The sequence below is a fragment of the Condylostylus longicornis genome, unplaced genomic scaffold (assembly GCF_029603195.1).
Source record: "Condylostylus longicornis isolate FDR11 unplaced genomic scaffold, ASM2960319v2 ptg000010l, whole genome shotgun sequence".
In the NCBI taxonomy this organism is placed as follows: domain Eukaryota; kingdom Metazoa; phylum Arthropoda; class Insecta; order Diptera; family Dolichopodidae; genus Condylostylus; species Condylostylus longicornis.
Window position 1 is genome coordinate 21,316,769 of NW_026577979.1, and position 144,179 is coordinate 21,460,947.

Here is a 144,179-nt window from a genome sequence, read left to right on the forward strand (position 1 = left end):
TTGGGGCCTCCCCTTCTAACGTAGTGGGATTCAAGCTGCTAAAGGAAAGGATAATATCGACCATTGGAACTATTGTCTGGGTCTTTCTCATTCATATGTAGCAATTTGGCAAGCCCTTTGCTATAATACTGCAATTTATCAAAGGCTTTGCATGCCAAGGGGCCTATGAATGCGTACAGATTTACATGTCTAGGTGCTATATGTATATTAACAAATAGTGGTAGTTTTTGTTATCAAATTAAATTCATTTAAATCTTTAGCTGGGACTTTATTTCTGATTAAATTCAAAACTAAAAACTTTGATCATATCAAAAATCAATTATGAGGACTCACAAATTTAGGCAAGTTATCGAATGTGTTCAATCTATCATAATATCATGAAAAAATGAAATGTTTAAATGAAAAAATTTTTTAAATAATTTTTAAATATAATTTAATAATATATTTAATTTCAATAAAATAATGACTCACAATTTAAATAATTGGGTTAATAAAATGTGTTTATCGAAACTGGTCGCTTTGCTAATATTAATTATTAACTTTTATAATGTATTACGAGTAATATAAGAGTAAATCGCAATGACATTTACATTTCTAATATTTCCTAGTTTTTTTTTTAAAATCAAATTAATCGAATGAGCATTATAATTAACCGATTAACACCGACAAATCATACACGGTTGCTATAGTTACTCTATTTATTTATTTAAAATTTATTTTTTTTCATACATATATCCACAAATTTTATAATTCAAAATTCGATTTTACTAATTTTTATATTTAATTGTATGTATGTATGTACACGATGCATATATATAAATATTTATATCACATAAGTAATCGGGTAATGTGAACATGCTCATTTAGTTTGAATATTCACACAATTAATAAACGTGTTGTTCATTTATAGGAAAATTTTGATTGAACAAAAATTTTCATTCGAAATTTAATTACAAAATGAAAATTGTTGAAAAGATTACACAGTTGAATTTCAGTAAAGTGTAAGCTCAGAATTTTGTCAACCAAAATTCATACCGTCATCGAATACTAATAATAACAATTTGGAAAATGAATGGACAAATGAGTTAATGAACATTTTGAGTTTAACTTGTTTAACTGAAATTTGGTTTTAAAAAGTCGATTGAGCTCCTGGGTATGTCTCGGGAAAATACTTTGACGGTTATCTGGCCACAGAATACAAACACTCAGAGGGGCATACAACTAGTATCTCCTTTTGATTCATCAACAGTTGTTCACAAATAGCGCAAAATTTTAATATTGAACTTTACTTACCATAATTTCTAGTGTTATGTGGAACGCGATTTTGTTGTTTTGCACATATATGTTTTCTAAGTAATATCAAGTATTTATAGTATTCCTTTTAAAGTTTAAAATTTTGTGGTAAAAAGTCATAGAAAAATATCGAAATTTTTCGAGCTTAGAGCTAAAAATAGGTTTTTTGTAATATGTGGTAATTTAAATGATAAAAACCAATTTTAGTAGTGTAATATCCTATCAATTATAGGCGGAAAAGTATTTAATAAAATTTTAAAACATTGCGTTCAGAATATCTCAATAAATTTCATTTATGTAACACGTAGTAAAGATTCCAGTCTTGAACTAGGACCGATTGAGTTTGTTATATTAGGTCTAGACTGTAACCATATGAATGATAATTTACGTGTGTTTGATTTAAAATAAAAAATATGATTTTATTTCAAATTATAACCACTTTTGAATTTTATAAGCACATACATATATGCGAATACCAACAGTTACACATGCGTTTCAATTAAAATGAAATCTATTTAAAATTCAAATCCGAATAATTTCCTTTCTTTTTTGAATGTGCCAGAAAAGAAAAAAAATCAGAAAATCAAAAAAGTAATTAAAAAATCGAAAATTTTATAAGAATTCTCAATTTTTTTTTAAACACTATAAAAAAATCTGTTATGACTAGGTTTTTTTAGAATAAATTGAAGTACCTACGTTCGTATTTGCATATTATTTACGTATATCTGGCACTGATAATTTGGAAAACACCATTTTCTCAGCAAAATCACATTTTATTATTAAATGCCTTCTTTATTATAAAAGAGCGGATAACATATTATGTATGCATGTTATATACATACATACATACATATTTCTGACATTATTTCTATTCTATAATGTCGCGTTATAAACATAATGTACATGCTATATGTTAAAACATGTGTATAATTTTATCATATATTGCTAATTATTACTAGGTTATTAATACATTTGTGAGGTACACTAATATATTCACCATATATAGATATATTATAAATTTAAGGTATATTTGGTTGTATTGAAATCGTTAATTAATTTTGATTTAGTTCGAAAAAGGTAAAAATTCAATGAAGAAAAGTGTAACAACATTTCCTACCTGCATACACGTATGAATTTTTATTTTTTTTACATATGGTTTATAACTCCTGCAAATTTTTTTGTTAAATGAATGTATGTATGTACATATGCCGCTGATATAATTATGTAGAAGTACTAAAGTATATACCTACAAACCGTACAATAAAAGTAAATGCTGTTTTGTATAAAGGTTCCTTGTTATATATAGATATATATATATATATATATTGAAGTGTGCGATGAATTCACTGAATTTTTGTTGTAAATTAATTTCCATAATTTTTGAATTTTTTTTTTGTTTTTTATTTTTTTTTATTTATTTGCTATTTGGATTGCACTTTGGTATCTATATACTTAGCAAAAATCGTAAGTCACATCTTGCTTGCCATTATTAATATCTTATCAGTCGATGAAAAATTGTCACTAAGTAAAAGTGGAACGGCGACGTCTACATCAAATTAAGCGGTGGTGTCGTTATTTTAGCTGCACTGTGCTTATTTAGAAAAAGAACAGTAAAATGATTAACAATTAGTGTAAATAAATTAGTTTCATGTTTTGTATTATTCGTGTTTATTTGCATTATTTTGGGAAATTAATTATAAAATAATTTTATTCAAAATATTTTGAATATTTTTTTTTTTGGTGAGATTAAAATTTGCAAATTATATTTTTAATTTTAGTTTTAATGCAATTAAATATGATAAATAAAAATTATTTGTTTTCTTTAGTTCTTTTTAAATTAAATAAATTTTGTGAAAAAATTAATATTTTTTTTTAAAGGTAATTGAATTTTGTAAAGAAGAGGTTGGAAAGATTATGATTAATTTTTTAAATTTTGCTTAATGATCGTAATTTACTTTAGGCTTACACTTTACGAATGCAATAAAATTAATTTATAAATGATTTTATTTAATTAATCAAAGTACAAAATTTTAAGCTTAAGTTTACATACAAAATTTTAAGCTTAATGTAATTAATGTACAAATATTAAAAATATAAATAGTATGCAATTTGTAATTTTTGTTATATATATATACACATACATATATGTGCATATGAGCTTAAAACAGTAATAATGGTCATGAAATGTCAGTCACCGCAATGACTTTTTCATATTGTTATTTTTAACATCGTTTCCTTGACTAAATCAATAAAAAAAATAATAACAATATTATTCTGAACAGAAGAAGCTCAAGGAAAAAACTCTGCTCAATAAAAAAAAGAATAGGTACTTAATACAGAAGTTTAAATAATTTTTTTTATATATTTTATTAATTATTTGGAAAAGTATACATTTATGAATAATAACTTAAAAATTTCATTAATTTGTAGGCTAAATAATGTGTTTTATATTGTTCGGGTTGATGTTTTTTTTTTTTGGTTAATATTTTTGTGTTTTATTTAATTTTAATAATATTTTAAGAATTTTCTAACACAACCTCTAGGTATTGAACAAGGTTCAATAGTAAACGGTATATATTTTTTCAGACTATTCTCAGCAAAATACTATTTTACCGCATTTGAACGTAAAAAAATGCTAGAAAAATTTGTTGTTCAAGTTTTTTTTCTTCTTCTTTGGAGTCCTAGGTTGTTTCAATAATTTTCTTTTAATAAGTTTTTGCCGGCTAATCAACACATTTCTAAACTATATTTTAATATTCTAAGATTTTTTCTCGGTTTCACTTATCGATCAGAATATCTCAAATTTCTTAGGAATTTCACACACAAGAAAATTTATTTTAAACACAAAAAGAATATGTAATTACCGTCTTTTAATTACAATATTTTTGATAGTAGAGAAACGGCTCTTATATTGAGATTTTTGATCAGCGCCCCGTTAATCATATTTGTACGAATGAATATCCGAAGGATTATTTTATTAGCTATGACTGGTTATCCATCTGTCTCAGTTCAAAAGAAATTTAGGTAAATATGGTGAAAAACTTTAAATAATGCCAACAAAATTTTTACAAATTACTTTCAGTTCTTACCAAAACTCTATTTGATTAAATTCGTTGGAACACCGATTCAAATATTTGTTATACAACTCTTAATTAAATTTCAATTAAATATAGTTTTGGTTCTATAAGTTCCTTTAGCAGTTTCCACATTTCTTGATTAATTTCACATTTTGCATATAAACCAGTTTTTTAGAAGGATCATTATTTTGGAAAATTTTTCGTTTTAATTGTAAGAGTTCTTGCAGCTCTAAATTACTAAATTATTTTTGAAGTTATCTAAAATAATTTAGTATAATTTTACAGAAAAAAAATCCATAAAAAGACTAGGTTTTTTACTAACAGTAATTTAAGAAGGAAAGATATCTGATTATAAAATTAGACATATAAAGAAATTAAAGATTAATTTTTGGATTTTTTAAATTAATAAATTTTAAAGAAAGTATGGTAAAAATGTAACAAATTGTGATTGTCTATTAAGACGTTTAACCGAAACAATATAAAGATCATGGTTCTTAAAAAATTTAATGGGATCCCTAGACCGATTCGGGTGGTTGTTATATAACTCCAAAAGCTAATTTTTAATATTTGAAAAAGTAATAAAGCCAGATAAATGCAACTTGGAAATCGTGTGTCCAACTATGGGTCAGAAATATCTGTGAAGTTTCTATAGAATGGTTTAACAGGTTCGAATAATTCCTATACAACAATGAAAGGTGCAGGGTATTAATTCAATCGATTTATACCGACTGAAACGTTTTTACTTGTTTCTTATACACATTTGCATTTTAAATTTGCCATTACATAAGGGTTTTCGGACAAGTAATATTTTAATATAAGTAATATATTTTCGGTTCTTCTAAATTTTCTAGGGAGCTGATTAAGCTTCTACACCATAGACTTTCTACAATTTACTGCTCAGGTTGTTAAAATATTTTTCAAAGCTTTTCCAAAACTTTTCATATATTAATACAATTTCAATGTATGGCAAATTATAATGTGTTTTTATTCTGGTGTATGTAGTTTCGTAAGAACAAATTCTATGAAAAAAAATTAAAAACTGCGCCTTAATATTAGTTAAAGTAACCAGCGTATAACAATATTATTTAATATTAAAATTATATAAAAAAAATTCACAAATTTTTGTTAAACGTATTTTTAAAAAATACGGATTCTACTTTGCTTGTCAATATTTTCGCATCGCATACAATTGAAAAGGCAAAAAATGAGCTTTTTAAAAAAGATAAAATTATCTTTTAAATTTATTCATTTAAATTGAAAACAATGTGCTCGTAATTCAAGTTTGTCCATTTTAGTTTGTATGCTAACAAAATTTTTACAACTTTTATCGTATCTTAGATTATATTTTCCCTTTTGTACCAAATTCTAAAAATAGTTTTCTATTTTAGAATAAAAGCACTTTACAGTTTGCAGATACTAATCATGATAAACATTTAATATTAAGATTAATTGTTTCGCCTCGCTTTTTCAAAGTTCTATGAAAGTAATGAGAATCAATGCCAAATACATACTTACATACATATGTGAATATATTTCATTAAAAAATCTAATTTTGTATTATAAATGAGTAAATGACCTTATTCAGTTATTATGTTTCTTGCTAATGTACTCTTAATTTCATCCTAAACGTATGCAGTGAAACATACTACAATGTTCAAAAAATGTTGTGAATAAAGCACCATGTTTTCAAAATTAAAGAGAAATGTGTTCTCTTAAACCATTAGTTTGATATAAGTTTTATAAAACTTTGACAGCTAAAAAATTTTGATACAACTTCGTATTGTAAAACAAATAAGAAGGAAACTGAGCTTTCCTGTGCGTGAGCTTTGCCCAAATTAGTTTTCATGAAATTTTCTTGCAATTTTATCACGAAATTTTTTGCCAACTATTAACAAAACTGAAAAAACTGCCTGAGTAATGTACAATATGTGTAAAAAACCACTTGCTAAAACAATCTACTCACAAAATATAGCCTTAAAAATGTTTTCATAGAAGATAACTAACTAACTGGTCACCTAAAATATCTTCAAATTAACACGCGTGAATTCTTATTAATAAAATATAAGAAAAAAATTTAAGCAAAACGTTTTAGATGCTTAAAAAAGCAAAATAATAATAAAGAGAACATTTGCTTATATTATAATTATAATATTTATTACACATTTTAAAATATCATTCTAGAAAAGTTCATTTACACCTCTAAAATAATAATAATTATAATTTTTTGAATCAAGAGAAACGCGACATTGAACTTGCAGCGTGAGTTCAAATACAAAGTTGTGTACATACATGTATGCTTATACATACATAATATAAGTCTCTGAAATCTGGTTGTTTTGTATATTTATATGCAGAGATATGTATGCGAAAATTTGTATATACATATCTATATATATACACGTACATTAATATGTTTATATTAAATTTTTTTATCATTTTTGTTTTTTAGTCATGTGGGTACGAATTGTGTTCAGAGAATTATTATTGTATTTCTTTTGTGTTTTTTGTTTATTTCATTGGTGTGAATGTTGCAATAAAAAAGTTGAATTTTTAGAATTTTTGCAAATAGATAAAAGTTCAAAAAGAGTTAAAATTTTCTATATTTTTTTCTGTTATTTGTTTTTTATTTAAATGTTAAACGATTTGCTTGTATGATCATTTTACTTTAAAGTGACAGCTGATAAGTGACGCGAGCTATTATATGCAAATGTGTATGTGTGAATAATGTATGTAAAAGGAAAAATGATAAATATTTTCCACTGTTTTCAATATATGTATATATAAATAAATTGAGCATTTATTAAGAGTTGCGAACTGCTTTAAGTCAATGGTTCTTATACAGTAGAGAAAGTGTCACTTCTTGGTTTTATTTTAAAACATAGCAGCATTCTTTTAACATTTACATATGTATGTAAGTATAAATTTGCTTGCGGCAATCTGGCTCAGAATAACGGCTTCGGGATTTCAAATTGTCAAATTTACTGTGCTAGTGAAAGATACAAAATTTCAATATAATCGGTCAGAACTACAAAAACACAGGAAAAACTTGTAGGAATTGCCCTTCTTCAGTTGCGACTTTCTCCAAAAGTTCGGGATAATCACTTTCAAGTTTTTTACTGCACATACATATGTTTAGAGTATTTATTGCAATTTATGTTTATTTCGTATCAGTTTACTTATATTGTCATCATGTACTTGCTATTATGTCATCTTGTTACTCAATAGTATTAAAATTTAAAATCGAAGTTACTCAATGCAATACGTAGCGTAAACATAATGTACACATTTGTTATTGTTATTTTTGTTTGTTATTATATTACATATAAATGCAAAAGTTTTCAATAGCTTTGGTAAACAAGTGGTGTCTGTTCATAAAGTGTTTCGACTTAAAATAATTATGAAAATAATTGTCATGCATTAAATGCATATGTCATTTCCTTTGTCATTGCGTTATTTTTTCTTTTACTCATTATCTTGAAGTGGCATCACTACTATTTTACCACCTACTTTGACGTACGAAAACTCCTTTTTTATTATAAATGGATTTTTTTCCTCTTTTCTTAATTCATTCGAGACGTATTTTTTATTTTGTTATTTCAATTAACATGTTAAAATATACATAAAGATGCAATACATTTAAATGTAAAAACGACTTTCCATATATTGCCAATAGTTGACCTTGAGGAGTAAATCAATAAATCAAATGATGCATTTATTATTTTCGATTCAAGAGCGGATATGCAAAATTTTAAGTTATTGAATTTTTGTAAAAAAAAAAAAGCTTAAAGCGAGATCATAAATTAAAGAAACGTAGAAGCAGCATTTATCCAAATTGTTAAAGATACTTGAGGATAGGGTTAAAAGACTGTCTGTTTTTTTTCTTGCTCAAGTAGCGCATAAGTGGAGAAACATATGTAAGCACCCATTTGAACAGAAGCTGACGAATGCTAAAAGTTTCATAGTAAAATTTCAGCATTCATTTTGAAAAATTCAAAATTTTTGTCGCTAGAACGACTGTAACTATACAACAACGACTAACGCTAACATTGTCCTTTAGCAAGTTTACAATATACTAATAGTTTTAAATTTATTGAACATGAAAGATTGTGAAACCTCGCCAAATTTGCATGTTAGTAGGAGTTACTGGTTTTAATTTGTTAAGGATTAAATTTTTTTTTCAAAATAATTTTTTACTCATGTAACATTCATCATTCTTATTTCAAGTTCAATTTATTATTTGAAACAAGCAAAAGTTTTTCACTTTCCGCGTACGTATTAATTTTTAAACAACTATTTAGGGCTGAATTTTCGATTTATTACTCATAATTCAATATGGTCCAACATCTAACATGGATCAGTTGAGATAAAATCTCAACAATTTTGAATAATATCCTATCGAAGCCTTAACTGCTTCGTGTTAGAATACTGGTGATAATTTATAGAAGAAATTTTGACACATGAAATTTTGAGCATTTTTCATTGTCTTAACTTAAGTGTTTTGAAAAAAATTCTGATACGTTCAACATTTCCTTTATTCTTGACTTGTTCCTAAATGCTATTTGAGAATAATAACTGTTATTAATATTTCTGTAAATGCAAAAATTTCAGAATTTCAAATTTTGAATTTAAACTTAAAAACGGTTTTTCTGGTTTTGTTTTTCTGTCAAAAAAAAATTTTTTTCTTCTCTTTGTGTGCTTTTAAACAAAAGGAAATGTAAACAAACAAAATAATGAACTCGCTAATTTTCGTCGATGGCCTTCCCATCGTATAACTTGATCTACATTGAACTTTAAAACTAGAAAAATATAAATTGACGCGGGTATGCAAAATAATCATGTAAAGGAAAAAAGAAAAGAATTTTTTTTACCCAACTTTCTCTTATGTGTAAAAAATTTTTTTTTATTTCTTAATCATTTCTGCTCATATCAGAATTCATTTTTTTTTTGTTTGCCTTTACAAGATTACACATTCATATTATAGACATATTTTAAAAAAAATTACATACCTATTTATAAAATAAAGTATTTTATAATATAACATAACATAAGTTACATACATGTTATACATACAATCATATATGTATGTAAGTATATGTACATAAAAAACGTATAAAATATTTTTAAATATCAACTCATAGGGTGCACACTACAATAGAATAAATGAAACATAAATATAAAATAATAAAAATAAGAAAATTTAATCACAAAAATAAACGGGCACACTATATGAATGGTATATATTGGTGAATTGTTGGTTAAAAAGTCTGAACAAAGAAAAAAAAAATTTATTGTCAGATATTTTAGATCGCTTTAAGGCGTCGCGTCGAATTATTTCTAAAATAAACGAGTTTCCTTTTCTCGCTTTGCTTTCTTTCTAAATTTTTTTGTGTTTATTAAATAATAAAACCATAAAAACAAAAAACATAAATTTAAATATAAAAACAAAATATACCGTAACAAGTAGAAACAACGGTGTAATTTTTAAGTTTTTTACATTTTTGTTTTCTTAGTTGTTTTAATAATGACATTTGGAAATACACACGTATACATACGTAAGAATAAAAAAAACAAAAATATTTTGAAGTGAAATTTTGGATATATATATATATTTCAATATATATATACATATGTGTAAATATTTACTTACAATTTTTTTAATAAACTTGTAAATATTATTTTTATAATTATTAATTGCATTAAAATTGACAGTTTCTTTGGAAGAGTAAATTAATACTCGTATTTGACATAATATAAATAGATATTGTTTTTTTTCTAATTGACATTATGTGTGTACAAATTTACAATTATTATGTATTTGCATGCGACGTAAATTTATTTGACATATTTTGATATGTCATTATTTTGGCTTGTGTAGTTGTGTGGAAACGATTTATTTTGTATTTTTAAAGAAAGTTTTTTAAAATTTCATAAATATATTTTACTTTTATCTTTATATAGTGAAATATACGGTTAGATAACAGTATATAAAATTATATATATTATAACAAAACTTTAAAAAACATTTTTTTAAATACATATTTGACTGTTGTTTTTTATTTTATTGACATTTATGTATATTCTAAAAACTAAGGTTAAATGTACTATTGAATTTTGTATATTTATGTAAATTAGGGAAGGCATATTAACCTTTATAACTTTTTTTGTTTAGATATTTTTTTCCTCTTTGTTGATTATTAAATGTAAGAATTTCATATGAATTCTTTTTAAATTTCAAAGACATTCTAATCTATAGAATGATCCGTGTCAATCCAACTACTTTTGATGTGGCCATACTGTTTTAAATTAAAACGGGATCAGGATTTTAAATTAAAATTGCGAATTTAACAGAAATTAAATTAAGTATATTATTCGAAAAATTTCGAAAAATATAGAAAATTTATTAAAAAAAACCCAATAAATGATCATTTAATTTTGATCGTTTCCATTTTAGTTTGGTAAGTTTTTGTTTTGGTTATATACATATTATATTCTTTTTTGTTTTGAAAATAATTTGTCACCTTGACATATTATATGATTGTCACATAGTTTAGTGGCGTTTCCTTACAATTCTTCTTTCTTTAAAAACACATATTAATTGTTTGGGTTATATAAGACATAATGGACTTCTAGAAATTTTGGACTACCCTGAATATTTAGTTGTATTTATTTTTTTTTAGAAGATTCTACTTTCAATAATCTAAAGACTATAGGAATAAATTTCTTTTGGTTTTAAAACTTCAATCAAATTATTGATATTTTGAAAATAAACTTACATATTTAGTTTAAATATGTAAGTTTATTTTCATGACCTTTATAACTTAAATGTTTGTAACCTTTATCACAAGTTACAAGGAGACATTGATCGATATTTACACATATCATGTACGTGTATGTATATATATAGTTATATATACATATATAATTTGATTTTAAATTCATGAACTTTTATACGAGTATGCACATACTTGCTTCCGATAGAATAAATATTCCGACCTATAATGGTACCTATGTACATATATACATATTATGAATGTTATTCTTCAAACTCCAAATGAATAATTTACTTTGTGTTAATTTAATTTGCTAAAAATTATCAATAAATTTTTATACTAACAAATTTTTTTTTTTATTTTTCTTTGTAGATATCAATACTTCAGGGTGATTCATGATTTAAAATAAAATAATCGATAATTTTAAAGAAAATTGTGACCGTTCTAAGAACACTAAAGCTTACTTTGCATTTTTTTTACACTAAATTAAAAACCGAGAAAATAATTTTCGTTTTTATATTAAAAACTTTCTATTTTGTGTAAAAAAAAAGTGAGCAAAAATTGTAAACCTTTTTAATTGCAACGTAATTTATAGTGTACGAATAAAGGGAATATAAAACACTTAAAAAAAATAAAATGAAATAAAATTTAAATTCCACCGGGCAATACCCATACCATCAAGAAAATAATGTGAATTTCGTCAGAGAACAGCTTTTTTACAATAATATGATAAACAAATAAATAAACAAAAACTAAACAGAAAAAAAAGCTTTTGAAGATCACAATCGAGCATCTGAACTTATAAACTTATTTTAGCAGTAAGGAAGTCTGCAGTTTTATTTTAGTTCTTCAGATCTTGTGCTTTGGAATAAAATAATAATTGTAGTATTTCTAAAAAATTTTTTAATACAAAAAATTGCATTTTAATTCAACATTCTCAACATTATTTTTGCTTGAATATAATTAAATGTGTTTAATAATATTTTTGAACAAAGAAAATTATTCATTTATTAATTTTTAAGAACGAAAAAAAAAGTATTGAACAAATAACTGTGACTAATTGTGAAATTTTGATTTTAAAATATTTTAGTGAATGTAGCTGTATAAAAAAGTAATTAAAAATACATGAAATACTTGGAGAAAATATTATAAAATTCACATGTGCTTTATTTAAAAACTTCTAAAAAATTTTTACGTATATTTGAGAATTTTGTTTGATTTTCATATACGCATACATACATATTTGTTTTTGTTTTTGATAACAAAAGTTCTATAGTTTTTGAATAGAGAATATGAGCAAAATAATAAATAATAATACTTTATTATTTTTTTATTATTTTAATTTATCAAATGAAATTTTTCAAAAGCTTCTAAAAATTACAAATAAACATCAATATTCTAATGTTTATTTACGATACAAAGTGAATTTAAATAATATTAATTATGAAAAACTTGATTTTACTTAAATGAATTTTACATTTGAAAATTCTCAGAATTAAATTAAAAAAAATTATACGCAGTTTCCTGCTTTCTTAAGTTTTTCTGAAATTTCGAAGTATAAAAAACAAAAACAGAAAATAACGAAATTCAATAAAAATAAAAGATTACAATTTTTCATGATACAAAAAATCATATGATTACGACTATAAAATTTTCAGAAATAAAAATTTTTATTTTAAAAGAAATATTAATTATACAAAACATTCTATGTAAAAGAATTAAAGAACTGAAGAAATTAATTAAATTTTAGTAAATTGTGTTTTGTTTTAATTCGGTCTAACACAAAAAAAAAAAATTAAAATTTTTTAAAATTTAATTATAAAGTAATGGATGCAATAAATTCAAAATTTATTCCAACAATGATTATCTCAAGAAGTTCAAATTCAAAAGATTCAAAAAACGACAATACAAAAACGCTAAAAATGTCTTCTCATTCTTCGAATAGTAATGGAACTAATGATCAAATGGCAATTAGAAAAATGAAAAATGATGCAAGATGTGTTAATACAGAGAAAATTTGTGTTTCTACAGATCCGGTAGGAATAACTTCATCATCATCAGAAAAAATAACAGCATCAACAAAAGTAACATCATCTCTTACAATTAATAATAAAAAAACAACAAACTTAACTAATATACAAAATTTACATTTATTAAAAAACAATAACAATGGTAAAAATGATAAAAATAATAAAATTTCGCCACAATTATATAATACAAATTCAATTCTATTAAATAGAAGCAATTTAACAATCGAACGGCAATTATTACAAACGTATAATTATTTTATGTATAATGGTCAACTAGTTAATAACTCCGTATTTACAAATATTACACATGATAATAATATGACATATTATCAAGCAGTTAATATTTTGGCAATGATGACACCATTGTCAATAATGCAATCATCAGCATTTCCAACACAATTGACATACGAATTTATTCCTATATGCCAAAAACAAAAGGGTAAGTGATAAGTTTTAACCAATTTGCAATAATTATGATAGTTGTTTTATATTTTATTTATTTCCGTTCAAAAACGAGTTTCTTATGTCATATTTTCATTTACTTGAGATTTTATTTGTGTTACAGCGATTTTTGTTCAAGATGTTACTTTAAAACTTTTTTTACTTCCTTTGAAGGTGTAGTATATTTAATGTTATAAGATCGATGGTGCAAAAATCCTTCATCTATTAACCCCTTCTTTTATACATTCATTTTAGTTACATAAGTGGTTTAAAATCAAAACCTGTTCATGTAGCTAAAGTATTTTTGATTGACATTTGAAAAAGTAACTTTGAAGAAGAACATTTCACATACGCAATTCTGTATTCGTAGCGTGAAAATTTCAAATATAAAAAATTAATTTTGAATGTTATAATGCGTTACATGTGTTATCGGTTTCAAAATTTTTAAAAAATAATTTTTTAAACTTCTCTTAGGTAATTCCACATATACACATACGCATATTACGAGTAAGTCATAATATTGGCCTCTATATTTAACAATAATTTCATATACTTTTGTATTTTCTTTGTTCAATTTATAATTAAAATTATTTTATCATTACCTATATTACGCTACAATACCACATATGCACATGTACATGCTTATACATACATACATGTATGACGTGTCCTTCCTAATCAATAGTCAATATTGCTTTTTCAAGTGTTTCATCTTATTCGTAGTCACGCTCGAATATTTAATTTTTTCCCAGCTTAAAAATATTTTTTCAATTAAAATATTCATGAGTCATAGAGAATTCCCTTTAAATAAAACATAATATTCGTATACTAAGTAAAATTTGAAAAACATTTAGTACATTTTGTAGTGCTTTTATTTCTCTTCTGTTTCCAAATTCAAGGTAATTTCAGTACAATATTCCGCGCTGTGACGTTGAAAACTTGAATTAATTTTGTTTTTTGTTCTGCTTTGTTGTACCTGCCTTACTTTGTACATTATTTTTAAAATGAACTTTACAATGAATCACAAACATTTAAAATTTATAAAAAAAAACTTAAATTTTTTAAAATAGTACATATAAGTATGCATGTACATACACATGTGTGACTATATAAAGTTATAAATATATTTGCTTGCAATTTATTTAACAAAAAATTTTTTTATTTTATTTTTTTGTGTTTTGGCTTGTTAATAAAGTTTTTTTATATTGTCAAACTTGTGCGCCACGTGCTATGGAATGTGATTTCTTTTTTTAGAAAAAAATTATGCAAAATCACAATAGTTAATTCAATAATATAAATAAACAAAATAAGTTAATTTAAAGTTTACAAAAATAAAAAATTACTTTATTAGATTACAAAAAGGCTACTTAAAACTTATTTATGAATCTGTGTTGTTTCTGTTTGATTAGCATTAATAGAATTACGGTCGCGTGTTTTTTCTAAATAACATCAAAAGCAATACAGCAGAAAAAAAATTTAGTATAATATGAGAAGAAAATTTAAAATTATGTTTGATGTTCCTTCTGTGTGAAGTTAGTTACATTTTCTGTTTATTCAAGTTCATAAGAAATCTTTTCTCTCTCTCAAGAGCTTTAATTCACAACTTCAAATTTAATTAAAAAAACTTATGCAATTATACGCCTGGAAGTCTTTCAAAAATACACCGAACAAAAGCCGGTTTAATTCAGGTTATTTTTCGTCTTAGGTCATAAATTATTTTAATTATTTCAAGAAATATTTAGTTTAGTTGCTTATTTTCGTTCTAGCTCAGTTTAGTTCCGATGGAGTCAGTTTCATCTTACTGATCTAGCCAAAATCTTACTGATTTAGTCAACTTTATGTTACGTTTATAAAATAAATCAGTTAGATAATCAGTGAGTCCAACTTATTTATACAACAGAGTTCGTAACTATGCGAAATATGTAAAATTTAATTTTGTAAAGTTGAAAATAGTTATGAAAGAGAATTAGATTTTATTAACATAAAACTTACTATTCAATAATTAAGAAAAATATGAAGACACAAAATGTTTCAATTTGACATTTAAATGTACCTACATATGTATGTATGTAAATGTCACCGGTTATCACATTCTCTGATAAAAATAGAAACTCAATATTAATTTGTTTTGATTTAATTCAAAGTTTCTATTCTCTTGTTTATCGTTGAATATAATGAAATAACCTTTATACCTTAAAGAGCTAAAAAAAGCCAATTTAATCAAGTTTGCATAATTTTTTGAAAAAATAATATAATATTCTAAAATAAATTAATATTTTACGAACTTGTATTGTACACACTTATTAGGTACAGCAATATAATTTAGTGTCTTTTTGAAATCTGCTCTTAAAATAGCCCACGCCTAGAATAAAGAGGCGCATAATTTTCAATATATTAATTGACATATAAAAGCTTTTGTATCTTCAACTTTTTCTATTTTCATATAAGTACATATTGTAGAACATTATATGTATGCGTATACTAGATTAATATTGTCTTAGGAAGATACAAATTTTTATTAGTTTATTTTAAGTGAATAAATAAGAGTAGCTTTGTTATCTCTTAACAATCTTACATTCAATAAAGCTCTGTATTTTTAATGGGGGATTTCAATGAATTGGACCTTTTTATTTCGATTTTAATTAGACTGATTGAAGATAATAGATATTTTATAATAATACAGATTTAGTTGAGTAACAACTACATGTACTAATTTAGTACAGTAAATTTAATCGTGTTAAATATTTGTGTATAAACGTGTGTACACATGCATATAATTAATGTAAAATTGTTGAAATGAAGATATTCTAGAAAGTAAAATAAAATGCTAAAACAATTTTGTGTCACAAATAAATTTTACGGTGATGTATTTCAAGTTATAAAAATAATTTTTACTGAAGTAATTCTATTTGTTTTATAGAATTAACTCATAGGTAGAATCAAGATTTGACAGATATTTTGAATAATTTTTTTTTAACTTACTTCTAAGAATTTTTGGGAGAAAATGAGTTTAAACAGAAAAACTATCTGTAAAATCAGTATAGACTTAATTTATTTTATGGATGTTTTGATTTGCAATTTATTTTCTTTCCATTTTGTTATTGCACTGCAATATGCGTTATTGATTTTGTATGGTATAAAACCATAATACCCTACTTGTTTGTCCAGATTAAATTTTAAGTTATTGTTTTATTATTTTTGGCTATACTATACTGTTACTAAATATAAAATTTCCAGTACTTGCTTGTGATCATAAATCTTAATGCTTAATTATGTCTAAATTCTTCTTTTTCATGTACATACATAAACTGAATTTTTTCTCTAGTTTCTTTATGATGTTACGAGTATTCTAAATTCTTAAATATTATAATCTGAGAAGTAAGTAGGGATAGCAACGCAATCACCTGATTAATCTCTTGTTTGATAAGTATTTCAATTTTGTTGAACAGATTTTTTATTACAACACGTTCATTAAAATTAGAATACGCCGTGAACAGCATATGCTCACCTACTGAATTTGAATTTAATTAAATTTTTCAATTAAAATTCTAAGATTTAAAATTAAATTAGGAAACTATATTAAAAAAGCTTTTTTAATAATTGCGGAAAAATTAAGAAATATGCGGTAAAAATATTTCAATTACACTTTAAATTATATTTTCTATATGAAATTTGCAATTGAGAAAAAAAAAACACAAATTTCGAAATTTTTTTTTATTTTTAAAAGTAATTTTATGTTTTACGTTTTTTTATTTCGAATACTTGAATTTCACAAATTAATTTCAAATTGACATCGACCAATATTATCCTGCGACAACATTATGTAACAGTTATGTGTAAACATGCTGCCGGCATAAACTTTTAACCCACTTAATTATTAAAAAAGAAAAAAAGACCTACCATGTTAAACTCGTTTTTACCGTTATTATGCAAAAATATCAGCTGTAATTGGTAGTGGTTTTATTCGCGCGATAATGTTCTACTTTTCATTTTCATTAACTATGAATAATGAACTAAATTTTATTTTTGGTATTGAGATTTTTTTGTATAATTTTAATAAATTTATATAAGTTGTAAATTGTTTTTAATTAAATGAGATAAATGGAAGATGAATAAAATATCTGTATAAGTTTTTTTCTCTATATTCTTATATATGTATGTATGTTACAAATACCTATACATAATAATGTGAAAATATGCAAGTATACTTATCCACAAATCAAACATTTGATGCAAATGATAAAAAATAGGAATGAAAAGTGGTTTTTATGATGCAATCGTCAGAATTAGAAGTGCAGTAAATTGAAATTTGGCATATAAATTTTTTGAAATACATTATGTACTTGGTTCGTTTGTAGTTACTTAAAAACATGTTAGAAGAACATTTTATACTTAAACTAAAGTTTTGAATTCAATTTGCAAATTATAGTATAGCATTCCGCCAAATACAAGAAGAAAAACAAGAAAAATATTAATCTTTCAAAAAAATTAAATTAAATGAGTTGAATAGAAAGGCGAGAATGTTGATTAAAAAATTTTTTTTGTAATATTGCATTTGGAAATTTGGGTCAAATTGTAATGTTGAGACTGAGAGATAAAACTTAAATCTAATAAACATAAAAAATACTATAAAATGTCAATTTTAAACTTTATAGATTTATTAATTTATAAGAGCATTTTTTGTTTTAAGAAAGTAGAAGTTAAAGTTTTCCAGATGTTTTACAAATCCAGAAGAAAAATTATTGAGGAAATTTTATAAATATCGGTTTTTTATAATCAAAAAATATTGTTCATCAAACTATAGCTCTCGTTATAATATAACTTTGCCTAAATTTAGGAGGAATATTAAAGTAATAATTTCAAAAATAATTTTGAAAAAATGCTTATAAGATTAAAAAACGTCTGTCCCTCAAGATAGAAAGCGGAAATTTTGTTCCAAAAATCATTTATGTATGTACATAAATGAATCTTTACTAGAAACTTATTTCCGTGAAAGAAAAATTTTTTTACATTTCTTCCCTTTTCTAAGAGTAACAGTTCCTCAAAACCCCAAAAATGCTATTTTTAACAATTTTTTAGTTCTGTAAACACAGAAAAGTGGCATAGCATAGTTGAACTTTAAAAAAACAAAATGGTCATTAAAATTTACTGTTATCTAAAATCCATTTTTTTCAAATTTTTCATAACGTTTTTCTTCTAGACGATAAGCTGTAAGAGTCTGAAATTTTAACAGCTTTTAAATACTAAAAAATTGTTTATTTTATTAGAAGACAATATTTTTCTCCACCTCCATTCTCTCTCAAGTTAGCCTTTCTCAAAACTAGCAAAATTTTAATATTCGACAAATTAAATTACCGAATCTGCAAGCTTTTCCAAATATCTATAAAAGTAAAAACATAACGATAAATGTCATGTCACCGAAAAATATATTTATTTATCTTAAATCACGCAATTAATTTTTTAACTCATCATCTTGTTAATTAAATTTTAATTAAAATTAATTAACGTAATGATAAAATTTAATTTAAATTATTGCTAATAATAATTTAAAAAATATAGCGCATTGTTTTTAAAGCTGTAATTTCACTTGTTTAAGGGAAGGTGCAGTTTACAAATCATTGATGATGAAGGAGAGCAAAATGTTAAATTATGTTATTGATTTTGTTTAATTTAAATTTTCCCATACTTTTTACGAAAAAGTTTCTTAATGTCCCTTACAAGTGGAGTCTAATAATCAAGTCTAATAATTTTCAAAAATCAAATTACATTTGACTATCTGCACAACTATCTGACTATCATGATTCTTACACACTTTTTCGCATTTTTAAGATTATATCTAAATTATAACATGTATAATTTATTGTTTTTGAATTTTTAATAATAATTATTAATATATAAATGTAAGTATATAATGGCAAATTTGAATTTCGCAACCGTCTCAGTCGGCATTGAAAATGCGCTATAAGTTTAGTTTATTTTTCATTTATTTTTGATAAATTATGTAAACAATATAATTTTATATTTACTTTAAGTGTAGAAAAGTAACATTTTTGTTATTATGTAATTTTAAAGCACATAAATAGAAAAATCGGATGATATTCAAAATTTTTCAATGCTATCATAATAAATTCTTTAAAAATATCAATATCGAAAATTTTAATAACAAAGGAAGACAGCAGCAAAAAAAAACAGAAAGTTTAATATAATATAAAAATTTATACTTTTCCTATATGCTTTTATTTTCAAGTGCGATTCGCGGTAACACCACTACCCCACCGTCATTAAATGAAAATAATTAAGAAATAAAAATTTACATACATATATACGACGTACGTACATAATAATATACATATAATTTTTAAATTTCAAAATAGTTTGAATAAATAAATTTACTTTGTGTATGCAAGAGAACACTGCATGTCATGCACTAATTTAAATATGTTGTGCTTATTTTTATTTTTGTTAGTACGTATGTACATAAATGCATAAGTTTTGTGTCAAGTAATTTGTGTGCATATTATTTATTTTACTTCCTTACTTAATTCAATATTACTGGTTGTAGTCGTTATTTATTTTATTAACTAAATTAATTGCTAATAATATTAAATGCATTCTTTCATTCAAAAATAAACAATATGTGATTTTTTTATATTTTAAAAGGGATTAAATTGATTTGCATTTTGAAAAAAAAAATAAGCGCCAGAAACTCAATCTTTGCTATTCAGCCTCAATCTTACAACCTCAATCAAGGCGAGAGTATAATATAAGAAGCCATCATTAAAATTAAAATAGCCTTTTCTTGAGAACAATAATTTACGCGTTAAGTCAAATTTATTGAGATAAGCACTCTCTTTATAGGAAATTTAGAAAAAGATATTAAGGATCTGATATTGTAGAATGAGTTTATTTACTTATCGAGTTAAAACTAATTCATAAAAGTTCACTTTTTGCTAAAATTCAAATTCAAATTTTTCTCGTAATTTCAAAAATAAATTTCCAAAGTCTAGTGCGCAATCACATTACTCGGGTTTCAAGAAATTGTAACCATAAAATTTTAATTAAAACATCTTGTATACTTGAGTTGAACTTTAAAATCTTTAAAATTAATAAAAAAAATGGTATCTTTCGTTCGCTCAGGTTTGCCATTTCCCTGATCAGTTCAATTTATTTGCAATATTTGAGTATATACACGACACGTTTAGATTTTTTTATACTACCTATTGTTAAAAAATTATTCCAAATACACATATTCGTTTAATATAGTTTAGTACAACTTAATAAGATAAAATGTATAAAGACAAATACTTATAGAAAAGAAATCCTTCAAAAAGAACAGTAACCCCCTGCTTATGATAGGCCTTACAATTCTTAAATGTGAAAGGTTGAATGACAGATTAGGTTTACTATTTATTTTATTGTATTACTGAATAAATTTTGGTTTAGTATTTTAAAAATTCAAAGATACTTTGTTCATGAGTATAGATAAGTGTTTTAAGATTCATCCACTGATAACCTATTCGAGTAGTTGACATTTAAGAATAGGCAAAAAGTTCAATTTTCTGCGTGACTTTTTTTTGTATACATTTCATGTAATGACAGCGTTTTTAGATTTTTTTAACCTTTTTTAATAATTTGAAATGCAAACCAACTATTTTGTTTAAAATTCAATTCTTAATTTTTGATATTTAAATGATAATGTAGGTGATAGGTTGAAATATTTTCAAGATTTTCCTGATGTGTGAAAGTTTACAGTATGTATGGCGAACATTACTAAATTGCTTTCAATTTAAAAAATTCTAATTTGACTTTAAATACAAATATTTTTTGAGGTTAAATTTTGCTTTTCAAATGTAAAAAGAAAAATAATTCTAACAATTAATCTAAGTACCTAAATATGAGTTTTTTTAAATTATTTTTAGGTTTTTTAGTACGATAAAATCGATTTTTGTTTATACGAGTAATGATTGTAGCACTTTTCCCTTCAACAAGTGAAAATACTGCTTTTAATATAAACAGTCTATGAATATCCACCGCACTATTTAAATTATTTTCCTTCATAAACGAAACTATTTCTAGGATTGCATATATTTAGGATGAACGATTTATGCAGTCTTTGAAATAAAGCAAAAATTAATATAAAGGGGGTTAACATAATGTTCGATTTTTAGGGTTAATTGTTAGGGTTAATTTACCGTTAGCTTTCTGCGTTTATAGAAATTTGAAAAAGCTTGCGGTTTCGGAAATATAAGGTGTCAAAAATTCAAATTTTACAAATTTCAAGAGGTGATAACTTGAGAGGGGGTGGAAATGGAAAAAAATTTTCTTCTAAAAAAATAAACTATTCGTTAATGTCTAAAATTAATTTAATGGGGTATAACTTCTAAAGGGGGAGAGATAGGTAAAAATTTTGTTCTACGGAAATAAGTTTCTAGTAAAGATCTATGTACGTATTAAATTTCAGCTTTCTATCTTCAAGGGTGTAGAAGTTTTGTAAACAAAAAAGTGTCCACGGACGGACGGACGGACAGAATGAAACTAATAAGCATTTTTTTCAAATTTTTTTTTGGAAAAGTGCTAAAAAGCGTTTTCTGTTTAAGTATACTACATAAAACTATTCCTATATCCCTACAAATATTTAAAATTATATTTTAAATGTTTTAAATTAATATACTATAATTAAGTAATTTTAATATTATTTAGTACACGAGTACCTCAATAAACTTTATTATCTTCTTCTACCCAGTTTTCATTATTTAATTGAAATGATAATGAAAAATTTTGATAATTAGTGAGTGTTGAGGGTTTTCACTTTTGAACTTTTAAACTAAATAATATTTCTAAAATATTGTAAACAATTTGTTATAAGTACAAGTCTGTTATTACTAACTAAATTAAGTAACTGTACCATAATTTTGTTTAAAAGAAAAAGTTGCAACAGTGTTCCTCAGAGATAAGAAATCCAAAATTTGTTTTCAGCATTGAGCTTCTCCAGAAAATTTGTTTAAAAAACAGTAAGAGTCAAATATATTTTATAATCCTTTATTTTAATTTTAAAACTGTTGTTAAATTACTTTGAAAAATGTGATCATAAATCAAATTTTCTAATTTTTTCGCGTGAACTCTTAAAGTTCATTTACTCGAAATAAAAAATCAATTTCAATTCAAAACCAAAATGCTGATATCAAATAAATAAAAGAATTAAAATTCAATATTCAAACGGTTTATTGAAACTGCGATAACCTACATTCTGCAAGAACTTTATTTTTTTTATAGAGCAGCTTTTGATAGACCTTCATCAACTTTTTAATAGTGTTGGGCTCTAAAAATTCTTCAAAAAAGTGTGATAAGCTATATAAGATTTCGCATATTTTAAATTGATTCATTAAACTTTTTGAGATTACCATCGCCAAGGAAAGTAGTTTTTTTATATAGCATACTTAATGGTTATATTTATTTGAACTCTATCACGAATTTTCAAAAAAAAAATTTGGTTTTTTATTTTTGTGATATTTTGTGATAAGAAATTCCTTAATATTGGATTAGTCAATCTATATATCATTAGATTTTCACATAATCACGTTCGAAAAATATTGTTTGCAATAGCCGTGGATTGTTGTAAGATATTTGACAGTTATTGAAAAGCAAAAAATGTTTTGAAAAGGAAATTTTTTACTTTTTATTGCTTTTAGAACGAATATACATACACATACACATGAAAAGCTATTATTAATAGCATATATGTATGTTTAATATTTCCAACAAATTTTTGAAAAAAGTGCTTATTAGTTTCATTCCGTCCGTCTTTCCGTGTGTCTGTTTACAAAACTTCTACACCCTTGAAGATAAAAAGCTGAAATATATGTACATAGATCGTAACTAGAAACTAATTTTTGTAGAACATAATTTTTACCTATCTCCCCTCCTCTAAAATTGATACCCCTCAAAACCTTAAAAATGCCAACCGTGGTTTCTTCTACCTCGGCATAGTATACCTGAACTTTGAAAAAACAAAATGGTCCTTAAAATTTACCGTTATCTAAAATTTTACCAAATTTTTGATGCCGTTTTTATTCCGGACCACAAGTTGAGCTTGAAATTTCAACAGTTTTTAAACATTAAAAAGTGTTTATTTTGTTAGAAGAAAATTTTTTTTCGCCTCCTCTCCCTCTCAGGTTATCAGCTCTTGAAATTTTGCAAAATTTGAATATTTGCTACCCTATATTAGCAAAACCGCAAGCTTTTTCAAATTTCTATAAACGCAGAAAGGTAAAGGTAAATTCTATGGTATTAAAAAATATAATTATTTTTCTTAGTTCATACAATTAACCCTTAAAATCGAGCATTATGTTAACCCCTCTTTAAAAAAATTTTGCTTTAATTCAAAAACTGCATAAACCGTTCATCCTAAATATATGCAATCCTAGAAACAGTTTCGTTTATGAATGAAAATAATTTAAATAGTGTGGTGGATATTCATAGACTGTTTAAATTAAAAGCAGTATTTTCACTTGTTGAAGGGAAAAGTGCTACAATACAAACCATTGGTTTGACCCAACTTTATTTAGTTAATGGTCTATTAATTGTGTAATGATTTCAATTTAATGAAAAAATTTTATATACTTAGAAAGTCTTTGAAAAAGGGCTCATCTTTGAGAGCCATAAATTATTAATCAAGTCGCTTATTTTGTTTTATTTTACGTTCATTTATATACATACATTGTGGAAGGGTTCAAATGTTTGTATTTTATACAATTTCAAAAAAAAATTAAATTATCTCATTGAATTCCAAAGATTGATAAAAATATAAATTTATGATTTTTACTTGTTTACTTGCTTATATGCTTTACTCTGTCTGTCCATTAGTTCGTGTTTACAATTTTTCAAAAACAGTCTATTTTCGGCAACTTTTTAATTCAAAAATAAGAATAAGCTTTTATCAAAATGAATTCTACATGTAACTGACCTACATTCGTCTACTTGGATCATTACGTTAGCGTTTATTTTATTAAATTAAAGAAAAAAAAATAAAACTTTTTTACCAAACTAAACGAAATGTGTTACTTTAGAAACCGGTTTTTTCATCTGGATTTGTTCCTTTATAAATTTTGTCTTGTTTGCGTTTATAATGTCACAGTTGTTTAAATTTAATTATGTACATACATTTTTGTGTATTTATGCCAAATAATATACATAATTAGTTTGCCAATAAACTTATTTGCTGTGCTTTTACTCATTTCTACTTACTCTAATAGAGTTTATGATCTTTATTATTTCTTAATTTTCATTCATATCAGTAGAAAAAAAAAAAACAATTATCATGTACTTTAAAGCGATAAGTGAACGGCAGCACAATAACCTCAAACAGAGCAGTATAAAATTAAAAAAAGAAGAAAGAGAAAAAGCATTTTTTATTTTGATAATCCTATTTCATCGCTAAACTTTTCCAAAACTGGAACACACAAAAATCGCGAACCTTTATTTTGATTAAAAATCAGAATACAATAAAGAAAACATAAAAAAAAAAATAATTATTTTCATTTCTAATCACTGTAGGATACGAATTAAGTACTCAAAAAAGAGATTGAGTAAAAATTCATCTTGTATTCGACTGTAGCCCGGATTGTTTTGATTATTGAAATAGTTAAAATTGTAAATTCTTAAGGTAGATCACTTACATATATGATCGCTTAATTCAAAGTTGTGAGCACTTCCAAGGGTATTATAATTCCAGTTTGATTCAGAATACCTTCAAAAATTTATAGATAAAACGTCAAATCGTCTCTGTGAGCATTTTCTGAGTAAATTACTCTATAGTTATCGCCGTTTTTGGTAAATATTATTATTTAAATATATACATACATACAACGACTTAATTGTGCCTGCTTTGAAATATGCCCTTAGCTAATTTATAGTATAAATAATTAAAATTGTTTATGTATGCATGTTTGTGTATACATATTTATTTTCATTTATTTTAAATGTACAATAATTTTTTAATTTCTTTTTCGTAAACGAAAAAAGAAAAATGAAAACGACAAAATTTTGTTGTCACCTTGACCCCGCCATAAAAAATATGACAAAAAATATTGCGCATTAAATTTTAAAAAAGTTTAAAAAAAAAGATAACAAACAATTTATTAAGATTCATTGATCTAAATAAACCACGACCTAATACAATGCAGCCGAAAGCTACATTGCAATCGTATATGTTTGCAAGTAGTAAACAATCTTATTTTGTTTCTTTTGGCTTTTGTGTGTTTTTGTCAAACAAAATTCGATTATGGATAACTAATTTTTGGCAGATGTTTGTATTTTACAAATTTTATACATATTACTCGTATAAAGATTCCATGACAGATTTTTTAAAAATTGTAATTTAATTTAAAGAGTGTCATATTAAAATCTCGGATCTTTATTTAAAGGGAAAATTTCAAAAATTTGCTCTCTATACAGACAATTGACTCTAAAAATTTCCTTAGTTAACGTGAAATTTTCATATATTAATTGAACCAAAAAGTCAAACAAATTGCTGAGTAATAAATAAAGAATATACTTTTTAAAAAATAAAGAAGTTTCTTTTAAACAAATGAATTTTATGAACACGTCGAAATCATACATATATCAATATGACAATGCATTCAATGTAATAATATATGTAGTTAATTTTCATTTTATATGTTGATTCGGTAAAACTGGTTAAAATTTCAATTGTAAAATTTTTTATTAAAATCAGATTTCGGATTTTATTTGAAAATCTACTTTTAAAATCTAAAAAGGTACGAGAATTTTTAACTAGGTAATTTTTTTAATGAGTTTAATGTCGTTGTAGAGAAAAAGGTTGATAGTAAAAATTAAAATTAAGTTAAGTACAGTGTAGTGTCATTTGTAAAGTATTGCTCACAATATACAACATACGTATATTTACATAACATAATATGTTCACATACATGAATATTTCGTATTCAAACATAATATTTGTGAAAGAGGTTTTAGTTGTGTGCTTACAATTTCAATATTTGGCTTTCTTATTACAAAAATTTTTGTTTTTATTTTAACAATTTTAGTTTATGGTTTGGTGTTTCATTGTAGCTGAAAGTGTCAACTTTTGTCCAAATAAATGCAGCACACAATAAAAATTGAAATACCCTAGACCAAAAATTGAAAATTAATCTAAAGAATTATGATTAAGACATAATATATCTTACCAAATATCTTCTAAAAACATGTTACATATATTTACTATGATTTTTGAATTTATTGTTAATAACAGTTATTTACCATTTCAATTGAAAGTTATACAACTCTAGTTAGTGAGAACATGCTATTAAATCAATTACAAATCCAGCTGAGAATTTGGGAGGAGCTTATTTCGGCATTGGTGATCCATATCCGGTCAGAAACTTTCAATCTGACATTTCTAATTTCATTTTAATTTTAAACATTTTAATAACACATGTTTTCATTTCTATAACGTTAAGTAGGCTAAAAATCACAATATTTTTGTTTTGAAATAGAATAGAAGAAAATTATTTTGGTTTCTAAAAATTTTTTTAATTTTTTTTTTTCGAAAAGTGGGAGAATTCCAATTGCAATAATTTCAAATATGAAACGTTCAAGAGATGCGAAAAGCAAATAGCAAATAGACACTTTGATGTTTGAATACTTTAAAAAGTGATAAGTTTCGTAAAACACACAAAGTGATTGAAACAAAATAAAAGAAAAAAATATACACATTTCTTATGCTATTCACATACGCGGTAGTTAAATGCAAAAGCAAAAATAAAAAATATTTATTTTTTTTTAAATTCTATTACCTTTTAACGCATTTGGCGCGCGTTTTTCTTGTACACTTGCGAAAGCATAAAATTTATAACGAATAGTTGAAATTTCATAACAGAGAAACAAAAAAAAAATTAAGTGTATGTAGGTTTTCATATAGGCCTAAAAATTGGCCTGAATTTTTTTAAATAATCTTTTTTTTATTTTTTTGTTGTACTTAATATAATTACGAGTGTACTTAGGATAATTAAAAAGTTTTATTTCGCAAGCAAATTGAAATGAATTTCGAACATTGTTTTCAGAAATTTATTATAGTAATTTTGCTTTATACAATGCTTAACTTAAATTAAGTTCAACTTTTTAGTAGTTTTCCAAGTAAATTTTGAAAAGGTGTGGTTATTAGTTTCACTCTGTCCGTCCGTTCGTCCGCGAACCTGTTTACAAAACTTTTACACTTTTGAAGATGGAATGCTGGAATTTCATATGCATTTAGATCTTATCTGGAGCCTTTTTCGCCGCTTTCCATCAGTTCTAATCACTTTCTAAAAGTTAAATCTTCAAAGATCATAAAACAGCATTTTGTAGCTATTTATTTTAAAATCATAAACATTTTTCAAATTTTGCAAACGCAGAAAAGCAGTGGCTGGTTTTAGTCGTAATTAAATATTTAAAATTAGCCGTTATGTAAAACCTGTTCCAAATTTTTGTTATCGTTTTTCTTCTACACAATTAGTGGTATGAGTTTGAAATTTTATCAGCTTTTAGATAGTAATGAAGAGTTTATTTCACCACAAGAAAACTTCTTGCCACCTCCACCCCGTCTCAAGTTATCCTCTTTCGAAATTTGTAAAATTTGAATTTTTGGCACAGGAAGAACATTTCAGATACTTCAGCTTTTCCAAATTTCTATAAATGCAAAAAGCTAACGGTAAATTCCATGTCATTAAAAAATATAAATAAATTTTTTAACTGATGCAATTACCCTTAAACTCAAGCATTATTTTAATGCCTCGTTCAATTTTTTGTTTTGCCTCATCCCAAATGTATGCAAGCTTTGAAATATTTTGGTATATGAATGAAAGTACAAATGTAATAATGTAGTAGACTATTATTAAAAGCATTATTCTCACTTTAGGAAAATTTTTTGATATTCCTCTGTACTTATTTATAGTTCAAACGAATTAACTGTTTTGCTTAAGTTGATTTCATTTTCATTGGATTTTCCTATTAGATACTTGTTTATTTATACATACATAACAATACGAAGAACGCAGAGTTTTTTTTTCATTAAAATAGAAAATAGTGTGAAATAGTGAAATGTTTTAATTTATTATCACGTTAAATAATGTTATGCTTTGAAATTTATGAGGAACTTTACTTTATTTGAAATTTTGATATATGAATGACCTTTATGTAAATGGCACTGGTTCAAATTTCATTTATATTTGAAGACTTCACATCCAAAATCACTTAGATATTTTGTTAGTTCTTGTTTTTTTTTTTATTTCTTTTGAAATGTTTGAAAATGTTTACAATGTTGTTGTTGGTTCCTATTTTTCATATACATATACATATATAAGGAAATCTTCTACATGCTCCTAGTCTAGCGCATAGCGAATAATATGTGAAATATTATTATATCACGTCACGTCATTAAGTTAAAACGAGATGAAATCATTTTCACACTGGTAGTTTCTGGATACTGGTGTTTTGTCAGTACATATAATGGTTTGTCTACTTATGATAAAAGGAAACATCATAAACATGCTTAAATTTCATATAAAAAAAACACATACGAGTAGCTTCCCTTTTATTTACCTTTAAAAAAATGAAGAAAACGACGTTTAGTAAACAGTCTAAAAGTTTAATTAAATGGGTACGTAATTGTATAACTATTAATTATTATTCAGCATAGAACATATTTTGAATCAGTTGCCTACAAAAATGAGAATTCTTTGTTTCACTATAAAGAAAATTACAATATAAACTAATTTAAATATTTACTAAAATATAAGTATGTATTCTGTGATTTACATCATTTAACAGATTTATTAAAGTGTGATAAAAATAAATAAATTGAGTTGATCAAAATGAAACCAAATTCAATTGGCGTATTTGCAAAGTGTGTGACGTGTTCTTAATGTCTGTGGCATAAATTAAATCACAAAGTTTGATTAGTGAATTATATAAACAGTCTTACGTGAATTATAAAAACAGTGCGAATTACTTTAATACAGTACGACATCAGCTAATCGAAGTGTCTAAGATATTATATTATTGTCTTTAATAAAATGAGTAAGAGGTTATATTAAAAATGCGTATATGAATAAGGATATTTTAAGTGTGTCAGATTTGATTATAACCGTAATAAAAGTTAAAAAAAAATTCTTACATATCGAAATTTTGTGAAAGTGAACAAATATTTTAATATGGAATTTACAGTAGTGAAGTTAATTTTCGAAACTTATGATCTCTCTTTCTGTCGGATTAAAAACTGAAATTATAGTTGTGGCTTACGTCATTTATCAGAAAAACAAAACTTTTCTTATGATGTTGTTGTAACATAGTTCCCTTCCATATGGATAGTTAATAAAGATAACAATTAAATTGCATAAAATATTCACTGTAGATTATTTTAATAATTTAAATGCAATGCAATATTTTTAATGGTGCCAATTACTATTTAACAATTATTTGCGTAATTGAAGTATAATGAGTACATATGTGGATTAATTTATTATATGAGCGCAACCTAGAAAATAAATTAAATGAATAAGTAATATAGACTTCTTGGCAAATGGATCGCCATCAAATTAACTGTAACAGTTTGTGTGTTAATTCAAAAGTTAAGAATTTCAAACATTTTAAAATAACTAATTATTATTACGAAGATAGCACTGTAACCGCTAATTAATTGAACTAAAAATTAGCAGTTCTAGGGAGCATTTGAAATTACTTGTGCATCAATTCAGTTATTGCATTTCACAAAGTAAACAAATTTTAATTTCTTTTTCTTGTGACCTCTTTTACAGAAAAGATACAACGTTTTTTTTGAAATTTTCATTAATTTTTGCTCATGAAAACCAGACTGTTGGAATGGCGTGAAGAGGCAACTTCAACGTGATCCACAAACATACATTTTGAACTTGAAGTTTAATTTTTTCAATTACATTCTGTTTATTATTAATATTTGTTTTTAGAGTAATGTTTTTGTTTACCCTATTCAATATTTTTTTATTTAAAAGTTATTTAGTAATAACGTTAACTTGCCCGATTTTGGTTAAATTAAGAATTCATAACTATAGAAACTTTTTCTATTAATATTTTTCTAAAATTAAACTTTCACCGATTTTTGTATTTTTCACATGTAGATATACATACATATATGTGTATATTTCAAATACGAATTTGTTTTGACATTGAACTTATTAATTATAAATTTTTGACATGCTTCCACAGCGATGTGTTTAGCATTCACAAAATGAATTTTTGATTTAACATAGCATACTTGCAATATTTTAAGTATACTTACAACTGAAATAAAATTAAAAAAAAATGCTTATTGCTTTCACCTTTTTCCCATCTGTTTGCTTGTCCAATAGACTATTCGTTTTGCTCCCTTTAAAGTAGAAAACTGAACTTTTAAAGAGATTTTAAATTGAGGAAAAGTAAAAAGGAAGCAACTTCTTCAACATGAATAGATTGATAAAAAATTACAACTATACGTATAGCTTTTTTTTATACAGAAGTTGTCTAATCTTACATTGCGAAATTTTGTAGACATTAATTATTAATGAATAGTTTATTTGTTAAAATTATCTAAATCTCAACTTCCGGAAAATATTCCGGATTCAAAATGGAAAATTTTTCCCTATCAAAAACATCATTATTATTTATCCTATATGGCCTGACTGGCCGTCTAAATCGGCTCTTATGCCAGTTATAATTGTTAATTTGTTTTCTCACTCCGAAGGTATGCAATGAAAGAATATAATTGTCACAATATTGAATGAATGATATAAATAAGAATTAAAAAGAAAATAAAGTTTTTTCACTATTTTTTTGGGAAATGTGCTGTTTTTAAAATCGTTGGTTTAATTTTAATCCGAAGTCTTTAGTTTAAGCTCTTCCCTTAAGGAGATTTGTAACTTAGATAATTGTATAACACTATTATGATTAACATAATGTCAAATACCGGGTTTTAAGAAATTTATAACTTTTTTTTTGGAAAAGTCTAAAGTTTTTAAAAAATTTAAAAAAAGACTGGCTATTACGATGTCAATTTCGCAACAACTTGTTTTTGCGCTCACGTACATTACGGTATTGCAATTGCCGTGGCATTTCGTTTTATTCTATATAGATCCAATAAAACCATTTTAATATAGTTATTTTAGAGCAGCAAATCGTCTGGCTTACCTGTATTCTTTTTCACTAGACTCATATTTTCTGACAACCATTAAGATTAATCGGTTAGTTTCAGCAAGCAAACTTTTTGAATAAAGAAATCTAATTAGACATTACTTAATTTACTTAAAGATCAATGTTTCATCGAAAATGTGCCAATTTAATTTATTTACTGTTATTTTAGAATACAAATTTCATTAGTCTGTTTTTATAAAAAATGTTATTAATAATGTTTAAATACAAATTTTTTAAATATTTCTTTATTTAATTAAAAATGTCTCACCCGTATTTCTCATAAAATAAATATACCTATTTATTAATAGCATATATCGGTAAATTTTATAAATATTTTATTTATTTGTCATCAATAAGAGTATATATAATTAATTCAATTAATAATTATGTAAATATATGTATAATTTGTCATATTATTTATTAAATTAATAATTTCATTTTATTAAAATAAAAATATCTTTATTTTTGTACAAAACTTGACCATTGATGATTCACCACAAATTTAAAATTTTACTAAAAGTTCTCATATTGTCATGTGGACATCGTTATTGTGCTGACAATGTTGTGTTTTTTTCTACATTCAAATATTGAGAAAGAGTGACATAAATAATTTAGATCATCAAATGTTTTTCTTTTTTCGGAAAATACACCCTTACTAGTACTTGTAAGTGGCAAATTCAGTTATTTTTACAAAAATTAATTGAGATTGTCTTAGTTTTTAGAATCTATCATTCGTTAAATTCGTTAAAGCGTTTATTACTCACAGAAGTACACAGAGTCTCAATTATCATAGAGTTATAACAGAATCAATTGTATCAATTGTAATTATGAGAAAAATAAGCAAGACTAAATAATTACGAGAAATTAATTTCAAATTGCAAAAGAAATCGAAGATAAAAATTTTTATTTTTCGAAACTTTCTTTTGCATTTAAAGTTTTTAATTTTTTTTACAAGTTAATTTTACATTAATTTTAAATAATTATAAATATTCAATATATAAAATAAATTGAAGTTAACTAACCTAAAATATTGAGTTAACGCCACTAAACCGAATGTTGTTAAGCTGTTACCGAATGTTATTAAGCGTATAAACGATTAAGTTTTTGTATTTACATATTATAGGTACTACCTTCGCAACTTTTCGAAGTATGTGTGCAAAAATACGCCATATCCAATATTTTACCAAAAACTGCAGTTATAGTATGTGACATAAGGAGTTTCATGATTGTTAAAAGTTAAGAACACGAATTCTTTGTTCTGAATACTCCGAGGCGGAAAATTGGCTCTGAAGTAAAAATGGAAAACGCCCGTTAATATTTTTAAAAGACTTTTATAATTTTCGATAAAATATTAACAGTTTTTTCTCCAAAAAAAAATTTTAACAGCTTTTTATCGAATTTAAGAGTATGTTTATAAATTAAGTTAAAATAAAAGAAAACTAACTCAGTTTCTAATTTCATAGATTTTCGTATAGAAAAGGAAAAATAGAAACAAAATTCGCAACATGTTATGTTTAATATTTTTTCTATCTTAACTTAATTAATGATCATTAATTAATGTTCAAACATTGGGAAAAAAAGTAAGAAAAAAAAAATGCCACTAGTTAGTGCTATTATCAATTGCATATGAAGTTTTGATCGTAGTACAAAGCAAATCAACCTCTTTTGCAGTTCGAATCAAAAAAATTTTGAGAAAAAAATACTTACAATTCAAATGTTGTAATTATATTTCAACTATAATTTGTTTTAAAAATTGGTAATAAAAAACATTTTTTTAAAATTAATTTTTAACAAAAAGTGTACTGCATATGAGTCCAATCCAATCGATTTTATTTCTTAAAATGGTAAAAAACATTGATTACTTCCAAAAGCAATGAAATTCCAAAATTAAAAGAACTCAATTTCATAAAACCATAAAATTTAAATAATTACATTTGTGCACATATACAAACAAATTACGGATACAAACTGTAAATCAATATATATAAAGTTACTATTCTCAGCCTTATTCGGCGGCAGTCATTAATATCATAATTATATTTTTTAAAACAAAAAATGTAACTATACTTAATTGATTTATATGAGTTTCAACTAAATTTGATGTAAATTAAAAAAAAGAAAGGAAAAAATATGAGCATTTCATTACTTTTAGACTAGCAATAAAATCATAGACATTTAAAATCTTTAATTTGTAAATTTTAAAGTTGTCTAAGAAAATTTTTATTAATTTTACGAAAATGATATTTTAGATATTTTCGAAAATTATTTTTTATCTTGCCCTATGGTCAAAAAAAAGCAAGATACAAATATACCGTCAAGGTCTTCAATTCTCGGGCGTAACAATTATTCTTTTTAATATTGTTAATAAGGTGGAAAGTGTAACGTTAGAGATCTCGTGACTATATTCAACTAGTTATAACCGTTTTAATGGCAATATTCGCATACTGAATAATTGCTAAATTATTTGAGATGATAGCAGTAGTACAGATAACTAAAAAGAATAAATTGGCTTAAATAAATAAGCATCATCCAGACTAAACAAATATCATTCAGTTTTCGTGGGATAGTTGCAGAAAACCGGCAGAATAGTATCGGCGAGTTTGGCTAACTAATCAAATAGACAAATTGGTGTAATTTTTTTCTAAACAATTTGATGAAAAATATCGCAACAAAAACTTTTAATTGTGCGTGTCATTTTTTAATATTTTTAATTTGATACTTAAAATTTTTTGAAGATCCATAGAAACTGTAAAACATTTTTGTTCAAGATAAACATCAACGATAATATAAATATTGATTATAAATTGTTATTCGTCATAAGTTCTACGCTACTTATACCATGACGTGTTTATTGTTCCTAAGTTCTATATTACTCGTATTACAATCTAGTCTAAAATCATGAAATACGCAAAGTATAATATTACTTGTTATCAATGTTTTCAGTACAATTTATTAATTTACGACTGGAATAGTCCTAATCTATATTTATAGTACTTAATATTCGAGAGGTCAATTTGTCTTGAACAAGTTTTCAATTCAGAAATATTCATTCAATGATTATTATTAAGTTATACAATAGCAATAGAATTTTAATTGTTAATATTTAATAATCATCTTTGTTTTTGTAAACATTTAAAAATTTACATAAAAAATTATGGTGTTTTGAGCTTATTATTCTGTTCAGGTTTTAAAAGTCTTAAACTAGTGAATGGGAGAGAAATACAACTTGAGTAATTCTTTCTTTAGTTATTGATCCGTTTAATAATTAACTTTTTCTTTTGAAATTATGATGCACTATAAGAATTTTGTGTCATTTATTTTGTGTACATGGAAGAGCACCTACTTATCTATTTAATTATTATTATATTAATTCTCTTTTATTTTTCAAAATATACAAAATATTGCAAATATTATAATTATGTGTTTCACACAAATATGAAAAACAATTTGCGTTCCTATAACTATTTTTTGCTATAGGTACACCGGATGTCGGAAATCTACCATTCGGGAGGTTCGAGTACCTGTACCAAAATAAAGTGATCTAATTTATTTTTGAAAATAAAACATAATGTTTGAAAACAAATCGAAAAGCATAAACATAGCATAATAAGGTTTTAAAAATAAAGAAAAATGGAAAATTTTACAATTCTATTGATAACTCAATTGCTATTGATCTAACACTCATCTTTTGAAGAGTGTTTACAAAAGTTTTATATTCTTAGGAACAAATACACTTTTAATTTATTTCTTAATATACATACGTATATATTAAAATTTGTTATAAAGTGAGATGATTTAGCACCACGAAAAGTACTTTTTTCGGGCCCTGGCATAGGTAACTGCTATTAAAATCAAAATGTTAAAACGAAAATTATTGCGATCACTTTTACCTGTTGAACAACCTTTATGATAGCAAATTTTTATGAATGTAGCGAGGACAATTCATAAGAACTATATATTTATTGTGATTATTTATAATTTAGTATTTTGATATGAGAGTAACTTGAGTATTCATGAAAGTAAATTATTTGTATCAAATACACATTTATGTTTGTATATGTACGTGACTGCAATGATTTCTCGTTGCAAATTACATAGTTAAAGAAAATTATTTTCATTCAAAATCATATTTCAATGCTATTAATCAAAATGCTTGAATAATTATACTACAACTACTACATACAAATGTTTTGGATAATACTTGTTGTTAAATTATTTTGACATTTTGTAAAATTTTTTCTTTGATTTTCTGCTATTTATAAGGTATTTTATAATTTTCGCAAGGTTTTAAAATAATTTTTGTTATAAAATTAAGAAACTTACTTTTTTTTCCTATATCGACTGCAATAAAAAGTGTTTTCAATCTTAATTTTAAATATTACATTTTAAATTTTATAAACTTTTATAATTTAAAAATTTCAAAGTATCGACAAAATTTATGTATTCTAAATTTATATTAGCTGTTTTAAGATCGGGAGTGCAGTTATTTCTGTATACCTTTCAACAACATTAAAAAAAAAGAGCATGTTACATTACTCTCATTTGCAATTTAAGAGTACATAATATTATGTATGCATATAATACTCACTCACTTATTTCCGAAACGAGGATTCGAAAACAGGAAAAAAATGGTATTCTTAGTAGATTGAGTAAGTAAATTGAGTGAGTAAATGTCTTAATTATTGAGTTCCGTTTTAAAACTGCTGCTAATTTATTATTGTTCCTTTTTGAATTTTCATCTAATATATTTAAAATTTTGTTTTTCGAAAACTTAATACTTGTACCATTCTTCCATTAAATTTTAAAGATAATATAATTATGTTATAAAATAAGTTAAAACTTAAAAAAAATTAATTGAAAAAACTTTGAAATGAATTTTAATTGATATTACAAGTTAAAATTGGCTTATCACATTTAGGTAATCTTTTAATGTTAAATTTGAATTGAGTTTTTTAATCGAAATGTCAAATCGTGAACGAATTCTGTTCGTTTATTTATGGAAAGATTTCTTACGAAAAAAATGACGAAAGTCAGTTGAGTATTTTAGACAGACAACGCGTGAATTTAATTTTTTTTAATTCTAACACAATTTCATTCTAACTTTTTATAAAGAGATTGAACTACTAAGTGTCTGTTTGCACAAACTAAAAAAATAATTATTAAAACTTCAATTAGGTATACGTATTTTCATTATATACATACATACATTATTAACTATTCAAATTTTTTAATATAATTACTTTTCCAAATTTTAATTAATTTAGTATTTTTCTTTCTTTTCAGGTAAGTTCACTCGATGCGTTTATTAAAATTTTCGTTCAATAATTCTTTCTTTGTTCTTGTAAGTACATACCATTTCCTTTTCTCATTAATTAAAAAAAATATTTAATATTAAAGTTGAATGACAATAATTTAAAAGTGAATCAATGGACTATTATGGTAACTTCGACTACTTGCAATGCAGATCAACGTTTATTCCCTTTCAAATCAGAATTCTCAGTATTTTCTAATGGATATTTCACTTTTCCAATAAGATTACTTAATTTATCTATTGGATTGGATTCTTACTTTCAAAAAGTGAAAAAATTTAAAGCAAAACGAGATACGTAATACCGAATAATTCTTCTTCGCGAAAATTACGTTATACAAGTATATTATACTTTCTATACAAGTATATGATACTCACGTTCTTCTCACTTTCCGAGTAAAATAGCGAGATAGACGATCAGGCCGTAGATTTATATAGATCGTAATTTCTACGTTTAATGTAATTATTATGTGAATTCTTTTTGTGACCGACACATGTCCCTAATAAGATCAAAAGAATTTGAAAGGAGAAAAAATAAGATGTAAAATTTTTGTTGTAAAAAATAGATGAATTTTTGACATACATTTTGACATTTAAACTAATTGAATTTTATACTAAGAGCACTTTTGATTGCCAATATTTTTGTATGTTTTACATTTTAATAAATTGTAAATCAAGCGTTTTTCGTGACGTCAGTCAAGTCAACGTATTATAAATATAATTACATGCACATTATTGATGACCGAGGTGTTGCCGATCTGAAATTTTTTATTTAATGCAAATTATAGCATGTTAAATCCGAAAAAAAATTTAAATACCGGCAGGACAAGTTCATTTATAATAAAAAAAAACACTAAATATTTTCAACCATGCATCCGCACACATTATAAATTTAGGTTAAACGTTTTAAAAAAATTTCATTTGGATTCGAACAAGATATGGCAGCAAAGTTAAACAAAAACGTTTTTATATTTTTATTTTTTTTGTTTCTTTTTTTTATTTTTTACACTATCCAAATGGTTATGTAAAAATTATGAGTTCAAGTCAAATCTAAAACCAGAAATTCATATTACAAAATTAGCGATTAAAATATAACATATTACAATATTTTATGTACACTTATGTATGTGTGTATGATATTTGTAAGTCGGAAGATATTTTATGCAATGTTGTTAAGTTGGTTGGTGACATAATATTTTTGGGTTGAGTTGCATATTAGATATTGTAACGAAAATTCGTGATAACACTTTGTCACAACAATTTGTAAATAAACTTGATATTAATTTTTCATACATATATGTATATGGTGAGGCATAGCTCAATTTATAGATATCGTAATAAAGTAACTTTCTATAGAAAACAACCGAACATAAAATAATGTCATAATTAATAATTTCAGCAGTTTTCTTAAATGATCTTAAATTACTTGAAAATAATACCTATCTTTCCAGAAGAACATTTTCCGCTGCAAATAAAGTTTGCTACTTCAATGAAATAAAATTGGCTATTATTATAATGTTAAATAAAATTAAACTAATAATATGTCATACGGACAGTCTCCCTTAGAAATTGATTGCTACATATTATGATTAAATGAAGTTTTAAATAGACGCTTTATGGAGTTCTTGCTAAATGCTTACTCTAACCAAATTGTCTGATAACAAAAGAGCAACAGTTTAACACTCAAAAGTAACAAATATGTATTTATTTTAATTTTCTAAAGTGGGTGTTACCGTTGATTAATTGGTTATAATAAAAATTTTCAATTACACCGAAATCAAACCAATTAGAAAAAAAATTTAATTAAGTCAAAAAAATTACCTGCTAGCGGGTCATTAATTTGCTTATGTTTGTCTTACACAAATCTAATCGTATATAAAACAATTACAAGCATTTTACTTGTTTTAAAAATTTTTAATTGAAAAAAATTTGTTAGGGCAAAAACTCAAGAAATTTGTTAAACATTTTGACATGAAATTGACAACATTCCGAAGTTTTATTAATTGCAATTTACATGTCATTTATGCTAAATTTCTCAAGAGGTGAACAACTTTTTTTTTAATATTGACTAACGCTATGATAACGTTGATTGTTAATTGTTATCGTGTATGGACAAACTTGTTGCTTTTTATTATGTGTAAACTGATTTATTTAAACGTTGTATAACAGTTATGAATTGTCAATTGAATTCTTCCATTTAAAATGAATTTCTTAGGTTTAAAAGTTGTACTAGGTTAGTTTATTTTACTTTTCAATTATAAGTTTCTACAATGTACAAACAATTAAAAGTATAAACTGGAAACTAGAAGAAAACATTAAAAGTAATTTATTCAATTATTTATATGTAAGTATGAATAAATATTTTTATTAATAATAAAAAAATGATGGCGTAAAATATTTGAAATTGCGCTTTCAGCACGTAAAATTTAAAATGCGCTTCAAACAAGTAAAATTCATTATTTTTACTTTTTCATCTTTTATATTTTTTATAATCGCATTATAACAATTACTCGTATAAGTGTTATAAAATTTATTCATATTATAAATAGATCAAAAATGTTTCAAGATATTAATTATGAAATTACTTCATATCTGATAAAGTGAAGTGTTGATAAAATAAAGTTTTGATGCAAGTTGAGCTGCAACAAGAAATATTATTTAGGGAGTTGATTAAAGCGCCATAACGGTACCCTTAATTGTAACTTCTAAATAAATTCATTCACATTTCCTTATTTCTCATATAACTTTTGCATCATCCTACAAAAATAAGAAATTTGTTAATTGTATTATTTGGTTATATAATTAATAGGGTGAATATGGAAACCACAATTCAATTACTACTCGTATTATCTTCTGTCTTGCGAAGATAGTACAGACATCAATGTAAAATATGAAAGGACGTATTCTTTATTTTTAAGGTTCTTCGTTCACGTCTCCTTTCTTTACTGGTAAAATGCGTAGCTTATATGCAATATTTTAAAACAAAATCTACCTTTACTATAATTTTAATATCACTACGTGGCCGACTAATTTAAAACTGAAATTTCGTCATAAAATTATTTTTTTGTTATTTTTTCTTTTTTATTCTAATCAATATATTTTTGCTTAAGATAAATATCCTAGTCAAGATAAGAAACAGGGTATGGTGTTCAATACAGATAAATACAAAGAATTACAAAAAACAAATGCTGGCTATTGTCTTACCAATTAATCTTCGCTAAACATAAATTACATGAACATTGAAAATTGTACCATATTTTTGTGTGTAGATAAAGATAAGAGTTTATATCTATTAACCTATACAAATTCTTATGTATACCAAATATGTCAACATAAACTCAAAGAAACTTAGGTTATACATATTAAAACACAAGTTTAATGAATTTAAAAAATATTTGATAAAGCGTTTGTTATCGCCATTACTACAAAATTTACACTAACGTTATGTTTAAGGAAATTTTTAAGTTATTTGTGATAAGTTTCAATAGATTTAATAAACAAGACAGCTTTTTAAAAAAAATTTATAAAAATCTTTTATAGAAATAAATTAATGGTCGTTCTTGACGCACAGTCTGTTGAAAAAAATACAGAATACAAAATTTCCCGAAATTTTGCGCTTTTTTGTTCCTTTTACTTTTAAATGCACTAAATTTAAAGGTTAAAGGTTCCCAATACAACATTTAGTTCAGTATCTGCCAATTTTGCCAGTAAAAGCCGATAAATGCGTTAAATATATATGGGAAAAATATTAGTTTTTTTAATAAAAATTATTTGCAGAAATATTTATTTGCAGAATTTTGTTTTTATTTCTGTCTTCTTTCAAATTGAACTTTGATAATAGGCTTGACGTTTGATTGTACGCTACAAAATTCTGTATTTCAGAAAACCTGCAAATTTAGAGCGTCTAAGATGAGTTTGTTGCGATAATTAATGTGTATTATGTGCATACTCGTATTAATTATTACGAAAAAAACATGGTACTGTGCAAGTTATCATTTATTACAAGTTTTGAAATGATAAAATAAAAATTTTTTCCTTGTTGAAGTATTTTTAATACTTCAACCTACATATTCATTTTAACTATAGTTGATGTCTAAAGAAAGTGCTTAACAGATAAAGAAAATTTTTAGTCTTGCTTTAATGTAATATATGTACATATGTGTAATCTATGTGCATATCTACGTTAAATCTATGTGCATATCAATGTGACAAGAAAACTTGTTATAAGTTGTTAGAAAACATTTTTTTACAATATTAACCCTCAAGTTATTGAACAAATAGACCAGAATTTTATTTTTTTTTGTAAAATATGCATTTATATATTTGCAGCGTATACTATCTTTTTTAATAGATATTAGACTTACAAAATGAGCTCTTAATATTGTAACTTCTTCATTTCTATTTACGTGTATTTTATGTACTTCAAGTTTAATCGGTGATAGTTTTCTAATAAATGCAAAAAATGCAAGTAAATTACTGTATTTGATTATATAAGATTAACCTATATATAAGATGATTATATAAGATTATTAATATATATAAGATGAACCTAAAGTAGATTTTATGTTTCGATTGGAAATTGAGAACCTTTTAGTTGGTTGACATTAATTAGTTGGCATTTATATGTGAAATTAGAACAACTCACATGTTATATTAACTTGTATGTATTGATCAAAATTTCAGAGATTACACTTCTTGTAAATTTTTAGCTGAGGATTAATATTTTTGATTTCAAAATATAATTATTCGTATTAAGTATTAATTCTGTATTAAATTTTTATTTGCAAAAGTTATTTTTCAGCATTTTTCTAAAATAGTTTCGAAAAAAAGCTTGTACACCCTTTAAGATGGAAAGCTGAAATTTTATATATATATAAAAATTTATTCCTGTAGAAGAAATGAAAACCTCAAACAATTTTTAAATTCTGAAACACACAAAATTAGTGACTGGCTTCTATACCGGGACATAATGTAGTTTAGCGTGAAAATGAAAAATTGCCGTTAAAATTACCTATTATCTAAAATTAGTTTTCTTCAAATGTTTGATATCGTTTTTCTACTAGACTATAACTTAATAGAGTTTGAAATTTTAACAGCTTGTAGATATTAATAAAAATTTATTTTATTACAAGAAAAATTTTTTCCACCTTCTTATAGCCTCTCGAAATTTGTAAAATTTGAATTTTCGGCTCCTTATATTTTCGAAACTGCAAGCTTTTAAAAATTTCGATAATTGCAGAAAGCTAGCGGAATAAAAGCAACTATTTACCGTAAGTCCCTTGTTTTATTACGGAATAAAGCCTTAAATTTGCTCTTTGTGTTAGCGCCTCTCTACCTGTTTTTTTTGCCTCATCTTAAATGTATGCAATCAAATATATGCTACTTTACAAAACTTTGACTTGACCCAACTTACGAGTAATTTCTTATTTGTATCGTCAACGTCAAAACGTAACAATAAAGAAAATTAACATTTTAATCTTTTATATTTGCGGCTTCATGAGTTAAAATTAAAAAAAAAATAAAAATCCGGATTGATCTCAAACCTTTTCTTATAAAATGACGTTATAATTCTCACTATTGAAGGTAACGGGTTAAAATATTAATTGCAATGAATAGCCTTGTTTATTACAGCCTTGCTTTTGATCTTAAATAAATGAAAATTTCATTTTTCCTTTAATAACATTTTAGCTTAATTCAATTTGCACATCTGGTTTTAAATGCTTTTTTTTTGTGTGTTATTTACTTTTTTTTGCTGAAAGTAAACTTTTCCTTACTCATTAAGGGGCTTTTGAATCCAATTTAACGAAATTAATTTGCAGTACAGTCATCTATTGCAGAAGAAGAGAACAAAAAAAAAGAACGAAGAAAAATATTTAATTTTCTTAATTTCTTTCATTTTTAAGGCACTTCTCTCTCCTCTTACCCATATACTAAAGTAGTTTTATCTTTGTTTGTTGAATGTTGAAAGTTTTCGTAAAATATGGTAACTTTTCGATGAAAATGTTGGAAATAAAGAATGGAAAAATTATTAATAAAACATTTTTCTTAAATTAGCGTAGAATTGCACCTTTACTGTATTAGGGGAAAATCAATTAAGAAACAGAATGAAAATGACTTAATTCCGCTGTTCTGCTAATATTAAATTGTGATAAGTATAACTCGTCTCTTTTCATTTCAAGAATGTCTTATTAATTTTTACAATCAATTTCAAATTTTTCTGGTGTTATTTGTATTCTTTGTTTAAATAATAAACTCCAACTATTATTTGGTTCAAAAGTTGTTGAAGAAAAATTAGAGAATCCTTTGGTATCCTATATTTTTACAGTAATAAGTTAAATATTTTGGTTCTGATAATTGTAGTAACTACGAAACTTTTCCTGAACTGCTTCATGTGTTAAGGAAAATTTTGATATGATAAATTCAAAAATATATTCAAATATCTATGGTAATTATAACCATTAAACTTAGAAAAAAAATTAATGGGGTCAAGCCTTTCTAGAATTTTTTTTTCGCTTGAAATTATTTATTTTTTGAAATTGTTGTATAATTTTTTTCACAGTCGATCTATAATTCTTCAAGTCTATGCAGCTTATGTTTTACATATTTAAACTTTATTCTTTCTGGAATCGTTTGATCGAAAATCATTTCTAAAGTCGACAATTGTTCTGTCTGTTATAGGATAGCTGTTGCATTCAAAATTGATCCATGTTATTCAATGTTTAGTGTTCCTGAATTTATGATCTTTATATTTTTTTTTTAAAATGTTCTAGAAATCTTTCACAGGTTTCTAAAGTTGTAACACAAAAATGTTAAATATTAGTTGAGATTAAGTAATAATTGCGGGACTTGTTTAATATCTATTTAAATCTGAAATGATTGAAAGTAAACAGAATAACGGGATAAACTGTAACTCATATAACAAGTTTAATTATTTTTAAAATATATGTAGTCTTTTGGAATACTTGAGTTTCCAACATTTTATCAAAGATTATATAATTGGTTTTTGGGAAAAAAATTTATGATGACGCAAAATTTAACATATCTGTTACACAACATGCCATAAAAAACAAAAACAAAATTCTGGTTCATTAGCAAATTTTTTTATTTACTATAGAAATTTAACATTTCTTATGACGTAGATCCGCATTGATTAATATCAAATGAAACGATAGTAAAAGTGTAAAAATACTCAATTTAATTTGTTATTTGACATCGCAAAAATAAAAATAAGAGAAAAAATTCTCAAATTTAACTATTAATTTCTAAGTTTTTGATTAATTGTTTTTGACCATCGCGACATTTATCCATAGAAAATTATTGTTAAGCCTTTACGTAATACGAGTATGTAGGTATATACAAGGTGGTTCAGTAAAGAGTACAATATTATACGCCATCCTTTTTGGCATCGAAAAAAGACAACATTTTTGTTTGTAGCTTCGTTGAAATCTCAACGGAGCCCGAGATGCATGGGTTTTAAAGAATTTCCACGAAATTTGCACTTGCTCAAGTTTTTTGCTTATTTAACTTCCCTTCCGAAAAAGATGGAAAGGTCAAACAAAAAGTTTTTTAAAGGACTTGGGATCAAAGTATTATTTGATTTTATGTACTTTCGGAATGCGAAGCATTCTAATTTTAGAAAAAAAAACAAATTTTTCTCTTTTTTTGTTTTGATGTCGTAGGAAATTTTTGAATCAAACTTTCAGTAAAAATTTTTTTTTAAAGAATTTTGACCACTTTTTTCAACTTCAATTCAAGTCACTAAAAGTCATAAAAAATCTTTTATGGTACAGGATGTATACGAAAAAAAAACATTTGTATACCAAGATTTTAAGGGCCTTATTAAATTTTATTATAAAGGAAATATTTCGCGCTATTTTTGATTTTTGCTAATTTTAGGTGCTAAAATTCTTAATTATTATTAATTTTTGAGTAGAAAAATCATTCTTAAAAACAGTTGAGTTTTTCAGAACAGATATTGTGAGAAAAATTTTATTGTTAAGATTTTTGTTGAAAAAAAGATTTAAGATTTTTAAGATTTTTTTAGAGAAAAATTTCCATGGTTATATTTTTCCAACTTTTCTTTTAGAATCACCTTGTATACATTGCATGTGGGTATACATATGTATATGTATGTACCAATTTTAATCATATAAAAATAATAACTAATGAAAAGTATATGTTAAAAATAAAACAAACCTAAATATGAACTTAATCGGTTTTAATCAACCGGTCAAACACCTTATGCCATCATACAACATGCACATGTACAAAAATATAATCACAAATGTGTGCATGTAGATATATCATTTATTTTCATTAATTTTTTTTTTATTTCTATTTTCAAATTTTCTATATTGTGCCAGTGTTATAACTACTAGCCAATATTTAAAATTTCACAATATTAATTTATGTATGTCTGTACGTCCAGTATAAAAAATTGATACTGATAAAGGTTTTCTAAAAAAGCACATTTCATTTTAATAGTTTTTGATATAAAAGAAGATTTCCTATGATCTAAATTATTTAATTAGAAATTTTTCAACTTGCGGTCCTACAATACGAAGCCTTTCAAACATGTTTATTATTCGTAATTATTAAAACAATTATTTAATAAAACTAATGGTTGCAATACTTCGATAATAATGGATACATAGTACATAAGTATGTACAAATTTGTTCTTTACAAAGTTTCGAATGAAAATATATCCGACCTGTAACTTAGCCAAAAGCAAGTCATGTAGGTAGAGTGTAGTATGTCTGAAGATGAAAAACAATAAATTATACCAAATCAATTTTTCACTTATATTCTATACAAACGATTAAAATTTTACTATAAATGATGGTAAGTTGAACAACATTCTGGAACTTACGATGATGAAAATTCTTTTACGTTTTAAAAAATTTGAGGTTTTTGATATAAACCATAAACCATATAATTTGCATAGATACTTAAACAAACTAAAATGCGTCCAAAAATTTTCAGTTAAGAGGAAAGTTCTTCTACATTTATAAAATTTTTGTGATTCTTCATAATTTTTTTTCATTCTTTGAAAAACTTTGAATGGGACAGAAATTAAATTCCATTAGCTTAATTCATTGACATGAATTAATAGAAATGTTTATTAAACCTTTGACGGCTATACGACAATAGTTATATTTATACATATTAATATGTTTTGAAATGTACTAAAAATGAAATCGCTAACCCTCAGACTAGATGTGTAACACAAAACAGACTAAGCTTTTCTAATGATCCAAAATTTATTCATAAAATTAATTAAGTTTATATATGAAAAAAATAATGATTTTTTTTTTTAAAAATGAGAAAAACCAGAAAAATAAAAATAAATAGAAATTCATTTGATTGAATAACACGGACGCAAGGAATTTTTTATTTTTATAAAAAACGCAGAAGAAAAAACCCACTAAATCTGTCTTTTACGATAAAAGAGGTAAACGTAATCCCCCAAAATCACAAAAACAACTTTTATTTGACTCATTTATTTTATTTATTAAAAAGAAAGTGACGGTTAAAAAATGTAATATATTTTTTTTTGTTTCTTTTTTTAAATTGAAAAAAAAATGTGGCTGTCATAAAAAAACTTTGTGATGCTTTAAAATTAATCTTTTTTACATCTTCTGATGTAATTGCAATGTTCTGCTTTGGTTAACAATTTTCAAGTTTTCTCAATATGACGTTAAGCTTGATAACAAATTAAAAGAATCTTTTTAATTGTATAGAACCTGTAATTTTAGAACCAGTCAAGGAAAATATGAGAATGCAGCCATTATCCCCCCATACACGTACAGAAAATAAATTTAGTTTACGAGTTTATAAAAAATGTGATCAAAAAACTAATTAGAAACAAATCAACTCTTTGAAAACCAGCTGTCAGACATACGATGTGGGCATATACCAAATAATATTATGTAAATTGCATCTTGAGAACTGATTACAGGCAACGTCATAAGGTTTACAGTAAATTGAGTTCCGATTATAAATCGTCTCCCATTTCTTATCAGTTTCCCTTTTCTTATTACAGTTAATGCAGAAAGGTTATTGTTATAATTGTTTTTTCGTTTAGGTCACAAATTTTATATATGAAAAAATAATTTAATTTAATTATACTTACATATTTACTTTCATTTGAGTAGATTATAAAATCAGTCATAATATTTATCAGAGAAAGTTTCCATCATTCATTTCAGTTATATACCCATTTAAACTTACAATCTCACTTTCGTATACACATAAATTTACATAAGATAAAAAAATAATGGAAATTTAGCCATTAAAAAATTTTTGGTTTAACTTTTTTGGTTTTTGTTTTTTATTCGCTTTACTTTTTGTAACAACACAAAAACGTTGGATGCATCATATTGTAGAGCATAAAGAAAATAAATAAATAAAGGTACCAGCATATACAAAAAATATTTTCGGCAGTTTAAAAAAAAAAAAAAAACAAAATTATAAAATTCGAGTAAATAAGTTTCCGACTAAAATTTGAGGCTTGAAAATGGTTAGCAACGAGGTTATCATGAAAACGTTCCAGAACTTACCACTTGTGTTGATAATTTACAAAATTTTCATTGAAAAAGGCGATTTATTAGCTTTAGTATTTTTTTTCAAATATTTTTATACGTGTATATCAACAATCAAAATATAAAATTAAAGTATACTACAAGAAAAATATAAACAAGAATAACTAAAACTTACTAATATTTCAGTAATTTCTTTTATTGATATTGTACACATACTCATATACACATACGTACATATATGTGTGTTTTAGTTTGTTATTATTGACACCAAGTTGGTAAATTTTACGTCACATTTTTAATTAAAATCTAATATGAGAAATTACCACCGCAGACTTCAAATAATGAATCATAAAATATTTAAAAGCAAGAAAATATTTTTTTTTTCGAAATTTTATTTAATTTTAATTATTTTTCTAAAAACAGCTTTTATTAAATAGTTTTATAGGGAAATTTATCTTAGTAATTTTTATGATTTTGTTGACATCTCAATAACAAAATATTGAAAATATGACTAAACTAAGAATAACAATAATCAAAATCGTATTACGGAAGTAAGGAATAAATGGAATCCTAATAACAAAAAATACTAATAGAAAAGTGTGTTCTATTTGCATTCTTGTATAACACTATTACTTTCATTTAATAATATAATTAATGAATAAGATTTGTTTGAATTATTCTTAGCGAACGTGTAAGATTTTAATTGTAAAATGTTAAAATAAATAAAATTATTTAAAAAACAAATTTTATGTAAAAGATTTCTAAAAATCCTTAACGTTTGTTATAAAATTTCATGTATTGCGCCTGTAAGTAAGCAATTTTAAATTTTCCTCAATTTAAATCTCAACTGTTTAAATTTTAATTCTAACTTAAAGTTCGGATTTGATAGAAAAATTTTTATTAAAATAATTAAAACGAAAATTAAGTTTGAAAATTTTTCAATAATAGTAAAGGGATGGTAACTTTATTTCTCTTTTAGCAATAAAGTGGGATATTTTTTTTATTGTTTTTTGATTATTAAAAGATATTAAAGAGTGAAATTTGAGTTCTGTATCGAATTCACCTTCAACTTCCGCCAGTTCAAATATGTATTAATAGATTTATGTTTATTTTGTATTATGCAAATAATTAATGACAAAAAAAAGGAAAAAGTAGTATTGGTTTTTCTTATTTTACATATAAATATATACGTAGACATTTACATATAAATACAAAAATTAATTTTTAATTTGATATCGTAATTATTAATTTTTATTTTACATTAATGTGGGATGATCTGTTGATGAAGTAAAAGTGATAGTGATAATGAAATCTAATCACATTAATTTCGATTTTACGATACGCATCGACTAAAACGTACGAGTATATACATACATACGAGTATAAGTGTTATTGATCTAGAGAATCCGGTTTGAAATTTCCAGTATGCATGTATTTTTAATGGTGCGATCAAAAATGAAAGGAAAATTTTATATAAAATTTGAACTTGTTTAAATTTCACATTGGTATTAATTTAAAAAAAAGGAAATAAGAAAATGTTGCTGTTACAGTATTCTGCTTAAAGAAAATATAAGGAAACAAGAAATTGTGAAAATAAGGAAAAATTTATCGCTAATATGCGCTAAAAATATCAATATTAGTGAATTTAAACATAATTTTTGCTCTGTACTATTTTTTTCCTATGCAATTAAATAGCAAGTAAATAAAGTTATTTTACAATATTTTAAATACTGAATGTTTTGATTTTTAGTACTACTTAGTTATGTAATTTTTTCTTTAGCGTTTAATTGTTGCAATACGTTGCAACAATTAAACGCTAAAGTTGCTGACTTATAATTATTATCTTTGTGGTTTTTTTATAGACAATTGAGGTTTGAGCTTCATTTTTTGCTATATTCCTTAAAAGTCTCACACTTTTAAAAAATTTTTAAAAGAAACCAAATTTTCGGAATAATTTAAATTTACTTTTCCGCAACACAAAACTAAAGAGAAAAATAAAATTTTAAGTTTAAAATTATCGAATACACCAAGCTTTGTGGACCCACTTTTAAAAAACTTCAAAATCAAATTAGAGACAATTAAGTATTCTGAATTTTACGAGTATATATGTATATATATCTTTTTAAGATCTTAATATCTTACATTGAATTCAGTATATTTCTATATATTAAATTAGTAGAGAAAATAGTAATAAATTAAGAGGGAAAAAGTAAATTTTACATTTCTTAATAAAAGGCAAATAAGTTATTACTTATGTTGTGTTTGTGTCACAATAACCTCAGGCAAATTCATGGAAAATTTATTCGTTTAATTGCAAATTGCCCCTTAGTGCGAAAACAGCCTTTTTGGTACATATGAACTCAATACTGAAGTACAATTTACAATTGTTTAAAATTTAAAAAAAAAGAAATAGACTTTTTTTTATTTTTTTCTCTTTCTTTCTTTGCTAAACTTATAGTACATTTTTTGCTCATAGCTTTTTTTATTATTTTGTATAGTACTTTTCATTGAATGTAAACGCACCTTTATTTCATATATACAAAAGCTCTTGTCTATTACATTTTAAATCGTATTCGTAACAAACAAAACAAATTTTTCTCCTCCACACAAAACAATAAAAACAAAATAAAAAAAATTCAAAAGCTTTTAATGATAAGTTAACCAAGTCTTTTATTATTGTAGTTTTAATTTATTGTATGGCATGTGTACAATTAGTAAAATAAGCAAAAAACATAAAAATGAACAACTCGTCTTTATAAATAAGAAGATTCCATTGCATGTGTGTGCGTTTGTGTGTTTTATATTTTTATTAAATTAAAAAAAAATGAAAAATAAATGAAAATGTTTACAAAAAAAAAGCTTTCACAACGGTTCAAAAATAAAAATATGAAAAACAACAAAAAAAGCAACAATATGTATAAGAAAATTGGCATGAAGTAAAACGAAAAAAAAATTAAAAAAACAAACTAAAGAGAAACATAAAAACGAGAACTCATCGACCGACCACTTCACCGTTAGTACAGTGTGGTTGGATTGGTGTGTAGTCAATACAGTCATGCAAAAATCGAAATACAAAACTTTTTCAATTTCAGTCTTATAAAATCTGTTTGACATTAAAGTTAACAATTTCGGTTCGATTTCGAAGAGAGTAAAATAAAAATTTTTAATTTTTTTTTTTTAAATTTTCAAAAAAAAAAAGTTTTTTAAAATCTTCTTAAAATATTTTTAATTTAATAATTTTTTTTCTCGTAACTGCGAATCTTATAAGTAATAAAAATTAATTTCTATATTTTACATGTATACAGAGCGAAAATATATAAATAAATATAAAAAAAAAAAACAAAAAATAAATTATAAAATTAAATATAACATTTTATATGAATAAGAAAAAAAACAAAATTAAAACAAATATTATTTTAGATTATCGAAAATCTAAATTTGCATCTAAAATTGCTACTCAAATTCATTCAAAGTTATAAATTACAGAAGTATATACATACTTACAAGCATATTAGTAGTATCTTAAATAGCATGAACTAGTTAAGATTTTATCAGTGATTAATTTTAAAAATATATTTTAGCTGAATTGTATATATATACATATACAACATAATATATAGTGTCAAAATTTTGAAATTTCGGCGACTTTTTATATATATGAAAAAAAAAAAACAAAAATTCAATAAAAATCAATTTTAATTTTGATTGCATTATTGATTACACGACGATTCTGATTGAATACCAAAAATACTCTACATACGAGAGAATATTAAAAGAAAAATAAACACAATAAACATTAAAAAAAATAAGAGGAATAAAGAGCCATATTGTAATAGGCCAGTAACAGCTGTCAAGTTACATACACGTGCTTGCTATTCACTACTTAAGAAGTAATTACATATATAGTTACATTAAAGAAGTAACTATAATTTTAGTATAAAAGAAATACTTAAACATAAGTACAAATGACCGCATATTATTATCATAACATTTTAATAGAAATAATTAAATAAAATTAAAATTCAAAATAATAAAAAATTAAATTTGAATAAAATGTTTTAAAAATACTTACAATTAATTGAATTAAATTAATAATTATATTATACAAACTAATAAAAATAAAAATTATAAAAAATATTGAATAAAACGACGATATTTGAAAATGAAAATTGTGTGACAAATATAAAAAATTTTATTTATTCATTTTTTTTTATAAATTTCTACTAAAATGTTACATCAGATAGGTGTTTTCTTTTTTATTTCACATAAGAAAAATATATTATATTGATATATACTCATGTATATATACATATGCATATATGTATTTGTTTTTCAAACTTATAATAAACAATTTTGTAGCAAAGCAACTACAATATCGCGCAAAATACACATAATCTCAAGAAATGAAGAAAAAAACTAGAAAATACCTAACATTTAATCTTATAAAATAAATAATATGAAAATAGCAATATACCTACCTACATTTATGTAAATGCATATAGATAATCATATGTATACACAGAATAATATATTATCTACTATGTATGGTTATATGTATATATTTATGTTCACATAATATCTATTTAAAAAAAAATAATAACAAAAATTGTGCGCCGTAATTGTGGTGTGTAGCGTTGTATAATATCATCTTATATATGTATGTACATAGTTGGAGTTTACTTTATAGATTCAATTCATATAATGTTCTAAATTTTTAATTCTATGTTTTCATAAAATATATTAAAATTCATAGTAAAAATATTAATAAAATATTTAATTTTTATAAAATTATAATTAAAATTTTATGATGAGTTTAATTGCAAATGTGATTAAAATATGATATTGAACACTTAAATTTTCTTTATTTTAAAACTCCTAACATCTTATACTTATTTTTCACCATTTTTTTTATTTAAAATAAAATACTTAAAAAATCATCATAAACACATTTTAGTTAACCTTATTTTCAGTTTTGGTGTGGTGTCTATATCGATAAAATTATAAAAATAAATTCGAAAATTATATATGTACGTACGTATGTACATATACTTATTGTATGTAAACAAGTATGTATATTAAATGACTACCTAGACTACCTATATAAATAACATAATATTATGCGCATACATATTAAAATAATAAGTAAATAAAATATGTAAAGGTTATTTTAGATTTCGTTTTGTTGTTATATTTTTTTTCTTATTTATTTTTTGTAAAAACATTCATTTGAATATTTTTCGCTATATTTTGTATATACATATGTACATATGTGTGTTTATATAAAAACTTTTGAAAGAAATTGAGAAAATAGGTGTACACAGAAAGAAAATTAGTGGCAGAGTAAAAAAAGAAAAAATCGAAGTAAAATGAAAAATCATATGATTTAAGAAAAAAAAATCTAAAAATACTATGTAATCACGAAATTTTATAACAATTTAATTTATTTAAATGTTATACTATATGTGTATGAACGTATGTTCACATTATGAATATTTTATTTTTTTATTTTGTATTAAATATAAAAAAATTTAATAAAATTAATAAAAAAAAATCGAATAAGAATTGTAGAGGAGCAAAAAATTAATTCCAAAAAGAGAGAAAGAGAGAGAGAGAGAGAGAAAGGAATGCAGTTTGAAATAATGAAATTGTTATACGATTAAATAAAAAACAAAAAAGATTGAATTATTAGGAATTTTTAAAAGTAATTTCAAAAAGGAATTGATAATATCAAAAAATAATGATAGTGTCAAAAATTCGTACGAATTAAAATCGTATCAATTAGAATCCAAAAAAATAAACGCACAGACCCAAACATAAAATGTTACACATTTGACACACTAGCACGAACTCATTTTTATCTAAACAATCTTTTTTGTATTAATTCCTAGAGTTTAAAATACATATTTCCTTTTAATTTAATTTTAAAATTGTACTTCTTTCGAAGTAAGATAATATATAACACTTAATAGAATTGGAGTGAGCTAAAAAATCTATTATTTAAATTATAATTTAAATGAAAATTATGTATAATAAATGAGAATTGTTATACTGTTATGCCGGCATCAAGTACTTGCTAAGCAATTTTTGACATTATTTATTTGTCAAATTACACATGAATTTTTGTTATATTTTAGACCTGATATTTTAAAGCTATTTTTCAACAAATAAAATATTTTTTATTAGTTTTGGATTTTGAATTATTTTTATATACAGTTGAAATTTTTATACATACATACGTACTTATAATGAATAGCCAAAATTAGGTATAAGGTTCGTTTGTAAAATAAAAATTTACTGGTCAACAAATGGCTTGGTAAAAATTAATTTTTCTCAGGTTATAAAGGATTCGTTATATATTGCACCAAGTTAATGAGTCCATTAAAATTTCTTCCATACGATCTAAAGATATTTCAATATTATTTAAGTACTTAAATACATAGGCACTTCATTTACATATTAAAATTTTTACCTTAAAATATCATTAATTGTTCCAATCTTCTAGAACATTTTCAATAAAAAAAATTGTGGTAATAAAATTATTGAAATAAAAAAATAATTCAATTAGAAATATTCATATATATATATATGTATATACGTACGTACAATATATACATATGAGGGTATGTTTTGAATATTATTTTAAAAATAATTTATTGCCCTTTTTTATTGAGCATATTGCTCGTTCATATGACAACATTAAGTAAGCATAAATGTTTTCATTATTATTTATAAATACAAATTATAAAAATAATGTCAAGAGACGTTTGAACTTGAAAAACAAAAGATAGTAAATATTTGTTATTTTGCTAAATATAATCGAAAAACTTAATTGAAATATGAAATTTCGATGAATTCTTTCATCATAAAAATATATACATTCCATATTTATTTATTTTTGTACATAACATTAGAACATTATCGGTAATTTACCACAAGTTTATTTTTTTTTATCATAAATATTTATTAAAGTAGTAGTAAATAACAGTCTAATAGGTACTATACGTGTACTTAGCATAAGAGGATCATATGATTATGAGACACACATGCGTACATTCTTAATTAGTTGTAATCTATAAAACTAAGTTGATAATATTTACATATTTACATAAATATTTTTTATTTTATAATTTGAACTAGAATTCTAGATTTAGAGATAAGGCGCATATTTTTTTTCAAAATATTTGTGATAAATATGGTGTTTTTAAGGCTATATAAAAAACTACTTGTTTTGAAAGCTTAACAATTAAGACGCGTCTATTGTTATGACTTTAAATTTATTCATTTATTCAGAATGCGCAATTCAGAATTTCATTTCAGTAGTTATGTACGTTTTTAATAATTTTTTCTAAAATTCTATTATCATATGCAAATTATTAAATTACTTACATATTCTATTTGAATTCACAATATTACATAAAATATTTGAATGTGTAGACGGTCATATAACATTATTGCAGTATTTTAAGTAAATAAAATACATTAAAAAAATATTTTTTATTAAAATTTTATGTTTTTCTATTGCATAATTAAAATATTAAAGTATGTGCAAACAATTTCAAATTAATAAGGAGAACAAATTAAAGAACATATTTATTAATAAAAATCCGCCATGTAACAAGTTATTTACTACAATATTTATAACATTAACAAACTATTAAAATATAGCAACAACAGTCATGAATGATTCATTGTGTTTCTTTGTATTTTATAAGTGTTTTTGTTCTTATTGTTTTTTCTCTGTTTTTTTTCCTCTGGTTAAAGTTCGAAATTGAAAACAATATAGTCAACAAATTAAAGGTAAATATTAAACTAAATAAACAAAATTAAGAACAAACAACAACAAAAGAAAAGAAAAACTCAATAATAAATGGAAAAAATATAGGATGAAGTTGATGTGTGTGTCGTTTCAGCCGGTTTTGCCCATTCATTCGTTCCCAAAATAATAATGCAACAGGTTTTATGTTGAACCAAATGGAATGTAAGGATAAGGGTTTCGAGGTAGTGAATTATTGCGCGCTTTATAGAATTGAAGTCAAAATTCGTAGCTTGAATTAAATTTTGTTTTCTTTATTATTAAATTTTCTTAAGAGTCCCTCATGTACAATTTTTCTTTATTAGATTTCACCAAATTGGAATGTTCTGAATTGAATAAAATTTCAGATAATGTCTAGATTTTGTGCTAAGTAGACCACTTATATTCTTTTTCCTTATTATCACAGATATTTCCTCCAAGTATTAAAATTTTATTTATATTTAATTTTCATTATACTGAAAAATTATTAAAAAATAAAATTTAATTGAAAACATGCACATAAATGTGCCTATTAATCTATATACTTACCTATGCATAATAGTACACAATTTTATTTATTTAAATATTAACTTATATAAATAATTAGAATTCGTTGCTTTCGTTATTTTTGTCCTAATCACACATGCATACACAACCATTCTTACATTTTATTTAAAAATATTAATTTAATAATTGTTTAATATTATATATTATATTATATATATGTATGTACATAGGTTTGTTTATTTAATATGTAGGTGGCTATATTAAATATTTATTGAATTCGTTTAAATAAACAAAAATAGAAAAGCTTGGGAATTTTCTGAAATTTTATAAACAAATAACAAATTTCAAATATTAAAATTAAATTTATTTGCTATAATAACCTGAATTTAATTGTATAGTAATCGATTGACGTCATTGTTTAAATTTTTTTGGATAATAAAAAAATTTTGTTTTTTTTAATGTTTCGATATTTAAAAAAATATTCAATTACATCACTAAATTAAAATGTGTTTGTGTATAAAATGTTTAAAGTTAATGTACAAATAATTTAAACTTCTCTGTTGTATCCGAGAGAATATTTTGCATAAATTAAAAATTTCATTAATTTACCGTACAATTCAAATATTAATCTGAAAAAGAGTAGCAATATCTAAATCTAAGCGCGAAATTATGTATGCCTACATAGTTTTTGTCCAGCCTATGATTTAATAAAAAATATCTCATATTGAAAGCCGGTTGAGAAGTGTATTTCTTCTCTGAAAGGCAGAAGATGAATTAAAACAATAGGCCGAAAACATTGTTTACCCTAATGTCCTGAAAGATAATTTTGGGATTTTTCATAATAAACTTCTGTTGCTGCACATAATTCAAGTTATGCGTGCATGTCTTCAATATATTAATTCTCACTATGATAAAAAAATGATTGCATAAAAACTTACAATAAAAGAGGCAAAAAAATTTTTTTCACAAAATTCACGTGCTTTTCGACAAGATTCAAACATATATACATTTTTTTGCATATACATAAATACTTATATAAATTATATAAGTATATTATGTATGTTTAGCAACATCTGCAAAGGAAACGTCTGTTTATTGAACTTTGCACATGTCCATATATTTTTTGTTTTCTTTTCTAATTTTTCCTTTTTATTATTTTTTTTTCTTACAGACTGTGTCATTATTACTGTGGTATTGAATTTTTGTAGGTTTCTTACCTTCTTCCTATTTAGAAATAATTCATGTTGTTAAATAAACCTTCATGTGTGTTAGTTTTTATACATACATGTTTGTATGTATGCATTTATGTGCATTATAAGTAATTATATAAGCTTACATTCCATTTGAAAAACCGGTTACTTTTTATGTTTTTTTTATTGTCTGGTTGTTTGAGAAATTTCAGAATTTGTTCTTTTTTATGTTCTACATATTATCATTCTGACTTTATAGATATTATAAATATATAGATATGTTATGTTGTTATTATACACTCATATACATAAATTCCAATAGTATGTTTTTGTAAGTTTGAAGATTCACAGTAGGTACATAACCTACTGTACCAAACAACTCAAAAAGAATTGGAATTTTTTTTCAGTTTTGTTCTCATTGAAATAATTTTCTTCTTTTTGTTTTGTTTTTGCTTTATGCGTCGAAGATTTTTAAATTTCAACAAACATGAGGGCAGACTTCATAATATGTACATATATAAAAAAAATCTTTATTATAGTTTTAAATTTGAAATTTTTTGTGCACATTCATTTGCACACGTGGTATGGTATACATACACACACGTGTGTGTATGTTCTGTTCATATTATAAAGTCTTATAGGTTCTATGAAAAAGGATATTCAGAGAAATAAAAAAATTGAAAAAAAAAAACAATAATAATAAAAAATAAATCTATTCTTTAAAATATTTTATTACAAGAGCGTTGTATGTATGTACTCTGTTTGATATTGTATAGATATGTAGGCAGAAGGCAAATCAAAAAATTTCGTTTCTTTTAAAAATTAGCAGCAGCTGCAATATAAAAATTATTTCTCAGTTAAATTTATTTTCAGTCGTAAAAGGTTCTTTGTTGTTTGCTAACCTCGTTTCGGATAGTCAGATAATAAATCTTGCTTATTTTATGTATAAGTAATTCATGTAAAAATAAAAATCTAATAATAAAAATAACAACAAAACATAATTACATAGATGCACAATATCTTATGTGTATTTACAAATATACAAGCGCACACCATTTTCAATTTGGCGCCAATTTATTTTCAATTGAAAATTATATATGTATTTTAAATTCTTAAGGAATAATAATTAATAATTATTGTGCGTATATAATAAAACTTAATAATTAAAATAATTTAATAAAAATAATAATATAGTGTTGTATGTGTAAATTTAAAAAATTCCACTGAATTATTAAAATTGTTGCACATAAAAAATTTTAATGAAAATATCCCATAAAATTTCTATATTTGAGCAAAATTAAAATTTTTTTAATGTAGTTTTTTATAAATTATATAAATTTATGTATACTTACCTTTTTTTTATTTTGTAGTGATTTTTAATTATAAAAAAGTGAACAAAATAAGAACAATTAATCATATTAATACAGAAATAATAAATGTGAATAAATTTCCAAAAATTGTACATAAATGACATATTTTTCATATTTTTTAATTCAATATTGAGAATTCAAAAAAAAAAAATTGTATTGAAAAAATAATTGAAAGAAATTTAAAAAAAAAAATTAATAGAATATTTTTTTAACGATTGGAACAACAAACAAACTTCGCATACAAAATGGATATTCTTAATTCAGAAATAACAATAGAATCTAGTTATGTACTGGTGCCAATTCCAATAATTGGAATTATAATTTTGGCGTTATATTTGTTGAAAAATAGAAAAAGTAAGTAAAGTAATATTTAATAAAAAATGTCAACCAATTTTATTTATTCGATGTTGTGAGTATCGAATCAACAAGTGATAGTGATATTTATCGTAAAAATTTCGAAACTTTAATCATAGACGCGAATCATTTGTATTAATTGGTTCATGTTTATAATAATAATATCGAACTTTTTACGATAATTATTACTTATTGATTTGATACTGAAAATAAGCCCCATTATTCGATTTGATTAATGTTTTATGTGTAGAACACCGTCCGCTTCTCAGCAAAATTTATGAAAAATGTTTGCCCAACATCTGCATACTGTAAATTATATACTTAATGAGTAGTTAATAAGGTACCTGAGATAAGAAAGTCAATTTAATTATATTGGTCCGATAATTTGTTCCAGTTCAAATCCAATTTAAATTAGCTGATATCGCTAAAGCGCATTTAATAGACCAATTTCTAAAAGTTAAAGTATTATTAAGCATAATTTTAATTTTAATAATACCTTATATCACAAATACGTAAAGTATCATTACGACTTAAAATGAAACAATTGAAAATTTTCACAAATTCACAAGCTTGCAATACACAATTTATACAACGGTTTAAATTCGATTATGCTATGAATCTACTAAGTGTAAAATTTTTTATTTCCTCTATTATAAGCAACTTTTGCGCTGACATAAAAAAATCTTAAATCAAACAATTTTGTTGTATTAAATGTACTAATTTAAAATGAGTTGAAGGTGTTTTTAATTAGTACAAATCATTTTAAATTTGTTCTATTAATAAAATCGATAAAAGCATATTTTTTTCTGGTTTACTAAAACTAAAGTGTGAAATTTTGTAATATTTTTTTTATCTATATCTATTTGTAGGTATACGATAAATTAATTACTTCTATGTTCTCATATATGTTATTATTTATGTTATCCAAGTATATACACACACAATTGTACATACATATATGATTATGTTAAAGCACTAAAAAAAAGAAGTGCAAAACAACAATATCAAAAAAAAAAATTTCAAAGTCGAAACAATTAGACGGTACTCTTAAATTAAATTAGAAAATATTAAATAAATTATACAATATTAGCACATGTAAGTTAAAAAAAAATTAAACTTTACAATAAATTCTTAGATTTGTAGAAAAGATACTTCAGTGTCTAACATGATACTTCAGTGAAATTATATACATTCATATATTTCTATGTATACCTATCTACTCACAAGTCGCACCTCTTTAAAACCCTTTATACGTTGAGAAATATTAATTTAGTTAACATTTGAAAATTTGAAAAAATTTACACCCAGTTATCAACAGTTTTTTTCCATCAAATTAACTAGTTTTCTCGTGAAATCAGGTTCATCAAAAATGTTTAAAATCTTACTAATGAATTTGATTGCTATTTCAAATAAGGACTTTTTGAAATAGAATTTCATAAATATTTTATTTTGCCATAATTTTCGATTTTAAAATTTCACTTTTGAATATTTTAAAAATTAAGTAAGTAATAAAAGAAATTTCTTGCTTTTACTACTTACCACTTTTATGCTTATACAACAAATTAGGATTTTTGTCAAATTTATAATAAAAATTTTCACAAATTTGCAACTTTTGAACCCATATTTTAACAAAATTGTGCTTTTCAAAAATATTTTAATAATTTTTAAATGTTATTTGTTTAAAAATATTTCCTGTTTTTTATGAATTTGAGAAAGAAAGTTAAAAATCGCTATTGTTACTTCTTGTCTACCTTAAAAGCTGTTTATTTTTTTCTCATAACATTTAAATAACAGTAAAATTGAATGAATTAATCGTATTTTTGTACATGAATATAAAGAAAGCTACAAAATATAAACGTTTATTCATATTAAGTATGAAAAGTGTGTATGTGCTCCCATCATTGGGTAGACTCTAGAGATTTTACTTGAAAATTTACTTGAATTTTTTGTGTGCTTGTTTTTTTTTTAGTATTGTTTCTTTGTTTTCTTTTTTCCTCATTTTTGTATTGAACCTGGCTTGAATAAGTTTTCAATAACAAAAAAACCAGTTAAAAAAAATAATAATCATAAAACGAAATAAAAAAAAAATTGTGGTAAAAAAAAATAAACTGTAAAACTTTCACTCTTGCCGTGTTATCTAAATAAACATAACAAGTAAGTGCGATTACAACAAGGGGAGGGAATTTTAGAGATCGCTACGAGTTACGACAGAAGGTAAAAAAAGAGACAAAAAAATAACAAAGAGGAAAAAAAATAAAAACAATTATTGGAAAAATGCCATTGAAAAACGTTGCTTTCTTTTTTCTCTCTCTTTCTCTCTGTGTTTTTGTCTTTACTAATATTTTGAGAATATGGAAAATTTTTGAAGCCTTTAATTTTTTCAACACTTAAATAGATAATGTACCGTAATTTATTCAGATAAACTGACTAAATAACCGTGTATTTTAAAGATTGGGTAAACATGTTAAGTTTTGTTATTATTATAAATTGGATATTTGTTACACTGAAGTGAATTTTTTGTTTTATGAATCGTATGTAATCACTATAAAGAGTTTGGGACGAGAAAAAAATATATTTTTCATTTTATTTTAATTTTGTTGAAAAAAATGAAGGTGTAATTAGAGAAAGTTGACTGCAAAATTTATAGGACTCTTTTGTTGTGTGTGCTTTGTAAAAATGAAAAAAAAAAAATAAACGCTTCTGGTAATTTTTTTCAGTAACCGGTTTTGAAAAACATGCAACGTAAAAGTTTTCATTTTACCCAGATGTCAATGTTAATAAGTATTTTTTTTTATTAAAAATTAAAAAAGGCGGAAAAATTTATTATAATTATAAGAAGAATTTTTAAAAATTAAAAATCAAAGGCTTATAAAACTACTTTATGACTTTCAAGCTTTATTTATTAAATTGTAGTAAAAAAAATATTGTCGCACAAAATAATTAAATGCTTAAATAGAAGCGTTTATATGACACATAAACAAGTTAGGTAAGTTTCTTAGGTAATTTCTTTGACGGAAAAAGTGTACATATGAATGTATGTATTTAGAGATAGTGAAATTTTTTGACTTAGGACGTGTAGTATGAGATATACATGCATGGAACATAGATACATGGAATAGTTATTTAAAATAATTGGGTTCAATACTCAATTAAGTAATTATTTATTTGTAATTGAAAATTAGATTAGGCACAACTTATTCTTTATTAGCAAAAGGATTACGATTCATTCTAACTTTTAAAGACCCCAGACACTCTAAAGGAAAAAATTTAACCTAGGCTCCCAATAGATGATCAACCAATCAGTTTTATTTTATATAAAACTTAAAGCACATTGATGAAAGTTTTTTAATTAACTGTACATACTTATATGTACATAAGTATGAAAATATCTAATTTTGATTTGGTTTTAAATTTTTAGATTAAATACTTAATCTTGAGATTGAAAATTTCACAAGATTATTTTAATTTGAATTGCAAGAGAAACATTGACTAAAAAAATTGTTATAATTTTTTGAAATTTACTTATATTTTCAATTTATTTACATATATGTATGTATAGAGAAAACAAGAAAAAAAATAATTTCCATTTCCCTGAACATATTTTGAATTTATGCCTATAATTTCGATGTATTTTTAAAGTAGACTTGACAAAATATTAATTAATCGCATTGAAACCAAATACAAATAGAAATTGCAAGTAACGCACATATCTAAATGCATAGTAGAAAGAATTGCATTGCATTTCTTTCTACTATGCATTTTAATTTCTTAATTAATTTGCGATAAATGGTATTGAAGCATGCCATAAATTTCAGATCACTAATTAATTATACATTAATTTACCTAAATTTTATTCATTTTATTTTGAAATAATGCTAGTGCACTCACAGTTGCGATTATGTTTACAATAATTTCCAATAATAAATTGTAATGAATTAATTTTATTTTGTTTGTGTAGTAAAAAATTTAGAAAAATTTTAAAAGAAATTTGATGAAGTTTTATAAATTTTGTGAGCAGCAATGTTACTTTTCGCTAATCATTTTAGGTCAAAATTTTATTCAATTAAAAAATTTTCTTTTCGATTAAATATTTATTACATTCCTTTAAATATTTAGTTATTTTGAAAAATTATTCTATGTTAGCATTAAATAGTTAGATCTATTTGAAGCTTTTTTTCTGTCCAAATTCGAAAATTCAGTATAGATTTTACAAAGTATTATGTTTTCATATAAGTTTTTTTTTGGAATAAATTAACTAATTATAAAATCAAAGCTAAATAAATTGTCATTTCATTTGAGGAAAGCCGATTTTAAATACTCCTCATACAATCTATACGCAATTCATTCCATAAAATTATTCAGATTTGTAGATCATATGCGTGTGTGTATATACTACGTAAGTACAAAATCTTTCTGAAATCACATTAGAAACATTTTTTAATTAAATTATTATTAATTTGATATGTGTATATACATATGTACGGGTAATTTATTTTTTTCCATATAATTATTCTCTTGAACTTTGTACTCGAATCAAAAGTTGATTACGACAAAAACAGAAAAGAAAAAGCAAACATCAAACTTAGAAACAAAAATTTTAATTTACTTAAGTATATATCTAAGCATACATTTATGTGCTCTATTGTACTGTTGTACACACAATAATAAAATATGATATAGGTATAATAAAAAAAAAACAAGAAATTTCACAACTCTCATAAAATGATAAAGTGGTGTAATTATTCTACTTTGATAATCCAATCTTTATAATTTGTAAACTATACATTTATATTGATAAAAAATTGCACTGCCATGCCACAATAAATTATTCATTATGTTAAGTAAAATAAAAACGGGAATTTATTGGAGAGATTATCTTTCACTGTTAAAGCTTAAAGAGAACCTTTATATTTTACTCACGTCAATATCAGTACACTTATGAAAATATAATTGAATTACTTATAATTTGTGGTGATTAATTAATTATCACTTGGTCATAAGATTAATATTTTTTGAATATTGATGATTTTTGTTTTTGATTTTTCTGATAAAGTTGAGTATAGTGTACTTATATTAATATTTGTTACTCTTTTAATCAGTGTTGGCAATAACTGATTATAAAATGAGATTAGAAAAAATATGTAGTTTAACTTTTTTAATCTCTACTCATTTCCGTATAGCTTCTAGAATATTTATGTATACACATACATAAATTTTTCGTACGCTTAAATTGAAATATTATAATTTAAACCAAATATGTAATTTTATACATACTTAATTTAAATAGTGCAGAATAAATTGAAATTATTATACTTCTGTGTGTATGTGTTTATAGGTACTATCTTTTAAAATTGAATTATTAAAATATTAATTAAGTATTTGAAAATAATTTGAAAAAATAAATAAAAAAAAAAAGATGTGTGCGGAATACTTATAATAGTAGACAGTAGGCAGTTATTTTGTTCTCTTTTGTGGAGGTGGTGGTATTGTATAACAATCATATTCTTACTGATGAGTAAATAAAAATGTTTAATCATTTATTTAGTACGAATTAAGTTTTTTTTTTATTTTTTAATTTTTTATACAACTCATCACAATATAACAAAAGCGACATTGATATTTTTGTTATACGAATAAAGAAGTTTTATAAAACATAAGGAATAGGTAATAATTGTAAAAATAGAGGTGGGTGTGTCCCACATTGTGTATATATTATCCCTATATTATTTTCTAATTCAGATTTAATTTCATTTCCATAGATAATTTCAATTGTAATCAAAATGCAACGATCAATTGTTTTTGAAAGAAAAAAAAAATAATTTCAGTAGGAAACCACTACACTAGGTTTCCTTTTATTTTGTTACATACATATGCGTACATAAATTAAATATCATAAGCTTTTCATGATTTGTTGTATATGTATACTTATACATACTTATGATATATATGTGCTTACATACCTACATTAATTTACGTATGTATTTATTCAAATGTTACAAAGAAAGAAAGAAAAACAGAAAAACCAATCAAACGTAAAATGAGTTTTTCTTCATCGTATTTGTAAATTTGCTTTGTTTTTTTTTTCGCTATTTTGTTTTCCTTTTACGTAATTCCCATTTCCGGCTACATGAGCGATTAGTCAACCGTTTTATAATTTTAAAATTATGATTAAAAGAAAAAAAAAATATTTTTTTATTATAGACTTTATTAACATACATACATACATATGTAAAATATCAAAAAATTATATGAAAGTTTGTATTTGTAATGCTAACAGAAAATTGCATGATTAAAAGTAAAACATAAATTAATGTTTTACATAATATATATACTTATATGTATATGTATGTTAGTCAAATGGTCCATAAAATTCGACACACACTAAAAATCAATTGTATAAATCGATAATACAATAAGCTAAATTGTCGGAAAGATGATTCGATTTATAAGCAGTCTTTATTTATATTACTTATTGTGTGAAGTAATCGGAAAATATTTTCTTATTAGTATAAATAAGGCGCTATCTATGGTTCTAAAATCAATTTTTCAATCCGTAGAATGTTGTAACAATTTCAATATAATCCAATAACTTACAATTAGAATAATAAAAAAGAATTTTGATAAATTAACTCCTATGCATATGCAATCTTATTTTATATTCATCACTGTTATTAGCACATGTTCTATTTAACATTCAATTACACATTATTATACGTGTTCGTGTGGAAGAAGAATACCCATAAGCTTTTTCAAAACAAAATTATGTGCAAAAGTACTTATATTTAATATTTTTTTTTATTTTTTACAACTACTTAAGTAAACAAAATAATTTTTTAATGCTGTTACATAATATTATTATTATATTTTATAATTTATATTTATGCATGTTCGTGCTAATATGTGAATTTTAATTACAATTTGTCTTATACATTATAAAAATATCATGTATGTATATTTTATTTCATTTTTTAATTTAATAATAATGCACATGTCTTTTGTTATATTTTAATGCATATATACTTATATACTAACCTTAACCTTGATTTGGTATGTCATAATAGATAACATAAATTTATTTTTGTGTTAAAAATTAAGCACGTGTTGTTTATTATTTTGTAGTTTTAAACTTGAAACTTTTTTTTAATAACATTGCAAAAACAAATTCTATAATAGTAACTAACTAACCACACAAATATATTATTCTTAAGGCAACAAAATTGCATATTGGGGTATAGCAATTACATACATATTTACTTTAAATAATTATTATACTTTGTATGCCCAGTAGAATTAACAAATTGATAAAAACGAGAAAATAAAAGTTCATTATACGATCATACGATCAATCGCATTTAATTAAATTTCCATACAACTTTTTTATAACTATTTCAGTTAAAAATAAAATAATTTTTTAATTTTACGCAGAGTTTTCGAAACCTGATGTAATCTAGAGGCAGGCTTCACTAAGGTTTTCTCGAGTTGTAATGAAATATTTCTCGAGTTGTAATGAAAAATGCAAAAATTGAAAAATTCAAATATAAGGCTTCTTAATATTAGAAAAGTCTTGATGCCATATAAATTAAGAAAATTAGCCAAAAAGAAGAATTCCTCTATTAATATTTGTTTTTCGTCTATTTGACTTATCCTCTTACTCTGCTTCGGAAGTATCATTTAGTCTACGACACCTTGTCTAATTTGCGTATAATTAACCATAATAAAACTCAAACTATACAATCATCAAAAAACGTTTTTTTACTTCTCTCATGTGTGTGGTGAAAGTGCTGTGATTAGTGAGAGAGAAAATATTTATAAATTTTTTTCTCTCAGCGGATGGGAAGAAAGTTTAAGTTATTAATATCTTTATTTTGAATGAAGGTGTACTTGTTTTGCTTGTATTTGTTGTCGAGAGATGTATTCACCCACAACATATATGTATTTCCTCTTTTACAATTTTAATTATTATTTCAATATATTTTTAAATCAAATTTGGACTTTAATTACTTACGTCATTTATGACACTCCATTTTTAATATTTCTTATGAACTTTTAATAAAAGAAAGAGAAAATTGTACATTAAAATTTGCTTTTAAGGTAAAAGTTTTCCCATTCAACCAAAAAACAAATTTAAAATTTATATTAATTTAATTATTATATAAAATGTTCCACATAACCGTGATTTCACTGTGTAATCAATCATAAATGCCGTCACATCTATTATACCTATACGCTGTTACACAAAGAAATTTTGCGGCATAAATACAAAAATAATTTAATATTTTTACATTGTCTTAAAGTATTTACGTTTATTATAAGCCTAAATACTTATTTTTATACCATATGACAACGAAAAATAAATCAATTATGAATTTTAATCATCTTTTATTATAATCAGTTGACTAAAATGAATTTCTCAATTGAATTCTATTCTTATTTAAGTATGTATTAAAAAAAAAAATGTCTTCCCTTTTTTGCCAAGCTTTTAATAAAATAACTTTTATAAGTTTTACAAAACATTTAAGTATTTGTTAAAGTTTTTAGCAAATACTTATTTTAAAATCTATTGAAAAAACTTAAGTAAGTAAATAAAGCCTTGAATTTTCTATAAATCTGTTTAAATATTTAAAATGAGATCTAGAAACTGTATTCTATTTGAATTTAAATTATAATATTTACTTAAAATGGGTAGTTATATTTGAAGTGTGATAATGTTTGATACTTTTAGGTATTTTTAACCCTTTCATGTAAACGAAAGCTATTTGACCATTAAAGAGATACGCTCTTAAAATACATGACGATTTTTATGATCAAACGGCTATAATCATAGTTGTCTAATATTTTCAGAAGAAATTTTGTATGTAAGATTTCAAAGTTTTACATGTGCCGAATGAAAACTTAATAGTAACAGTAAATTACAATGTCAATATTGAATCGGACGTTTTCACGTTTGTTGATTAAGTAGGTATACGTATAATTCATTTTATGCGTGGATTACGCAAGAATTGTCCGCGTTTACTAATTAGTTATTTTTCTTTTAATTTCTTCGTTTTATCAAAATTATTTATTTAACTCATATTGTACATACGTATGCCTTTTAGTTATTATTTAATCAAATTTTAAACTTTTAAAATCTTTAAAAACTTCATTACGTGATTTATTTTGTTACACTTTGTTCGCTTTTTAATCTACAATCTAAATTTTTTGCTTAACCTTCTAAGAAATCACGTTTTACAGTTTTCAGCACAAAAAAGAAAAAACAAAACACTTACTTACCTAGAATCATAAAATTATGTAGAAATTGAATAAAAATAAATAATTTCTTTTCCCCTCTCCCTCTCACTCTATCTTTCTTTGTTATTTTAATTTTCATTTTCATTGAATTTCATTTCTTTATTTTCTTATTTAAGTTCTTTTATTCCATTTAATATTGTGAATTTCCTTGTTGCATAAATGCAACAATCATGTTAAATATTTTTAATTAATTATGCATTTGATTTTTAAAACTGGAATAGATATTTTTTTATGCTATGCATAATTCACTCATTCGTTTATAAATAGATAAACGAAATATGAGTGGAGAAATGCAAAAAATAATTCTTTCCAGTTGCGGAAACATTCTTAACACTTCAATTTGATTCTAAATATTTCAGCTGTTCCAAGTGTCAATGCAGTTTTTAAATAGAAAACTTTAGTTGTTTTCCAATTTTATTCGTATATCAAACGCAGTATGTGGTCATAAGGCGAAATTCTTACCATTCCATAATTTTATGGTTTCGAATTGAAGTAATTGAAGTAATAGTTGGAAAAATGTACCAGACTGCAAATAAACTTAGGTTTTCGGAACATTAAACATTTCGATTAATCTTTTTTTAGTTCAAAAAATTTAAAATTTTATTATTATTTATTATTAATTGCCGAAATCAAATAGGAAATTTTGCTAGGTTGTAAATTTGAATGCGAGGGTTTTGCCGTCTTCTTGCCGTACATTAATTATTAAAATTACTTTTATATGTTTACATATTCATATGCAATATATATGTATATATGCATTATATATTCTGTCTCAAGTACATAGATTTATTTTAAAACATCTATTTACATACGTACTTAGAATGTTCATAATATTCAAACGTTAATTCCTCCCGGTTTAAAATAAATTAAGTTTTCAAATAACAAATCCTACAATGCACATACATACATACATCTAATTAAATATACGTGTGCAATTATATGATTTTGTGTTTGTATACTTCTACGATACATACATATACATATATCTGTGTATATATGTAAAAAAATTTACATAAGTAATACTCAAGAAAAAAAAATCAAAGAAAAAAGTTACTGACCTTTTTATTTCATTTGCTGTTGATGAAATCCGAAAATAAAGAACGAGAGTACATGGGATTATTAATAAGTAAAATATACCTTATATAAATACACGAGTACATACATATGTACATATATACAATTAACATACAAGAATAAGAAAAAAAAACACTTGATTTCACAGCCTAGTCTGTTGATTTCATCATGGTGATGAAATTTTTTATTTATTTTCTGGAATAAAGAAAAAAATCCAATTTTAGTTTTTTGGCCTTTCATTACTTTTCGTATGTATTCATGTCTGTATGTATTTATACAGTTTGTATATAACTGTTTCAGTTAAACACAATTTTTTTTTAAATTTCATATAGGGTGTTCGAGTACGTTTGTGTACCTACAATAATGTACAATGTTGACTGTATATGTACAAATAATTCAGGACACCTTAATAATATTCCTGCCTACATGCTTTAATTTTTTCTATACTACATACATGTATGTACATACAATAAATATGAGTGTATTTGATTACTTACTGTTGCTGCCCAAAATATTGCTTGTATTTTTTAAATTATTCTTAATATTCAAAATATATAATTACTTTTATATATGTACATGGATACATATTCATACGTTGTATACAATTATATGTAAATACTTATGCCATAATGTTATATTTATGTTTTTTTTTTTGTTTTTTGTTGAAAAGCTTATAAATTGTATTAAAGTTAAAGTTTTCTACATGAAATATAGGCATTAAAACAAAATTAAATCAATTGAAAACCACGCGGTTTTCTGCTGTGCTCTCTAAACAATTAAGTAAGCGATGTTGGCCCTCTTTTTTATATACAACGATGTTTTGTATGGGATATACATACATATGTATGTGAATATCTATTTGTGTCATGTATTATTGTTTTATAGAGAGTTTACTTACCTAGATGTATACTTACATATGTATAATAATTTTATTTGCTCAATAGTTTAAGTGGTTGTTCTGAAACACAAAAAAATTGTTTTTGAATGGGTTCATCTTCTTAAAACAAATTGTAGAATTCGTATGTATGTACTCGTACATGTAATCACACAAATCTTATGTAAGCCATTATGGGTACTTTTACTTAAATTTTCAGTTTTACATTGTAGTACAAAGAACTATATTTTTTTTAAGGTTTTACTACTATATTTGTATATTGTACTTACTTATACTTAACTTAATAAGTACTTTTGTGTGGGGGTCTCAAAATCTGCAAATATACTTGTGCATTTTGAAAATGTTCATCAACATTGTTATTTATGAAGTATGTACATGAATACATATAAGAATTACAAATGGTATAGAATGAGTTTTTTATTGCATACTGAAATATATGTATGTACGTACATATATTTACATGTACATACGGTTGCTTTGAAATCTGAACGAATTGGTATTCTTTATCAAAATAAAATTTGTCGAATTTAAACGATTTTTATATGGAATTAGTAGTTTTTTAAGTTAATAACGTAGGTACTCAAATTGTGTAATACAAAACTTATTTAAAATGATATACGTACTACATTCACATATAAATTTGTATGGATGTGAGTGTGTATGTAAGTATGTACTTACAAAACGATTATGCAGTTACGTGTAAGTACAAATGAAAGAAAAAAAATAAATTCCATGGCGAGACAGGAAAATAATGAAAATAATATAATCATAAATAAGTAGGAACCTTTAATATACAATAGCTCCTGATGTGGCTTTTTATTTGTGGTGTTCTCATTTTGATTTTGCGCGGAACTTAGTTCTCTTTTACGTGGGTTTACATAAAATACTATCGTTCGATAGGTACACATAGTAGTGAACATTACATTTCATTGTTACGTGTTAGTACAATATTAGTTGTAGAGTACCTATCTGAATGTGAATTTATGTACATATATCTATGAGATACAAAATAAATGTTAAAATAAATAAAAAATATACATACATATATATATGTATTACATTATAGAAACAACGTATCTGATTGTATTTTGTATATTAAAATTTATAGTGGACTACATAAACGGAGCGTTCTAAATTAATGATTGACATTAATGTCAGATAAAGTGAATGATTGGTCGGTCACATAATTAAAATGCATTGTAAAATTGGAAAATGTTCAAAATTAATTAAATATGCAGAAAAAAAGAAAGAATAATTAGAAACTAAAAGTATGTATACTTAGACATCATCACTCTTAATTGATCGTTTAAATGTTCAATTAAGAAGGTTTTTTTATTTTCAAATTCTATACATATTAGTAAAAATATATAAGAATTTTTGATGCTTGTATTAGAATAGATTTTATTTCTATTTAAACGTAACAAGCATATATGTTCATATTTGTACGTAGATACGAACGCGGCAGTAATAAATTAATTTGTTTAATTGGAATCATTTTGGATTAATCAATATAATAAATCTATACTTAGTAAACAAAAAACGCGAATTGAAAAAGAACCTTAAATTCTTACAAGACTGATTATCACAAGACTGAAATCACAAGACTTATTATTGAATATGTAAATCTTATGGTCTCAGTCAGCCAATACTTGAAATGCTTAAATTAAAACTAATTTTTATGATTACTTTACTGATTTTCTCATTTCATAACATTTTAAAACTAAAAATGTCTTGATGGTTTATGTCGATTGCAAATTGCAAGGTCACAAAGGCTGATTGTCAACCATGTCCCATTAAAAGCCTAACACTCACTAACGATTGACAGAGTTTGAATGTATTTCAGCCAAATTTCAAATGAATTTCAAATGTATAGATGAATGTATGTATGCATGTATACGTATACATTATGTCATTGTCAAACGATTGTTTTTTTATATTTTGTAATTTTGAATAATTGAAAAAATGGTTGCTATCAATTTCAAATAGCTATTAAAATTTTTTTCTAATTGACATTTACACACCATAGAATACAAACGAAACTCCTTAACTGTAAAATCTCCAAGTTACAATCTTGTTTTTATTTTGTCTACTTGTAATTGAAAACAAGTTTTACTTCTTTTAATTTGCTAATTTTCATATTTTTAGCCAAAATAACTGACTGATTATTTTAAATTTTTTCTTTATTGACACTCTTAATACCATAATTAATACTTACTTAATGTTTTTTTCATTTTTAATAATTTCAATTGCAAACCTCATTAATACAAAGGTAATAAAAATATAAAACCATATTTAAATTATAATTTTGTTATTTGCCACTTGAATTTTTACAATAATTGAAATTATGACTTAATAGTAGTAGGACGGGATGACTTCATATTTTAATGAAGAATCTGATTTTTTATTTAATTTTGAATTATCTGTTATGACATTGTTGAAGTTGAAAATTCTAATAATAATGGGTCAACAAAATCTATTCATATTCTTGTTTTACTCAAACCAAACAAAAAGTATAAAATATTAAAGCAATTTATCAAATTCGTTTATTATTTTTAAGTTTAGGAAGCAAAATTAATGGTACATTTTAGAATTATCATAATTTTATTAAATAAATTCTATTGTTTTTTAGTCTTTGATACTTGAACCCATAAAATTTATGAAGTAACTTATAACGTATTTGACACTAAGGAAATCTATTGTATTTTTTTACTTTCAATAAAAGTCAACAATAATTTTAACAATTTCAGTGTCGTTGTTTTATAAGCAATCGAATTCACTTCTCAATTGTAAAATTTCGTATACTTATACTTATATATTAATAAATATATATTATATAAAGTAGATTTAAAAACCTTAGATAATTAAACTGATTTAAGTAGGAGCCGAATGCGATTAAGTACGAAAAACACGAACCATTGGAAAATGAACTTAATTCAGCATATTTGGGTAAACGGGACAATTCTGTTCACATAGAACTTAAAATTTCATTTGATTCAATATTTTTAATAATTTTTATAAGCATTTTACGAGTTTACAGTTTCGAGTACAGTAGTGTCAACACTTTTAGAAGTAAAAATAAAAATCTTTAATTAGTATGACTAAAATTCAACAAAATAAAAATTCTGCAATTTGAATTTTGTAAAAACTATTGCCTTGAAATTCTCTCATAAGTGCCTAAAAGTACCTGCGTTGATAACATGGGCGCCTAATTTACAATTGGTACTTGAGATTACAATGGTTTTTATCATTTTATTGTTACAAAAGCATTTAATTTTTAATATATAGGATAATAAAAAACTAGAAATATCTTTTAATTAAATAAAATTTAATTAATTATCAAAATTTGTTATTTTACAAAACGAAAAAGATTAAAGTTTCTATTTTCTGAAATTTTGGTAGCATTACCAAACGAAAACCGTTCATCTTTATTTTATTTATATGTATACGAGTATAATATGTACTTCTTTTCAAAAAAGTTTTATTTCAATAATCTTTATTTTGTATTTAAAATTAGGATGCCGTAAATCATTCGAAATAAATGCCTTTTCAATTTCTAGTTTCTACATAATAATAGAATTGAATTTTGAAACTTTCATTTTTTCCAAAATTTTGTTAAAATTTAAAACGAAAATAATGTTTAGGTATGAAAAAATTGAATGAAAATGTTGTTATTTCAATAGAAAATGCATTTAAAACAAAAAGTTTACTATAAAGACTTACACAGAAGTACATACTTTAGCTTTGAATAAAGTGAAGATGGTGGAACATCACACAAAAAATAGCTTTGATTTTGATTTGTAACATTATAATGGGGAAACTGCATGTCAGTTCGACTGAATTGAATGATGTTTTAATTTTGAATAGCTTAGATTTATTTACCAATTCATTTTTTGTTTTTCTTTTATTAAAAATAGAAAAGTTTTTTGGTTTTCATTTCTGTATCATTAACAATTTTTTTTATTCTGTTTTAAATTTCCGGTCTTTTTTCATTCAAATAAGTGAAAACTAAAATTATATTATTAAAAATATCAAAGAAAACTTTTCAAAATTTATAAACTGTGGCTGAAAATCGCGCTCTAAATAATGCCTAATTTTTTTTTGATTTGAAAAATCTTTTATATTATTTTATTTGCGCTCTTTTACATAATTGTTTTGTAGTAGCTTTTGCTTTATTTATGAATTGACGAATAAGTTATTATGATATTTGGTAATTTCGTACACTTATATGTGTAATTAAATATAATCAAAATTTAGTACTTTAAAGGTGATTTTAATTTATGTTTTCATTTAATAGAACCTTTAAAGAGAAAGTAGATATTTTGCTGAAAACTAAAGAATTACCTCAAAAAACAAACGCTCTATGAAAAATTGATTTTAAAAAATGATTTAGTTTTTAAGTCAATTAAAAAAAATTTCAAACACTTTACGCAAAATATGCAAACAACGAAAATTAGCAAAAAAATGGTTAACAAAAAGAAAAGCGCCCTAAACTATGTTATTTGTTTTAAAAGCTTCAGTTGTTTGGATAAAATTTTATGCAACTTTTACATTATGTGTGAGCATAATGTTTACGTCTTGTATTGTAAGAAGTATGTTTGCAACTGTTAGATAATAATGGTTTGGAGATTTTTGCTCAATATCGATTTCTAAATCGTCTTATTCGTGTCTGATTATCTCGCAATATAAGTGAACTTAATATACTTATATTAACAATAATATTGTGTAGTAATGTGAACATAAAATAACTTCATTAGCTTTGGTGAAATTGGTAAATGGCAGCAATTATCGGTTTACATAATTTATCAATATAACATCGTCAACTTAAAAATTCTCATTTATATTAATAGTATTGTGTCGAAGTTTTGCTCGCTGTACAGGGAGTGAAAAAAGTCAAGCAAAGTTTGCTATTGAAAATTAAATAAATTAAATTTAAAAGTTTAGAACTTATTATCTTTAATCAATACTAAAAATTGTTTATTATTTATGAAAAAAAAATTAGATTTTAAGTTATTTTTAAGTTTTTTGGAGTAGTTTAGATTTTTTTTACAATTATCTAAAATCTCTACATTCTATACCATTATACGGCTTGGTAATTTAGCATCAAGTTTATATGTACATTTATATATATCAAGTACATATATACATGTGTAGTTTAATGTTAACTAAGTTCTATGTGGTTAGATAAACACTATTTTTATTGCGGTTAGATAAACAACTTTATGATATCGCTAAGATTTCAAATTGAGGTTTCCTAACCACACTAAAAAAACAGCAACAAATCTTATCATGTTAAATAAATATACTTAGTACTTAATTTAAATAACAGTATACAAAATTATAATTAAAGTATTAAAATTATAAAGTTTAATTATGTTTTGAAATTATTATTTTGGACTTAGATTTCGTTAATTTTATTTTTAGTCCTAAATTCTTCTAAAATAAAATTTGAAAGTGATATAGGGTTGATTGAGCAGACAATCATTCATAAATGGCAACAAACGGCCTCACTTCTCACTTTGCTGTGAAAGCTTTTTCAATTGGAGCTATTTATTCTGTGCAACACAATTTTTTTTTTAATTATTGAATTCGGATTCTTTAATAAATTCAAAAAACCAGATAACAAGTTAATGTAATGGGTACTCATGTGATTTGCAAAACTAATTTAAATGTGAAGAATAGATTCTTCAAAATCGAATTTATTAAAAATAGAAACACTGTGCCTTAAAGCTATAAAATATAAACTGATACTTGCACATAATCACACATAGTTTGCTTTTAGGTTACTAAGTTGAACGCTATTGAATAAAAACTTAATTGCATGCTGTTTAATTAAAAGTTTCTTAACCTCAAATACGTCGTTTATTACTGTTGCAATTTTGATCATATTTAATCAGTTTTAGTTAAAAATGCAAAGCAAATCATATTTTGCATAGATTAACAAAATATATATACATATGTATATACATATGTACCGTTGCTTGCAAATTTTTGATAACATTATTATTGTACTCCGATAAGACTTTTCAATCAATTCAATTGGAGTATTCAACTTTTATTTCTAATAGAATCGTGTTAAATGTCAATTACATTTTGTTCTTGCCAGCATTGTTTTATCAACTATATAAATATATACGTAACGTACATGCTTATTCTCATGTATTTTAATATGTCACCTTAATTTATTATTTAAAATAAATTAAATTTTGAATAAATTAAAAATGGTGTTCTGTCGCTTCTTTTGAACATATACTCTTGCTATCATAACAATTGTCTTAGAATTTCTTTTTTTTTTGTAATAATAATAAATTAAATATTATTTTAAAACAAACAATCAACAAAATATATTTTCAACTCCGTTATATAAAACAAAATTATCATTTTATATTCAAAATGTACAAAAGTATACTTAAATATTTTATAAATTTATACATTTATTAAAATTAATTTAATTTTATAATTATGATTACGCTATGATGTTAAAAGAGCACGAAGATACGTCAGTAAAAAAGGTGATTAAATTGAGGTTGCTTAATTGAATTCAGGAAAAATAAATAAACACATAAAATTCATTTGCGATAAGTTTTCTAGCAAAATTATAGTAAGATTTGACAGGAATTTTCTTGTTTACAATCAAAATTGATTTAGTATTTAAATGTGTTACGTTTACGTGAAACTACTTGTGAATTATTTTAATATACCATGGACATGATACGTGCATCAACGTAATTTATGAATTGTAACGCTCAGTTACGGTTAAAAGGAAAATTTTACTTTAAAAAAGTCTCATCGCCATATTATGAAATTATTTGAAATACAACCCTATATTAACAATCCTTTTACTTTTTGTTCATATTAGGTTTCACTTGTTGTTAATATATCAGTGAATAACAAACTCGTCGTTAACACTATAGCATAGTTACACTGAAATTTTTGTTAAGTGTTCATTTTATAAGTATGTAGTTTATAATTTTTAGACTAAACCAACATTAAAAATTTTACAGTACTTGCGCATTTTATACTAAGGTTTTTTGTTGCATTTTTGTTGTATAATATATAGTAAAAATTTCTTTTTGAGCCTTTCATTGGAAATATGAAAAGAATCCTGAACCAAGTCCACAAAAGTAAGAAACGTTTTGAGTCTAAACAAATTTTCGAGACTATACAAACTATTGAGAATTCGGAAACATACACACTAAAACTACATTTTTGATTTTAAAACTCTATTTGATATTACATTTTGTAATATTTTTTATTTAAATTATTTAATCTCATTCCTTTTTTCTTTGAATTCTTTTCAGATGACACAAAAGATTCACAAAAAGATCAAATTTCTAATAAAAAATTAGATTCCAATTCACAAAGTCATACAACAAATCTTCATCAACATCAACATCATCATCATCAACAACAGCAAAACTCTCAAAATTCAAAAACAACAAAATCATCAAAAACACGTCATAATAAGAGAGGTACGACTAATAGTAATACTACTAGTAGTAATGATAGTAAAGCATCATCACATCCTTGGTTAGCATCAAATCTAAAAGGACATACTGATGATATACATGATATCGATTTTTCGAATAATGGAAAATTTTTAGCTTCATGCAGTGAAGGTAAGTTTACAAATTATTTAATTCAAAATTTTGTAGATAAAATTTAAAATATCATTATATAATTTCAATATACATTTTTATATTAATCATTGTTAAATCATTTTCATTTCACACATACTTAAGTACTCGTATTTTTAGTTTTTATTTGCTTATTCATTAATATTATTTATGGTCATATATGCATTAGTACATGGTACATTTTGGTAAACCACATACTTAAATTAATTTGCTTTAAAAACACGTGTATAATAATTATTACATATTATTATTGGATCATAGTAATTATTATTCAAAATAATTTAGAACAATATTCGAAAACATTTGTATAACAAACCAAAATTTTACATAATCTCTATAGAAAAAATGTATATGTATATGTACGTATATATGTATATATATAATTTAACATTGTTTACATTTAACAAATTAAGATTGTAAACTAAATGATAATAAAAAATATCATCGTTACTATTTTGTAATTAAATTAACTAAATTACACAAAATTGAAGTACATTATTATTAACCCTAGAACATTTTTCAACCATTTCGATAATTCAAATTCAAAAGCAATACCTTGATACCAAAAAATAAAATACCTTGACTTTAAAATGGCAATAATACGGTATTAATACACAATTCATTTTATATGAACTATAATTGCTGGATTGTGTACCAGTGCAGTATTTAATTATACAATTTGGAAATCACACGTAAAGTTTTAATAATATTATCTTCAAAAATTAATTTTTTCTCATAATTAAAATGAATTAATTCATTTTCTACTTTCTCTGCGAAATGCACAACTTTGTTTTTAATTTAGTATAAAAATAATTACAGCCATATATTTTATAAATATGTTCTATTATCATAATTTTTATTTGATGATTATGTTTAAGGATAATTTATCTTTATAGCATAATTTCATATCTTTAACCATATACCATCAGAATCATAAAAAGATTTAATGTCAATAACATAGTCTACAGTTTTATAATTAAATTATTTTGTACTTATTAAATTTATAAAATCTTAATGAACAAACTCAATGCAATAATAATAAAAATAAATAAAAAAAAAATTTAAATTATGAACGGGAAATTTTCGAAATTCCAGAAAATGAGTTAATCATCTAATAATTCCTATTTCTTCTTCAGTACCATGCTCACACATACATACACAAATGCGGTTGATGTAAACTTAAGGATAAATCTTTAAAATTTTCTAATAATGACTCATGAAATTATTTTAGAAAATTGTAAATATAAAACAAAATTGTATTTAAATGGTTGAATTAGTCATTCCTTTCAATTTGAATTAAATTACTTAGTTGGCTTGCTTATAAATGAAAAAAAACTTAACCAAATATTTTATTTATATTTGAAGTGTTTAAAAATTCGAAAAACAGTTTTCACTTAATTTAAAAAAAAAAATTTTTATTACCTTTTATAGCTGAATATTAAACTGGAATTTGTTCAAATATGAATAATAAACTATTTTTTTCGCCATAAATGCACATTTAGAAATATTTAGCATATAAGAACAAAAGAAATTTTTGCAATTTCTTGATACACAATTATAAAAATAGTTATTTAAGTTTTTTAGTTTACTTTATTATACATAAATATACCATTTGTACATAAAAAACAAACATTCTTTACATAACACTGTACATTTTTACTTTATAAATTTATTAGTAATAGAGAGACTACATTTATCATCATCGGTAAATTTCCCATATTGTGCTAACTCATTTTTCGACACATCGTAGTTTATTATTGAAAACCAAATATTTTTAAATCTAGTTCATACTGCCAAGATGTTATTCCGAAATTTGCGATATTTCGTTAAATTCAAAAGCGCTAATTTAAAAAAACAAATAAAAATGCGCTTAATTAAATCACTTGACAAAGTGAAATGCGTTTTACTCAAAATTTAATTTTTTTTGACTTAGCGCCTTGTAACATTTATATTTTATTTCTGTTTTGATTTCTTTCAATATTTTATTATTTATTGTATAATTATGTTCATGTGTATATGTGTTATGTACATATATGTGCATAATATAATAATTATTTTTTCCGTCTACGGTACACACTTATTCAATAATTTTGAAATATTAATCAAATGCCTAGTAGCTATTTTTTTACTCCTTTAATTTTGCTCTTATTACTGATGGTGATATCTGGTATGAAAAAAGCAAAAATACATAGATATTTTTCAGTTTCATTTTATCTAGGCGTTTTTTGTTATCTGACATTGCACTGAAATTTTTTTTGTTAAAGCGTTTATGTCTGGTAACTCGTCTAATTTCTCTCGTTTTTCTTTTTTCCACGTCTCGTTTTGTGAAATAACATTTTTTTTTTAATGAACGATTTTATATATTATTATTTAGAAATTCGTTTTATACAACCATTTTTGTTGACAGACTTGTAAATTAATAAATTTATTAATAAAAATTATGTGATTATGACAAACAAATGTTTTTTTTTTCGTTCACAATATAAAATATACATACATACATATGTATATTTTTGTATGTATGTACAAATTTTGTCTTGTATGTAATATGTTCGAAAAAATAATCATGCGATTATGAATTTTTTTAATATTATATAAAGTTAATGAGCTAATGAAAAAAAACTGATTAGTCAATAAATAATCGAGCATATAATGAAATCGATTATGAGTAATGAACGAATTGGAACGTCTAATGATTGGTTTTGTACATTATAGAAACAATTTGATACAACAAAATTAAATTAATAATTGTTAATATTTTAGAACCATACGCTTAAAATGATTAGTATCAACATACCAAAATAGTTTTCAAAGTGTTATTTAAAATTGAATTATATATGTAAATACATATATACATACATATATACGAATTTTTGGATTATAATTATTTAACTGTCATGTATAACAATGAAAAAATGATAATTTCACAAAATTACGCTAATACAAATTCGTGTGTTTGAACTGAAAATTACTAATTAAGTAATAACTACTAGTTATTCGAAAAAAAAAAACATAATAAGATTAATAAACTTTGATTACAAGTCTGTAGGGACATTAAAAATATGTCAACTTGTGTTGTTTTAAAAAAGTATAAAACCGTAAAATTACACTAAATATCTTTAATTGTTATACACTTTTTTCATGTGATTATCATAGCATGCTTAAATTAATTTATAAAATTGTAATATAATTATATGTGTACATTTTTAAACAAATTAATTGAGTTTAAACTAATTTTCTAAAAAAATTATTACAATTTAAAAACGAAAAAAGGGTAATTAAAAATTATTTTGTACAATTTTCACAATGTTTGCGCCCAGTGGATAAGTCGAAAATATCAATACTATAACTATATATAACTAATAGTGTCTCCAATTATTTATGTACTTCTAATTTGAAATGATGTGATTGAAAATATGTATGTATGTATGTATATATATAAATCATATATTTAATTAATAAAGTTAATGAAATAATAGTTTCGATTATTGAAGCGTGACTTCAACGACTAATACATATTATATGTATAGGTATGTACTATTCACTTGCTGTTTCATATTACATATTAATTCATTGTATTGTTCATATAATATTTATTTTTAATATATGTACATACATAGATATTTAATAAAATGTGTATAGTCTGCTGGAAAGTAAAGAAAATATTTAGAGTTGTATTTATAATTGCAGTTAAATATGAAATTGTTAATTGTTAAATTCATCATAATTTGATACAATATGATTTAAATAAAGCCTTCAAATTTTCTCACTATACGAAACTAATAGTTTTGCGGTCTTTAATAAGGGAAATTTTTTAAAACACTGTTCATATTTTTTATCTATGTAAATAATCCGCTTATTTTTTTCCGCATATTACTGTATAAATTTCAAAACGCTTTTACTACATAAAAAGAATTTTCGAATTAGTGCTCTTATTTCCTTGATTAGATTTCTTGTTTACAATACATGTAAATTCTTAGTTATTTATTATTTTTAAAAAGTCGACTAAATATTTCGAAAGAAGGTGCGTGAATTTTCTACTCATATATTCACAAAAAAAATCCTATTTGAAAATTAAATGTTAACAGTTGTAACAGAAGTAACAGTTACATGTTACTCACTCACTTTTCTCTTACTGGATGATCAAAACATGAAATGCAGAACAAGAATCTTAAAATGCTCGATTCTATTCAGTTTTTTGATATTATTTCAATACAAATTTTAATTTTTTTGCTTAAATTAAGCTCTAAGTTCTATCAAAATGTATTCGCCACTTTGTTTTTTTTTAGTTGTTTTATGACGTAACATTATAATAAAACCGAAAGTGTCAATAAAAAAAAATTTTTTCATTCACCGACTAACAGACATATAGCACAATATAGAACCTACAGCATATGGGTAATAAAAACAACAAAAAAAAATATAGTACCCTATCCATTTACCACCGCCACACCAACTTAAACTTTATATAGCGGAGCGGCTTACTAGAAAACTACTCAAATATGAAATTTAGCAGTGACATGTAAAAAAACAAAAACAAACAAAAAAAAAATAAATTAGCATTTTTATTTAATTTTTCTTTTTTGATTTTTTCTTTTTGCAACACCGATTTTGATCATGATTTAAATTAGCGTTTATAATATCGCGTCATCATTTTAATTATTAATCATAAGTAGTTATGCGGTCATAAGTCCATGAAATACATAATAAATGCACAATAAAAGAAAAAAAGAAAAAATTGAAACAAAAAAAAGTAAACAAAAGGTTGAAATGATCACTAGGCGGCACTATTAATTTTTTTATTGTATTTTTTACTTTTATTTCTTGAGAGTCTTATATGCTTATATGTAGTGCTATACATGTACACATTTATTTCACTATATTAAGTTTTATTATTATAATACTATATTTAAAAATAATAAGTCAATAAAAATATCGCTCTCTCAGTGCAATAGCGCAACAAGTCAAAATAATCAATTTTTGTTTTAAGCCTACCATTAAAAGCACGAATTCTAAATTTGATTTTTTCTTATTTGGAAATTTAAAAAAAAAAAGTTTAAAATGCGAAAATGTGGCAACTATCCACTGGCCGAACTTCAATTACCTACTCTTTTTTTAATAGCAAAACGGCGATATTCGACGTTATTTTCTTAATTTGATCTACATTTTCTGCTATATCAAAATAAGAAGAAATATTTCTGTTTACATAGACCGCGGTAGCATTTTCAAGGTGCGACATCTTCTTACCTGTTGACAATACTTACACGATATTTTCTTCAATTGCAATACAGTTTTTAATTTTAACCAATATATTTTATAGTATTATAAAAAAAAATTAAGTGAACGAATAAAGTAATTTCTATTTTGCTAGATTGGTTGTAAATAAAGAAATACGTGGGTTTTTTTGTAGGTTAACAGCCTTCCTAATAAAATATTGAAATAATGTAATAATATTTTTTATACAATAATTGTAATTTAATTATATTACGATTAACGTAGTTATAGTATTGTTAATTTAAATTTTTCATATGCTCTGTAATTTTTAAAACGCAATTCAAGACATTTCTATTATTATTTTTATGTATCAGAAGTAAGTATGAGTATTTAAATAACATGCAGATCTCAAAACCAAAGTCTACTTGTTGCTATTAATAATTTTTAAGATATAATTATTTATTTGAGTTTTGATAACATTTTTATATGAAAATATCCTCATTTCTCATATCAGAATCAGTATTTGTATAATTATATATGAGCGTAGGCTAGATGCCATAATACACATTCAATTAAAAGGCGAAATATATTATCATTGCTTACATTGTATAATGATTACAAATCACATTCTGTGGGTTAATTAAATTTAACTATTTGTATATATTGAAATACTTTTTCGTTTAAATATTTTTTTTAAACCAGGTGTAAATAAAATGTTTGATTTCAGTACTTCAATAATATTGGCATAACACACATGTATTCCGAATTAATTAATCAAAATTAAAAAAAAAACATACATTTTGTGTGTTGGGTTTTAGACTGTTGAAAATAGTTAAATAAAAGTCAGTTAGAGTTAAGACTAAAAATCGATTTATAAATTAATTGAGCTATAACTTATTCGCCTTCTCTGTTTCATCTACATACTTAATTATTCAATTTATGAAAACATTAAAATATTACGCTCTTTAATACAAGCAATTATTCATAACATGATATTGTGTAAAAGAAAACTTTCAACTTTTTTTTTACGTTCTGTGTAAAATATGAATGAATAAAATATAAAAATACCATATGATTTTAATACAGGCACGCACTCATATAGCCATAGACATATGGTACTCATACACTCATACATTTGTAGTAGTGATATGTTTGTATGCCGAATATTTAGTACACGAACCAAAGAATGATTTACACGTCATGCTTATTACTTTATTTTGTGTTTTCTATGTGTATTATGAAATATAATATTGTTATTAATAACAACCGACATATGTAAAATTATGAATCATCGAAAGATTAATGAGCATATAATACCGATTATAGCTAAATTAAATGATAAAATTTGATGATTTAATAATTATTTTATTTTACCTGAAGGAGTTTCGTATGTACATAACTTTGTGCACCAATTTACTTGTAATAAACTTGCGAAGTACAATTTTGTTTGGTTTATTTTTACCTGGTTATTTAATGCTTTTAATTATTATATTTTGATTATTTAAATAACATTGTGCTGATAATAATTATTTCTGAAATCAATTTGAAATAAAAAATAAAAAATTAGTTCAGTGTCATAGAAAATGTTGATATTTGCACATATACAATTTACTTAAAGAAGAAAGCATATGCATGTACATAATTATGTATAAAAAATTAAAGACATACATACATATGTATGTATAGTAATACGTACATATGTACTGCATATTATGTTATCGCCATTTGGCGCTAAAACACACCGGTGTAAATTAATATTTCTTATCATTATTAGAGTCTTTTAGTTCTTACTATTGTAAATTTCTGGTTTTATTCTAAGTTGTGACACCATGCACACTACAAGCAATTTGACTACTTTTCAAATTGTTTCCCTTTCCCATTTACGTAATAAAACTGGTACGACTGATTATATTATTATTAGCTTATATAGCCAAAATTACACAAACTTATATGTATGTGTATATAGATATACAGTAATATGATCCTCAATTTGACGTAAATGACATGAATTTTTTTTAAAATCACGTTTTTTTCCAACTTCTATGCCTAGTGGTTGTATACAAATCTAAACAAAAACCCACTTTCATGAGAAATAAAAATGTAAAATTTTTCTGATAAATTGTACTCTTCATTAGTAATAATAAGTAAAACTACTTAACTATTTCACAAAAACATATTTAATATTTCTAATGTTTTAAAATAAATTAAAAGAATTTATCGAAAGTTATCGATTCGCCTGTTCAAAAATTTTTAAAAACATATTTAAAATCATAAAGTTTCAATGAAAAATCATTAATTTTAATTTAGTTTAGACTAATTGAAAATTTAAAAAATGAGACAAAATTTATTATAAATAAAAAAATTTTAGATTTTATTTTGTAAACAATTAATATTCTTGTGTGTTTTTCTAGGTTTATCTAGGTTTATTGCCAATTTTCTTCGTCACTTTTTAAAATAAACACAAATTGTTAGATTGTAAAAGATAAAATGTTACAAAAATTTTCAGCATAATGTCTACATAACATACCTATAACATGTTTATAATATATGAGCGCCTTTTTGTCTACTTACACTAATTATTAATAATACATGTATGTATGAATACTTTGTGTATATCCATATGTATATTTGTTTCCATACCTATCTTAAAATTTTCACTTTGTAATAATTTTCTTTTTAGTTTTCTTATGAATAATAATATTACGTATTATGTAGTTTATAAATCTGAAATATTACTGTATAGTGAAAATACATAATAACAAAATATTTATTTATATTTTAAATTGGCACATTTTAAATAAATTTGAAGCGGAAGCAGACATATATATGTATGTAGATATAATAATGTGTATGCTATGTACTTAGCCTTGTGGAAACGCATCTGAATATACATATAAGTATAATAAGAGCTATTTTGTACATTAAATTATTCGCATTTTACTTCATAAAATTATTTTGCACACAATATGTCAGAAAACAAGCAATAAAACGCTAACTTTTGAAGATATCGCTGTCATGACTTTGGTAATCGCACGATTTCATTGACTAAAATGTCATTTCTAGTAACTAATTGTAACTAAAAATTGACATAAAGTGGTAAAATTTTTAGTAAATATAAAAATTAACCTATATTTTTTTTATAAATTTATTTTGAAAAATTATGAATTTTGCAATTTATAAACTTTTGATATCAGCAAATTGAAAAAAACGATTGATTTGCACTAATATAAAAATTGAATATTACTTGGAATTTTAATGTTAATGTTTACCATGCCTACAACTCATACTTTTATGAGCTTCTTATGATGTGTTTGTTTTTTTCATTTACAGTTATCTTAAATAAAATAATTAACGCATAAGAATACATGCATATAAGTATATATGAATATATGTGGTAGTTTTAATCATAGGGCTGAATTATTAAAAAATTCACAGTTCATTATCTAGTGTTAATAAATGTCTAAAAGATAAGAAAGATAAAAAATATTTCTAATATTCTAAAACTTTCTACCATTCATAAACCGTTACATTTGTTTTTTCTTTTTTTTTTAGATTCAATCTGAACATTTCGAATTTTCATTACAAACATTTTATTATCAACTTTTATTTATTATTTGTTTTTTCATACTGCCTTTAAATGTTATGCTCCGTTTTATAAAATAACACATTTGGGAATAAAAACTCTATAAAAATTTAAGATAAGATAAAAGTTTTATATTTCTAATTTCTGTTTTTAATGTTCCATTTTGTCTGTGCTCTATAGCACTATATCACACTTTAGCTCAACCGTAAAGTTGTGATTGATTTTTCATTGTTTTTGGGTTTTTTTCCTAAATGTATGCAACAAAAGACAAAATTTAGCAATAATTTCAACAGGATGTCATTATGATAATATACTCTATTTACATGTGTATTTAAAACTAAATAAAGCGAAAATTATCTTAACTGTCAACTAAATTCTGGTCAAACGTCGCTTTCATTTCAAATTCCAATGAACCTATATAGGTAGGGATATACATTGTCATTTATCGTACATTTGAGTTCAGTATTTTTATTGCATTTACAAAGTCTTTAATTTATTTTTAATGGAAAGCACATCTAAATTTGTATGAAATCAATTTTTGATCCGTTACATCATTCTTCTTGACCCACTTTCTTCTTAAGCTAATGAAATTTATTTAAATATCATATTTTTCATTATTTTTTATATTATATTAAAAATTTAATTGTTATTAAAACGTAATTTAGATAAAATTAAAAGAGTCGATAAAAAAACACCAAACTATAAAAGTTCATTCTAAAAATTTTGAAATTTACAAAAAAAGAAAAAATAACATAAAATTTTCATAAAATTAGAAAGAGAAAAATAAAAATTTTTAAAAAATTTAAAAAAAAAAAACATTGGGAGAAAACAAAAATTGTGAATTTGTTGTGAATGAACTTAGATTTGTTTTTTGGTGAATCACAAGAAATTTTCAGAAAATTATTTTTAACTTTTTCTCTCACCATATATAAAAAAACAATTTTATTTAAAGAGTGCTAATGAAATGAAAAGAGAGAGAAAAAAAATGTTCAAAATAAATAATATGAAAAACCGAATGATAAAAAAACTTTTAAAATAAGAGATTTGTATATATGTATGTATATGTGTATGTATGTATGAAGAAGTTTTGATTTTGAAATATGTATTTACTTTACAAGAAGACGAAGTTGACGGACTAAAGGAATCAAAGCAAAAGGGTTAAGCTTTCCAAACTCAAATTTTAAATTTATTATGCGAAAATAAATTTTTTGTTAAATTAAAGACCTATCCTTTACATATTAATTTTACTGAATTTAACTGAACGCTTTTACATAAAAATACTAACACATTTATGCGCTCGTATTATCGACAAAATGTGTATGTATGTATATTTTGCCAAAAAAATTTTTCGCTTGCATTCAAAAAATTGTTGAAGTTATAACTTTAATCGAGACCGTACTTCAACAGAAGTACATACCTACACACATGTATGTATGAAAGTTACAACCTCCATGAAAGTTACAATCGCAATTCCTTTTACTGTTTACTCAATAAAATGTTGAGTTTTTAAAGTATCGGCACATTTGTTTAATGAAATATCAAAATTTATGCTTAGTTTTAATAAATAAGCTTTACAATTTTCATGAATTGATAGAATTATTTTGAGAAAACAAAGACTAACTATCGCATAAATAAAATTTTAAATGGGCGCTATACATATTTTCAATGATGACATAAATTATAAATTTTTCATGTATACACGACATACTTTTTGACACATAATTGTATATAAAATATGTAAATAAATTGTAAAGGTTGGAATTTAAATTAAAATACAAATGGTTGGTTGCATAAAATATTTGAAATATGAAGAAAAAATTTTTACATAAATAAAATTCAAATCGATTATTAATGAAAAATGATTATGAGCATAATATAATAAAATTGAATCGAAATATTTATTATAAATTTGTTGTAAAGTGTTACTAGCATTCAAGGTTTTTATTTATACATACATATGTATGTACATATTGATTGTGTATTTAAAATATTTAATTAAGTGACAAATAATTGTCAAAAATTAATTTGAAAATGTCAAGATTATAAATAAAAATAAATATTTGAATATGAATTGAATAAGAATTTTTAACAATATTTAGTTCATTTTTTTACCTATGCAAAATAAAAATTTAAAGAATTTCAAAATTTATAATTGCAATTTACAAAATATGACATCAATATATATACATACATACATATACGTACATATGTTGTTAATCTCTTTGCTATGAATTTAAAATATCAATCAAGTTTGCATAAATTATGTATAGTCTTTTTTTTTAAAATAACCAAACCAAATTCTACCTTGGCGCAATTTATTTATATCACTGGCATCAGTTTACGGTACTAGTATATAACTCGTGCCAGTTTACGGTTTCATATATTGACAATTAAAAATATTGGAAAAATAGTTACATATTATTACCCTTCGTTGAGTAATACTTTATAGCTGTCCTTCAAATTTTCTCAAAAAATTATTTTTAGTATGCATAATTTGAAAGATTGTCATGGCACTTTTTATATATGTAGGTTTATTTAGTTATCATTAATTTGTAAAATAAACCTATAATTTTAATTTTTCCTTTTAAATTTATTTTGCTGTTTTTTTTTGTATCAAATAATTTGATAATTTATTACTATAATAAAATTAAATACTTTGGTTGTAATTTAATCCTTTAAAAAATTATTGACTTGTATCAAACATCTTTCGAATTCAAACGCAAGAACTTGAATTCAATTTGAACTTAAATTCAAAATTGGGGTTCAAGTTCAAAGTTATTTAAAAATTTTGTTTGTTTTTTTTTCAACTTACTTTTGAAGAACAGATCTTCAAACCAAGGTAAATGTACTTAACGATTTAAAATAAATATTAGTTATTTATTTTTTTAAATTGTATTTACCAATAGCTACTTTAAAGTTTTAGTACAAAAATGTCAGAAGAAAATATACGAAACCTTTGAAGAGCAATATAGTATCTTGTTTATTTACAATAATTTTTATATCTTTTCCTTATATGAAGTAGATTCGTGTTGATCATTTAATATAAAACAATATTTTATAATTAAATAATGTCAAGGTTCGTCCAATTAAATAACAAATTTTATAAAATAATAGAAAACGAATAAACAGGAATTGTGTGTGACCCAATATCTAAACTGTTGAAGTAATATTGACTTCATTTGAATTAATTTTATAATCAAAATTTTTTTATTTCTTTTGAATTCTTATCAATTAATTCTTTTCAAAAATAAAAATATACAAACTTAACCATAAGTTATCATAGATTCTATATTCATAAAAATTTATTAATTGTATTAATTATAATAATAATTATGTACTGTAATTATTACTAAATATGGTGGTTTATACCTACATACGTGTATACATATTTACACACAAATATATAAATTTAATATAAAACTTTATCAAAAGACAACAAAAACGAAAAATTCACATAAAATTTTTTTTAATCCACTATAATCAGCACCATAACAACTTATATTTTCAAAATAACTAGTTTGTACCTGTTTATGCCGGTAGTTAATCTCCTATTAAAGTACAAGCACCATACATAGCAAAATTATATTTTGATAAAATGTAATTTTTATATACATACGTGTATACATAAATGGAAATAAAATTTTATAAACTGTTCACTAAAATTTATAGTAATTAGACGTTAAATTAAATTTAAACAATTTTAAAATTTTCTTTACTATACTGCATCTGAAATTATTTATTTAAAAAATATGAATTTAAACCTTAAAAATTTAATAAAATGTTTTTATGATATCCCATCTGATACAATAGCAATATACATATTTTGTCTCATTTATGTGCTTCCAATAATTTGGAAAATAATGTTTTTTAGATAGAAAGATAAAATTTTATATATACATACATACACGCATATATGTATGTACAAATATATCTTGCTGAAAAACTTAATTATTATCTAGATTCTAAAACAAAATTTTTAACCACCTTCTTTGGAGTTTTCCAATTAAAATTTCAATTTTCATGTCTTTATTTTTCTGAAACTTTCCCAAATTTCCATAAAAACAAAAACAAACGGTAAATGCCCCAGCATCAGGGAATTCAATTATTCATTTTATCTCACTTAATTAACCACCGAATTCGAGCATTTTATTAACCCGTTTTTTAACTTTTGTCCTCATGCTAAATCTATTCAATTATATTTTATTGCATAACATGATTTTGGTATGTATGTATGCATGCATGTATGTATATTACAATGAGAATAATTTTTAATTCATAGAAGAGATTAAAAATCTTTATAATAACCTTACTTACCGCAACAAACTCGAAATTTATTTGCATAATAAAACAAAATGGTGTACTCAATCAAAACTGTGAACAAATTCAGAAAACACAAGCTGATTATATGTTAGGGAAAAGTTTATAAAAATTAAAAATACCATAATTACCTAAAGAAAACAAAATTGACGAGTACAATTTTTAAAATTCCAATTGGAGAAGCGTTTAGCGGCGATTTAATACGAAAATTTCAATGACCATTTTTCATCTCATAATTATTTGTGTAAACAAATAATAAAAAAATAAAAAAAAAACTTTTATTTTTTCTCTCAAGCACCTCTGCAGAATATTAACACTTTCATTTTTCATTATGCGAAAGACAAAAAACAAAAGAAAAAAACTAAAACGTTGTGGGAATTAATTAATACTCGTATTATGAGGTGATTGGCTACTTAAAAAACAAGCAAGTTCTTATTTTTAAATAAAAATTAATATGAACACTTGTACGTACTAATGAATAGTAAATATGTATGTTAAGTATTATAATTTATTTTTAAATATTTATTATGTACTTGTATAAAAATAAAATATTCTGAATATTTCAAATGAAGGAAGCACAAAAAACTGATAATGAAAAAAAATCTGATAATAAATGGTTATATGGCGCCATCTTTATGGAAATCTTGGAATTATTCACATAAAAAACTGAATAATATTAAAAAAATATATATTTTAAAGCATATGTTGCCACATAGATACTTACAAATGTATTAAAATTAAATGAAAACATACAAAAGTGTTAACATTAAAACATTAAGTTTGAAGTTCAATAATGGTTTAATAAAAAAAATGTTTAATTTCTCCAATTACTTCTTAAATTTACGGAATTTCATTTCGATCTAAATATTTATGTAATCCCTTATAGATGTTAAGTTGATTTTTTTCTACAAAATAAAATTTGTTGGATAAATGAATTAAGCAATCCAAGGAATTGTTTATACATCTTAATAAATTGGAAAAATCACTTCAATATGCATACATACACACAAACACACAATTTATTGTAAAGAGGTTTTAGACTTTTATTCTAGTTTCAGAGGTGAAAGCTTATTAACTAAAAGTATAGACAACACAGCAAAATCATAAAAAATTAATAATTAATTAAAATTATACAATTTTATTTTTATAAAATAATTATATATGTATATATATATATGTATGTACACTTATTTTTAGTACTTTATACAATAGCACAATAATTAACAAAACCACAATTCACAAAAGTGTGCTTAATTTTAAATTGGGATAACCGAGATCACAGTGCAAAAGTTACATTTTAGTTTTAAGCAAGTTTTAAATTTAAATTTTAAAAGTTTGTGATCATATGGTGTTAATATAAGTTGGTATTAAAGTGATTTTAATAATTCATAATTAAAATAGAATTAATTAATTTATAAATGAATATTAAATTATTATTGTTTTGTTACTTTATAAGAAATAAATCTTTAAATAATGTACGTGTTTAAAGCGAAATTTCATAATGAATTTAAAATAGACTAACACTCTTTGCGAACGGTTTGGTTTCAGTAATATTTATCTATGTATTTATTGGCTATATTTTCATATAATTTTTGATAAGGTTACAATTCTGAATATTAGGAAAATTTGGAATAGCAATTTTAGAGAAGTTTTTTCTATATAAATAAGCAAATATTTAAATTAAACGCTCTATGTTTTAAAGTTTCACTATATTTCATATTCATTAAAATTCAATAAGTGCGAATAAATTCATATTTAGCATTAACCTCATTTAATATTACTGTTATTACACTTTTAAAGTCAGAAATTTGAATTCATTTGTAAATTTTTATATTTCTTTTTTCTTTTTAATAAAGCTACAAACAGCAGTAGTTCAAGTAATGGACTTCATCATCATCATCACCATCAACATCATCATCGTGTGATACGAAGTGATAGACGTAAAGAAAGTACATCAACAGATTCGACCGGAAGTGGAACTGAAGATATTAATAACAGTAGCAGTAATGAAGACAGTTCAGTATCCTACGTTACAAATGTTACGAAGAATAAAAAATCAAAGCCAAGATGTAATCGCCGTCATAATCGAAAAAATCATTCAAAACATAATATTGATATAGACGATGATAATCATAATAAAAATAATCAGCGCAATGAACAATCAGAAAATTTTTCATCATCATCATCACCGAATTCATCACCAACAGCGTCACCACAGCAAAAATCTTCTTTAAGAAAATCTGTAAAAAATTCCACAAAAGGTAATGGTAAACAAAGTAATGTTACAACCAATGTAAATCATCAACATAATAATCATCAAATGATTCAGAAAGAAAAAAATTGTGAATTTAATCATTTTATAAAAATTTCTCAAGCTGTTATTCCGCCATTACGTCAACATATGAAATTAAATTTACAAGAATCCGAATTGGTGAAATTTTTACGTTATTATATTGTTGATCCAAATTTATTACGTATTTATGGTTATCCGGTTGAAAGTGCATCTTATGAGGGTTCCATTGAAATATTCAAATGTTTGCCAAGACCATTTACACATTTTAAAACCAATGGAATTGTAAGCAATAATCGTTCAACAACACCACGTAGTGACATAATTAATAAAAGCGATGGTTTGATTGCGCCACCTGGTTATAAAAAATGGAAAACAAACAGTAGCAATGATAATAATAACGATGATAATGACGATGCATGTATGATGCAAATGCAATCAAGTGACAGCGGTAATGGTAGTGAAACATCAAGTCCAGCATCTGTCGATTCCGATGATACATCAGAAAATGGTGAAGAAGAAACAACAACAACATTTTATACACCAGACGGCAGTTATCAAATATTTAATAATTATAGCCAATCTTTGAAGAAACAATGTGTTCGTTGCAAAAAAGAATTTTTAGTTGATGAAAATGGCGAGTACTTAACAAAAGAAGAATGTTTTTATCATTGGGGTAAACTACAACAGATTTATACAAGTAATCGAACATTTGGATATCAATATTCATGTTGTAATGGTGATCAATATTCAATTGGTTGCGCTAAAAATCGCTTACATGTTTGGACTGGTATTACAGTTGGCATTAATGGACCATATGATGATTTCATAAGAACATCTAATAAATTATCAACAAAAAATTTAAATAATTCTTATAATAAGAAGAATTGTAATATAAATGATGTTAATATTAAAACGAATAGTGTTACAAATTGTGTTGGTGGTGATGATGTTTGTTTTGGTAAGGTTTATGCATTAGATTGTGAAATGTGTTTTACTGGTTTAGGTTTAGAGGTAACAAAAATTACAGTTGTTAGTTCAGATGGACATTTAGTTTATGAAACATTTGTTAAACCAAAATGCGAAATTGTTGATTATAATACAAGATTTTCAGGTATTACAGAAAAAGATATAACATCAAAAAATAATAATGTCAAAACATTAGAACAAGTACAAAATGATTTATTAGAATTTATTGATGAGGATACATTACTTATTGGGCATGCATTAGATAATGACTTAAGAGCATTAAAAATTTTACATACGAATATTATTGACACATCAATAACATTTCCACATGTTAATGGTTTCCCATATCGCCGTTCATTAAAAACTTTAACAAAATATTATTTAAATCGTGATATACAAAATGGCGGTGACTCGGGTCATTGTAGTTTTGAAGATAGTCGGGCATGCCTTGAATTAATGTTATGGCGTGTTAGAAAAGATTTTCGATTAATTTTAGAACAATAAATTAATTAAATTAATTTAAATTAAAGAACTTCGGATTTTAAATATTTTAAAATCATTTTTTTTATTTTCATTAAAGAATTTTTTTTGTTCGTTTTATTAAAAAAAAAAGTTAACGTTAATAATGTTTACATATGAAAATTATTTGTTAAATTTTATTAATTTTTTTTTTTATATACAGTACATACATTTGTATATATTTACATTTATAAATTTTAATATATAAATGAATATTTTAGATTCTAAGTGAATATTTTTAATAGGTTCTTAGTTTTATATTTAAAACAAAACAAAAAAAAATAAAGAAACAAAATAATTTTTTTTACAAAAATTTATTTAACGATTTTTATGCATTTTTAGCATAAAAAAAATTAAATAAATTTTTGAAGCAAAAAAGAAAAAATATATAAAAAAAGAACTGATTGTTGCTGTGATTTTCTCTCTGTTCTCAATGTTCTCATATTATTGTAAAAATTAATGTAACTTAAACGTATAAAAAAAAATTATAATTTTATTGAAATTGTTTTCAGTTTACACAATATTCATCTGAAAATTTTTTTTGTGAAAATATAAACGATTGACAAGTTTCGTCTATTTCTACAAAAAAAACCGAAATTTGCAGGGATGCCAACAACTCAAAATAGTCATTTGATTATTTACCAACTGACATAAAGTGCTATATGTTTAACAATTTATTGAAATATGCCAATTGTAATTAAATTATTTTCAATTTTATTTTAATTTGAATTTAATTTTCTAAAAAAACTTAAGTTTTATAAAATAAGTCGACTATAATTTTCAATTTGATTATTACAAAATATAAGTTCTAAATTTAGTTATTTAAATAAACTGTAGTGATTATAATTTACAGACAGCAAACTAAAATTATTTGCTTGTAAAATATTTTAAAAATTAATTTTCATTAATTTTTGATTTTCTATATCCCATTTTTTTCAAATCGTATATATTTTCACATTTATTTTTTTTTTATTTTTATTTTCATACATTTAAAAACACTTGAACATAGTTAATAAATAAAAAAATTAAAATAAAATTAATTAAGTATACATATTTTTGTATTATCGAAATTCAAAGAAGAACATTACACATATTTTCATTTTTATTCTTAAATTATTTATTATTCATATATTACATACATATATCATGTTTTTCGATACATTTTTATGATTTTTTTTTAATTTTATTTTATTCAAACAAATAATAATGCCTATATTTTCTTTTTTTTTTCATAAGTTTAATAAATCTTTATATTTTTAATAATTATTATTTAATAAAATGAAATTTGTTTCTTTGTTTTCAAATTTTTGATAAAAATATTTTTTTTACTAAATAATTAGTAAGATTACAGTTGATAAAATAATGTAATTTTGTTCCAAAAAAAGTTTGCCATAAATTTCATTTACACACAAATTAGATACTTTATTTTAAAAATTTTTTTTTAAATCAATTCAAATATAAAATTTTAGAAGTATTTCCTTTTGTTTAAATGAATTTTAACTTGTTTCTATTCTATTCAATTTAAATTGTTTAAATTATAAATATAAAATGAAAAATTTCTTAAATTGAAACAGTTGAGAAAAATAAAAAAGACTACATCTCATTAGGAAAAAAAACAAACAAATAGGAAAAAAAATTAAGATATTTGAGAAAATGAATTAATTGAAAAAAAACTTTAAATATTGTTTTAAATAATTAATTGAAAAATCTCATGAATTACATACCGTTTGTAAAATGCAAGTATTGTGGACAAATAAGCACAAGTACTTTTCTTTTTAAAAGCAGGCATGCCCATAAACGTTCTTTAAGAAAAAAGGGAAAAAGAAATTTTAATAGAAGTGCGCTTAGCCCTTTGATTTATTTTCGAATGATTTCTAATTACATAACGACAAAGTTTCAAATCTTTTAATGAAAAAAAAAAAAAACAAAATTATTTGGTAGTTAAAAATGACATTATTACGAAAGTCACTAAATTTTGAAAAATTTTGTAAATTAGATTATACAATAGAATAGTTTACATATATGGTTGCCGTATGAGATTAAAAAGAAACTAGTTATTTCATGAGCAATTTAATGCATAATTTCTGTCAAACACACATATCGGTAAATTTTTAAGAATTTATGTTTTATTTTTGTTTTTTTTTTTTGCAAATAAATATCTTTTATTGTTATGTTAAACGAATAATAAAAAGAAAAAAATATTAATAATTTGTAAAATATTTTAAAGTGTTGTTGAAAAAGAAGATGTTCTCACAATTAAATATGTAATAATTAAAATGTATAAGTCAAAATAAAAGCATTCATAAATGTCAAATTTTAAATGTCAATACGCAATAGAAGCATACTTGTATATACAATTAATTTTTTTATTTATTGGTTCCTAGATGATATTATAAAAAATCTTTTTATTAATTTGTTTTTTCTTTATTTTAAAGTTTATTTTTAGTTTATTGAGAATTTAACTATTTTTTTTTCTTAAATAATTAATACAAATCTTACATATAAATTAACATACATATAATAATATATTATATGCAAAAAAATTTTTTTTTAATTTTTTGTAAATAGTAAAAATACATGTAAAATTTAATGAAATTTGTGAGGTCTACACACAATTAAAACATAATTTTAAAGAAATATGTAACAAATAACTACAAAAGAAATATGATATAAAATAAAAATCACATATAAAAACAAAAATTAGAGAATGTTTTGTGAAACTGCAATTAAGTAAATCTAAATTAAAAAAATCTGTGCTATTTTTATTTCCATATCAAATTTATAAAATTTCTTCTTCAATTTTTATTTTTAATTTGAAATTTTTAAGTTTGGCATTATTGATGATTCCAAAAAGAAAAAAAAAATAATCGTAAAAAAATTTTTTCAATATTTATTTTGTATCACACAATTTTCTCACAAAAAAAAAAAAATTAAAAAATTAGATGATAAAATCTAAGAAATGATTAAATTTTAACGAAAAAATTTATTAAAATAGAAACGGAAAAAAAAATTTAAACAAAAAAAAAAAGAAATAATAAAATTGGAGAAAAGTATATTTTTTGTATAACTTTTCGCATAATTTTTGCAACAAACACAATTTGTTTTATTTATTAATTTTTTATGAATTTCTCTGAAGAGGGGAGGACAAAATTTTTGACATTGCTTCGATAGAATAATTGTCATTGTTTTGAATTTTTATTAACAACACTCATATGAATTCTCACACTTAATCCGAAATTTTAGAAAAAAAATTGCGGTCCAATTACTTCGAAATTTAACTCTGTAAGGCACACAATAAGTATAAAGAGAAATTTTTCTCTTGCAATTTGGTGATGGTTTTAAGATTTGCAGTAACTCAATGAAAGTTTATTTGATTTTCCGAATTAAATACAATGTACTTCGATTTAAATTTGATGGCATCGAAATGGATGTTTTTGAAAATTCACAATTGTGTTTTAGCAGTTCTTAGTTTAACTAAAGTGAAAGTACTTTTTAGCTGTCAAGAAATTTATATTTTTATTTTACAACCCTCTTGTTCAAATCTTGCTCATCTTTACAATTTTTTTTACGCTTTTGTTTACAGGAAAAAATAAAGTTGGGTCAAACCAATGGTTTGTATTGTAGCACTTTTCCCTTCAATAAGTGAAAATTCTGCTTCTAAATACAGTCTATGTATAGCTATCACACTATTAAAATTATTTTCATTCATATACAAAACTATTTCTAGGATTGCATATATTTAGGATGACGCATATATGCAGTCTTTGAAATAAAGCAAAAATTAATATAAAGAGGGGTTAACATAATGCTCGATTTAAAGGGTTAATTGTGTGAGTTAAGAAAAATAATTATATTTTTTAATTTCACGGAATTTACCGTTAGCTTTTTGCGTTTATAAAAATTTGGAAAAGCTTGCGGTTTCGGAAATATAAGGTGTCAAAAATTCAAATTTTACGAATTTCAAGAGGTGATAACTTGAGAGGGGGTGGAGATGGAAAAAAATTTTCTTCTAACAAAATGAACTATTTATTAATATCTAAAAGCTCCTAATATTTCAAGCTTCTACAGTCTGGGGTCTAGAAGAAAAACGACATCAAAAATTTGGAAAAAAGGACTTTAAATAACGGTAAATTTGAGAGGCCATTTTGTTTTTCTTAAGTTGAACTATAGTATACCGCGCAAGGGGAAGCAAGCCACTGCCTTTCTGCGTTTGCAAAATTTCAAAAATGCTTATGTTTTCATTGCAACAAATATTTAAAAAAGGCCATTTTTAGGGTTTTGGGGGGGTATAACTTCTAGAGGGGGGGGAGATTGGTAAAAATTTTGTTCTACGGAAATAAGTTTCTAGTGAAGATCTATGTACGTATTAAATTTCAGCTTTCTATCTTCAAAGGTGTAGAAGTTTTGTAAACAGACACACGGACAGACGGACGGACGGACGGACGGACAGAGTGAAACTAATAAGCACTTTTTTCAAAAAAATTTTTGGAAAAGTGCTAAAAATGTGATATAAAGTGTATACGTAGAACAGTTTAGTAAATAATATTGAAAAATGTAAATTCCATATATGGTGCGACCATGCTTTCTTTTCTCACCCAATAATGACAATTTTCCTGGACGGTCTGGAATTACTGCGCAACTTTACATTGCGTTTGTTTTATAGAAAGCGAATTTTTGAATCTCTCAAATTTTCAAATAAATCGTGAAGAATTTTCAAAATAATGAAACTTCAAAAAGTATTTGATTAATAAATTTTCACCATTTGAAATAATTGCCTTATTTATAACGTGTAGTTTCTGTCTTATGTATGCACACGTGGTACAATGTAGCTTTTCCAAGCTCTTCATTTTTCGAATTAGTTTAAACTTATGCCAGATCATTTAAAAATGTTTGAAAAAAGGAAAAATTTGTTTGATTCATAAGTATTTAGTATGTTTCGGTTGTCAGAAGCCGAACTAATTATTCGTACTGAATATTAGAAGAATTAATACGTTTTCAATTATATATTTTATTCTTTTAAAAAATTTACCAGGTTATTTGACCGTTTTAAAAAAATTTATGTAGAAGTATGGCTTGTGATAAATCGAAAGAGTTAGAAAAATTTCTATCCGTTTATAAATTAAAGCAGTGTTCATTGAATTCCTTTATGAAAGTTCCGAAATTGAGTTTGTTTTTCAATTGAAAAACTTTGGTCTTTTAAATTAGTGAGCACCAGAATTTTAATATTTAAAAATGTTGTTTGTACGGTAAATGAAATATTTGAATGTAATGAAAAAGAAACTGGAAAAATGAACTCTTGGGAAGAACAAATAATGATCTAAAAAACCACGCGAAATTAATCTATTGTCATGTATTTTTTATAGGATTTTGAATAAATTTTATAGTTGAACAAACTGTTATTCAATTTACAGTTTGAATAAAAAAATTGTGTAAAAGATTCTACAAAAAAACGACACAGCTACTATATATGTATGCATGTCCTACGTAGATATTTCCAAATATAGATACAGAAGGTTTTACACACTATGTAGAGCAGTTGAATTTATAATGTTCAGAAATTTCTGCTTAAACTGAACCCGAAAATTTACATTCTAGTTACAGTAAGGTTACCGAGGAATAAAACTGATTAAGATTTCAATTAATTGGTGAGATCTTTTAAGTTTTTTTTCATAAAAATCTTATAAACACACATGGAAAGTGTATAAAAAAAAACTCTTATGTATGTATATATAGCGAAAATTTTAACAATAAAAATTCGGTGTTGTATAAGCTATAATGAAAGTTGAAATTTGAATTTTTTAGTCGTATAAAAAACTCAATTTGCAAAATGAAAGCAAATTTTGGTCAAAAACTGAAAAAAAAAAACAAAATGTCTATTTTTATTTTTTTTACTTTTGTTTTTCAAAAAACAAAAAATTATTTTTATTTTTACAAACACAATCGTAAAAATTTTCATTGAGAAAAATATCACAGTGTTTTTGTTTCTCTTTTTCCTTTCACTTAAATGAATCGGATGCGCAGATATCAAATTAAAAATTTGACAATTTTGTTACGAAATAGGTTTCGTGAATTGTGTTTAATTTTAGATCGTTTATTAGTATGTGGTGTTGTGACGTTGTTTCAAAATAGAAATTATTGATATTTAAAAAAAGAAATGCAAAATTCACACAGAGGTGGACACAATTTAAATTAAAGAACTCGTTTTTGTAAGGCAGAGTGTCTATAAAAATTAAATAATTTATTTTTTTACAAAATGAACATTCAGTTAGTAAAATTCCATAAGACTGGGTAGTATCACTCATTTAACAGTACGATACATGAAAGAAAATTATATATTTGACGTATGATACAAATGATATACGTTAAGTATAAAATTCGCTTTTATATAGGAATGTATTTCATAATATTCAAAGTATATTTTAAACTGCATTATGTACTAAATTTTCATTATTCGCTTCATAATAAACATGGAATTAAGAATCCCATGAGCAAATAAAATTATTGCCAAATAAAGAAAAGTCATGTGGCAGCGGTAATTATTACAAAAAAAAACTAATTATGGAAGCTATGTAAAAATTTCCAACTGTTTCATCATCAAAATTTATATAAAAAGTTTCATTTTCGTTTGACATTTGCACTAAAGTTTTAAAGTCAATAAAATAATAATGAAAATCAAAATATCAATTACATGAGGTAAACCAAAGAAATCGCCACAATTTTTGATGCGGCATGAAAGATGAACAGCAATGAACAGATAGCAATATTTTTTCGTCTCGCATTTTATTATTTTGAAGATTTTTGTCAAACAAAGTGTGTAGTAAGTATTTACAAATATTTTTATTTCTGCAATATTTGAATTGATTAACTATTAAGTTGCCGATACTGAAATTAGTGTTATATACATGATGTAGTATAAAGCCTTACTTAATGTTACATAAAAATAGTACACGTGTATTCATTTTAAACAAACTAAGGCTTAGGAATTTTACATATTTTTTTAATAAAATATTTATTAAAAAAATTAATAGACCTTCGTTCAATATTTTTACAATTGAAAATTAGTATAAGTATAACAAACGTAGCACCGCCGTTAATTAAGTTCAAAGAATTTTGTTTACAAAAAACACTGTGGGTGGAAAATAGAAAATGTTTTTTAGGTTAACATCGACGCTTTCAAATTTTTTTGCTTACAATAAAATGTTACAATAATTGCGTTTGTTCAGATGTTAGTTTGTATAAATCAAATATGTATGATCATGTATAATTGTATAAAAGGTACAATATGTGTTATAAAGTTATAATTGTATGCAATAATGACGACAGATTTTTCTGATGCACTTGTATATATTTGTGTTTAATATTTCTAGAAATTCTGACATACCGAATTCTGACAGGCCGAAAAATGATTTTGCGTATTTATGTATGTAGGTATATGTATGTATGTATATAAAATTTAATTTCACAACTTTAAATAATTTTGAAAATTTTATTTTTTCTATTATTTACTCTTTATATGCGTATATATACAAATATTTTGGAAGATGAATTAAAAATGATGATACTCTGGTATATAAAAGAAATGCATAAACCTATGGGTACCCGTATTTACTAATAGTTTAAAGTTAATAATTGTAAATGTAGCATTAATTATAAGATGATCCGATGCTAAAATATAAGAACATAAAAAGTATTAAGTTTTTCGACTTTTGATATAGAGTTAAAATATTTGTTCCAAAAATCTCATTTTCCGCGGTAATTTTATAAATTAAAAAAGCCGATCATTTTAAACTAGTGTTCATCAGTCTCTTGTCAGCAATAATGTGTCTGTATAATAAAAGTAATGGTAATAAAATTATTTATCTTTTTGTTCCTCCTGGAAGTTAATTATTTATCCCTGGATCTTCAAAGAATCAATTAAATTTGTATAGAATTACAAATGTAGGTAGAAGTTATAGAAAATATTTGCCAGCGTTGTTATTAAAAGTGAAAATACAAATTCTCAAACATTTCAAAAAGGCCAAATAGCATCAAAATTGTAGATCTTTTTTTTTACAAGCAGACCACATGCGATTCGTTTTGACTAAAAATAAAATGTTGACGTTTATACTAGCAATATAGTTTTATATACTGCAATTTTGATATTACAGTCCTTTTAAAGTTCTATGTTAAAAAACTAATTAGATATTAGAGAATTTGGAATGATTAATTTTACTGGAGTTGAAATTAAAATTTTACTTAGATACTGTGAATGATAAATTTTAATTGATAATTACGAGTACGCAGACGAAAATCTTTTTTTCTTAGAAAAGTTTGATAATTTAGCCAATTTTACTATATTCATTTGACGGTATAAAGCATAAAATATAAAGTTCTCTATTTCAGAGTTCCCTCAACTTTAAATATGTATATGCGAACTTGCTTTAAAAGCAATATGAAAAAATTTAAAAATAAAAATGTAGCACAGAATTCAATAAAAAATTTTTTATTGCATCAAAATTTTAATTCTATTAATAAACTACTTAAATTGTAATTATATTCAAATGCTAAAATAATTTGAGATAATTAGTGATAAAAGATCAAAAAATAATCAAAAATAACGATAATTTATTGGAAAATAGAGTAAAAATCAGGTCACTTACGTTTTCGTATTATGCAAATCACTTTATCATTTAGACTAGAAAGAAAATTTGTTTAAAATTTATCGTACAGTTTGTTCTTTTACAATTTATTTGATGCAAAATTCGAAATAGTGGGGGAATGCCAACTTCTTCAATGCTCTTCATTATTAATTTAAGTTTTTTAGATTATTAATAGACATTAATAGATAATAAAAGATAATAGAGACCGTTTTTTATTAATTCAGAATAATGTGGAGCAAATGAACTAAAGAAGTAAGGAATACATCGGCTTCTACGTAAAGCATACACAATTTAGGATAGTATATTAAGTAAATAATGTATCCGAAATTCCTACATATATTGAGATTATTAAATCTTACTCAAATATTTTATGGATATTAGATATAAAACGCTTTTCAGATCCCTTGTTATTAATAAATTGATTGAACCGTGAACAATCGGAAAAGGCAAGAATTTTTTTGTTTTAGATATTAAGGTCAATAACTCTAAAACTTCTACGAACATTTTAAAATCAATTCAATTAATTTATAATACTTTGATAACATCCGCCTAAATCAAAATAAACAAAGCAAGTAAAGTGCTTTTTAAATTAAAGTATCGCCCTTATCTACTTACCTTTTTCTAATTAACATGATTGATTGTTGATAAATGCATACGCGTCAATCAAAAATTTTATTTTATCATTTTAGTCAGACAAGAGTCATCATAGACTGTTGATTAAATAATTTCAACATTATTGTGTAACTTAAAAATTGCATCAATAAAATCATAACAATCAATCAATGGCCATCGAACATTAACCCAAATTTCATCGATACTCATTTTATACCACCTATCCGTAGGCATATTTGATTGTTTTTTCTTTTACGAAATGTTCATAACAACGTTAATGTTTATGTGTATATTGATGAATATTTTCAAACTTCAAAACAATTGAATAATTTATTCGAGTTTTGCATATTAAAATTTTTTATTTCAAGCCTATAAAAATATGTATAAATGAAAATGTTTTTTGTTAGTAAGACAAAAAAAAATTTTTTTTTCTATTGTTTAGAATTATGTCATTTTACCAAAACTAAGCTTGTTAAAGCGATTTATTATTCTATCATACACAAATCTTAGTAAATATTATGTATGTACATATGTAAATATAAATATTAATTTTTATTAGTATATATAAGGAAATTTTATTTCGTAACCATTTAGAATTTGATTAACATTCAATTTCGTCACCAACTTATTTAAGATGTTCTCACCTTTAACACTTTTGCAAATTTTGTATTTGATATTGTAATTTTGAAGGAATTTCAAATTAAACATTTTTGATTTTTATAGGCGTATAAATATTCATACAACTTCCAATAACAAACATACAACATTCTTATAACTCTGGCAAATCTTACATTATTTTATATCGAATCGAACAGCTCATTTAAATTATGTTCAAACACGAGGTACCCATATTATGAAATTTAAATCCCAATATTCTTGTGCTCTATTTGTGTTCTTTGGCACCTTGTACATGTACGTATAATGACAGCACATAAATCTCTATGGTACACAATTTCAACAACCAAAATTTAACAAAGTCAAACAAATTATGTGCTTCCAAAAAAAGCACGAGTTAACCTGGAAAACAAATATGTAATTAAAAACGTTTTAAATTAAAAAAAAAATAAAGAACATGCGCATATTTCATAATGCGTATGTAAAGACCCCGGAAAAAATTGTTATAAGTACATGCTCAAATATACTCAGGTGTATTTACATATATAAATTTAAGTTTTGTAACACCTGAACAATTGATTTAATTGGCACAAATCTAAAATACTTACAATATTAGTTTATAAGAGAATGTTTATAAAGCGGGACCTTTGTGATTTTGTAAATTAAAATTTATTTTGATTGTTTGTTTCACTAATAATATTTTAATAATATAATATTTCAAAATTTTTCAGCTTTTCATTGTCGAAACCAACAGACTCTCTTAAACTTAATTTTATAATGAATTGAATAGTCTTTGATGAGTTAAAAATTTATACATGTAATCAAACAAATATTTAGGAAAAATTGTATGATATTATAAAAGTGATTGTTGGATGACTTCAGAAAAATTTTTTCGATTAAGTTCTAAAAACACGTCAATTTTCTTTGAAAATGAAATCACAGACATTGTCATTGACAAAAGTTCAACATTTGTATGTAAAGGAGTTATACAAAAATATGCACCTACATTGATGAGACCGCCGTGCACATTCTCTGCGACTGTCTTGGACATGGGTCCCTAAGTGTTCGGGAACTGTTGTCCAACTCCCTTAGGGATATCTCCGGCTTTGTGGTTAGGACGGGGATATTATAGACGGGAGAGTGGGGGGGGGCTACAATAAGTCAAAAATGGCTGCGGTGGCTTGGGAGGTTGCTCCTGTCTCACTCGGTTCCCTTTGAATCTACGAATCTACGAATCTACACCTACATTATGTTGTGGTTCTTTTGTGTCCCATCAAAATACAATATAATCGAACAAATTGGTTTTTTTACAAATGTGTAAGTAAAACCGATCATAAAAAAGATCCTATTTCTTGGAAAAATTTCACTCAACTCTTTTATTTATTAACTTTTTCAATTCATTTCCTACCCAAAACATATTCAGTACAAAAATAAGTTATTTTAAGCATTTTATTAGCATAATATTCTTTTTTTGGACGATAAGCAAAGTTCATGTACTTGCATTTCCTAAAATATTCTAAACGTAAAAGAATGAAGATAAAAAAGCGCGCAATAATTAAAAAATTTTTTCAAAAATAGATAAAAAAAAAATATTTATAAATATTTCTCTGTTTTTAATAAAATATTTATAGTCGGATACAATTTTAAATTCTTTTATTTAATAATATTGATTTTTAAAATTTTTATAAAATTTGTAATTCCAATTAAAATAATAAACAATTAAATTATTGACAACCATTTTATATTTTTAATTTTTCTTTTATACATAAATATATTTGCATACAAATATATGTATGTATGTATGTTTGCGTATATGTATATAAATTGTAATTGTCTGAATTTTATTTTTAAAATATTATATTGCAGTTTAATAAACTTTTATATTAAATATTTGTTTAAAAAATACAATATGTTTTGTTAATTCAACATTATTTTGGTGCTTAACTTAAATTTAATAATAAAAGCAAAGGTAGAAAATTGGTATGTATTGTGTTTATTAAATGTGACATTGAGACGAATCAATTAAGAGTTATGTATACATACAGATACCTGAATATATATTTATTCAGTAGATTTCTAACAAAATTGGAAAAAATACGGTTATTAATTTGACTCTGTCCGCCAGTCCATCCGTGTTTATGAGATGAAAATCTAAAATTTTATTTCTCTATAGAAAAATCTTTGCTTATCTTTCCGAATTTTGCTAACAAAAAAGTCAAATTGTCTTCTTATCATAGAATACATAATAAAATACGTAATTTAAATAACTAAATTAACATTAAAATCTTACAAATGTGTCATGCGGTTTCTTTCAATTTAGTTAATTAGATTATAACAGGAGGTAGATGTTTCACTACAGAACAAATTTTTTTTAAAAAAAAAATTTGTATTCACTTTGATATTGTGCTCCTTTATAAATCTGTAAAAGGTTCGATTTAAGTTTAATTAATTAGTAAAATTAATTAATAAAATGTACAATTACTCTGTTAATTATTTGTTAAGATCGATTATTATTTTCTTTCACACTGTAGATTGATGTGATAAGTTGAAGGACAAGTGATTTTTGTAAGAGAAAGAAAGAAATTTTTTCTGTGCTAGAAAATGAAACCCTTTATTAATTTTTTAGTCTAATTGTATTTTTCTTTCAAACATTATTGTTCGTTTTAAAAAATATATGACAAGAAATTTAAGAACTTTGCTTTCATAAACCAGATACTAAAATGCATACATGAAAATTATAAATTTTCACTTGCAAGTCAGTCAGAAGAGTATTGTTTGCAACAATAATTTTATTTAGTTACGTTATTTCTTCCTTGTTTCTTTTACGACCAATTTCCCCTTAAAAAACTCTCTTCCCTTATTTAAAAATTTGAATTAACACAATTCTACTTCAACTATTTTCTTATATAATGCCTGCTATCACTTTTTATAGCATTTTATGTAGCTGAAACATTCTTCGTAGTGATCTGCAATACTGATGTAGCCTTTTGAATCTTCCAGGCCAAGATTCTTACATGTTGGTCTTTTGTCAATTTTAATACCGAAAAAGTTTTCGGACTGGAGACACGTGAGCTAGAACGATCTTAAGAACCAATTTAAATCATTAGAAAAAATTTTTCCAAGTTATTGTTGTTGTCAATATTCTGTCACAATTTATCACTTAGCAATTTAAAACGCAATACGTATATTTAGTGCATCTTTCCAGGGGCGAATTATATTTAATTTACGCATTTACATAATAATTTCACTTAACAAATTAATTTAATTTAAAGTCTTAAATAAACTTTTTTTTTAATCTTAAAATAATATTTTATTAATAATACTTTTTTTTTCTAAAGTATGTACATATGTACATTGTGTCAAAATAAATTTTTATGCTAATGTTTATATTATAAATTCACAATTAACTATCAAATTAATAACAATTTGTTAAAAATTAAAGAGTTATCAATAAATGCACATATATATATATATATATATGTATATGTATATAGTTGCATATGAACATAGTTTGTTATTCGCAGTACACTACAAGAACTTATTTACATATGTATATATTTGGTGTTACTATATGTATGTGCATGTACATGTACAGATATAAGAAGATTGATTAACTGCGATTTGTATTAAAGTAAGATGAAAATCTAATGGTATTCAGTACTGATTTTTTTTTGAATATCGACATGATCTTACAAACAAACATAGATTATAGTTATATTACTTATGTACAATACAAATAATATTTTAATACATACATGTATGTATGTATATATGTATCTCTTCTTTTTTTTATATATCCAAATAGTATGCATACGTCTACATCCACTTATATCAATTTATTTTTAAGATTACGATTATAAAGTGATCTTTAAAACTGGCACCGGCTGGTACCGGCAGTATTCGAAAATTGGAAAAAAAAGAAATAAGTTTTCTATTCCTTTTTATGTGCCCATACAGGCACACACACACACATACACAATTATCACTGATAGTACGTTAATAGTCGTGTTTAGTATAAAAGTTACCGCTTCTTTGGTTTTTTTTTTTTGATTTTCACACATGGTACTATTTACGTTTTTATATTTTTTTTTATTGTTTAAGTTTACTTGTTTTTTGTTTTTCCAAACAACATTCACATTTTCGTTTTGTTTTTGTATTTTTTGCACATACGAGTATTAGCGGGTTATTAGCGAGTAATCTTTAGTTTAAGTCTTATAGTATCGAATACAAAAAATATCTATTAAATTATCTTATACATACATACATACATACATACATACATACATCAAATAATTTATGATCGCATCTCAAAAATAATAATAATAATTGCTGCTATAACAATATTTTTATCACCGGTTTCAAAGCATGTTTTGCAAATGTAGTATACACACATACGTACGCACTTAAAAAATTATCAAAAAAAAAATATAGTAGTAGCTTTATTACTTAAAAAAGTGTTAGAAAAGATAAAAGAGGAAACAATAATAAAACGATAAGTCGGAATGGAATTTGTTTTCAGAATTTTAAAGCCAACGCAGTGACGTACTAGTATTATTGGTTTTTAATTTATTTAGAATAAATTAATTATTTTTTATGCTGATTTTATTAGTTGTTTGTTATAATTTTTTTTTAATTTATTATCTCATATATATAAATATTAATATGTGGCGTTTATTATAAGATCTTCATTCATTCATATTTTTAGCATATTTTCAATCAAATTTAAAAAAAAAAATGCCTATTCATTTGAATCTGTCGGTTTCGTCTTATAAACAACATAACCTAATTCAGATTTTTATTAGTTGCACTCTATCGGGCGTCCGTAGACTTCCACATCCTTGAAGATAGAAAACTGAAATTTCATATATGTATACATTTTTACTAGAAACTAACCACTCTAAAAGCTATAGTCTCCCAAAACCCTAAAAATGGCATTTTCTAACTAATTATTATAGCAAAACAATAGCCATTTTTCAAATTTCTACAAACGCACAAAAGTAGTGAACTTAAAAAAAACAAAGTAGCCGTTAAATTTTTACTATTATCTTAAACCTCTGCTTTCCTAATTTTTATAATGTTCAGGTTAGGAACCTGAAATTTTGCAGCTTTAAGACATTAATAAATAATTCATTTCGTTAGAAAAAAAAATTTTTCCTCCCCTCACCCAAAAATTCAAAATTTGAGTTTTTGACACGTTATATTTCCAGAATTGCAAGCAGTTCCAAATTTCTATAAATACAGAAGGCTAACAGTAAATGCCATGTCATTAAAAAATATAATTATTTTTCTTAACTCACGCAGTTAATCCTTAAATTTGAGCATTATATTAACGCTTCTTTAATTTTTTTTTGTTCTATTTTAAAGATTGCGTACATTGTCCATCCTAAATAAATGCAGTTTTTGAAATATGAATGAAAGTATATAATTTTAATAATGTAAATATAGAATATACATATATGCATATTGTTTGCGAAAGCAGTAAATAACTTCAAGTATACAAGTGAAAATCACTTATTGAAGTGAAAAGTGCTACATTACAAACCATTGTTTTAATCCATTTGCAGTTTGAAGTTGAAAATAGTACGAATGTCAGTATTATGGCACTTTCGAATGTCATCCTACAGTGCGAAAATAGTTTTGGCATAGAAGATTTTTCCATCAATTTTTTAAATTTCAATTTTTTAATTAATAAAAAAAAATTTTAATTTTTTAAATTAAAATTTTTTTTTTAAAAATTGCTAGATGTCTTTGTAAAGCAATCTATAAACAAAGATTTTTAGATGGCTTTGCAATAATTTCTAGATATTTTTCTTTTAACTGTAAAGTATCTTAAGTCTTAAAGTTTTTTTTTCTTTAATGAGCGTTTTATATGAATTTCAGAAAGATGAATAACCAAAATTTTATACTAATTTAAACTAATGGGTCCTTTTACACCAACAACTTCTTACTTTTATTTTTCAACCTTTTAAAAAAGTAAAGTCTGTTTTTACGGCAACACGGACTATGTTAAAATGTTATGATACTGCTGACAACTATGACTAGTTTCCTATTTAGATGCGCATAAATCTAAAATTAGTTTTAAAACTATCTCATTTTAATGAAATTATTTTGTCTAATGTACATATCTTTAAATAACATTACAATACTATTTAACGATAGCTTTATAGTATAATTTAATTATTACAGTTATTATAGGAGAAAAATGTCTGCTGTATGTTTGGGTTTCTTCTTCGGAATCATTAAATAACAACAACACGAAAAATTTTTATTATTACAACCATAACGCAATAGATAATTACCGAAAGAACTAAGAAAAAATATTATAAATATAAAAAAATTCAAATAACTTGATAATAAATAGAAAATCGACTTTTAACTAAGATTTAAAAGAACTCTATTTGAAAACTTTTGTCTTGACATAAAATATTATTCTTATTATAAGATTGAAAGTAGAATTGGTCACAAAATTGAACAATATCTACTATAATAGAAGAAACTATAGGACACTATCGTTTTTATTTTTTAGTCTGATTTTTGTTTTCGAAGAGGGTATTCCTGAGTTCTAACCGACACAATTGCTTGTTAGGGACATGTGTTATAATTTAATAATTGGAAATAATTAATTTTAGTCTAACATTTTATATTTATACTGAAAATGTTTTTAACTGTTTAGTGAAATCATAAGCATTTTGGAAATTTTGCAAACGCAGAAAGGCAATGGCTTGCTTCCCCTAGCGTGGTATACTATAGTTAAACTATAGCAGCCTGAATTTTACGGGCTTTTAGCCACTAATAAATGTTGCATTTCGTTAGAAGAAAAATTTTTTCCATCTCCACCCCCTCTCAAGTTATCGCCTCTTGAAATTTGTAAAATTTGAATATTTGGCATATATATATCCATATATTATAATATTTGGCATTTATATTTCCGAAATCGCAAGTTTTTTCAAATTTCTATAATCGCAAAAAGCTAACGGTAAATTCCATGAAATTAAAAAAATATAATTATTTTCCTTAACTCACACAATTAACCCTTAAAATCGAGCATTATGTTAACCCTTCTTTATTTTAATTTTTGCTTTATTTCAAATACTGCATAAATCATTCATCCTAAATATATGCAATCCTAGAAATAGTTTCGTTTATGAATGAAAATAATTTAAATAGTGTGGTGGATATACATAGACTGCTTTTAAAAGCAGAGTGTTTACTTGCTGAAGGGAAAAGTGCTACAATACAAACCATTGGCTTGACCCAACTTTATTTATTTAATTGCACAATAGAATTTTAAATAACCCAATATTTATCTTTTACAATTATATCCTGCTCTATAAAGCTAAAATTTTTAACACTAGCTGCTTAAATTTTGGTCAATGAATCTTGAAATTTCGTTATAGCATTTTAACATATAAAAATAAAAAATTTGAAAACGAAAACCACATACCTACTAATTTCTTTTTGTTTCTCTTCTTTAACTTTCCCTTTCATTTCTTAAACATTTTTTTTCTGGAATTCTTTTCAGGCCTAAACTTAAATTTAAAACTGCTTCAAAGCAAAAAAATAAAAAATTGTTTAAATAAAATATTTAAATTTTACATGCTCATTGTCATTAACAAAGAAAAAACAATGTTGCGTAACACGAGAGGCACAAGATTTGCAAACAATAAAAAAATTTGCTAACATGTTTTTGGTTTAACATACCAAAGCTACCATACAACTAAATTTTTGATTTTTTGATTATGTAAAATTGTGTCAAATATTAACCATACGCATGGTGATTTATTTTATAAAAAAAAACTTTAGTTTTGTAAAAGTGGGGCATAAAACACTAAGATTAAAAATATAAAATAAACAGGAATTTAGAAAACTGCAAAACGTTTAGAAACTTATACGAGTATTGCTTACAAAAGGCTATGCAAATTAAAAAACCAAAGATCAAGTGTATTTTTTGGGCTCAATGGGTTAAATCTATCCATTACATTATGCATACATATTTACATATCTTTAGTGTGAAAGTTCGCAATTTATCCATATTAGATGAAATTTAAGAGAGATGAAATGGTAGTTGTTGTTGTAATAAATTTGTGATCGAGTTTACTTCATAAAAAATGTTGCACTGATGCTATAGAAATTTACATAATCCAATATTTTTTCTTGCATAATTTTATGATGAAACTTTCTCCATAAACAGTAAATTAAATTATTGTAGCACACAATAACAATAAGAGATTAATAACCCAAATTTATTTTACACTAGACTGTTAAGTTTGCTCCAACACCATTTGATGCTCTTCAAATCCGATCTATTACATAATATTACGTATAATTTTCATAAGTATATACATAAAATTATTGAATATGTACTACGTACCTATAAATAACTACCTACAAATAAATTTTTTAAGAAAACATTAGAATTTCACCTTGAAGTAAAGAAAATTTAAGTATAAGTACATTAGGGTAAAAAATTTGTTTTTGAACCTGCCTTGAAAACTAGAACAATAATATACCTGTCATGATTTTCTTTGGCTTACAGAACTCGATTATAAGCATACGCGTATATGTTTGTACATACATATGTATGTATATAATATAAGCACATGAATTCATAAAAATATTAAGATATTGAAGTCGCAAATAAAAAAATTATCGTCATTTTATGAAAAAACCAGAAAATTTTCGAGGTTGTGAAAATTTTTATGTCTACAGAATTTTTTGATTTAGACATTCCATATTATTTATACTGATATGTTCGCATTGAACTGTAACATTAAAGTCTATGAACTTTCTTAACATATAGGCATTAATTGCGTAAGTAAAAGGAAAATTGTTCTAATAATTGTCCAAATAAGAAGCTGTAAATATTGAAGCTGTATGGTGACTAACATAAAGACTCGGGAAATCTATACCATTTTAGACGAGAGTAATGGCCCTATTACTATATTTATTTGTGCAGGATTTTAGTGCTGTAGTGCCAACAGCCTCTGATATATGGTAGAATAAATTTTGAACTTTTGAATATTAAACAGGGTTCTGGCATTTACCATTGCAATCTATTTGTAGAAATTTTACGAATACAGTTAAATTATTTTTAGAATTATCACTTACAAGGAATTATCACAACTGGAAGTGTATACAATAATGGTACATAAATATGTGCATACAATATAATAATTACATCACAGTTAAATACGCATTACTCATTTACTTACATATGTAATACGAGGACAAATTCAGAATTATGAGCGACTCGTAAAATGTTTTTGGTAATTTTACTAAATTTAAACTTACTCTTACATTTTTTAATCTTAAAAAAAAAGTCTCATATTAATTTTTAAATTTTTTTTAATGGCTTTTGCGCGCAGATTTCGTTAGCTTTTAAATTAGTATTTTCGTTTCAAGCTTGGAAAAAAAAATTTTAAAATTAATATTTTTCCATTTCTTAATTTAACAAAAGAGGGACAATGAAAAAGAAATCGGATGCTCATCACAATTAAAATGTGCCTGAAATTTGCATTGAAGGAAACCAAATTCCATTGACGTTAAATGTGGTTTGCTTTTGAGGCGGAAACTTTCTCTTAACACTACTCTTATTTTTCCATTTTTTAATGTTGAAACTGTAAGTCGGCAAAATGATAGAAAATCTTTTTAGCTTAAATTTGACAGACTAGTCTTTATTACTACAAATTTACAGGTCAGAATTGCAAATAACAAATACCACAAATACGACAAAATTTACGATGAAAATTGAATCTCATGAAAGTTTGTTTAGTAACACTCTTTCAAAATATCGCACTTTAATTATGTAATTAAAAAAAATGTAATCTATTCTCATCAAAAAATCTCATTAATCACTAACATTTTATTCATTTTTTTCTTATTTTAGATAGAACTGTGCTAATTTGGTCAACCAACCAACTGGAAGATGCGAAAGATAGAAAATGGTTTCGATTAAATATTCAATATGATTACGGAATTAAATTAGCTTGGAGTCCAGATAGTAAAGCAATAGCTATTCTTAAAGCTGCAGAAAATTGTATTGAAGTATATAAATTGGACAGAAAGGATGGATGGTTTTCAAGTTATGAGCGTTGTTTAACTTTTCCAAAAGTAACTGATGATGAAATAGTGGGTTTCGGTATTTCTTGTACTGGTCGTTATATAATAACGTGTACCAATAACACAGATTTGTATATATGGAATTTAAAAGGCAGTATCCTGGAAAAAATTGATACATATCTAATGAACACTTACTCAGCTAAAATATCACCATGTGGCAGATTTGTTGCGGCTTGTGGTTTTGCTCCAGATTGTAAAATATGGGAAGTTAAATTCTCCAGAAATGGTGAATATCAAAAAACTGTAAGAGCATTTGATTTAACCGGTCATACATCAGGAATATATGATTGTGCATTTGATCAAGATTCTTCTCATATAGCTACTGTTTCAAAAGATAGTTCTTGGAAACTTTTTGACATTAAAAGTATAAATTTACACTTAATTTTTATAAATTATAACAGTATTAAGGTTTCACATATTTTCAGTTGAATTTGATAAGGGTCAATTACCACGTTGCTTAAAAACTGGCAAATACACAATCGGCAGCACAGACCCTATAAGTGCTTTATCATTAAATGCTGAAGTTTTAGCAATAGCTAGCGGTAATCAAATACAGTTATTTTCAATGTTTACTGGCGAATTAGATATGACAATAAAAAATGTTTATGAGGGACCAATAGCCGAAATAATGTTTGATCCATTAGGTAAATACTTACTAACGGCAGGTGATAGACATATTCGGGTTTATCATAATATCACCGGTATGAAAACTTCTAGCTTGATTGCTGAAGAAAAACTCAAAAGAGGAAGTGTTACTCGGGCAACGAAAGAACGCTTGGAACAGCAAATAAAAGACAATCAAAATTTCATTAAAAAATTTCAATAAATATTCGAATAAAAATTTGCCAATAGTTAAAATTTCGTTTTATTGCTATTACTGTTAATAATAACATATAAATATTTACCTTTGTTTTGGTTTTTGTTTTAAATTGCACATTTTTTATGTACAGAAGTACCTGAATAAATTTGAATTGGTAAATGCAAAAATTAAAATTGCTAAATGTTAACAGCAACCATTTCTAATGACGCAAAATGAAAAATTCTTCAATTTTCAACAAATTTCGAGTTTTTTAAAAAAATTAAAAAAAAAAAACTCTGATTTTAACGAGCATTATCTCGAAAAATACGGCTCAAATCAATTTGATTGTAAGACTGAATATAAAGCCGATACAGGGAATCAATTAACTGTTGGAAAAGCATCCGATGATTACTGTATATCGCATGGTTCAGAACTTATTCCGAACATCTGGTATATCTTTTTTTAAAAGCTGTATCTCAAAAACGAGTATAGTTACATCGCTCCCCCTCCAGCACTCCCATACAATTTTTTGCTGGAATTGATCAAAGAATCATCCCTAAAGTGATTTGCCACCTTATGCGAAATACCCTGAATATTCAACAAACAGCGCATAAATATGAGCTACGTTTGCAAAGAAAAATGACATTTCTATTCAAGGGCTAAAATATTTAAAAATTTACTACTTTTCTGTAAGTTTAATTTAAATCTCGACAAGAATTGATTTTACATTATGTATTTTAGTTCTTTGATTTAAAATTCAAATTTTGTTTTTTGTTTTAATGTCAGTTGTAAATGATTTTCTTTACTAAGCTACTCTCCAATAGGTGGCAATACACACAGGAAAATTATTTTTTTTTGGCGTTATAGGCATTAATTTTTTAAAGAAGGGTTGAATCGAATTTGTGACAATAATTGAGTACATATTATCCTCGACTCACCTGAACAAAAAATGCAAAAGTAGTCCGTTAAATTTGTGTTTATTTCTTAAATGAACTTTAAAGAACTCTTTGATTTTTAATTTAATAATAGAAAAAGTGAATTTTTTGTAAATTTAAAATTCTAAAAAATTCCAACCAAAATATGGTATTTTAAACTCTCTAAATTAGGGTACATAAGTTAATCAAATTGAGCCAAATAGGTTGCCAAGTATTCTTTAAATAGAAAAATCTATTTAAAAAACAAATTTGTTATTTTCTTATATGAAAACTAAGCTAAACTTCAATTCTGGTTTAATTCACTTTTACATTTCCAATCAACTTATATACTTAGCACTACGGTTGATAAAAATACATATTTTCAATTTAAACAAAGCTGACAGTGAATGAGTTGAGCTGCCATTTATAACCAATCAAAAGCTACACTTATCTTACATAAATGCAGTAGAAGTTTATGTCAATGTTTGCAGAAATCTGTCGACCATTTTTATTGACATTTTAATTGTCATTTTTTATCATAATATGTATATAAATTATGGGTAGTTAGTTTTATTTATACGTACCTCAGAGTTTTAAAAACAAAACACAAATTATAAATTGGAACAATAGGCCGCAATACTTATTTAAACATATATTTGATAGCGGAGTTGATAAAAATCTGGTTATAAAATTTCAATGGAATTATATTACTTTGTAATGTAGTAAATTTTCAATTGTAACATAAGTTTCAAAATGCTTGGAGCGGTAATCCGGTTCATACGTCGTCGGATTGTTCTTGGGATAATATTTTTTTTATCGTTAACCTACTTTCTAGTTAGTCTTTTTGGAAGGGTATAATAATGATGAAAATATTTTTTAGTTTTTTTTTTGTTTTAATTAAGTATTTTTCAGGGAAGTCAGTTACTAGATTCTGATGAATTCGAAATAAAAAGACAACATCCGTTGATTTGGAGAAGTTTGCAAGAGGATTCATCAAATCGAACTAATGATTTAAGTATATCGTGCAGGTATATTTAACATTGATTGCATATAAAATTTTTAAATGGCTAATATTAGTTGGCTAAAATCCAAAATCGTTTTTGATATACACATCCAATAATTAGGTATGGATCAACTAAATTTTAATATAATCAAGTACCTACATACATATAAAAAAATTACGTAAAAATTTTTTCAAAAAATTTCTCAATTAAACAAGAATTTTTTAAATTGAGGTAGCAAAAATAAGACCTTTTATATTTGCCTTTTCCATATTTATTTTGTGTGTTATAGTATTTCTTTTGCTTTTGAAGATTTCACTTTGTTAATATCTTTATTTTTACAATTTGCTTTCAGAAATTCTGTACAAGGCAAAGTTCTAATTGTAGATGATCGTGGATTTGTTTGCCAGCGCTCGGATTTATTATGGACTGGCTGTTGCAATATTGAAACACCAAACACCAAACAATATTTATGTGAAACATGTAATCCACAAACAAATTGCTGTGCAATATACGAATACTGTGTATCCTGTTGTTCAAATCCAAATAAAAGAGAACTTTTGGAAAGAGTAATTTCAAAATCTAAAGGTAGGCAATCTGCAGTGTTTGCTTCTGTCAGAGATCATTTTGAACTCTGTTTGGTTAAATGTAGAACCAATTCGCATTCAGTACAACATGAAAATAAATATCGCGATCCAAAAACAAAACATTGTTATGGTGAAACTGAAGCTCATGAGTCACAAAAAGAGGTTGCAGGTAATTCGGTGCTTTAATGCTTGATAGTTTGAAGCAAGTATTCTTATGTGATTTAAAACTTTATGATATTTAAGAATTTTATGGAAAACAAGAAAATATGTAGGGGAAATATTTTTCCTTGAAAACGTTGTTTCTTAAAAAAACAATAGACAGCATACAAAAATAATGAAATTAATATAACCCAATATTTATAGTACATATTTTTATTTAAGGTCGCACTTGTTTGTAGTGAAATTCCTCATTGTAATATTTTAGATTTAAGTAGAAAAGTTATAGTTTTAATAAAAATATTCTACACAATATTAAGTTTAAAAAATGTATTTTAATTTTATATTAAATCAACTTAGTTTATTAGATAACAACACTTCAACTTATTTTGCGATTTAAAATATTTTAATTAAAATTGTGTGTATGGAAACAAGTAAGAAGCATAATTTATTTCTTTGATTTGTAAAATTTAACTCACACCCTTGAAACATACAAATAGTTCAAAAGGTTATTACGAATGCACTTAAATTTTCGCAATTGCTTTATTTTTAGTAAGTATCGAATTTGTGAAAACAACTTTTAAAATATGCAAGAGCGAGAAGCTTCTATTACACATTTTAATGTTACCAAATAATTAAGCCGATTCAACATAACTGTCGCCTTTATTTATCCCAAAAAATAATTTATTGCTTTTGATATAAGCCCAAGCCATTCTTTTTGATGAAAAATGAATTCCAATATCCCCACTCTTACTAATCGTAATAGCACCTCCAGTCCCAACTAATCTTTTAGTCATTTCCTTAACTGTAAATTCCGTTGCTTCCTGGGCACTCACCTTTTCATAAAACATTTTTTGTAATATTCTTTGCGCCAAATTGAATCTCATTAATGTTTCTCCATGTCCAGTTGTTGAAACCCCACCTATGGTATTATCAGCATAAGTACCACTCCCTAAAATTGGTGTATCACCAATTCTACCTGGAATTTTTCCAGTTATACCGCCCGTACTAGTAGCAACTGCTATATTGCCATGAATATCAATAGCTACAGCTCCAACAGTTCCAGGCTCACCCGGTGCTTCTTTTTTATCTAATTCTGTCGGAGAAAATATTGTATCCAAGCCTTTACTTTGCCTATCTAAAAATTCAGCCAAAGCATCTTTAGCGTTTTGTGTTATTAATGACCCTTTTGGCAAAATCTCAAAATTTTGATTTACTGCAAATTGCATCGCTTGTTCACCACCTAGAAATGTGTGATTTGTTTTTTCCATAACTTTTCTTGCTACAGAAATTGGATGCATTATGTCGTGTAGCAAAGTAACACATCCACTTTTTAAATCACCGATCATAATACTTGCTTCAACTTCTACTTCTCCATTTGTATTAAGACAACTGCCGTATCCAGCATTAAAGTTTTCATCTAGCTCCATTGAACGAACTGCTTCTTCAACAGCATCTAAGGCACTTCCACCATTTTTCAAAACAGAAAATCCTCTTCGCACAGAAGTTTTTATACCATCCAATTTGCCTGAAACTCTCGCATTTGTAATATCACCTGCACCGCCATGTACCAAAAGAATGGGTTCCATCGTATGACTGAAAAAATGATTTATGAATGCGCGATTTTCAAATGAAATGATTATTTTGTCTTATGAAAAATACAAACTGAAAGTTTTAAAAAGCAGAAGTTTTATTAAGTATCTATGTACTAGCCGCCTAGATAAGTATAATCAAAAAATCACAATGTTTTATTGAAAAATAAAATATGCAGATAAGAAAAACCAAGATAAATAGAAAACTGTCAGAAAATCCCCTACATAACTGATGCTCTTCTGATAATAAATGATGACAATTTATTTTTTTTTGTTAGAAACCAGTCTCCTTCAATATTAAAATCACTTTTCATTTACTTTTTTCCAGACGAATTTATTCACATTGTTTGGGATTTGATGACTTATTTAAAATTTTTATATACTTTGAAAATCTAACTTTAATAGTTTTTCAATAATTTTATCTCTATTGTCATTTTTCATAATATACATATGTATGTGTTTACTTGGTGTTTACATGTTCAAATGTTCATTATATACATAATCTAAATAAATACCATAAACTCACTCAAATAATAGACTGGCAATTGGCAAATTAGCATTAACGCAATAATACTACAGAAAGGAGAAAAAGAACTTTGAAAATTAAAGCCAATTTTTCTCTAGTTGTCCCTTTTTTGAAATTTTTTCGAGCATTGTCAAACTCGTAACAGAGGCGTATTTAGTTTTTCTATAATTAAGTTAAAAATTTTTATATATAAAATTGAAAACAATATTTCAATTTTCTGTAAAAAAAAACAAATTTAAATAAAACTCATAGTTTCTTTACTCTCAGTTTCTTCACAAATTTATTTTATAAATCTTCATATTACAACTTTTCAGCCCTAGAATAAATTAATAAACATATCTTGTAAAAAAATTCCTTTATCGGTTTTATTTGACAGTTTTATGTTACGATTTATTGCAATATTATGATAATGTATGCATATGGTAGTTTGATTTATAAAGTAAAGTAAGATGGTTTAGTTTTCAGTACCGTGCCGAAATAGAAATATCAATATTTAACAAAATATTGGTAAAAAAAAATATTGTGGCTTTTAATCGAAATATTTATCATGTTAGCATTGCAAACTTTTGTAATTTTTTACACTGCAATTTCAAAATTTATATTGGATCAAATTTACATTTTTGGCAAAACGTGCTTTTGGTTTCACTCTGTCTATCCGTCCGGCTGTCCATGTGTCTGTTTACAAAACTTCTACGTCCTCGAAGATAGAAAGTTGAAATTTCGTATATAAATATGTATATCTTTACAACAAACTTATTTCCGTGGAAAAGAATTTTTACCTATCTCCCCTCACTACGAGTTATGGCCGCTTGAAAACTGAAAAATGTCAATTTTTCACTATTAATTTTAAAGAAGTCATAAGCATCTTTAAAATTAAAGTTCATCTTTCAAGTTTTGCAAACGCAAAAAAGTTGCAGCTGGCTTCTTCTAACGCCTCACAGAATGAATATTAAAAGAAAAAGAGCCTACTAAAATTTACATTCATCTTAAACCCTGTTTTTTCAAATTTTTAACAGTTTTCCTTCAATATAACAGGTTGAAGGAGTCGAAATTTTAGCAGCTTTTACATACTAATAAATAGCTTATTTCGTTAGAGGAAAATTTTTTCCACCTTCTCTCTAAAATTATTGTTTCTGGAAATTTTGTAAAATTTGAGTTTTGGTACCATTTACTTCCGAAACCGCAAGCTTTTTGAAATTCATGAGATGAAATTTATATAAATGTAGAAACGTAACGGTAAATGCGGTGCCTTTAAAAAATACAATTACTTTTCTTACTCAACAAAATAACCCCTGAGTTTGATCATTATGTTAACGCCACTTTCAATTTTATTTTGTGTCTTCCTAAATGTATGCAATCCTTTGAAATATTTTTGTATATGAATGAAAGTAATTTAAATAATGTAGTAGATTTTTTTTAAAAGTACAACTTGTTTGACTTCTTCGATGGTAAAGTTTGTTTATAACTTTGTTTATAGCTCACTCAAAATAAAATTAAATTTAAATTTTAACATAAATTTAATGTTATAATAATAATTAGATGCTACTATCTCTGAAAAATTCTTTATTGAAGAATTACTAGTTTCCGAAAAAGAGATATTTGAATAAATCATTTATTATACTTTGAAACATTTACGACTGGGATAGTGACAGATAGTTTAAAATTTCATTCTCCAGGGGATATATGTACATATATATGAAAGTGTATATATGTATATGGAAATAGTATAGTTTTTGCAAATAAATAGTTTTGTACAGTTATCAATCACAAGCTGACCTGTTGATTGAACATTTTCTTTCCTCTAAGGAAAGAAAACATAATAATATGTGAAACATACCTCATTTTATTAATTTATTCATTATTTAAAATTAAAACGGAAAGAATAAAAATAAAAGTAAATTTTTGGCTATTAGAAACAATGTTAAAAATTAAATTTTTAATAAAATTCATTGTTAAATAAAATAAACAAAGCATTCGGTTCTTTACAACTAATAGCAAAATTTTGTTTTGCTTTGCAATACAGACTAGATAAATAATAAATTTTAATAGATTTATAACTTGTAGATTAAATTAATTCTATTAAATTGTTATTCCACTACAATACATTGGCATAAGAAATTAGAATAAAATGTTATAGGTCTCTAACTTTTTTCAGTATAACCTCGTAAAACTAACAAAAGAACCAAAACAGCTTTTTGGACAAAACTATATTTTGTTTGTTTTTAATAATACATATACATTCATATAATTAAAACATACATAAAAACTAAATTGTCTTTGTAGTTGTTATAGGTACTTAAAATAAATAAATAAATTTATTCCTAAACTAAATCTATTCTGAAGACTTATTTATTTCCATTACTTCAAAGCTACCCTTTCTTCTTCTATCGTAAACAGCGCTCATTTCGTTATGTAAGTTACCAATAGCAGTAACAGCAGCGAAACCAATATTTTCCGGTACTATTTCTACTGCATGATTAATAGTTTTATTCAAAAAGTTGAAAATTTCCTGTAGAAAAATGATAGTTACACACATAATTAAATTTAAAAAAATGTTTAATATTACTTTATCGAAATTGGTCTCAAACTGTATTAAATTTGGAGCCAATTGATGATGGAGCCTGTCTCCTTGGATAGAATCATTAAGGTTTTGGTTCAACATAAAATATCTAATTATACTCTAAAATCGAATTACAACAGTTAAAACTCAGTTTAATTAAATAATATTTAAAATATTTTTACCAAGGCTACGGCTGTTGTAATCTTAGATCCACCAGCGGCCCCTATTAAAAGACGTACATCACCTCTTTCATCAAGAATAATAGATGGACACATTGAAGACATTGGAATTTTACCTTTTTCGATAAAATTAGCCGGTGAAGGTGGAATTCCGAAACCATTAACTCTTCCTGGGACCGAAAAATCATCCATTTCATCATTTAAAATAATACCTGTTCTCGAACGAAATTTTGCACCGAATCTAAAAAAACAACAGGTTAACTTTGCAAATACAAAAAGCTTTTTAAGCTAACTTACATAGTATTAACGGTGCTAGTTACGACTACTGCATCACCATTTGGAGCTAAAACCGCCAAATTTGCTGTACCGTGATCCTCGACATTTGAGAAATTAGCACCATAGTATCTGTAATCTGTGAAAGTTTTGTTGTCAAATATTTTTTTACGAATTTCTTTGACAAATTCTGGGTCTTCCAAGTTTTTAATTATTTCCAACGCTTCTGGTGAATATTTAGGGTCACCTAACTTTGTTCTTTGCCCATAACCATGTTTAAACGCCTCAACTATTCTTTGATGAAATACATTACGATCATCTGTTCTCATACTTTGTATTAAATTTAAAATGAAAGTAAGAATTATTCCGCTACCCGGTACTGATACAGTATATAAAGTGTGCTGTTCATCAATAGCTACTTTTACAGGTTTTTCCCAACGAACACTGGAAAATTATATTTTAAAACAAGAATTATCTCAGATTATTTAAAATATCGAACATGGTTATTTACTTACCTGTAGTCTAATAAATCTTTTTCTTGTATAATTCCACCTCTACTTTCGATATCTTCAACCAACATTTTACCAATTTCGCCACCATATATCGCACCTTCTCCCTTTTCAGCTATTTCTTCCAAAGTATCAGCTAACCGCAGTCTTTTCATAATGTCACCCTCTTTCCAAACATCACCTGTTGCCTCATTAATAAATATTTCTCGAAAATTATTTCGATCATCCATAATTATACTTTTGTATTTTTCTAATGATTTAGCTAAATATGCTGATACACGGACTCCAGTTCGTGCTAAATTAATTGTAGGTTTTATTAAGTCGGCCCATGGTAATTTTCCGTGTGCCTTATGAAGAGCCCAATAACCTCGTAATTCGCCTGGTACCGCAACTGATATGCCACCTAAAATTAGAGACAAAATAAATATTATGTAATTAACATGTGTAAAAAAGTATTAAGCGCTTTTAGTTTACCAAACGTACGTATGCATTCTGAAATAAAAAAATATGGATTTGCATGCAGATTTCAATTTGACTTAAGGAAAAAACTTTTGCCATATTTTATAGTAATATATACATACACGCCAGTGGAATGGTTAAAATTAATTGTAGGTGTATTCTTATGGCATGGGAAACTTTGTAGAAAGCAGATGATTTAAGTTTTACTTTTCAAAAATAGGTTAGTTCAATAAAAATATTAATAACTTGATAGAAAATCTTTATATTTTTTCTCGTATTTTATGAATTGTAAGATTTTGAAACATGTCTTTGTCTCAAAATTTTTGCAATTAGTTTTATTATAATGTTAATTATAATGATAATTATAATACTAAGACTTAGATCAACTTCTGTTCGGCAGCACGGTTATAAACGCCAAAGTCGGAGACATTTGCTTGGTCATACTTGGTCAACATTAAGTTAGAGATCATTATACATAACGAAAAATTCTTATACTGTAAATAATATTCTGATTTTTGGATAATAGCTACGAATAAGCTAATTAGCTTATAATATACGAACATAAATGAAAGCACAAAGAATTTATTAAAAAAATATTATCAAAAATAATAAAAATAATCAATTAACTAAGATTGAAATGGTAAAATTTATACCTGTAATTTCAGTTGTATTTTCAAACATATCCTTGTGAGATCGTAAAGGTGCTGCTTCTCTTGCTATTAAAGATTCTACTTCATATTCTGATTTAGTGTAAATAGTTGCAACAAATCCTCCACCTAAGCCCATGCTTTGTGGTAAAACAACTCCTTCACAAAACAATGTCGCTATGGCAGCATCAGCAGCTGATCCTCCTTTTGATAAAATTGAACTAAAATATTTAAAAATATAAAATTAAAATAAAATCAAATAACATTACAGATTTATAAAATTTAATTACATTCCAATTTTAGAGCATTCATATCCATTTGACACAACAGCACCACGTTCTGTAATTGAATCTGTCTTATAAGCAAAAACTAGAGCGACAACAATTGCTACTATAACAACTATCCCAATAGCAGTAAATATTACTCCTTTTTTACTTATTTTGCCAAATCTGTTAATAAAAATATAAAAAACTATTAGAAGACGTGACATAATTTTATTTTATTTTTCTAAATTGACATTGTAACTGAGATTTCTAACGAACTACAGTGAAATAATAAATTTAGACTTTATACAAATTTTGGATTTAATCAGTTTAAGTATAATTTTATTAGAACTCAATAGTAGACTAGTGGCTGTACAAAACTCGGATAAAAAAATAAATATTCAATATTTGCTTAATAAAAGTGCAATTTTTTTATAACAGCTGTATTTTTTAAAGCATAGAAACACAAATTTTTCAATTTTTTTATTGTATAAAAAAGATTATACTTCCTTCAATTTACGATTTTTGAAAGAATTAATTTTTTAAATAGTACATTTTTCTTGAACAAGTGGAAACACATTCAAAAACGATCTTTGAATTAAATAAAATGATTCTCGATGATAATAAAATATTTCATAATAATTGCATACGTTTAGGATAATAATCAAAACTAAAGCATCTGACGCAATTAAGTGTGATACAAAAATATCTAATTTTACTTTTTGATGACATTAAATTTACTGCTACTTTTTCTGTTTTTATGCAAGTTTCAATAATTTTGGGTGGTCAGAATTTTTAAAGAGGTGAACGTAGGCGAAAATTTTCAATAAACGAAATGAATTATTTATTAATATCTAGCAACTACATGGAAAGTATGAAGAAAACGGTTGATTTAGAGCCTTACCGTGTGTCTCGCCATTTTATTTCACTTTTTGTTCACTTTCAAATCAGAATTTTCCATTTTTCTAATGGATATTTGCTTTACAATAATTACTCATTTTTGCAACTCAATTTTTGCATTTTTTCTTATTAAATTGTCGAAAACGCCTCGTCTTAATGTGAGAACGTCTCAAACAATGTGAATAAATTTTGTATATATTTTAAAAAGAATGAGATATGCAATGGGGAATACGAGTACAAATATTACATTACATTATACAAATATATGATTTTTACTCACTTTCTTATCACTTAGCAAGTAAAATAGCTTTATAAACGATTCTAAAGGTTCTTAAATGGTAATTTTGTCATTATAACCTTAAGAGGTACCTACAAGTAGATAAAACATTTCTTCTAGAGAAGATATATGCACCATAGGTAGCACCCTTTTTCATTTTTACCGACCGTATTGTGTTAACAATAGGTAGGTTATGTGATGGCAACAAATTTTGCATATCGAGTTTTCGGTGGGAACGTACTTCTCCATAGTAGGGAAGTGTAAATAAACTATTTTTAGCAACCTGTCGGTCTGTCGGTCTGTCGGTCTGTGTGTGCACGCGTGTATCTCAAGTTCGGCTGAACCGATTTTGATGAAATTTTATATGTAAGTTTGTTTCCACCATGGCACGGATCGATCAACTTTTGGTATATATCAGGCCTCGGGAACTGCACTTTTTAGCGGGCCTGTTTTACATTTTTGAACATTTTGAAGAAACTATTCAACCGATTTACTTGAAATTTTATATATAAGCTCAGCTCGCCCGTCCGCAAAAATTCGTATGTTTTGGAAGAAATCAGGCATCGGCAACTAGACGTTTACTACGGGCCAAATATACATTTTTGTGTATATAAAGAGAAATAATCAACCGATTTCATTGAAATTTAATATATGAATTCCTCATATTAAAGCAATGAACATATAACTTTTTTGGAAAGATCAGGGCTCGAGAACTGATTTGCGGGCCGATTTTACATTTTTCACCATATCCACAGAACAAATTGATGGAATTTCTTGAAATTTGATATTTGAGTTCTGGTTGTTATCGAAACTAACTGGCGAGCATTTCAGGGAATTCGGGTAATACAAAGCGAAACTCTACTAAGAGCCAAATTTTCATTTTTCTAAGTATGTTAACTATAAGCTTACTAATGTCCTAAAAATTGGAAAGAAGTATTTAACAGATGTTTTTATAATATTCTGTAACACTTTCATTTAACTAGACAATACACAATGCGGTCGGTTATGTGCTGACCACATCAGATTTTTTTATTTCACTTAGGTTCTGGGTTTGCATTGTGTTCGAACTTCTTTTATTCATACTATTTTTTAATTTAATCATTCTACTTGTTATTACTGTAAGTAATTTTAATTTCTTATCGTTCTTTCAATAGACAAAATATGTGTGTTTGTTTTGAGTTGTTGGTTAATAGTTGGTTTCCTCTTTGCATACTCTTATCTCTTTCAAGCTTCTGATTTTTTAACGGCCTTTTAACCCGGAAACACAGGTATTGGTAGGAATGGTCCTATTCTTAAAGTCGCCTTGAGTGAGAGTCTTCGCCTTTTGCTTCAAGGTTAGAAGCTTTAGTCGACGGAAATTACATTGGTCAATTTAGTGGTTTCACCACAGTTGTACAGCGATATTTTGTAATTCTGAATTTGGTTAAGAACTAATGTTTTTAATGTTTTTAATACTTATACTAGATTTTCAGCGAATAGGAGAAGATTTGTTACAATTCCTGAAAAAAGGAATCTTCTTCTTTGCGACACGTAGCCAAAATTTTTGAGTTATCTATGTGTGGAATTTCTTAATAGGATCATGGACGGAAATTGTCCTGATTATTTGCTTTGTATATATAATTAGGAGATTTTTGATCTCATAAGTGTATACACCTCTATTTTTAATAAACAAGTAAATATAGGAACTTATCTTGATCAAAAGTGTCACCACATCATCACAACCTGAAAACAGTTTCTTTGTAATGTTGATTTTGTTTTCTTAAACCGAACTTGTCACTTCCATTCAACAGTTTTAATCGCTAACTCACATAAAATTAAAGTGATTTCCCCAAGAATAGCAATACCAAATGTAAAATTGATGCTTCGCCATAAATCTAATCATAAAATAAGGTTCATAAATCTAAAAATTTGATTTTACATAAATTTTGTCAAGATCTGAAAATGTTATTTTACAGCATGAAATCTTCAATATTTTTCTTGGTATACAACAAAAATTTTCCGCAAAATCTAATTGGAAACCCTATCCATTTCGTCAATTGAATGTAAAACTTTATTGTTCAATATTTTTAAATTCTAAGTAGCAGCGCAATTTCCTAAATATAATACAATAATTTTCCTTTCACCATTCCGAAAAAAAATTATTAGAAATAGAAAATAAAAATTCAAATTATATTCGTTTAATTCCGTTGGAGTTGTTATACAAGCTATTGTTGACCGTGATCTTTTAATTCCACTGAAAAAAACTTTTAAGTTAATAATTGAATTAGTAAAGTACTTGCACATACATATACTCATAAATACGAGTTACATGCTTACATAAATGCATGAATATATGTGAGTATGTATGCATTAAATTAGTGCGTATTAAATTTCTAATTCAATTTAAGGAAAATCATGTATGTACATACATATTACGTTTTTAGTAGAAAAGTTGTTCAACCATAAAAAAATGTGACTTTTTTACAAAGCGTGTACCCAATGTTATTTATTTTTTTGATGAAGAGTGTTTACTGTAGGATTGAATTACATGTAATTAGTAGAACTAATTTCTAACTTAATTGTATTAATTGATTTACAGTGAAAAGAACATGATTACATTGATCTACTATTTAATTAGAAACATACATACATACTTATGTATGCATTCGGGGAAGTAATAACACTGAATTTTAACTACAATGTGTATTGTTGTAGTAATTTTTCTAAATATTATTTACACAAAATATATACATATGTATGTATAACTGTGTATATACAATATGTCAAAATGAACAAAATGCCATTCTGAGTTTTTGTCACACACATTCATTGCAATTGTAATGTAAAACATTATTATCATTGGTTTCTTTTCTCTTTCAACGACCGCATTGCACAAAATAAAGGAGTATGTAATAAAACAAATTTCTCATGTCGATTTGTTGACGGATGTGTTTCTTCATGCTAGAGAAGCGTAAGTAAACCATTTTTAAAGAAATGTCCGTGAACGCGCATCCTGTATCTCAAGTACGGCTGAACCAACTTTTAGTAGAATTTATATCTGACTGTAGTTTAAAGATAGGACGCTTTGATCAACATTTTTAAAAAGCAGCGGATTTTCCTGAGCCTACATATTTATATATGTATATATATGACTTTATATGTATATATTTATTTATCAGATATAACAACTTTATGAGGAAACCATCCGTCAACGATGAACTTTTATTACAATCGCAATCAAATATTTGTTCAAATACAGAGAAATAATGAACCATTTCCCAAATCTAGCAAATTAATCAAAGAACCAATAAATATCAGGGCACAGAAATATTTGGAAAATATCAGGATTTCGAAACAGACCTTTTACTGAGGGTCAATATTATATTTTTATCGTATCCAAGCAATTAATCGACGCAATTTCTTAAAATTTATTATTTGAGTTCTGATTTAATATTTGAGTTAACTGGAAAATTTTGAAGGAAAATCGGTTACCGAAAAATTAAACTCTACTTAGTTGATTAAAAGTTATTTAGACTTTTCATAATGTTTTAAATAAATGTTGAAAGGACATTTTCATTATTCTATAATACTTTAACAATGCGGTCAGTTATGTGCTCTTCACATCAGACTATTTTAATTTTTGGCAAAAAATGCTTTCAATTTCAATGGCTTTACTATTTATATTCTATTTGTAATTTAAGCCACGAAAATTAGTAAGAGCAACGTAAATATACATATATACATAATATGTACATACACACATATGCTTATATATAAAAAATTTTCATAATAGCTTTACTAGATCTTGACGAGTACTCCATACTTTGTTAAACGTGAAAGTGCCCTTTTTAAAATTTCGAATACTTTCAATTTACATTTTGGTTAAAGTTTATTTTTGGCATTAAAGGTCACTTTTTGCACTCTTACATAATGTTGTATAAAATATAATATTTACGTTTATACATGCACACATATGATACATATGTTTGTCAACGTTTTTGGAAATAAAATTTAAGGTCGTTGTAATGCGAAAATTTAAGTTCAATAATTTTATTTATTTTTAATCGATATTTTATCATCTTACCAACATCGTATTGAAAATGTTTAGCAAGCACATAAAAAACACTTCAAAGCCATTTTTAATGAACGTAACATTTCAATTAAATTTTTTGATTTGGCACTAATTCTGATGAAATAAAAACAAAATTTTTCTCATAAAAAATTGTGTTTATTTCCGGAAGTTTTGAAGCATACATTGTAAGCATAGAATTGCTGAATCAGTACATATTATTGCATATTTGAAATTTTGGTATTATAAAGCCTTTGTCCGCATTTGTTTAAGCATAATACTTTTCGACGTTAACATTGATGGTGTATTAGAAAATGAGAAAAGCTTGAATATTTAAACCAAATTTACCTGTTGTCAGATACAATAAATGTCAAAACCAAAATTTTGAATATGTATTTTAAAAATCTTCAATCAATAGTTTCGTTATTCCTCCAAAAAATTTTAAGATTCAATTCTTACGCTAAAATAAGAATGACAACTACAACGATAAAAACTTGAATAAATTGGGTCGAAACAAAGTTCTATAGTTATTTTAGCAACACCTACACCATTTAAGTAAAAAAAATTACATTTTTAGAAATCTAAAGCAACGTTTTGTGGAATTGTAATTTAAGATTAATTTAAAAAACTTTTAGTTATAATTCTATTATGGACTGATTGTAAAACATTTTCATCGACCCATTTCCACGATTTAAGTAGGTATACGTAAGTATAGTCAATTGAACATGTAAAAATAATAATAAAAAAAAGAAGTAAATTCCTCTGAAATTTTTGTTTTGAGTGCTTATTCCTTGGAGCTTTATTCTACTTTTTTTCGACAATAATTCTTTCATCAATCACATTGATTTATTCTAGTGACTAAACAAAAAACTTAATTAAAATGTTGATTTATTTAAGTACGTAGGAGTCTCGAAAAATAAAGAGTTTCAGAAATATAACAAAATTGCGAGCACAAAATATTAGCTTTAGAAGATAGACAATAAATTTATTTGTAGAACTAATTTAATTTTGAAATAGTCAAATTAAATAATAAAATTAGTCATTTTATTTGGCAATTTAAAGTAGTAGATTTCAGAAAGTAGCGTTTCTTATTATTAAAAATACAAAGAAACTTTTGTATGAGTAATGACTTTTCATACATCTATAGGTAACCGCAAGTGCCATTAAAATAATATGATAATCAATTCACAAACGACTATTTTTCATGTAAAAAAAGTACTGCTAATAGAATATATTCAATTAGAGAAATTCTATAATTTTGAAGGTACCTACAATTGTATAAAATTTTAATAAATTTGATTAATTGACAATTAATATTTACTCAGCTTTTGTTAATTTTAAATTAATAATAACAAAGTTCACAGGAAAATTATAAAAACCTGTTCTACTCAATTCCTTTTCATCTTAAATTTTGTTTAGTAACATTTTGATGTAATTGGAAATACCAATTCTAGCCCACTAATGCTATTAAAAAGAAACGTCTCAATTTATATCGCATGCCGAAAATTTTTGTTATTTGGAAATTTTTAAATTATTTATTTACAAAATTATGATAATTACCTTAGTAAAACTAAACTTAAAGTTAAAAATCACATTTTTTAAATATTATTTGTGTATGCCAAAAGTTTTATGTGGTTAATTGAGTGGAAATTTTTAATTTTTACTACTTACACTTTTATCTTGTTTTTTTTTCGAAAATGAGGTGTAAAATTTTACTAAATAGAATGTTATTATAATAAATTAATTATTTGTTAATTTCTAATTTTAGAATTTATTATCACTTTTTCAAATTGAAAAAAATGATATTTAGAAAATTTTTATTGTGTCTTTACATACGTTATGGTATGTGTTATACAGTCAATTTTTTAAACGATTTTTAAAAATAAAATATAATTACTTTGTCAATTATTATCAAATCAGTTTATATTAGTAGTCTTTCTCCAACATTACACCACACAATTTCAAAATTCTGAGAAATTCATTAAATAAAATAAAATAAGTGTTTTACTAATTAATGATAATAATAAAATAATCTTTTCAAAATTTTTATATACACAAATTTTACCAAAAATGTCATTTCAACTCTTAGAACTATTTATCACTTCTAAATCTTACTTCAAAGTGTCTTCATATCATATTAAATGATTGGTGATAAATTTAAATCACTTAGAGATTGGATTCCAGTAAAATTTATTTAAAAAAAAATCTCAGCGCTTTTGCTTAAATTCCTTGACAATTTATTTTTATTTTTCTTAATAAAAATTTTTTGCTCTCATAGTTAACAATAGAAAATATTAATTTAACAAGTTTGCAAAATAATTTTTCATTTAATTTCATATTTATTTTAAAAACGGTTTTATATTATTTTACAAAGATTTAAATAAAATACTTTTTCAATTGAAAACAAATCATATTTTTATTAATCCCAGTATATCTGCGATTTTTATGTGTCTACTGGAATAAGATAGAGCAGAATAGTTAATGGCAAGTGTATTGGAATAAATATTTTTTCAAAGAGTTCCCTACAGTCTTTTTTTTTTAATTTGAAATTTTACATTAATTTTTTTTGTAAATGAAAATAAATATTTCATTATTTTTGATTTTTCTCATTAAATCTATGAAAATAACCTTAAATAAATTAATAAACAGTTGGCGTATTGCATATATAAATTTGCCTATATATTATGAATTTGTAGATTGTGGACTATAACATTACTATACTAACAAATATTTCAAAAAACTTACATTATACGTTTACAAATTCAAGGAAATTGTGGACATAATTATTTTTATGACATTAAAAGCAGTAATCTTGAATGAAATTTTTTGCTATTTACATTCCTTTTAAAATGGTAGATGACATTCACTTAGAAGATGAAGACTGTAGCAAGTCAAAACAGATTGCACAGAAAATGTATAGTATGAATTTCAGGCGAAAACTGCATATTTGAATTTTTTTTTATGAAATTTAATATTTTTTTTCCGGTCAAATTTTATATTTCTGTATTTCAATTTCGTCTAAACTGATTTTGAAGAAAAAGTGTATTTGAGCTTTTTTTGATGGTTCGATCAATTTTAGGAATGTATCAGGTCTAAGGTTTTGGATTTTGTCCACGGTCGGAGCCGTGCTTTTAAAAGCCTTTTATTTTTTATTATTAAAGTTTACTTCTAAAAGGAATAAGGTACTAACATTTGCATCTGATTTTATGTTTCTGGCTATTTTAAAGAATATAATTCAGATAATTTCTTAAAATTTGATTCATATACATATATTAGTTCTAGTAATTAACTAAAATACTTTTCAGAAAAATTGGACTTCTGCAGAAAGTGAATATTTACTGAGAACCAAAATTTGCATTTTTGGACATGCATCAGGTTTTTTATTATAAAATCCGTTAACCTATCATAAATTTATTATTTTAACTTGTCAAAATAAAATATCACGTTACCATATTTACTTTTGGCAAACTTCGTGTGACTTCATTATTCTACGTAATTTCGATATATACTTATACGTATACAATATTAAAATAGAGAAATAACAATGCAAATATAATATTACATAAGATCCGCAATAATAGAAATTTAATAAAATAACATGTTTGCATACATATGCTAATAATATGAAACTGCTATAGTTAAAAAAGAAAACACTTATGTATACATATTCATACATATAAGTATATGTATTTATGTACACAATACTATTATTTTATTGTAACTTCCTCTTAATATTGTGTTGCACCTGTTAAAATAAGTCAATTTTTTGCAAGTATAGTATTTTTTTCAAAACAAGTGATCGGCTGTTTAAAAAAGCTTAAGTTTCAAAATGTTTAAAGTTTGACACTGGAATATATCCGCACAACAATGCATATTTTTGCCCCTATATAAAAATATATATGTATATCTTTTGCATTGTGTCATTAAGATAAATGTTCTTTTAAATACTTGTAATAATAAATTTAATTTTACGCTCTACGAGTAATTGTATTTTATTTTCAAAAATGAAATATTTAGTTTTAATTGGAAATCTCTGCGGCGAGATTATTTTGGATAATACATATAGATACATGCATATATGTATATCAATAAATTTTTATTAAAGTATTAAGCCTAGTTTTAAATAAAAAATTAATTGAATAAATTAATTTTAATGAATTTTATTAACAGGATTGCTATTAATAAAATTTATTAATATTTATTTATTTTTAATTTTTTTCTAAAACATTTTTTGTATTTGAACATATCTTAATCATAGTCTTTGAAAAATTCAGATATAAAAATCAGAGTTCAGATGAAAATGCGGGTACTTTACTCTTCATAAATAAAATGAATCATAAAGTCCTTTTGTCTTTAATTTTAATTTTTTTCAAAATCTTAGTAACTTGCGAATAATTTTTCTACTGAAAAAGACTTTGCTTTGCTTCACTTTCCTGTGAAAAAGTGGAAAGCGAAGTGTTGAAATGCAAAAAGTGTATTTCGACCATTTACTTCCGAGAAAATTTCAAATCTTAAGTTCATATATTTCGTATAATCAAAAACTATATCGGAAATACGAATCTAAGTACATATTTTCCTACTATTACTGTAGAGCTGACCGCAAAAAAAATATAACAGTTATTCAAAATCAATTTAAAGTAGATAAGAGTATAAATAAAGTATTTCCGCTCATTTAGGGATTATTTTTGAGGATAGAAAATTACCGGAATAATTTTCACATAAGTAAAAAGGTTAATAAATTTCATATCTTTTGTCAAAAGTTTACAATATAAAATAAAAACAAAATTATTTACATAAAAACAACAATAATAATTTTCATATTGGAGTAGATAAGATTAATTGTCCACTCGTTTTATGTATACTATGAGCCGAGACTACTACTGATAACCGCATTTAAATAAAAGTTATTCAATTACTTATATATTAAATCTTAAGAAAGCAGCACTTAAGAAATCTTAAGTACAGCTTAGTCTTTTTTAATTCCAGTTAAAATTTTTACATATAGAGTAATACCAGTATGTTACTATAGTACATTAATATACTTGAGAATTCACAAACTAGTGGAAACTGGTTTTCCACAATAATTCTAAATAAGATTCAAACAACTTTTTAGAATGCACAAAGCAAGACAATTGAATTTTAAATGAATAATTGAATACTATTTTCATTAAGAGTTTTGAAAAAAATTTGAAAAGAAATATGTATTACCTTCACTCTGTCCATCTGCGGACTCGTTTACAAAACTTCTACACCTTTCAACATAAAAATATAAAGTTTGTAGTGGCAAAGTTTCTTCTACCTTGGCATATTATAATAGATTTTTAAAAAAACAAAATGGCCGTTAAAATTAACTGTTATCTGAAATCCGTTTTTTTTTGAATTTTTTATATAGTTTTTCTTCTAGGTCTCATAGGTTGTTATATCTTAAATTTAAGCAGCTTTTAGAAACCAATAAAAAGTTTATTTCATTAGAAGAAATTTTTTTTCCACGTCCACCCCTTCTCAAGTTATCGGCTCTCGAAATATGTAGAATTTGAATTTTCAGTACCATATATTTCCGAAAGTGCAAGCTTTTCCAAATTTCTATAAATGTAGAAAGCTAACAACAAATTTCATGCAAACAAAAAATATAATTATTTATTTTTCTAAATTAACATTTTACGCAATTACCCGTTTATAATTCGACCATTATGTTAACGCCTCTATAAATTTTTTATTTTGTTTTATATCAAAAATTGCATATGCTGCTCATTCTAAATGAATGCAATCTTTGAAATATTTTGGTATATGAATGCAACTGATTTAAATAATGTAATTGACTGTTTTTAAAAGCACAATTCTGGCCTGTCGAAGAGAAAAATGCTGCTTTACAAACCATTGGTTTGACATAACTTTGTTATTTCATAAAATTAGTATGAAATTACGATATTACTAATGAAAACTATTATAAAATGTACATATACTACAAGATAGTATATAAATTTCCTAGGAATTACAGAATTTTTAAAAACAAAATGTCATGTTGTAAAGATTTCACAAGGTAATTTTTTTAAATTAGAAATGGTTCAAAAATATTACGAGTATTGAATTATTGAATTGAGAATTATTGAAAAACAAAATGCAATAAAAACTTTTATTTTCCAACGTGAAATTTTTTTAGTAAATGGAAAAAGGGGAGTGAACTTTCTATATAAGTTATTACTTATTATCTGGTATGCAATTAATAAATAATATAACACTAAAATTAAGAGTTTACTCGGCAAACCTACAGAGCAAAGGTATTGCATTTTATTCTCTGTGCAATAAAATTTTTCTCAAGATTTGAATCAGCCGATTTTGAACACTGCTTAAACTGTGATGACATTTAAAAAATTACGCGCTAGCTGAATTACCGAAAATTCAATAACGTTTTATTTTTGATTACTTCCTATTTTAAAAAATATTGTGTGTAATATAACTAGCCTACATAATTATTACGTATTAAAGTTATTTAAAAATTTAATATTCATATGTATAAATGTATGTACAAATTAATAACTTTTTTACTAGCTGCACAAAACATTTATATTTTTAATAATTTAAATTATGTATTCATTTTTTACAAATGAAAAATCATGTTTTTTAAACCGCAATTAATTTTATTGCAACCTTTTGAACTTTTTGATAATTATTATGAAAAAAACCGTTATAATTATTTTCGTTATATTTGCTTACATAATATGTACATATATATTTTATTAGAATTAGAAAAAATAACAAGGTAATGAAAAAGAATTTAACAAATTTTATTTTGTAAAATGGCACGATAATCAGTATTTTATTTGTATGTGTATGCACGTACATACATACAATCATTCATTTGTTTTATAATTTTATTTACATACATAAATGTACATTTTTTTTGATATTTTAACACGTATGTTAAATTTTTATAACAAATATGTCAATATGTATATTGTAAAATAAAAATTTAGCAATTTTAATTTAATTTCGGCATTGTTTGACCTACATATTGGCATTTTTAAGCGAAAAATGATATTTTACTCTATATCAGTGATGCAAAAACAATTGCTTTTTTTTAACGCAGTTTAACAATTGTCGGAATAGAAATGACGAACTAATGTTTATCTTTTTTTAAATTTTCCAAAAACGTTCATAAATTCATAATGAATATGTAAAATTGGTTTAAGTAGCGACGAAATTCAATATTTAAATCCTACTTTTATAAGATAATCGCATGCATAACTAATAATAACTCACAACTTTATTCAGGTAGCGGCACCTGGTAGTGCTTGGAGAATATTATACTGAATAAAATCATCTATAAAAAGTATTTATTAGATATTTATTTATTTTCGAGTGTGGCAAAAATTGTGAAATGAAATTGAGAAGAATTCAAATAAAAATTAAGTCTTTAGAAAATAAAAATGCATAAGTACATTTAATACACATTTGTATGTAAATCAAATTATATATAGAAAATTTTTACATAGAAAATTTCCTCTAAAGAAGATCTGATATCTTGGCAACCGCAACTTCTGTTGACTTAATTAAAAAAAAACAAATTCCCCGATCCTGTAACAGAAAGAAAAAAAAACCAAGAAAAAATTAAGAACCTACACTGTCGACAAAATTTTTTTATCCACACAATTTTTAGAAAACTTAAACAACTTTTTATAGCTACAAAATTTTTTTATATTTTTTTATATTTTAAAACTAAAAATATTGTAATTAATGTTAGATGTGAACATGCGATTTTTTGCGACATTGTACTTGGATGAATCATAACAGCTACAACTTGCCGTTTAAGAAACAGTATTTTTCCTGTATTTTTCCTTATATTGCTTGTTATACGGGAACAAAACAAGAATAATAAAAACTTTACTTCATCATTTAATAAAGTTTGTTCAAATCAATGGTTTGTATTATAATACTTTTCCCTTCAACACGTGAAAATACTGTTTTTAAATGCAGTCTATGTATACCAACCACACTATTAAAATTATTTTCATTCATAAACGAAACTATTTCTAGGATTGCATATATTTAGGATGAACGATTTATGCAGTCTTTGAAATAAAGCAAATATTAATTTAAAGAGGGGTCAACATAATACTCGATTTTGAGGGTTAATTGCGTGAGTTAAGAAAAATAATTATATTTTTTAATAGTATGAAGTTCACCGTTAGCTTTGTGCGTTTATAGAAATTTGAAAAAGCTTGGTTTTGGAAATATGAGGCGCGAAAAATTCAAATTTTACAATTTTCAAGAGGCGATAACTTGAGAGGGGGTGGAAATGGAAAAAATTTTATTCCGACGAAATAAACTATTTATTAGTATCTAAAAGCTGCTAAAATTCAGGCTCCTACAATCTAGGCTCTAGAAGAAAAACGACATTAAAAATTTGGAAAAAACGGGTTTTAGATAACGGTAAATTTTGTTTTTTTAAAGTTCAAATATAAGTAGTATGCCCTAGTAGAAGAAGGCGGACACTATATTTCTGCGTTTGCAAAATTTGAGAAATGCTTACGGTTTCACTGTAATAAATGGTTAAAAAATGCCATTTTTAGGGTTTTAGGGGGCTGTAACTTCTAGAGGGGGGGGGGGGGGGGGGGGAGAGATAGGTAAAAAGTTTCTTCTATGGAAATAAGTCTATGTACATATTAAATTTCAGCTTTCTCTCTTTAAGGGTGTAGAAGTTTTGTATACATGTCCACGGACGGACGAGCGGAAGACCATAGAGTGAAACTAGTAAGCACTTTTTTCAAAAATTTTTTGGAAAAGTGCTAAAAAGCAATATAAAAAAATTCGGAGGGCTTCTACAGTGTGCGGTTCTATATCACAATAATTACAATGCATGATAATAATATACATGAATAGTTTAGAAAAAAAGAAATTTGGTTTCAGATCCTTTTGATTGTAGGGACTTTTATATGACACTTTTATATGACACATGTGTAAAAATATTGCATTAGGTTTCTGTAAGCAGAGAGTGAAGCTATTTACTCGGAGATATGCTTCGGATATAATACACACAGTAAACTTATTTCGCATATAATGAAGTACGTACTTCACACGACGGCGCAGTACTCTTATAATCTAATGAACAGATTTCAATTTTTGTATTTAAGGCGGATGTACTGTTTTGTCTTTAATAAGTAAGTAATTAAATAGTTAACAATTTGTTTTTGGATTTTGTGTTTGTTAAAACAAAAATTAAATTTAAAAACTTCTAATATTAGACATTTATTAGCATTATTGGCCACTAAAAAATATTTCTACACTAAAACTATAGAAAAATAAACTATATGAATAAAACGATTAAACGTGAACATATTCTAATGTAAAATGCGATTTTTTTTTTCTAAATTTTTATGTTCAAGCGATTTTTTTCTATTTTTTTAATTAAAAAACTTTTGCGTTTTCTGGGAAGCAAGTTTGCATTTCATCAAAAACTTCAAACCAAAAAATAATGTACAAAACCCGCAATTTGGTTATTTTCCCTGAATATTCTATGAGTATATACATTTACATAGTGTGAACTTAACAATGACCATTACACAAATTATTTAAATACATACATATGCTGTTATAATAAATGAATGCATGTATGCTTTAATGTTTTTTTATTGAACTTCATTAAACTTTTTTTGTGTTCGATTTAGCTCCAAAATAAGACACACACAACTGTCCATGATTGATAAATGCAAACGAATGTACATTTAAAGATTATAATTTTTCACATGTGTGCATATGAAACACTTCTAAATGATTACTATTTAGTAGATATTGTTTAAAACCGCATCCGAACATTAATTAATTTTACGCTTTGGACATGTCATTTGGTGACATTTCGAGTCCAATTTCTAGATATAATTAAGTACTTAAGTTGGGTAAAGTAACTGATCTTGAGAAAAAAGATAGGAAAAATAGATTCACCGTCTACTGATGAATAAAAGGCTGACATTAAAAGCAGGCCGAACATAAGAAAAAATATCTGTTTTTATATTTATTAAAAAAGTATGTATTATTTAAGTAAAATCGCCAAAACTTATTTATAATTTAAAACACTATTAAATTACAAGGATTTAAAAAATACTCTATAACTTTTAGGATTCGCGAATATGTGACAAACACAAATATTCAAAAAAAAAACACCTTGAGAGGCTAGACAATGATGCTTTTACCCTACATATATGCAAAAAAATTGCTACTATTTATTAATTGTATTGCTACTATTTATTTTAATTTAAATTAAAATTATATGGCAACTTTAAATTTTTTTTAATCTAAAAATCAATCACATAAAAAGTCACCAATTATTTGTATGTACATACATACATATATGTGTTTTCCAAAATAAATATGTATTTTTAAAAGAGGGTTTCCATTACGTTTAAGTTTTTCACCACTTAAGAATTAAAAAAAAAAAAAGAATCTTAATGTCATTCTAAACAATTTTCTGCCAAGTGGATCAGTTTTGTACGTTAGATAATGAATTTTCATTGCGAAACAGCTATAACACAATACATATATATTATGTAAACATAAATAAGAAATATCATTTTTAAAAAACTATTAATCTTTTCCGGGTTTCTTTTTCAATTCAATTATTTGATTAAATTTATTAACGCAACTCCATCTTTAATTTTTTACTATCAATATATTATTTAAAAAATTCAAAATATTACGAAATTTGTAAGCTTAATTTTATTTTTATAGGTATTGAAAATTTGTAATGAAATTTTAGTTATTTCACTTTAAAAACCTTGAGCAAAGTTATATAATTATATAATTTGCATACTTATTTATTTTTGTTTTTCTTTATTAAGTTTCTTTTGTATAATTTAAGATTATGTACAAACATCCATACACACATATTTGCATTTTTCTCTTTAATTTTAAATAATGTGTACTACACTGTTATTATTAAAGTTATGTATCATTTATTGCAATTATAATAATAGTATATAAATAGCAGTGTTGTAACTATTCGTGATTATATAAGAATATACAACTATATTGTTTTATTAATTACCGCCTGTGTATCATCATGACCGTGTGCTCTCTACGAAGTATAATATTCATAATGGTGTTTAGAATTTTTCCGAAGAATCTTATTATAATTATAAAATCATATTACATGCGTATGAATATTTTATTCAGAAATACGATCTACTTATATATGTACCTTCATAATAGCTAAAAAGGTAATTATATTGTCATACATATACGAATATTCACAGGCATATACATATGAATATTTTGTTGGGTACTTAAATTAAATTTGGCTTTATGATACAAAGATTCACTTATTTTGTAAATTTTTTTCATAATTTTCTTAGAAATATAAATGACAACATTTCATTTATTAATACGAAACATTAAACGTTGTATTTGCTATTATTTAGATAAAAAATTTCAGAATCAAAATGATTAGTATTTTTATTCTTACTTCATTATAAATTTCTCTGCTTTCAAACTTGCTTAAAAATTTTTTTAATTAAAATGTTAAAATTATATAATTAAATTTATTTAAATCAAATTGTTTCACTTTATTTATTTATTTATTTTTTTCTTTTATTTCTTATATAAAAATTATTTATCACAAAAATTGCACAGCCGTTTTTCCAAATATTGTATTGAATATTTTTTTTTCTTAATTTTAATTCTTTTTTTCCGAAAACTACTCATTAGCTTCGCAGCTTAATTTTAACTGTTAGGTACAAGCGTCTCAAACAACTTAAATTATTAGAAGCTTTAAAAAAAATATCAAAACATAATAAAAATAAAAAAAAGCAGATTATTAAATAAAGTTGTAAAAGGAATTAAATAATTGCGAATGGAATTAAATAATATAATGGATTGAAAGCAATAATGGTATAATATCAAATATGATAAAGAGAATAATAAACATATAAAATAAAAATAAAACTAGACTTAAGGTTTTTGTTTGTTCTTAAGCAGAAGCAATAAATTTTTATAATTTTTTCAGAGATGTAAAATACTCTCAGAAAAATTATTTAAAATGGTGAGAGTTTCTCATCAATAAATATGTATTGTTAATTTCACTCAAAAATAAATTTGTGCTTCTTAACACTATTATGCATTTGGATATTATGTAGTTAAGTATTTCTGCACCTTCCGAGTAATGTTGAAAAAGGCATCCATTTTTGACATTTAGTATTTTAATCGAAAATAATGTTTCGTTACAACGAAATGTAAAGAAAACAAATAGGTGTATGAGCAAGTTATACTTTTTTATATAATATATACATGCTTGTACATTTTATATCAAATATTATGTAGCTGCGAATAAAAAATCTTATTACTATTTAAAGTAAGTGATATTGTAAAGACTAATATTATTTCTTCGAATTAGTTCATAAATATAGTTCGTGCAAAAATTTTGAAAATCCGCAACTAAACAGAAGTTTCATGTCAAGATCAATGCTTCAGAATATTATAAATATATTTCAATAACGGAACCGAAAAAAAAGAAAGAAGTTCATTCAATTTTTTTATAAAAAATTCAACTTCACAATTTTTTCTTCTGCTACTTATGACTGCATATAACCTTACTTAGAAATGAATTACGTTTGACAACACTGCTTCTCTAATATATTTATAAAGCATAATTCATGAATTACCCTATTTAAAATAGTCAACTACCTTATATCTAATCACACATATATGTGGATTTTCTCTCTCAGTTGTTTTTTAATGGTTTTGAAATTTTACTTATGCATACATTTCTTATGGCTGTATGAAATTTATCAAACGGAAACAAAGTTAAATTTACATTCCTCTTATACCGAATAATTTGCTTTTTTAAGTATTGAACTTTTATTATAACTTAAGTAGTAACAATCAAACCAATACCGTGTGCTTATCATTTACAGCCAAAATTCTCTATTTTTCTTTGACTTGGTATAAAACAACAAATACCTTCAATAATTGAAAATGTTTCTTGCTTTCAAAATTAATATATCAAATAAAATACAGAATTTGAAAAGCTATAAGGATCAAAAATGATTTTATGGCATTGGAGTTTATTTCAAACCACCGTAAAGTATAATTCAATTCGAGAATTTTTTTTATATATGAAAGATGAACGAAAGCGAGAATAAAAATGTTGAATTTTTTTCCCAAATTTTAAGGGGCAACGACTTTTTGTTTTTGAGTGTTTATTGTTGGATTGGGATATTCGCTCAAAAAAAGTGAACTTTGTTAAGCAAAACAATGCATTACTATCGAATCATGTTCGGTATTACGCTCTTGAATCAAGTAAATTTTGTATTTTGTAATTAAAACAGCTATATTATACCTACTTAATTATGTGCTTTTGTTTATTAAACGTAAACACATTATATATTTTTTGTTTAAACATTTATAACCTATTTTAAATATTAATTTCTGTAAAATAAATTCAAATATTTTTAAAGTACGTGCCATATTATCATATATTATAATATGATAATATGTTAATAATATGATAATATAATATGATAATATAAAGTTGTTTGATAATAATTACAAATTTCTATTCCGTATACTCGTATGTATATGTATGTACCACTATTTACCATACAATAAGGTAGGTTGTAATGGCAACAAATTTTGCATATCGAGGGAACGCACTTCTCCATGGTAGGGAATTATACATAAACTATTTTTAGCAACCTGTCAGTCTGTCGATCTGTGTGTGTACGCGTGTATCTCAAATTCGTCTGAAGCGATTTTGATGAAATTTTATATGTAACTTTTGAGGTATATTTTACAATTTTTTGATTTTGAAGAAAGTATTCAATAGATTCACTTGAAATTTTATATATAAGTTTAATTAGAT

At 24.5% G+C, this 144,179-nt stretch overlaps 5 protein-coding genes across 9 annotated transcripts; 3 read left to right on the forward strand and 2 right to left on the reverse strand.

The window, feature by feature from the left end:
• Positions 1-12,941: 12,941 nt before the first annotated feature.
• Positions 12,942-95,592, forward strand: LOC129618689 (uncharacterized). Of its 5 annotated transcripts, none has more exons than XM_055533594.1 (4): positions 50,294-50,926; positions 58,519-58,872; positions 77,428-77,745; positions 92,734-95,592. In XM_055533594.1, the coding sequence occupies exons 2-4, from the start codon at positions 58,764-58,766 to the stop codon at positions 94,638-94,640; spliced, it is 2,334 nt and encodes a 777-aa protein (XP_055389569.1). In that variant the 5' UTR covers positions 50,294-50,926; positions 58,519-58,763; the 3' UTR covers positions 94,641-95,592. The 5 variants fall into 5 exon arrangements, with proteins under 5 accessions (XP_055389565.1, XP_055389569.1, XP_055389566.1 ...); XM_055533591.1 differs by lacking the exon at positions 50,294-50,926 and adding an exon at positions 51,105-51,549; XM_055533592.1 differs by lacking the exon at positions 50,294-50,926 and adding an exon at positions 51,946-52,725.
• Positions 95,593-114,261: 18,669 nt separating this feature from the next.
• LOC129618979 (transducin beta-like protein 2) lies at positions 114,262-115,676 on the forward strand. Its single transcript, XM_055534022.1, has 4 exons — positions 114,262-114,283; positions 114,408-115,004; positions 115,066-115,284; positions 115,651-115,676. The coding sequence occupies exons 1-4, from the start codon at positions 114,262-114,264 to the stop codon at positions 115,674-115,676; spliced, it is 864 nt and encodes a 287-aa protein (XP_055389997.1).
• A 1,236-nt stretch (positions 115,677-116,912) lies between these two features.
• LOC129618737 (SREBP regulating gene protein) lies at positions 116,913-118,361 on the forward strand. Its single transcript, XM_055533698.1, has 3 exons — positions 116,913-117,205; positions 117,266-117,381; positions 117,710-118,361. The coding sequence occupies exons 1-3, from the start codon at positions 117,107-117,109 to the stop codon at positions 118,125-118,127; spliced, it is 633 nt and encodes a 210-aa protein (XP_055389673.1). The 5' UTR covers positions 116,913-117,106; the 3' UTR covers positions 118,128-118,361.
• A 49-nt stretch (positions 118,362-118,410) lies between these two features.
• On the reverse strand, positions 118,411-120,145 carry LOC129618736 (probable isoaspartyl peptidase/L-asparaginase CG7860). Its single transcript, XM_055533696.1, has 2 exons — positions 119,764-120,145; positions 118,411-119,693 (listed from the first exon to the last, which is right to left on the reverse strand). Exon 2 carries the CDS (start codon positions 119,684-119,686, stop codon positions 118,733-118,735), a length of 954 nt encoding a protein of 317 aa, XP_055389671.1. The 5' UTR covers positions 119,687-119,693; positions 119,764-120,145; the 3' UTR covers positions 118,411-118,732.
• Positions 120,146-122,413: 2,268 nt separating this feature from the next.
• LOC129618802 (glutathione hydrolase 1 proenzyme-like) lies at positions 122,414-142,032 on the reverse strand. Its single transcript, XM_055533810.1, has 8 exons — positions 141,786-142,032; positions 125,133-125,291; positions 124,849-125,063; positions 123,743-124,139; positions 123,252-123,671; positions 122,958-123,195; positions 122,782-122,895; positions 122,414-122,724 (listed from the first exon to the last, which is right to left on the reverse strand). The coding sequence occupies exons 1-8, from the start codon at positions 141,788-141,790 to the stop codon at positions 122,548-122,550; spliced, it is 1,725 nt and encodes a 574-aa protein (XP_055389785.1). The 5' UTR covers positions 141,791-142,032; the 3' UTR covers positions 122,414-122,547.
• Positions 142,033-144,179: the final 2,147 nt, after the last annotated feature.

Bases quoted from the DNA above. Each gene is read 5' to 3' on its own strand.
- LOC129618689 (XM_055533590.1), top strand. From the start codon at position 12,967: ATGGATGCAATAAATTCAAAATTTATTCCAACAATGATTATCTCAAGA. The intron at 13,610-77,427 runs GTAAGTGATAAG...AATTCTTTTCAG, and splicing joins TATATGCCAAAAACAAAAGG to ATGACACAAAAGATTCACAA. The intron at 77,746-92,733 runs GTAAGTTTACAA...TTTTTAATAAAG, and splicing joins TTTAGCTTCATGCAGTGAAG to CTACAAACAGCAGTAGTTCA.
- LOC129618979 (XM_055534022.1), top strand. From the start codon at position 114,262: ATGAAAATTGAATCTCATGAAA. The intron at 114,284-114,407 runs GTTTGTTTAGTA...TTCTTATTTTAG, and splicing joins GAAAATTGAATCTCATGAAA to ATAGAACTGTGCTAATTTGG. The intron at 115,005-115,065 runs GTATAAATTTAC...ACATATTTTCAG, and splicing joins GAAACTTTTTGACATTAAAA to TTGAATTTGATAAGGGTCAA.
- LOC129618737 (XM_055533698.1), top strand. From the start codon at position 117,107: ATGCTTGGAGCGGTAATCCGGTTCATACGTCGTCGGATTGTTCTTGGG. The intron at 117,206-117,265 runs GTATAATAATGA...AGTATTTTTCAG, and splicing joins TAGTTAGTCTTTTTGGAAGG to GGAAGTCAGTTACTAGATTC. The intron at 117,382-117,709 runs GTATATTTAACA...ATTTGCTTTCAG, and splicing joins GATTTAAGTATATCGTGCAG to AAATTCTGTACAAGGCAAAG.
- LOC129618736 (XM_055533696.1), bottom strand. From the start codon at position 119,686: ATGGAACCCATTCTTTTGGTACATGGCGGTGCAGGTGATATTACAAAT.
- LOC129618802 (XM_055533810.1), bottom strand. The intron at 124,140-124,848 runs GTATAAATTTTA...CTCTAATTTTAG, and splicing joins AAATACAACTGAAATTACAG to GTGGCATATCAGTTGCGGTA. The intron at 123,196-123,251 runs GTAAGTTAGCTT...TTGTTTTTTTAG, and splicing joins ACTAGCACCGTTAATACTAT to ATTCGGTGCAAAATTTCGTT.